The sequence below is a fragment of the Hyaena hyaena genome, unplaced genomic scaffold (assembly GCF_003009895.1).
Source record: "Hyaena hyaena isolate Hyena2069 unplaced genomic scaffold, ASM300989v1 scaffold_11, whole genome shotgun sequence".
NCBI classification, from domain to species: domain Eukaryota; kingdom Metazoa; phylum Chordata; class Mammalia; order Carnivora; family Hyaenidae; genus Hyaena; species Hyaena hyaena.
In genome coordinates, this window is record NW_024080643.1 from 2,993,225 (window position 1) to 3,137,403 (window position 144,179).

The 144,179-nt window shown below is 44.6% G+C and overlaps 1 protein-coding gene across 1 annotated transcript; it reads left to right on the plus strand.

The window, feature by feature from the left end:
- Positions 1–8,123: 8,123 nt before the first annotated feature.
- On the plus strand, positions 8,124–105,108 carry USP12 (ubiquitin specific peptidase 12). The gene is made up of 9 exons (XM_039255202.1): positions 8,124–8,358; positions 61,319–61,399; positions 72,940–73,153; positions 81,418–81,647; positions 87,176–87,252; positions 87,402–87,485; positions 97,659–97,856; positions 100,519–100,597; positions 101,866–105,108. Exons 1-9 carry the CDS (start codon positions 8,311–8,313, stop codon positions 101,965–101,967), a joined length of 1,113 nt encoding a protein of 370 aa, XP_039111133.1. The 5' UTR covers positions 8,124–8,310; the 3' UTR covers positions 101,968–105,108.
- The last annotated feature ends 39,071 nt before the right edge of the window (positions 105,109–144,179 follow it).

Below are 144,179 nucleotides of genomic sequence, written 5' to 3' on the forward strand. Positions count from 1 at the left end.
CTTTTCTTTTCTTTTTTCTTTTCTTAATGTTTATTTTTGAAGGAGAGAGAGACGCAGTATGAGCAGGGAAGGTGCAGAGAGAGAGACAGACACAGAACTGGAAGAGGCTGCAGGCTCTAAGATGTCAGCAGAGAGCCCGACGCGGGGCTCGAACTCACAGTCCACAAGATCATGACCTGAGTGAAGTCGGACGCTCAACCGACTGAGCCACCCGGGCGCCCCTAAGCTTTCCTTTTTCAAAGTTGTGATATCGTCTTTTAAGTTGTTTGTACGTATGCACATCTTCTTGTCCAGCTAGATGGCAAACTTTTTGAAGGTACTGCTGTCGTTCCCTAAGCGCCTGCCACAAGCCTGCACAAGTAGGTGGTACGCAACGGACAGGTACTGTATACACAAAAGCAATTCAGATACACGTTGCTGAATAATCGTGCCACCAGAATGTTTGTTTCCAAGGGTGTCAGTGTGCTCTATGCTTTCTGGCTCTATTTCGCTCTGTTCTGCCATTTTCACAGAAGAAAAGGGTGACGCACGACAGCATTTGAAGGGGATCCTCATCCCAAGCTAAGCTCAGCAAGGTTTGAACTTTTTCCAAACAGCTGAGATAATTGTGTCTTCCTTCCCAGCCTCTGGGTGGTCAGGCCCTGCTCAGAGAGGAGATAAGCACACAAAGAAAATATTCTGCTTCACTTCTGTGCTCGCCAGAACTCAAGGTTTTCTCCCCTGATGTAAACCTGAGAGCTTGATGTCTCCTTGAACATCTCTGCCGTGGTTAGTCTCCGCGAATTGCAGGGAATCCAAACCGATATTCTGATGAACAAGGAACAAGGAACCTTCTGAGGTTTGCTGATTCTACCACTTGGTATCGATGGATTTGACAGTGGAGATCCCAGAGTTCTGTAAGGTTTCCTGATGTCACCGTGGGTTGGATTGTCCCCTTGACACGCCCCACTCATCTCCATAAATCGCCTGCAATGGGCTTGGTGGTAAAGCCTTGGACACGGGCCATGCTCCTTCTGAGCTGGTGCATGAAACTTCCCCTTTGCCTGGGGGAGATCCCCTCCTCCCCTCCCCCTTTCCCCTCCTCCACCACTGCTCATCCTATCCTTCCGGATCCTGCGTGATTCCACCCTCAGCACGTCCCTGCTGCGGACAGAGCCCTTCTTCCCCACGCTGGGGGCTGCTAGCACTTAGTTCTTCATTTTCTCAGTGCGTTTTCCATAAACGCAGTCACCTGTGTACCCTGATGGCCTGGGGGCTTCCTCGGGGTGTGGAATTCTCTTATTCATCATTAGGTGAACCAGGAGATCTTTGTTTTAAGGAATGAACTCGCATTTCAGTTTCAAATAGAGGATAACAGGACTGTAACTTTTTAAAACCTAGATCTAAATGGCAAAGTTTTAGCTACATGAGTGATATGCTATCCTGCCCAGCAAATCCAAGTCAGACGTCCCTTGTCCAGGTGGCTCAGCCTAACTCACTGGAAACTAGAAGTTGGCCTCGAAAAGGAAGTCACTGATTTGATTCGAACCCACACTGAACAGCACTGTTTTCATTACTATTTAGCTCTGAACAGCGGGACAATGTTAATGCCACCAAGAAGGTTGATTCATTCAACTGTCAGTGGGCAGGGGAAAGAAAGGAGAAAGGAAGAAAGGAAGAAAGGAAGAAAGGAAGAAAGGAAGAAAGGAAGAAAGGAAGAAAGAAGGAAAGAAGGAAAGAAGGAAAGAAGGAAAGAAGGAAAGAAATTAACAAAGCAAGAAAGCAAGAAAAAAAGGGAGAAAAAAAGAAAGAAAGATAGAATCTAAAGTACTAAATAGGTGCCTGACTCACAGCAGAAGCTCACTAATTCTGAGGGAATAAACTGGCATCCCTGAGGGCTGTATTTACCCACCCAGATTTTTAAAATATTGAGTGTGAGTGGTCATTCAAAGCTCTCTAGCATGTGTTGAATGCCAGGCACTGTTCCAAACATGTCTCCAATTTGTTTATTTTTAAAAACATTTTTAAAGAAGTTCATTTATGGGGCGCCTGGGTGGCTCAATTGGTTAAGTGTCCAGTTTCAGCTCAGGTCATGATTTCATGGTTCGTGGGTTCGAGCCCCATCAGGCTCTGTGCCGACAGCTCAGAGCCTGGAGCCTGCTTTGGATTCTGTGTCTCCCTCTCTCTCTGCTCCTTCCCCACTCTCTGTCTCCCTCCTTCTCAAAAAATGAACATTAAAAAATTTAAAAAAGAAGTTCATTTATTTATTTTTGAGAGACAGAGCGAGAGAGAGCACGAGTAGGGGAGAGGCAGAGAGGAAGATAGAGAAATCCCACTGACAGTGCAGAGCCTGATGCGGAGCTCGAACCCATGAACCATGAGATCATGACTTGAGCTGAAGTTGGAAGCTTAACTGACTGAGCCACCCAGGCGCCCCAATTTCTTTTTACTTAAGAGAGAGAATGCTCTAGCATGGGAGAGAGGCAGAGGGAGAGAGAAAGAGAATCTGAAGAAGGCTCCCCACCCAGCATGGAGACCGATGCAGGACTCGATCCCACCATCCTAGGATCATGACCTGAGCCAAAATCAAGAGTTGGAGGCTCCACCGACTGAGCCACTTAGGTGCCCCTGTCTCCATCTTTTATCCTCAAGACACTCCTCTGAGGCAGACATAATTATTTCCCTTTTTTCCTAGATTAGGAAACGGAGAGCAAGAAATACCTATTTCAATATGTTTTGTAACTAAAACCTGCATGTGGATCCCAAAGAAGTCGGTACCTCTCAACCTCATCCTACTAGAATCGAAATGAGGCACTTTACCATGAGTTGCAAGGGCAGAACCAACACACGTGGCTGCTGCAGCCGGGTTCAAATCCTGGTTCCACTGCTTGCTAACTGTGCAATCTAGGGCATGATCTCACAGTTCGTGGGTCGAGCCCCGAGTTGGGCTCTGTGCTGACAGCTCGGAGCCTGGAGCCTGTTTCAGATTCTGTGTCTTGCTCTTTCTCTGCCCCTCCCATGCTCACACTCTGTCTCTGTCTCAAAAATGAATAAACATGAAAAAAAAAAGTTTGTTTTAAAAAAATCCCTAGAAGTGATTAAGCTTAGTGAGGAAGGTATGTTGAAAGACAAGATAGGCCCAAAGCTGGGCCTCTTGCATCAAACCTTAGCCAAGCTGGGAATGCAAAAGGAAACAATTTTAAAGGAAGTGTAAAGTGCTGTGTTACCAATGATATGTTACTGAAACAGTCTTATTGCTGATACAGAGAAAGTCTCTGAGTGTTCTAGATAGAAAGATCAAAACCCACCACAACATTCCCTTAAGCCAAAGCCTAATCCAGAGCAAGGACCTAGCTCTCTGTAATTCTTTGAAGGCTGAGAGAGGTGCTGAAGCTACAGAAGAAAAGGTTGAAGTTTCATGACCTTTTTTTTTTCAGTGTTTATTTAGTTTTGAGAGAGAGAGAGAGAGAGAGAGAGAGAGAGAGAGAGAGAGAGAGAACATTAGCAGGGGAGGGGCAGAGAGAGAGGGAGACACAGAATCCAAAGCAGGCTCCAGGCTCTGAGTTGTCAGTACAGAGCTCAATGCGGGGCTCAAACTCATGAACTGTGAGATCATGACCTGAGCCGAAGTCAGACGCTTAACTGACTAAGCCACTCAGGTGCCCCAAAGGTTCATGACCTTTAAGGAAAGAAGCCGTCTCTAAAATCGCAAGGTAAAGCAGTAAATGCTGGTGTAGGCTGTGGCAAGTTTTCCAGGTCTAGGTAACATAGTAATGAAGGTGGCTACACTGAACAACAGATTTTCTGTGTAGATGAAACAGCCTTCTATTGGAAGAGGATGCCATTGAGGACTTTCACAGCTAGAGAAAGACGAGAAGTCAGTGCTCGGCTTCAAAGCTCCTCTCTTGTCAGGGGGCTAATGCAGCTGGTGATGTGAAGCCAGGGCTCATTGACCATTCTGAAAATTCTAGGGCCCTTCAGAATTGTGCTAAATCTACTCTGCTTTATAAACGCTACCACAAAGCCTGAATGACCACAAAGCCTGAATGACAGCACATCTGTTCATGGCACGGTTTACTGAATATTTTAAGCCCACTGTTGAGAATTGCCGCTAAGAAAAATGATTCCTTTCAAAATATTACTGCTCACTGTTCAGTACGTCTGGTCACCCAAGAGCGCTGATGGAGGTGTACAGTGAGAGGAATGCGTTTTTCATACCTGTGGACATAGAATCTGTTCTGCAGCCCCTGGATCAAGGGTTCATTTTGACTTTCAAGTCTTTTTTTTTTATTGTAGTTATTATTTCTAATATGATTTTTCTTGTGTTGAGGGCTGACATTTTTTTTTAATGTTTTTATTTATTTCTGAGAGAGAGAACGACAGCGTGAGCAGGAGAGGGTCAGAGAGAGAGGGAGACACAGAATCCGAAACAGGCTCCAGGCTCTGAGCTGGCAGTGAGCACAGAGCCTGACGCAGGGCTTGAACCCACGAACCGTGAGATCATGACCTGAGAGGAAGTTGGACCCTTAACTGACTAAGCCACCCAGGTGCCCCGAGGGCTGACTTTTAATAGATTGCAGTGAGGGAGCTGCCCTGCTGTGTACAAATCCCCGAAGGTCTTATATTTTAATCAATGCAGTTTGTAAGGTTATAGCTACCATACATAGTGATTCTTCTGGTAGATCTGGGCTAAGCAAATAAAACCCTTCCGGAAAGGATTCTAGATGCCATTAAGAACATTCTAGATTCTAGATGCCTTTAAGAACACTCAATATGCATGGGAAGAGGTCAAAATACCAACTTTTGCAGGCGTTTGGAAGAAGTTGATTCCCACCCTCGGGGATGACTTTGGGTGGTCGAGGACATCCGTAGAGGCGGTCATGGCGGATGTGGTGGAAACAGCGAGAGAACCAGAACCAGAAGGGGGCCCTGGAGGTGGACGGCGTGGCTGTGATCTCGTGATGGCACGTGATCAGGTGAGGACCGCGTCTCATGGCTGAGCAAAGAGCCTGGTTTCTCGACACGGAATCTGCTCCCGGTGAAGATGCCGTGAAGTTTGCTGAAATGAGAACAAGGGCTCTAGAGTATTACAGAAGTTAAAGCAGGGTAGGGGTTAAGCGGATGGACTCCAGTTTTGAAAGAGGTTCCACTGTGGGTAAAATGCGATCAAACAGCCTCACACGCTACGGGGAAATTGTTTGTGAAAGGAAGAGTCCGTCAACGCGGCCAACTACCTTGCTGTTTTCTTTTACAGAATTGCCACGCCGCCCCCAGCTTTCAGCAACCAACACCCTGATGAGTCAGCAGATCAACGTCAAGGCAAGACCCTCCACCAGCAAAAAGATTACGACTTGCTGCGAGTTCACATGACAGCTCACATTTTTTATCAATGAAGCATGCCTTGAGTTCAGGTACACACATTGTTTTTTAGACACAATGCGCTTGCACACTTAACAGACCATAGTATAGCGTAAATACAACTTTTATATGTACTGGGAAACTCCCAAATGAATTTGGCTTGCTTCATGGTGATATGTGCTGTATTACGGTGGTCCGTAACCAAACCCACAATATCTCTGTGGTTATGCCTGTAGGAGGTGACATGCGGTTAACTGGAGACAAGATGAGTAACAGAAAATATGACGTAGCTTGTCAGGCACTGGTCCTTCCAGGATTGGGTAAAACTAGTCAAATGAAAAAAATTTAAAACACCATGTGACCAAGTAGATGAAGCTTGGCCCTGGTCTGTTTACTAGCTTGGTCCTTGAAGTGATCTGGGTAACTTTTGGAGTTTCCGCACTCCGGAAGGCCCTAAATAAGTCATTTATACACCTACTCATCTTTCTCTAGATACAGTGGTCTTTGTAAAACTGGTACAGGTGCAGGTAAAAACTGTTCCAAACCCAGACGACCCCCTCTAAGCTCAGGGTACAAAAGTGTGGGGTTTCAGTCAAATCCTATCGTAACTGTATTACATATGGTTAAAAAAAAAATACCCCAGGGCAGTGCCTAGCACATAGAAGAATGTCTTTTAATATCTATGCCTCTCCGATCAACCTTAGGCCGGGGAGAGAAGGCATTGTGAAGTTCTGGTATTAGGAGCTTTGACATCCCTTATGAATTTAGACGGCTACACCACCACCTAGACGCAACTCTTGATAATTCCATCAGGAATCCATTTTTAAAAAGGCCGGTTCTTAGATAGAATTATGTGTAAAGCTGGCGGCCTTTGTTCCCGTGACATTTTAGGATTCAGGGACAAAGAGGCATATTGGTGGGCGGGGCTCAAGTTCAGGCACATTAAACCTGTTTCTTGGAAAGAATAGTAAATGAGAAGGACAGGTCTTATATATAGGCATTTATCCAAATAGGCAAGACACTGGCAGGCCCTGGAGGTCTAAGCAGGAAAGAACATAGAAAGGGTTCAGGGGGGCGATACTTTCAAGTCTGGGCAGGGATACAGGGAGGGAAGCACTCTAAACCTGAGTGTGTGGTGGCGTAAAGCAGGGTCCTAGCCACTGGCTTGGGTGTCAGGGCAAAGAAGGAGGGCCCCAGCTTCCACGGAAGTAGGTGCTGGAGAACCAGGCCAGCTACTAGGGGACTTAGCTATATTCTGTTTGCAATGTTTTCCCCCCAAGCAAGCTTATAATGGAAATCACTATGGAAACAGCATTCACGTACCAGAAATCTGTTTTTGCACCTAAATTTTGTTTGCTTTGTTTTGTGTGTTGAATACTTTGAACCATGAGGCAAGGCATATCTGATTTTAGGGCTTCATCTGAATCCAGGCCTTCAGCCACACCGAAATGGGGAACCCCAAAAAGCACCCCATCGCTGCAGCTCACCAATCGGGAAATATTGCAAGCTTTCTAACATAATGAAGTTATTCTGCTAACTCAAACTACTTTCTTAAGCAGGAAGAAATAAAGCTGAGCTGGGGCAGCTGGGTGGCTCAGTCGGTTAAGCTTCCGACTGGGGCTCAGGTCGTGATTTCACAGGTTGTGGGTTCGAGCCCCGCGAAGGGCTCTGTGCTGACAGCTCAGAGCCTGGAGCTGCTTCAGATTCTGTGCCTCCCTCTCTCTCTGACCCTCCTCTGCTCATGTGTCTCTCTCTCTCTGAGAAATAAATAAAAAACATTAAAAAAAAAAAAAGAAAGCTTCAGCACCTGCCATGAAGAAGAGGATGCCATGAGCCTTTTATAAAAGTAGGAAAGAGGAACTGTACGCTCAGCTGACGCTGCTAAAGTACGTCTCTCACGACATTTTTCTCACTTGGGGAGACTCGTCTGTGGTAACAGTACCGTCGCTGTTGGGTTGCGTGCAATCTTCCCTGCTTTGGAACTCAACTTTCAGAACAAATATATTTAGGTCCTGTATTTATAAATATATTCTAAATTTATGGCCAGCAGGGGAGGCGGGGAGGCAAGCTTGGCCCCCTTTCCTCACTGCTTATCTTTCGCCTTAATTCAAGGAGCAAAACACAGTTTCATTTTTATGTTATTAGTGTCTCGCTAAGTTGCGGCGTTTTGACCCACCGCGTGTCAAAGACACGGACCACCTTACATTTTGCTAAGTGCTTGGGACGTAAGGATGACTATCGGGTCACTTTAACCGTACAGAGCAGGTTTCCTCCCACCCCACCCAGAATTATCCGGATCATCAGCTCCGGCTCCTGTTCGGGCAGTGGGGGCCGGCTCTCCCCTGGCCCTCGGTAGGGTCCCTTCCGGGACTTAACACGGGTCGCCGCCGCCCAAGCCGCGAGCGGACGCTCCCCGCGCGCCGCTCTGGCAGCCCCGCTCCGCCGGCGCGCGGGCGCTAGGACCGCGAGGGCCGCGGGCGGGAGGCGGGGTCCGGCCGTGCGCGGGGTGGGGCCGCGCCGGAGTGCCCGCGGCTGGCGCGCGCCGGGGCCGAGGGGGCGTGCGCGGCGGAGTGGGCGGGGCCGCGCGCGGCGGGGGGCGGGGCGCGCCGCTGGGCCGCGCCGCTGTCGGGCTGGCGGGGCATTAGGGCCTCCGCGGAGCAGCCGCCCCCCACGCGGCGCGCAGGGCGGGGCGTACGGCGGGCGGCTTCGCGGGCAGGCAGGGCCCGGAGGCGGCGGCTGCGCCCTGCGCCGGGGAGGAGCCGGGCGCGGGCGGGCGGGGACTGGGGCCCGAGGCGGGGAGTGCCGGAGCGCCGGCGGCGACGACGGCCGCGGCGGCAGCGCAGGCTCGGTGCGTGGGTGCTCGGCGGCTGGGGGTCCGCCCGCGGGCTGCGGTGCAAGCGGGCGGCCCGGCGCCTCTCCTCCCCCGCCCGCCGCCGCCGCCGCTGTGATTGGGTGGAAGATGGCGTTGGGCGGATGGAAATCCTAATGACAGTCTCCAAATTCGCCTCCATCTGTACCATGGTAGGTGCGGCGGGAGGGCGGCGGGGGTGGCCCGGGACCCCCGGCGGGCGGGCGGCCGCGGCGCGGCCCTCGTCCCCGCCCCTCGCCCGGGCGGCCCGCGGGGCCTAGCGTGAGGGGCCGGGGGCCCGCGGCCCGGGCGGGGGCGGTTGGACGGCGGCGGGCGGGGAGCGCGGGAGGCTCGGATGCCTCCCGGGAATCGGGGAGGCGCCCCCGGGCGAGCCGGGGCGGCGCGAGGGTGGCGGGGGCGCCCGCGCCGGACGTGGCGGGGTGCGGGCGCCGGCCGTCGGCGCCCCCGTCTCCACTGCTCGAGTCTCCCCGCGGCGCCGGGGCGGAGCGGCGGGGCGCACCCCGAGCTGGGGGCGCGCGGCCCCCCGGCGGGGGTCGGGGTGCAAGGACGCGGAGCGGGGAGGGGGCCCCGGGCGGGGGTAGGGGGTCCGCGGGCAGGAAGGCAGGGTCTCGCTCCTGCCGGGAGAGGACGGAAGTCAAGTGCAGATTTCCTCCCCGCGCCTCCGGCGAGGCCGAGGCCCCCACCCGGCGCTGACGGGGAAGGGGGTGTGTGTTTGACGGTGGAAACTTTAAATAAGTGCCGTGGAAAAATTTCCCGTGTTCCACTCGTACTGAGCACCGAGCTCCCCGTCTTCCACCCGCGCGTCCAGGGGCAGCCTCGTCGTGGAGAACCGGCCGCGGCGCCCCCGTCGATTGTTTACCGTAACGCCGCGGGCACCTCTGTGTGCGGCTGGAAGTGTTTCCGTGCTCGGCTGTCGCGGGGGGGGGGGGTGCGTTTCGTTGGGGCTTCTAAATCGACCGTAAGGGACGAGCGCTAATGCCTGTTGCGAAGTCCCGGATTAATGGGAGCACGCCGTGGGTGCGTTTGCATCTGCGTGGTTTTGTGATTGGCCAGAAGGGCCCCGTTTTCCACGCGACGGGGGCAGATGCGTTTCATCAGCGGCTGCTGAGCTTCCATCCAGGGATCCTGATTGTGAGCCGCCACGGGAAGAAAGTTACTCTTTGCAGTGTGGGCCTCGTGATTCTGCCATTAAAGTCTTCTGAACTTTCCTTCTGGTTTCTGTCTTACTGGCCCTTCTTGTGCACCTGATTTTTGATCCCCAAGCGATCTTCTTGGACTTACATTTCATACGTCTTTCTTTAAGGAGGGGTGAATCAGGCTGGAAAGATGCTCTAGAAGCAGATTCTATACTGAGCGCTGAGGAGCAGTGCAAAAAAAATGGCCGAAGTCAGGTGCGATTAAAATCACACAGTATTCAAGAAACCATTGAAGAATCCTCGAAGACTCCATTTCCCCAAATGTTCTTTCTCACAAATGTACATCTTAGGAAAGCAGTGATATTAAAGGGACTCTATTAAAACGATTCCCCGGGATCTTTTGGATTCATTATTTTTAGATATGCCAATTATTTTCTTGTTTCAAAAGGAATGTGATAATTAAGTCTTTGAAAGTGATAATCTTGCCAGATTGCTGAGCTCTACAGATTGTCTGGTCATAGTTCATTGTCAAAGTCTATCGCTTCAGGAGCGATGTGTTCCTTTTTACTGACGACTCAGTCACTCAAGTATAGCGGATACATACTTAGCACCTGCTGAGTGCTAGAGACTGGCTGAGTGCTGGGGGAACAGCAGCGATCAAGGCTTTCATGGTGTGTATGTTTTACTTGAGGGACACAAACAGTATTCAGGTTAACATAATAATAAATACATATGCTTTGATTAGATCAGGAACATGAGGAAGGGGCTTGCCAAGTCGAACACTAAGTCACTGCGACCTGACCTGAAGAATGTTAGACTCTTAGGCTCTTACTAGGGCTTTCACTCAGGTGCATTAATTGCATATATTGTGCGTATTATTGGTGAATATGGAACTATCAGTGTCTAGCCAAATAAGATTGTTCCAAAACTGGCATTAGAATTGGATGTGTTTGTAATCAGATTTGAATAAATTCCACTGCACTCCCCGAAGTAATTCTGAATATCTCAGTAATCTGTAATCTCTCTCTTCTTTTACTTTTTAAATGTTTTTATTTATTTTTGTGCGAGCAGGGGAGGGACAGAGAGAGAGAGAGAGAAGAATTGGAAGCAGGCTCCAGGCTCTGAGCTGCCAGCACAGAGCCCGACATGGGGCTGAACCCACAAACTGCGAGATCATGACCTGAGCTGAAGTCGGTGCTAACCCGACTGAACCTCCCAGGCGCCCCAAAGTAATCTGTAATCCCTTGAGGGAAGACTGCAACCCATCGTCTGAGAGTTACAAAATTGAGAGTCAGGAAAAGCAAAGATAATTTACCTTTATGCCTTTGTAGATGCGGTTTTGGTAGGCTTCTCACTCTCTCCCTCACCTCTTGTCTGGTGAGTTCATGCCTGTCTCTCGGGCCGGTAGCCTTACTTAAGGCTTCCTCAATCCTGCCTCTCCACCCTCCATCCCTCTCGTATAATTTCACAGAATTTTTGTAATCGCAGTGGCATCGATCATACTGTATTTAAAATTTTTCTGTTGTCTCCTTATTAGACCGTGAAGGCCTTGAGGGGAAGGACTCTCATTTATTTCTGCAGTTTGGCGATGCACTAACTCCTACAAATGATAGAACAGCCGTTCTATCCCAGAGCCCTTCGTCTCTCCCACCCGTGTCTGGGGGAAGTGAGTTTGGTTGGCGCGGATGAGGTTGGGGGTGTGTATGCAGCGGTAGAGGGAAGAGGAGTTGGGACCTGGTAGAATGATACTGCTCAGAGAACCAGCATCTTTGAAGATGTTTATGCTGAGTTGGAATGTTCTTCTCAAAGTAATTAAGCTTGCCTAATTTTTTCCTTTGTCAACATAAGGTATCTGGGCGAATCGGCAGTACCTTCCTCGGATGAAGGCGCTGTTAAAAACCGATCTCTTCAGATACGTCTTTCTCTGGCTTGCTGTCGATGTGCCAACGTGTGAAAATCAGGTTTTCTTAAGTTTGAGGTGTAGCCTCGCTCAAATGAGTGATTGCGTGTAGATTGCAGGGAATAGATTTGCAAACATGTGTCTAGAAATGCCTCCTGTTATTATCCGTCCATGAAATAATATGTTTTCAGGAGCGCCTGGCTGGCTTGGTTGGTGAAGCCTCTGGCTCTTAATTTCGGCTCAGGTCGTGATCTCCCGGTTCATGGGTTCAAACCCCACACTGGGCTCTGTGCCGACAGCGCGGAGCCTGCTTGGGATTCTCTCTCTTGCCTTTTCCCTGTGTGTGTGTGTACATACTCTCTCTCTCTCAAACTTCAGAAAGAAATAATACATGTTTATTTTGCTCCTGAAGTAGCTTCAGATTCCATGGAGTAGCTGCCTCATAGTGTGTATGCCGTAATTGTGAAATGATGGGGAAAGGGGCCGGACGCATACAGAGGGTTGAAAATTGAGGTGGAAGTTGGTAGAGCCGTTTGGGTGGCCTCGGACTAGGAAGTCACAGCCTGGGTCCTGGCTGTCACATTGGCTCGCACAGTGGCAGGGGCTCCGTAATAACATGTCAGCGTCCACGGCCCCTTACTGTTCCCGGTTTGGGTCGTGGAAGTCCTGGTCGGGGAGGGGCGCTGCATCAAGAAGTTGTCACGGGTAGAAGGTGGTAGACCCTGGGGTGCCGCTGGCCCGGCTGCTTGCTTGCTCCCGGTCAGGGGCCGGGGGTAGGAAGGGCCTTTACAGCACAGTGTCCACGAGGCCAAGGGCACAAGCGAGCTCGTGGTGGGTCCGACAGGTTTACTACTACTTTTTTTTTTTTTAATATTTTTTATGATTTATTTATTTTTGAGACAGAGCAAGACGAGCACGAGTGGGGGAGGGTCAGAGAGAGAGGGGGAGACAGAATCCGAAGCAGGTTCCAGGCTCTGAGCTGTCAGCACAGAGCCCGATGCGGGGCTCAAACCCACAAACCGCGAGATCATGATCTGAGCCAAAGTCGGCCGCTCAACTGACTGAGCCACCCAGGCGCCCCTGACAGGTTTACTTCTTAAAAACCAGCACCTAGCATAGCCCCCTACGCATGGTAACTTGTAAACTACTTGCTGAAAGAAAGTTGCAGGCGAATGTGGCTGTCTTTGTCTTTTCTTCTGGTTTGGAGTCTTATCCGGGTCATTCAGGAAGAGTTAAGATATATGTATGGTCAGTGCAGTTTATCATCACTCCGGAAGGAAAGGAAAGGGAGGAACCCCCCCCCCCGAGTGTGTGTGTGTGAGAGAGAGATTGTCTCTTCATGTACTCACAATATTATATTAAGTAATAAAATTCTTTGTCCTTTCTCAGGAAATAGGGTGGATGTAAATCTTTTATTAATTAATTTTTACTAATATTTTATTCATACAGTAGTGATTTTGTGATTGGAACATTCAATGTGAGTTGCCACTGTTTCGCTCCTTTTTGCTGTAAATGTTAACTTTAGAGGAAAACTTCAAAAATAAGTTTTTAATCATGTAAATGGTTAAAGAAAGAATGTTTGAGTATGTGAGGAGGCTTAGTGGGAAAAACATTTAGAATATGTATTATAATAGTTTTATTTAAGCCTCCTGGTCTTCTGAGTTTGGCTAAGATATATTTTCATCATTAAAAATTACTCCTCATTATAGAACATTTGGAAGATACTCTGTAAAAAAAAGTGTAAACACTTAAAAAATTTTTTTTCTATGTTTATTTTTGAGAGTCGGAGAGACAGAGTGCAAGCAGGGGAGGGGCAGAGAGAGAAGGAGACACAGAATCCGAAGCAGGCTTCAGGCTCCAAGCTGGCAGCACAGAGCCCGACGCGGGGCTTGAAGTCACAAACTGAGATCATGACCTGAGCCCGAGTCGGCCGCTTAGCCGACTGAGCCACCCAGGTGCCCCAAGAGTTTGAAGATTCTTAAGCAAAAAGAAAATAATTTCCTTTACCTCCCAGAGCACATTTTGTCTTTTTAAAAAACCTTGATTGAGCTTATACCCTAGATAAAATTTTACGTTTCCGTTTTCCCCACGAGTGACTGCCTTGCCAGTTTTTACATTTGTACGATTGAGGGAGAAGCATGGAGGGTTTAATATTTAAAATGATAATATGGCAAGATTGTTAAGTCAGTAAGGTATGGTGATAGGCGACTAGGTTTTTGACAGTTTACTTACTGATGCTGAGAGGATAAAGTTACGTAGTCAGTAGAAATAGAATTTTATACGAGATGGTGGATTTATTCTAATAGGCACTTATTATCACAAGCAAAGGTAAGACCATGGGGATTTGAAACTTTGCTGTAAAATATAGTTTTAAATACCATATTCAAGTGTGTGGAATGTGTGTAAAGATTGTCTTTTATATCATGTGGTTTTGCTTACCTTCCGTTTCGGGCTAATCTTTTTATAATAGATGTCAGAGCAGGTCGATTATTTACCCTTCCATGATCCGTGTGGCCAGTTTCAGCCAGACTTGATCACAGCTTATCTTGTCTTACTTGATTCCAGGCTTTTGACCAGGTCCCCCCGGGATGAAGTCCACCTCCATTTTGTTGCTCGCAAGTTTCTTTCTTCCTGGCTTTGAAGTCCCATTTATTCTAGCTCTCCTAACAGTGTTACTGTCTCAGGAAAGATTATTTGTTTACTTAGTGGCATTAATTCCTTTCCAGAAACCTTCATTTTTCAGATTTAGAGTCTGATCTACAATCTAATACAGATTTTGTTTCAGTAGCTTAATTCCAGAAACTTAACATAATGTTTTATTATGTATCCTACATCATGGTATATTTAAAAAAGCAGTTGGACCAGAAGGTAAATTCTAGTCCACTTTTTTTTTTTTTATTTTTTTGAGAGAGAGACAGAGCATGAGCAGGGGAGGGACAGAGAGAGAGGGAGACCCAGAATCCGAAGCAGCTCCAGGCTCTGAGCTGTCAGCACAGAGCCCGATGCGGGGCTCAAACCCACGAACGTGAAACCATGACCTGAGCTGGAGTCCGACGCTCAACCGACTGAGCCGCCAGGCGCCCCTCTAGTCCACATTTTGACATTTAGATCTGTAGATAGGGAAAGTCTCTTAAAAGTTCCTGTTGAATTTTCTCATTTGTAAAATAAAGGGATTAGACTAGACACTTTAATAAATATTTCTCATATGTTTATTTTCCTTTTGATCTAAAACTCAATACTCTGATCTTTGAGAGTTTATACATTATTGATACTATCATTTTGGAAGCTCTAATCATATTTTATGTATTATTTTGTTTTACTTTTTGACTTCCTCCCCCCCCCACAACCACGCATCTATTCTCTTTATGTTTATGAGGTTTGGTTTTTTGTTTTTGTATTTAAAATTCCACATATAAGAGATCATATGGTATTTGTCTTTTCTCTGTCTGACTTATTTCACTTAGCATAATGCCCTCAGATCAATCCATTGTGTAACATAGGGCAAGGTTTCATTCTTTTTTATGGCTGAGTAATACTCCATTGTGCGCATATACCATAATTTCTTTTATTCATTCAGTGGATACTTAGGTTGCTTCTAATGTCTTAACTCTTATATGCCGATGAACACAGGGGTGCATGTATCTTTTTGAATTAGTGCTTTCCTTTTCTCCAGATAAATAACCCAGAAGTGGAATTGCAGGGTCAGGGGTTAGTTCCAGTTTTAATTTTTTTTGAGGAACTTCCATACTGCTTACCATCGTGGCTGTACCACTTTCCATTCCTACCAACAGTGCACAAAGGTCTCCTTTTCTTCATATTCTCACGAATGTTTATTTCTTGTCTTTTTGATAATGCGTTCTAACAGCTATGAGGTTATACCTCATTGTGGTTTGGATTTGCACTTCTTTTAGGATTAATGATGAGCTTTTCATATACCTGTTGGTCATCCATATGTCTTTTGAAAAATGTTCAGATTTTGTGCCCATTTAAAATATCAGACTTTTTTTTTCCTGCTCTAGAGCTGTATGGATGAGTTCTCTCTATATCTTGAGTATTAGTCCATTATCAGATACACGATTTTCAAATATTTCTCCCATTTAGTAGGTTGCGTCTAATGCTGTTTTAGATAACATAAGGAGCATGGAGTGAGATATAGTTAAATATGAGTTATGCCTAGGGATCCAGTTCTGTTCATGGAAAATTACAGTCCAAAGTAACTATATATTTTTTCCTTGAAAAGCATTTAGTGGGAGTTAGTGATATTGCCATTTTATTCCTTAGCAGGCTATTCTATGGAACTATTGACTCAAGCTTGCGATTTTCTTCTTTTCTGACATCATTCAAAAGAATTTTGAATTACTGCCCTTTATAGAGATTCCACATTTGTTTCCTTAGGTGTGAGTGTGACCTTGGACAAGTTCTCCATGCCATGGTCTCCTCATCTGTATAATGGGGACAAAATGAGGGGCACTTGGGGGCTCAGTAGTTTGAATGTCTAACTCTTGATTTTGGCTCAGGTCACGATCCGGGGGTCATGGGATCGAGCCCCATGCTGAGAGTGGAGCCTGCTTGAGACTCTCTCTTCCTCTGCTCCTCCCCTTCTCTCTCTCTCTCTCTCTCTGTCTCTCTCTCTCTCTCTCACACACACACACACATACACACAGGCACACACACACACACACACACACACACACACACAAAACAAAAAAGGACCAAATTGTATCTGGCTCATAGTAAGCACTCTGTAACGATGGTGTTGGTTCTTATTATTTATTACCCTTCTAAAGTGATTTGCTCCCCCCCCCGCCCCGGCGTGTAAAGGATTCTTGGGGGCTACTAATTAATGTTAGTTGCCTCAACAAATATTAGTAAGCAAAATTGAAATTTCTTTTATGAAGTGTGCTTACTGCAGTTCATTTTCATCACAAGAACTAGCTTAGCAGTAGTATATGCCATTGTGAAAGCACAGATTTATTTTGAAGTGGATGAGATTATGATATTATAAACTAAGAAGGTAGATCATCATCCTCTGTTTTGAATAGCTTGTAGAAAGATTTTGTTTCTTTCACCTAGAAATCAAAATGGTCTAATTTGTGACATTCTCAAACATGTTTTAGAAGTTGAGATAAGTTGGGAAAACTTTTAGACAAAAAATCTTGAGGCCCCTGGGTGGTTTAGTCGGTTAGGCGTCCGACTCTGGCTCAGGTCATGATCTCACAGTTCGTGGGTTCCAGCTCCGCGTCAGGCTCTGTGCTGACAGCTCAGAGCCTGGAACCTGCTTTGGATTCTGTGTCTCCCTCTCTTTCTGCCCCTCCCCTGCTCGCTCTCTCTCTCTCTCTCTCTCTCTCATAAATAAATAAAAAACATTAAAAAAATTTTATTTAAATTTTACCATAGTTTTTATACTAGCGAAAAAAGCACACCAACTTCTTGCCGTGGTTAGAATGAGCTGTGTGCATGGCGGTCAGCTGCAGGCCTTATTTCCTTTCATAGTTTCCTCTTGTCCGTGCCTTTGTCCTTTTCTGGAATAATGTCTTTCGTTGGCTTGCGGTGTAGGTGCCCTGCCTGCTTTTGTATCTGGTCTACAGCCTAGTCTCTCCCCGCCTCCTGGGCTGGAAGAGGGTTATTTAAATATCTGTAAAGCACTTTAAGGATTGTAAGAAAAAGGTGAATGCTGGCCGCGCTGGAGAGTTAGGTAGGAGCTGCCGGACTGAAACCTTGTAACCAGAGACCCAGTGTTGTGGAAAATACCTCACACTGAAGTTTGATCGTGTAAAATCTTATGCTTAGACTTTGTGGTAGAAGGAGGGGAGGGAGACAACGTAAGTAATTTGTTTTGGAGAGAAAGAAACGAAGTCTTTGCTTTCACAAAAGGACTCTGTCCAGACGGATTTTGTGACAGTGGCAAGCACGAGACATTTACTAGAGAACATAATTCTGTGCGGCGCTATAGCTTCTCATGATCCCAGATGTTCTCTGGCTTAGGCTCGATTTTTTATTTTAAAAAAATAAAAAACAAAAAACCCCCACTCCTGTGTAGTGTCTACAGAGCGTGGAAGCTTGCCTGTGATACCATCGGCAGTAATCCACATGTCCGAGGCCGCATGCAGGTAAAAATTCATTTCCAGTTTCCAACTGAAAACCAGAAGTGGCTGTTTATTTCAGTGGTGGCTCACAGGCATTCTCTCTGAGATGCTTCAGGTGTGGGAGCCGTCTGCGCCTTTCGTACTTGGGAATGCCGGTTTAAATCACAGCAACTTTTGGCCGAGTTAGAGCACTGTTGCCTTTGATTTTTCTTTTGGTGTTTTAGTGACCTAATCAGTCTTCTGTCTGATGGTGAGTAAGCGTTCTTCATGGGAGGGTGGGAAGGTTTTTTTTTTTTTTTTTTTTTTTATAAGCTGATAGTGACGCGCTTTTTCTGTTTGTTTTTTGGGGTTTTTTTTTGGAGGGTGTAGAGAGTGCCTTTTCTTCAGTAAGTACTTTCAGGAAGTATTAAAGGAGAAGTACAGGATTACCAGGGCATGTGTGGGTGCTGAGAATACAAAGATGGCCATGATAAGCCCTGGTCTTACAGAGTTTCCCCTTGAGTGTGTCCCGATTGGGTTATAGATGCACGGAGAAAGTGATCCTCATGGCCACGCAGCCAGGAGCTATCCGGATTGACCAGAGATCCTTCTCTGCATGTTTCTGCGGGCTCTTCGGTGTATGCCACGGTGAGAGAGAGGCAGCAAGAGAGGGTAGCACATAAAACAAGTGAGTGTAAGGAGGTGGCTTTTCTCTAGGTGACGATACATATGTGAAGGAGAAAGTGGTTCACCCTGAGAGAGAAGAGGATTCAGGGGAAAAGCTTCACAGAAGAGTTTACATTTTGTGAAAGGAAGTCATTTGTTGCCTGGACAAGAAAGGTGGGATTCCAGATGCAAGCAGAGGTGGACAGTCATGGGATAATAATGTGCTACTTTTGGAATCTGTAGCTGGTTTGCATGGAAGGGGTCCTGGAGGCCGGAGAGGAGGGGGCAGATCAGGAAGTACCAATAGATTACTGTTGATTCTCTTTAAATATGATTAAAATGTGTATTTAGCCTGAGAAAACGTAAGTTCAGGGGAACTTTGTAGGAATAATGAAACAATGGAGTTGATAAAAATATGTCAGTATATTTAATTACGCTGATTGTTAAAAGTTCCTTTTTTCTTTTTTTAAGACGACAGTAACAAGATAGGGTAGAATAGAAGACTATTCAGTGGGTAGTTAAAATCTGTTAAAGGTCTTATCCCCCCCCACCCCAATATTAGAAAATTTAAAGTTACATGTGCATGTTAAAAATAAAGGGTGGATAAATATGAGTCCACACAGGAAACGAATTTTCTTGCTTCCAAACCAGCAGAAATTTAAACTAAAACTCAAACTCTGAGGACAGGAAAATAGTAAAAACAAGATGCCAAAAAAAAAAAATAATAAATAAACAGAAGGCAAAAATAAAGTGGAACAAGCCCTGCTTCATTAATTACAATAAACCTAAATGGATTAAATTTATTTGTACTATGATGAAGGGACTATGAAATTGGATGAAAACCGAACTATTGCTAAACAAGAAACCTGCCTAAAACAAAAAGATGACATATCGAACAATGCAATACTACTATCATATCTGAGAAAACCCAAATATAGATTGATTTTTGAGATATTTCAAAATCATTTCAAAAAAATCAGTCATTTAGTCATTCTTTGGTTAGCTTCATATTTTCTTGTAGCTGTCATCTTGAAGATCCACTTCGGGTTAGGAAGGCTCAGGTAGTATTAACCCTCTTTTCACAGATCGGAGAACAAGGCTTCAGGTCATCACCACATCAACTAGGGATGAGGTCCATGTTTCCCCACTTCCAAATCCGTGGTGATATCTACAAGCCAACGTGTTGAAGCTGTCGTGGTTGGGACAACATTGTTTTTCTTTCCTTTTTAAACAAGGGTTTGGGAATTTTTGTCTCTAACTTCTAAGTTTTCTGTGTGTATGTGTAGGGTTGAGTCCCACTTCCTTAATTATTTGTACTTGGATTTCAACTGTGAAATGGAAGAGCCATTCCCATTAGACCCCATGAGTGGATGCATGTGAAAGGAGACATTCATGTGGAAGTCCTTTGTGCTGTCAGTAGGACCTAAAATCATTAGATGACCGTTATTGATTGGACTTCCTGTCCTCCAAAGGAAAGGATGCGAGTGTCACAAACTGTGGGAGTCAAGACAGGGCTTGTGAGTTCGCTTTGACAGAGAGTGTAGTCAAGTCAGAGTTTGAAAATGAGTATTTTAAGGATCCTGATCTTAGGATGCTTAAGTGATTGATGAAGCAAAGTGTAAGTAAGGGTATTTTTTTTTTTTTTTTTTAATCTATTTAATGGCTCAAATTTCTTGTTAATCAGAGAGTTTTGGTTTTTCTTTGATAAGGTGTTTGTGGGTTTGGCTCTCTTATTAACGTACAATTGTTACTGAATTATGCTGTGAGGGAGCAATTAATTTCTTTTTTTTTTATGTTTATTTATTTTTGAGAGCTTGAGCAGGGGAGGGGCAGAGAGAAAGGGGGACAGGATCCAAAGCGGACTCCACCCGGACAGTAGCAGCGAGCCTGATGTGGGGCTGGAACTCATGGAACCCTGAGATCATGACCTGAGCCGAAGTTGGACGCTCAACCGACTGATGCCACCCAGGCATCCAGAGAGCAATTAACTTCGGATGTCAGCAAATTTCCTGTAATTCCCTTCTAGTAACAGTTGTTTTTTTTTAAGGTGCAAAATTGTGGAAAGTAAATTTTGTTAATTTCTACACTATCGGTTTGTGTGGGTCTTTTCAGGGATCCTTCACAAGAGAACTCTTGTAATTCTTCCCAATTAGGATCATATCAGGAGCCCATCTGATATGGAGCCCATCTGGGCACAGATAAAGTAAGCAGTGATTCTAGGGGCGAGGAGAGGATAATATAAAAGCCTTCTGTTCTTTGGAATGGAAAATATGTTTGTAATATGAGATTCTGTAGACAAAAACATTTATTCTGATTTGTATGTTTATCTCAGTTTAAAAAGTGAGGCATAACTTTGAAGAAGCTACTGTTTTTTTTCCCTAGAATATTGTTCCACAACTTTTGTTTTTGTTGTTTTTTTTGCTGATGTTGGAAAGATTCCCTGGTATTTAATTTGCTTTATGAAGGTACATGCAGGATGATTACGGTGGTACCTTGGGGGGTAGCAATTGGTAATTTGACATTTGCATGAGGAGAATGTTTTGAGATATTCGGGGAAGAAGGGTGTTCTTGTTTCTGGAAAACAAGGTATAAGTGGGGGAGGGATGGAGAGAGAGAGACGGAGAGACAGAATGAATCCCAGAATCCCAGGCAGGCTCTGCAGAGCCTGAAGTGTGGCTTGAACTCCTGAACTGTGGATCATGACCCGAGCTGAAATCAAGAACCTGACGCTTAACTGACTGAGCCACCCAGGTGCTCCAAGGTACAATATTCAGAATGTTTGTGACTTACAGCCTTGAATGATGGTTCATCTAGGAACTGGGGAGGAGTAGTGTTTGATGGACTTAAGTGTGTAACACTGATAATGTTCTCAGACTGATAGGAGTCCGGGTTATTTATTTAAAGGTGAACAAAAGTTGGAACAGCTTTGAAATGTCAGAGTTTCTTTACTAAAGAATGTCTTTTAGTTTCTTTAGTTTAGTTTGTTAGTTTCATTTGATTTACTACATTGTTTAAATATGAGGAGGTTTACGTTCCCCGGACTGGGAACCCAGTTGGACAGAGACCTGGCACGTTCCAATGCTCAGTGAAGCCGATGCCTCGACTTTGTCAACTTTACAGAGGGAAGCAGTCTTGGCTTCTGATGTCCCCCCACCCGCGTGAGAATCACGCCTTTGCCCTGTGACCACACTTGTATATTGGCAGCCTTGTTTGAAGATGCCCTGGATTGTCCTTTTAAACTAGCAGGTAAAATCTGTCACCTGATTCATTCTCTCTGCGATTCTGTCCTCTGTCCCTTACAGACTGAGGGGCCGCCCACCACCGGCCCCCTGGCACCCCGCAGGGCCGTGTCAGCCTCGGTGCTCCAATGCTCTCCTTACCCTTCACCTTGCACTTGCGGTTGCAGGAACCAGCCCCCTTCTTTCAGCCCCGCTGGCCCGGCTTGCTTGTGATGTTCTTGCCATTTTCTGTCAGGGGTGAATTAGATCATCTTAGCAGACTTTGGAAAGTCAAACGTGGCTTCAGTAATTTTCAGCCTTCCTGAGGAGCTTTCTACCGTTTCTCGAGTGGCTCCTTTGTGATACCGATGCCGGGTGCCTCACAGCCTTGAGATCTTAAAAGTAAAGGTGAAAACAGAGTTTGGATTTAGGTAAATTCACAGATGATAAGTCTGGAACAGACTCTTGAGAAAGGATATTTGGGCATGTTTTTGGTTGACATAAGAGTTCACACGGCTGTCTTTGAATGTGACTTTGCACTCTAACAGGGAGCCGGCTGGATGGGGTGGGTGTGGCCGGCTGAGCAGTGAAATTTCACGATGGAACATCCGTAAAACCTCCGGATTCTATGCCTGCTAGACGTGGAGCGCTTGAGAAACGTTGCGTTGTTTTCTTCCTGTCAGCCCTGCAAACAGTCTCTACTTATTACTGCCTCTGAAATACGATGTGGTCACTTTCAGAAATGGAGCGAATTAGAGCTTGGTAATTAATGAATTGGTTTGAACTATCCAAATATGACATTCAAATTTTACGGAATTTAAATACGGAACTAAATCACTCGGGTTTGACTCTGTGTATTGTTGAAGAATATGACATCTGATTACTTTGGAAACAATAGTTTCTTTTAATCCTACATTTCTAAAAAGTTAAAAAAAAGAAGTCATTGACTATTTTTAAAAGCACGGAATTAATGTGAAGTAAAAAGAAATGCATCTCCTACAAAGAGGAGAGGCAGGCCTTTCCGAGAGTTAATGGCTTGTAAGAGTGTGTGTGTGTGTGTGTGTGTGTGTGTGTAGACGTTGCCTGCGCGTGTACAAACATGATGGTGTGTGTGTGTAGGCGTTGCCTGTGCGTGTACAAACATGATGTGTGTGTGTAGGTGTTGCCTGTGTGTGTACAAACATGATGTGTGTGTAGGCATTGCCTGTGTGTGTACAAACATGATGTGTGTGTGTGTGTGTAGGCATTGCCTGTGCGTGTACAAACATGATGGTGTGTGTGTGTGTAGGCGTTGCCTGTGCGTGTACAAACATGATGGTGTGTGTGCGTGTAGGCGTTGCCTGTGCGTGTACAAACATGATGTGTGTGTGTGTGTAGGCGTTGTCTGTGCGTGTACAAACATGATGGGGTGTGTGTGTGTGTGTAGGCGTTGCTTGTGTGTGTACAAACATGATGGTATGTGTGTGTAGGTGTTGCCTGTATGTGTACAAACATGATGGGGTGTGTGTGTGTGACCCTGAGGTCCCAACAGTCTGCAGATTGATTTGCCGTTCTCTCTCTGACTTCGCGTGTGATTTCTCCTCGTCATTCTGTTGCTCCATTTTAGGCCAAGACTGTTTTATTCTGTTTTATTCTGTTACCTTCAGGGTCCGTCGTGTCAGAGACGCTTGGTTCTGCAGTACATTTTCATCTTCCCAAACCCCATTTGTGTTAGTTCCTTTTTTTTTTTTTTTTTTAATGTTTGTTTCTTTGTTTTGAGAAGGCGAGGAGGGGAGGGGCAGAGAGAGGAGAGAGAGTCCCAGCGGGCCCCTGCCCTTCAGCACCGAGCCCAGCACGGGCCTTGATCTCAGGAGCCTGCATGAAGAGTCGCTGGCTCCCTGACTGAGCCCCCAGGCTCCCCCGCTTGTATTCGTTTCTTAGAACTGCCCGAACAGGACTGCAGACCCTTTGTGTGTGTGTGTGTGGGGGGGGGGTGGCATTCATCCCATGGCGGCAGCGGGGCAGTCCCGAGGTCGGGGTATGTCCCAGGCACCCGTGTGTAGAGCTCGTTACCTTTCGGTCCTTGACCTTGAGGGACTTGCAGCCTAGTCTGGAGGACGGATGCCCACACGGCACGGTGAACGGGCTGCAGACCTGACGCCTTCCTGGAAGGCAGGCTGTCCCCGAAGGCTTCGGGGACGGGGACGGGGGAGAAGGGAGCTGGGTGGGGTCGGAAAGGTAATGAAGGAAAGTGGGGATGGGGGAGGAAGTGAGAATGTACGAAGAGTGAAGACAGCTAACAGGAGTTTAAGGATTAGAATTACACAAGCAGTTTAATGTTCCAGTAATTTCGTCCTCAGATGAGTTATATTGATTCCGTTGCATTGGTTTAGGCAAAAACCTTGTGAGGGTCGTCTGGTACTTTTAAAATACGACCTACATGCGTGGCTCATACTCACATTTGTAGCATACAGTTCTCCTTTTTGCTACCATGAGTTCATGAAAAGTACTTTTGACCCAGAGGGTGAAGGAAAGGGGGAGACATCATGAAAAGAACACCCACCCCCAGAGTCCCCAATGGGGACAGAGAAAGAGACGTCTAAAGCCCTTCCGTCCTTTTCAACTATAGCGCCCTTCCTGTTTTTAGCCTATTAGATGTAAAACTTAAGCAAAAAAGGGCCGGAGGACCTGGTTTCATAGAAGATGTATTTTAAAAAGTCAACAAAACCTGGTTACTGTGGGTCAGTCATCGGTAAAAATAATTTATGCAGAATATATTTTTTGGCAAATACCTGCTGTGAAGAAGCATCACCGACATCCTTGTCTCCACTTTAGCCCCCTTTGTTAGACTTTATCTTTTCTGAGCAGCAACTGTAAAATCTGTGAAATGGGCCCATAGATGGTAGTCTTCTGTTTCACAAATGAGAAAATGGGCAGATAGCTTACTTCAGACTACAGTTATGTGGTCAGTGGTTTAAGATTAGGGTTCTGCCTGAGATCTCTCCAGATTCCATCTAGTTGCTTTTGCCACCAGACCTACTGCTCGGAATGTAATTGTGGAGCTCCCCTCCCCCAGGACGACGCAGTAGCATTTACTGCCCTCTCCCTCCGCCCCTCAGCCCCTCATGCCCCAATTTCTTCATACCCTCAATCCAGTCATTGTTGAAATTGCCTGATTATGTCAAATGGTTTTACATAGCTTGGTCTGTACATTGCATTGGGATGTTCTATCTCTTCTTTTGGGGGGGGGGCGGGGGGAGAGAGACTGAGAAGGGGAGTGGAGGGGGGAGGGAGATAGAGCGGAGAGGAGGAGAGAGGGGGACAGAGAGGAAGGGACAGAGAGAGAATCTTAAGCATGTTTCACACCCAGTAGGAGTCCTTTTTGAGTCTCGATATTCTTGACATTGAGAACCTTGATCGTGACCTGAGCCGAAATGGAGTTCGGTGCTTAATGGACTGAGCCACCTAGGTGCCCCCTGGACGTTCTGTCTCTTACATATGGATGTCTCACTCTTTTTTATAAGTAACAGTTTGTTGAAGAAATCCGAGTGACCCATAGCTTTTCTCATATTCTGCATTTTGCTGATGGCATCTTTTCGGTGGTTAGGGTTTCCTCCATCCTGTGTGTTTCTGTGAACTGGTGCGTCTAGAGGCTTGATCCGGGATCGTTGTTGTTGTGTTGTTTGTGGTGTCAGGGCTGGAACGAGGGAGTAGGTGGGTGGTGGTGAGAAAACGTCCCGGGTGATGCGCACTCGCGTCGCCATCACATTGGGAGGTGCGTGCGTCGTCTCTTCTTGGGCCAGTGACCTTGACAGTGGGTCCAGGTGTCGTCAGCGTGACTCCTGTCAGGCAGCTCCCCAGCCGCTTTCCACCTAATGATTTCCACCTAGATCCAGCATTTCATTAGGGATTAAGAACAGAGTTGTAACTACTTTTATACGTCCTTGTATTTGAAAGAAATATTGAAAGAAAACACTAAGAGAGAATGTAGATTTATTCTCTGTATCATGTTTAAGGCTGTGCAGATGTGAATTTCTTACATGTGCAGCATATTTTCATAATTGCACTCCAGAGCAATTAGGGTAAGCTTTGAAACAAAGTGTAAATTTTTTCATACCTAAGCATAATTTTGTGGTTTTACAGGTGGATTAAGTACACAGGATCCTAATACAATTCTTGCATCTGAATAAGACTCGCCTGTGATTGTACACTGAGGCCAGACAGAGTCGTTCCTCTTCTTTCCCCCTTTTTAACATATTCTGTTTTGAAGTCATGTACTCACTTTTGTTGTTATTAAAGCAGCTTCAGATTTTTTTTTTTAATGTTTTATTTATTTCTAGGAGAGAGAGAGAGAGACAGCGTGAGCAGGGGAGGGTCAGAGAGAGAGGGAGTCACAGACTGAAACAGGCTCCAGCCTCTGAGCTGGCAGTCAGCACAGAGCCCGACGCGGGGCTCGAACCCACGAACCACGAGATCATGACCTAAGCGAAAGTCGGACGCTTAACCGACTAAGCCACCCAGGTGCCCCTAAAGCAGCTTCAGATTTTTAAGCATATGATTAAGAAAAGTAGATGAAATAGTGTGCCTGACTGGCTTGGTTGGTCAGGCGTCCGACTTGGGCTCAGGTCATGATCCCGCTGTTCGTAGGTTCGAGCCCCGTGTTGGGCTCTATGCTGACAGCCCAGAGCCTGGAGCCTGCTTCAGAGTCTGTGTCTCCCATCTCTCTCTGCCCCTCCCCTGCTTATGCTGGGTCTCTCTCTCCTTCAAAAATAAACAAACATTTAAAAAAAAAAAGAAAACTAGATGAACTAACCAGGTTCAGTCACTTTAATTTTCAAACTTAGGCTACTAGAGCGCATTGATTTCTGTTTGGAATGTTTAAAATGAACCAGAAATTTGTGTCTCTGTAACAAATTACCACCAGTTCAGTGGCAGAAAATGACAGAAACTTCCTGTCCTGTAGCTCTGGAGGCCAGAAGTTTGAGATGGGCCTCCGTGGGCTGAAATGAAATCAGGGTGTCCGTCGAGCTGCGTTCCTTCTGGAAACTTGAGGGGTGAGACTCTTGCCTTGCCCTCTCCTGCTTCTGGAGGCCATTCTCCTTCCTGGGCTGGGGCTCCCCTTATGCAGAGCCGGCGACAGCTGGCATCTGCCCTGTCCCCACTCTGACCCTGCCTCTTACACTTACAGGGACCCCTGTGATTGCAGGGGGCCCTCGTGATAATCCGGGGTCATCTCCTCGCCCAAGGCCAGTCGATTAGCAACCTCAATTCCCTCCTGCCGCCGTGTAATTTAGCATAATCTCAACTTCCAAGGAACGAGAGGGCGACATTGGTGGGGGCGGGAAGGCGGCTATTTTTCTGTGACCACAGAGTGTACACAGTTTTAACTTTGAAAGATAAGCCAGCATTATATGAACTGTAGGAAATTTCCTCCCGATAGGCATGTAGTGTGGTTCGGGCTGTGGGGCCGTATTGGAAAGGTGTTTGAGTGGATTAGTAGACATAGGCCTTTTCACGAGGTGCATGTTGAGAGATCGTCATCTGTTGTCACCGGAGTAGAGACGTGACTTTTTACTGGAGACCTGTTGGCACACCTCCATTCTTAGCACGAGAAATGGAAAGCTGCCACAGGGCATTTGAAGCGTCCCATCCAAGGGGTCTCGTATATCGGCAGAGTGGCACAACTCTCACTGGCGTCGGTTGGCACCACGTCCGTCCGTCCGTCCCCTCTCCCATAGAGCGAATGCTGCGTCCCCCCAGAATCCTTGTGTTGAAAAGGGAGGAGGTGACCTACTCAGGGGGGCCCTTTGGGAGCCGATCAGCTCACAGGGGCGGGCCCTCCTGAATGGGAGTGCTGTCCTTAGCCATGTGAGTGAGGGTCCCACAGGAAGTTCGCAGGGCAGAAGAGGGCTCCCGGCAGATCACACTGCGCTGGCGTCCTGCCCCGGGACTGCCTCCTCGACGCGGGCACACAACTGTGTGGTTGAAGCCCCCCGGGCCCTGGAGGTTTGTTAGCAGCAGCCCGGGCTGGGACACCTGCCTCAGAACACCTGCTTTACTCTGCTTGAGTCCAGTTACCGGGGTTGGGCCAGATTTTTCCTGACTCCTGTCTTCCCCCCGCCCCGCATTTCCTCCTTTCCCTTGTTTTCTGCATAAAGTGAATGTTTTCTAATGTAGCATTTTATTGGCATTATTGACTTTTTGCTGTGGCTGGTTGCTTTAGATTTTATACATTGTAAATGTTCAGAATCCGCTTTAGGTTTCGTCTGGCCCAGTTCCAGTGGAATAGAGGAATTTTGCCTTTGTGGGCCCATTTTCTTTCTCCCCTTTTCTGCCATGATTTTTGTGCATGTTATATCTGTTAGTGTGGTAAACTCCTCAAGTACACGGTTATAATCAGTACTCGACAGTTTACGATTCCTGAGCCCGTTGCCCTTTGTGGCTTCGCCCCTCCTCCCCTCTTGTGTGCCGCTGTTGGTGCAGATACTACGTGTTATATACAGTATATTATGGTCCCGTGGTACTTGATATACATAATACTATTTTCCATAATTGCTTTTCAAGTCAGTTCAGAGATGAAAGGAAGCAAAAAATGTGTTTATTGTGCCTTTTGTAGTGAAGTAATTACTATTACAGGTACTCCTTTTTCTTTTTCTTTTTTTTTTTTTTTGGTTCTCGTGGGTTAGAATTACTGTCTGAAGTCACGTGCTTTTAGCCTGAGCAGTCTCCGTAGTATTCCTAGTAAGATACGGCTGCTGGCCAAAAGTTGTCAGGTTTTCTTTTTTGTCTGAGAAAGTACTTCACAGTTGGTTTGAGAGCTTTGCTGGGTTTAGTTTTCTTGGTTGATAGTTTTCTTTCTTTGAGCGCTTTGAATATGTCACCCCACTGCCCTCTTGATGCCGTCATTTCTGCTGAGAAGTCTGCCCTTAATCTTACTGACATTCCGTGGTCAGCGATGACATCTTTTTCTCTGGCTCTTTCAAGATTTCCTCCTTGTCTTTGACTTTGAGTGTCTGTGGTCTCTTTGCGTTTATGACCTAGATTCTTACAGTCTGGTGTATGTCAGATACCTCTGCCTTTCAGTTGGAAGCATTGCTTCTCCGTATTTGCATTTCAGCCATAGTACATCAGTGGTGCCCGAATGATTAGATTAATCTAGAATTGTTTTGCCTCCGCTGACAGTATATAATTATGCCCAGATATTGCAAAGGTTGTCACAGAAGGCCTTTATTATAAGAAAATTCAATAGAAACTAAGCTGAAATAAAAATAGGAATATTGTCACGCTTGTAGGTTTCACTGCATGCTTATTGTCCGCATTTCTGTGCCAGCTCTTCAGAAAGGCAGTGGATGTGAGGGTGTCGAGCCACATGGAAGTTATAAGGTGGTGCATCCATTTCGTAGGGCTTTGTGAAAAGTACCGCACAGTGCTTGGAACAAGGAAAATGCATTGTCTCATAGCTTGGGAGGCCAGAAGTTAGATGGGGCGTCAGCCCCCTCGGAAGGTGCTGGAGAAGCATCTGTCCCCGGTCTGCCCCCGAGCTTCTGACAGCCTCTGGTGCTTCTCAGCTTCCGCGTGGCCGCCTTCTCTGTGGGTCTTCGGATGGTTTTCCTCTGTGTGTGTCTGGGTCTAAATTCCCCCTCTTTGTAGGGACACCAGCCCTCTTGGATTAGAAGTTACCTTAATGACCTCGTTTTAGCTAGATTACTTCTGGGAAGACCCTATTTCTAAGTCACAGCCGGAGCTCCTGAGAGATCAGACTAATACGGTTTTGGGGAACACCTTCCACCCCTAACGGATGAGTTAAAAGGGGTATTGCCCTCTGAAGTCCTTTCAGAAACCAGGTAGGAACTTAAGGAACTGTACTTTCTAAAGGGAATAGCAATTGTTACTTTAAGTATCTTTGAAACTACCTAGTTTAAGTACCTCTGACTTGTACGCCAGCACCAGAGCTTTCCAGTGGGGGAACGTATACTTAATTGTGCTTTAACCTGATAATGGCTGACTTCTGGAAGTGGTTACCAGTTGCTTTTTTTTTCCTCCTTTCTTTGTAATTGCTCAGTCCCCTACCTCCCCCCCCCCCAGCCTTTCACAGCTGTGCAATGTTTTCATTAATTATATTAAGAAAGTTTATTGTTTTGAGGCACCCGGGTGGCTCAACCCGTTGAGCATCTGACTTGATTTCAGCTCGGGTCGTGACTCCAGGGTCATGGGATCGAGCCCCACGTTGGGCTCTGCACTGAGTGTGGGGCCTGTTAAGATTCTCATTCTCCCTTTCTCCCTCCCCTGTCCCTCTTCTCCACACTCCCTCTAAAGAAAAATTTTATTGTTTTACCGATTATAAAAAGAATACACGTGAGCCGAATGTGTAAAGAAGAAACTAAAAGTCACCTGTGACCCATTAATTAATTACTAGTAATTAACAACGTGTTTTGTACTCTAGGTCTTTTCCATGCATAGCAAATACAATTTTTAAAACAAAATTTGTATGGTTGCATATCCTTTTAATGGGCCTGTGGGTAATTGGATTAATTATTAATGCTAGTGCTCTCAAATTAGACATTTTTAAGTTTATGGCTTCTATCTTTAACTTTTCTGCAACCTCTTGGAGCCCAAGACATGTTTATTTTCATTGTTTCTCATTTTCTCTTCTGACAACAAAAATTTGGTCTTACACAGTTTGGGAGTTAAAAGGGACCTTAGGACAGCAGGCCTTCATTTCATGGTGACAGGTACTAAATCTGGGATCATGATATTCACAGTGATGAGCAGATTCGAAATGACCTCCTGCAGCATAGTAATTTAGATTGAAGCTAAGTTGGAGTTCGTTTACATTGTTATTAATTTGCCCTTCATTCTGAAAAGCCACCCAACCGGAATAACAAACGGGGAAAAATGGTTATGCAGGAAGTCTTCAACTACCAGCTTGGTTTCCAAAGATTCCTTTTTAAAGTCAGGTGGTTGGAGCTCTATTCATTTTCCCGTAGAAGCAGTGCGTAAGTTCAAGTGGACAGGGTGTGTTCTAGCACTGACTGTTACTAGTTTACAGCGTTATGGTATCTAGTTCTTTCCCAGGGGCTACTGTTGCCTCATGGAGAAAAGAAAAGCAGAGCTTAGAATTCCATGTCCTTTGCTGCCTGTCATTTTTCAAGAAGGAACCTCACGGGAAAATACCTTACACTTTTATAGTTATTTGAGGGGAGCCTGACGTTTGGGGAAGAGGGGAAGTAGGTGTGATGAGTGGCAGCTCTGCGTTTGACACACCCTTGCTTTCAGGCTTCCCCTCTGCCACTTGTTAGTTCCAGCTGTGGGCAAATGACCTTAAACTCTTGAGTTCATCTATAAAATGGGTCCAGAATAATAGGTGTAATGATTACTTACCTTGCTTCCAGCCTGACATTTTTCTGAGCCCCCTCCCCATACTCACTCAGTTCCCACAGCTCTGCGGTTGGTACTGTTGCTGTCTTTATGGACAAGAAAACTGAGGCACAGCTTATGGAATTCCCCAGTGTCATACGGAATTAAGTTGGTGGGGGCGGGAATCCTGTCCAGGGAGTCTGGATCCGCAGTCATCGTAATGATCATGCTCAGCTTCTTGTCCCCAAATACTGCTTTCCGGGTTATTGGGAAGAGTAAATAAGATAGTGTGTGTCAGGTGCCCTGTTCAGTAAATGTCAGTTCCCTTCTGCAGCTCTTCCGGTGTCTGCCAGGAACCCTGTATTTTCCTGGCAGACTCTGCTTATAACCACAAATTATGAATTCCCTGTATTAGCAAAAGCAAGTTGTAATAATGTAGTACCTCTCTTGACTTGTCTATCCATTGCCTTCTTATTGCTGGTGAAAATCCTCAGTCCCCGTCACGGTTTCGGGCAGTTTCAGGGCGAGTGGAGAGGGGAAGGGAAAGCACTGGGAAAGTCTGATCAGCCCAGCCGCAGTGTGACTTGATACCACAGCAGGCCGCTGCTCCACCTCGGGATTAAGAGCCTTTTCTTTGTAGTCTTGAGTTAAACTTATCTCTACCTTATATGGACTCCAATGAAAAAACTTAACGTTTAGATTAAAAATTATAGACTTTTTTTTAAGTGTATTTATTTATTTTGAGAGAGACAGAGCACGAGCAGGGGAGGGGCAGAGAGAGGAGAGGGATAGTCCCAAGCAGGGTCTGGAATGCTCAGAGCCCAACATGGGGATTGAACCCATGAAACTGTGAGAAATCAAGAGTTGGTCGCTTAACCTAGGGGGCCACCCAGGCTCCCCAAAAATCACAGACCTTTTTGATGAAGGAATTGAATTCTAAGGAATAATTAGGTAGGCAGACCCCAATGGGTCATCTAAAAATAATGGCATACTTCTTCCTAACAACTCCATTTTCTCACCCAAGACAAGTAATGGCAATTTTCTAATAGTGTCTAATATTTAGAACATCTTCCAGCTGCCTTAGTTGTTTTAAAAATGTCTTCTGTGGGGCACCTGTGTGGCTCAGTCGGTCAGGCCTCTGACTTCATCTCAGGTCATGATCTCGTGGTTCTTAGGTTCGAGCCCCGAGTTGGGCTCTGTGCTGACAGCTCAGAGCCTGGAGCCTGCTTCAGGTTTTGTGTCGCCCTCTCTCTTCCTGCCCCCTCCCCTGCTCATGCTCTGTCTCTTTCTCTCTCAAAAATAAATGTTAAAAAAAAATAAAAAAAGATGTCTTCTATGGTATTTTTTTTTGAACAACAGTCCAATCAAGGTTCACACTCTGCCTTTGCGTCTGTAGTCTTTTTAAATCTAGAACAGTCCCTCAAGTTCTTTTTTTCCTTAACAACATGGACTTTTTGAACAGACAGGTTGTCTCATATAATGATCCTACCTGGGTTTGTCTGGACATTTCTTTGTAGTATTTACTAATTTGTTTCTCTACCTTTGTATTTCCTATAAAGTGGAAATTAGGTCACAAGGCTTGATTAGACTGAGATTAAACATTCTTTGACAAGAACATGTATTTCGCGAGTGATGCTGTGGACTTCACATTGCAACGTGTAATGTGCCGCTGATGGTACTTGTGGCTGTTTGTGATGCTGAATTTGATACTCTGATTAAAGTAGAAAGTGCCACATCTCTTTATCAGAAGTGACACATTTCATGGTGCTACTGCCGCCTAAGCTGAAGTGTTTGACATTTGGCTGATCCTGTTCCCTGTGTACCCACTGATGATTAGGGAAGTTTCAATGATTTCTTTGGGTTTTACAAAATATTTTTCTAACTCTGTTTCTTCCCTGCTTATTAGCAGATATTCCTCTATAAAGAGTTTTCTTTCATTAGCAGCATTCAAGTAAAGGCAGAGTAAATGTTTTAAGTCCTCAGTGATTGGGTTTTAGAGCAAGGAATCCATAGAACATTCCCCACCAGTGCTATGAGTGGGTTTCCCCATTTTCATCCTTTTACTCTCTTTTGAGTATCATGATGGATTTCTGAATGTTTTATAATCTGTCTCAGTTGTGTTAGTATTTGTTCTTTTTGATGCTTAAACTAGCTATTCTGGATTTTGCTGGCAAGAGCCCCTCAGTGGCCGCCGCCATAACTTTTTGATGCATAGAAGAGTTGCAGGTGTAGTAAAGGGATTCCCGAATAGCCTTTACTCACAGTCACTAATGGTTTACATTTTGCTACGTTTGCTTGGCATACACGCACGCGTGATTGTATCCGCAGCATTGAAGGATTCATTGGAGAATTGTGCCACTTGACTCTTCAGTTCTTCAGCATGCATTTTCCAAGAACAAGGATAGTCTTTTTCCTAAACAGTATCATTTAGACAATACTGTTATCTAATCCATAGTTCATTTTAAAATTCAGCCACTTATCCCACTGATGTCCAATATCAAATTGAAGATTATCATACAGTGTATTTGATCAGCTTTGGGTGTTTTTTTTTTTTGCCCTTCAATACCTGCTCCTCAACAGCCTTCGATGTGTGTGTGTCTTTATTGACCTTGACACTTCCGAGCAGTGCAAGCCATATATTCGGCACAATATTCCTCACTTTGGGTTTGGCAGATACTCTGTGATTGGGTTCAGGTTATACATTTTAACAGCAATGCCCCGGAAGCGACGCGTCCTGTTCAGGAGGCATATGACGTCACTGCTTTGTTCTAATATTGGTGATGTTAGTTTTGACTGTTTGGTTATGGTTTTCTGCAGGTCTCTTCATTGTCAGTTTACTGTATTTACTTTGTAATTAATTTGGGGCAAGAAAACTCTGATACTCAGTACACGTACTGCCCCACGTCACATTTCACCAGCTGGTTTTAGGACTGCCGTTTACCCCCCCCCCCCCACCCCCCCCCCCCCCCCCCCCTGCAGGCCTCAGTTGGTATTCTGCTGCTTCCACTTACTTATTCATGTGTTTCTCTGTAGCAGTCTGGACTTTTATTTTGTTCAATACATTATGATCCGCTGTTAGGAATCTTGATGCTGAAATTGCCCCTGGCTTGGCTGGTGGGTGTTAAGCTGTCTCCTCTTTCCCTTGCTCATGTCTTTCTCACTCTGTGAACACTTCTTAATTTCCTAACATAAAATGCTCTAGGTTCATCTCCTACTTCTTTCCCTTTTCTCTAAAGTATCTTGGTTCCTTTTAGTGGGGAATGGTACTTAGAAACCATTATCTGGGCCCCAGGGGTGCCCTTTGGTATGGGGGTGTTGTGGTTTTGAGGCTCTTTCAGGGAACATACAGCAAAGGGATTTTTAAAAATTAGTTCATGGTGATATTTTCAAATCAGATTTAACATTAGAGTGGGTTTTTTTTCCCCTCTGAATCTTAATTTCTCCATGTTTAATTGGAATCACCACAGAAGGCTTTAGAGAAATTCTTGGGTGGTATTTCTGAAGTTCATTAGTAATCTCATTTTAGTGTACTGTTTTAGCTGCATAGTTACTGTCTGGTGACTTGGAAATAATTGCGAAACCTGATGATCTCTTGTCGGAGCAAATGAATGTTATTTTTTTTTTTAATTTTTATTGTTATTTATTTGTTCGTTTGTTTATTTATTTATGTATTTCTTTGTGAGAGAGAGGGAGACACAGAATCCAAAGCAGGCTCCAGGCTCTGAGCTAGCTGTCACCACAGAGCCCGACGCGGGGCTCGAACCCATGAACTGTGAGATCATGACCTGAGCCGAAGTCGGATGCTCAACGGAATGAGCCACCCAGGCACCCCAGCAAATGAATGTTTTGTAATTAAAAATTTTAAGTTATGAACTTTTAAGATGAAACGTATTATGCCTAGATACTGCTTTATTTACACGTGAAGAAAAAATAGCATTAATCAAATTTCCAGTCTATTAAGGATTCAAAGTGCTAAGTTCAGTTTTGTTATCTATAAAATGAGAATATTTAAAAGGGTTGTTATGAGGGTAAAATAGGTCGTGTATATAAAGTACCTAGCATAGTCTTTGGCCGTCATAATAATAAGTAGTACCTATTATTATTAATATTAATGCTATTATAATAGACTCTAAAAATTACTCATTTAAAAGAATTTTAAGTTTATTTGCTTATTTTGAGAGAGAGAGAGAAAGTGTGGTCAGGGTAGGGAGAGGGAGAGAGGGACGGAGGGACGGAGGAGAGAGAAGACAGAATCCCAATCAGGCTCTGCATTGTCAGCAGAGCCTGATACGGGGCTTGAACTCCTGAACTGTGAGATTATGACCTGAGCCGAAATGAAGAGTCGGATGCTTAACCTGCTGAGCTACCCAGGCACCCCTAAAAATTACTCGTTTGATTAGTATTCCTTGATGTAGATTAAAGAGTTCACATTGTAAAACGTTTGACTTTGTGTGTGTTGAAACTGATTTGTTTGACATACAAACGTAAACCTTAAACAGTTTTCAGGATAAAAACCCCTATGAAGCCAGGGCCACTATTAAGAAACAACATTATGAGCACTTTTGAAGCCACCTTTATGTTCTCTGCCAGCAATTTCCTGCCATCTTCTTTGTCTGGGGACAGTCCACGGCTTTTTCTACTTTTTCTCTCTTGTGCCCTACCCAAAACATAATATACATATTAAAGGAACTACCTTATTTTTGAAATTAGAATTGCATTAGATGAGAGACTTTAAGTGAGTTTTGTAAATAGCTTTTTGTGTAAGTTGCGTATTTGTAATTTAAACAAAAAAAATTTTTTTTAATGTTTATTTTTGAGAGAGAGCGCACGCAGGCCAGAGAGGGGCAGAGAGAAAGCGGGAGACAGAGAATCCCAAGCAGGCTCTGCGCTTTCAGTACACAGCCCGATGTGGGGCTTGAACTCACAAACTGTGAGATCATGACCTGAGCCGAAGCCAAGAGTCAGACACTTTAATGGACTGAGCTGAGCCACCTGTGCTCCCTGATTTAACATTTTATGCGTTTTATCTAGGTTTTCCTTTTTCACACTGTATGTTTCCTGAGGTTATGGACCATATTCCTTATATGGCTTACCTCTGGTGGTGCCTCGTGTACTCTTAGAAGTCAGGAAGTTCTGTAATCCCTGGTTTGAGTTGCGTCTGCAAACTGACCTAGGGTATGTTGTTTATCTATTCTATTCTCTCCATCAAAGAATTTTCACTTTATTTAACTATCTGCAGGGTCTTTATTACGGTCCGTTTTGTTCTGGTTGTTGGTGAGACTTGGACTTAGGCTATTATAGTCCCCCCCCCATCTCTGTCACCCTCGGCTGTGTGATAGGAAATGAGGGTTCTGCTTAAAGTAATCTTTTTTTAAAAATTTATTTTTATTGATTTTGAGAGAGAAAGAGCACGAGCAGGGGAGGGGCAGAGAGAGAGGGAGAGAGAGAATCCCAAGCAGGCTCCACTGCCAGCACGGAGCCCAACACGGGGCTTGATCTCATGAACCATGAGATCCTCACCTGAGCCCAAGAGTCAGATGCTCAGTCGACTGAGTCACCCAGGCGCCCCTTAAAATAATCCTTTTATCTCCGAGTGGGAACTAAGATCCTGCCGCACCCGGGAACTTGTCCAGGCTTCCTTACCGCTTGCACACACTTGACCTGTGCTGCGGGAACAGACCGGCTCAGCGATAACGGAGGCCTCCCTTGGGAAAGGATGGTGGGCGGGGGTGTTGGTTCCTGATTTCTAGACACACTGAACCCCATGAAAACAGACTTCCTACGTTTTGGGGGCAGGCTGCTCTCACACACCGGAGCAAGTGAAGAAAAGCGTGTTTTCCTTTGCACTCCGCCCCACCTTCCCCGGCTTGCGTCGGGCAGCACGTGTTTCTGTTTGGCTGCCTGCCTGTCTGTAAAGTAGCAGCTCTTATGATTTGTAGGTGCTGTAGCCCTTACATTTCAGTGTTTGGATAGACTACATGTGTAGCGATTCAGATGGCATAGGAAAGGGTTACTTGTATTTAATTTATAAATTTTGTTACCCAGAGACTTGAGATAAAAAGTAAATTGTAAATGTTTTCATCCGTTTTACGATACATTTTTTTTTCATATTCAGATTTCTCATAGGTGTCTTTAAGCTTAGTGTTTGGGTCACCTCTTGTTATTTTTTGTGACACGGAGCACGGCGTGTGAGGGTGCTCCCTCTTTCATTTCGGTGTATCCCCTCTGAAACCGCCTGTACGTTCATTTCGGGTGACGTCAGTGCATACTGTGGTGTGGGGTGATAGCATTTCTGTTGTTACAGTATTGACCGTTGATTTTTTTTTTTTTTGGTTCGTCTTTTTGCTACAATCCCCACGTAATATATCAATGACTGCTGACCTCTTCTTTCCTTTATAAAAGTGATTTTACAAGTCTTCTTTATTATAACATCCATCTTGTACAGTGATGAGATCATATCCCCAGGCGTAACTAATAAATGTGTTTAAGCTCTTCTCTAAAGGCATCTAGACTCTCATTTACTGAGGTGTTTCAGGTCCCCGAGACTTCTCAGATGACCCTGTGTTGTTCAAAAGGAAGTAATCGCGAGAGTATTAATTATTTATTCTTCTGGTAATGTGACAGATTTTAGGGGACCTGGATGAAAGTAACTCCGTCTGTGCTGAGAGATTTGTAAGAAAATTGCCCGTATGTTTGGGCAGGTGGATACATGTGTTCTTCCCTTGGACCCAGTGACCTCTCGTCTCCCCACCCCTGTTGAGTACGGGACACCCACTCTCCCCTTCTGTGGCAGTTTTCAGGCTGTAGCAGAAGGGGAGCCTGGATGGCAGGCCAAGGGTGATAGAAATGTTAGAAGTGGAATCGCTTTTGATCGAAACCCTTCTCTGTATGTTGTCTCTCTCCGAGTTCTGTCCTGCAGATCTTTAGTGACCTTGTAACGAGCTTCTTGAGCTCTTTTCATTTATATTTTGGGGACACGTGTCATCACAGTGTATGGCGAATAAAGTCATTAAAAAATTAAAATTAAAAAAAATTTTTAATGTTTTTTATTTATTTTTGAGGGGGAGAGAGAGACAGAGCATGAGCTGGGGGGAGGCGAGAGAGAGGGAGACACAGAATCTGAAGCAGGTCCAGGCTCCGAGCCGTCTGTCAGCACAGAGCCCGATGCAGGGCTCGAACCCATGAACCGTGAGATCATGACCTGAGCTGAAGTTGAATGCTTAATCGACTGAGCCACTCACGCGCCCCCAAATCATTTTTAAATAAATCAGAAATTTAAAAAAATTTCTGAAAGTGAGAATTGATCTATAAATTTCTTTTACATTTCTTTGTGTACTATTTAGGAAAACGTTGGAGATTCTTGCTTGGAATCGTAGCATGAATGAAATGGCTTGAATATGGGCTGAGAGTTTCTGATGAGATTGACTTAGCATCAGATATTCCTCCTGTTCCCGTAATGTTTAGTAGCAAAGCTTCTCATATGCTTTATAGGATATTTACATTCTGGGGAGAGTTGACTACTTTGAAGTAATATACTTGTTAAACTAAAAACGCTTGCTTTTTTTTTAATGTTTTATTTATTTCTGAGAGAGAGAGAGGGAGAGACAGGGTGAGCAGGGAAGGGTCAGAGAGAGAGGGAGATACAGAATCTGAAGCAGGCTCCAGGCTCTGAGCTGTCAGCACAGAGCCCGATGCGGGGCTGGAACCCACGAACCGCGAGATCGTGACTGGAGCCGAAGCCGGATGCTTCACCCACCGAGCCACCCGGATGCCCCAGAACGCTTGCTTTATGAGAAATCTGTTAGAGGACCCGGAGGCCAGTCGGCGCCATACACATCCGCTGCTGAAATGTCAGTGAGAATGGCAGGAGGCTGGGAGCGTGGTGAGCGGTTGCGTTCAGCTGGTGAGAGTTGGACCGAGCCCGGTGATGAGCGGTGCCCGAGGGACCAGATCCCTTGCGGAGTCCCTAGGGGACTGAGAAGTAGGAGGGAGGACGGCAGAGACGGGCGCGGCCGGGGAGAGAACACCCGCTAGAGAACACGGGGCGGTCACCTCTGGAAGGTATTTGGAATCTGGAATCCGTGGCTCTTGTCAGAGGGTGGCTGTGATGTGGTCGCCATGGTAATCCATTAAACGAGCTGGTGTGCAGGAGGTGGCCCGGTGGGGGCGTCTGTCTTTCCCAGTTCAGGGGAGCCGGCCTGCCGGCCACTCAGCTTTAGGAGAAGGCCTGGGGCCTGGGCCTGCAAGAAGTGGGGCGGCCCAGCCCCCCAGGCCTCGAGTGGAGGGAGCCCAGAGGGCCCATGGTAGTGGTTTGCTACCGGAGTGGGGGACGGGGTGCAGCCTGTTAGCCGGGCCGGTGCGGGGGACCCCACGCCAGGCACGCCCGCTGGCCACCTCGCACGCACAAACCCGCGCAGCCCCCCCGAGCACTTGCAGACACTCGAGGGAAAGCAGGAGCTTGGAAAGAGAACAAGAAGCTGGGAAGATTCTCCTTTGAGTGGCAGCAGTGTGACGACTAGGGCCGCCTTCCTGTCCCTTCTCTTCTCCTCTCTGCTCCCTCCTCTCCCTCCCTCCTTCCTCCCCTCCCCCCCCCTTGTTTTTGCTTTCCTGTGCTGCTTTATGTTGGAGTGACAGGGTTTTCTTTTATTTCTTTTATTATTTTTTTTTGCTAGTTATTTGTATAATTTTCAGCATATAATTACATTTTCTTACGTCTTCAGGATCTCTCTCCCCCGCTCTAGTTCACAAGCCAAGCTCCCTAGCGTGCATTAACTACTCTGAGTAATCTCTCTCTCTAGGTATTGTTTTTTGATCAAATCATGGTGTATTTAGTTACAATTATAGAAACGAATGTGTCACAGTCCCTGAATACATAGGGAACTAATTGAGAGGTGGAAGAAATGAGAGGTAGCAGGAAAGGTAAATGTGTTCATTTCTTTTGTTTCGTAGCAGGAATTTCTTCAGTACTGTATGAAACGGGTAAGTCCTGCTCGGGATTTAAATGTAGAATTACTAGAAGGCTTAGAGCAGTATTGTAGCCGTTAATACACAATAAAAATCTTTTTAAAATGTTTATTTATTTTTGAGACACAATGAGATACAGAGTGTGAGCAGGGGAGGGTCAGAGAGAGAGGGAGACACAGAATCCAAAGACCGGCTCCAGGCTCTGAGCTGTCAGCACAGAGCCCGACGCGGGGCTCGAACCCACAAACCGTGAGATCATGACCTGAGCCAAAGTCGGACGCTTAACCGACTGAGCTGCCTACAATAAAAATTAAGAGGTGACCTGGAGAAGGAGTTTGGAGGTAGGGTGTGTGTGTGTGTGCGCGTGTGTGTGTGCGTGTGCCGGTTTCTCTGGCACAGGACAGGTATAAAGTCTGTTGGCTGAGGCAGGTATCATTGAAAGTGGTAATCATCACCATAAAAACTAAAACCGAACGGTTAGCAGTGATTATCCCAAGGGAGAGGAACATACAGGGGTGAGTGGTGAATAATGCTTTTATGTTTTTAATTTTGCCCTCTTTACGGTTTGCCTTGCCTTCAGACTGTGAACGTGCAGTGTTAAAGAGCCTTATGCAAGGCACACAGGAGGGATTTGAGACTCGTTCTAGTGTTCATAACAACTGTCCGTAGGGAGCTCATTTCAGATTTTTGAATAGATTGAAGATTGGCATATTTGTCTTCTGCCTACATAATAGCTATCAAAATAAGTGCACTTCAAGAAAGTACTGTCTTCTACCGGAACTTTCCATCGTGTTGCTCAGTTTGGTGAAACGACCACATAGAAAAACTTAAGTGACTAATGCTTTAATCATCCCTGTACATAGCGCTTTAATGACGGAGAGAAGTTGCACATTCAGGGCTTGATTCCCACGACCACCCAGGGAGGTGTGCAGAGTAGGTGCTGCCCGGCATCACAAGGGGAGGAAATGAGTGATGAAGCACTCGCCAGGGTCACGAGGGCTTGTAAAGTGGGGATGGCACCTGCTCCCCAACTCTTTGGATTCACCGCTTACCCCCCACCCCCTTCTCTGGCCGTTCTGCTCAGCTCCTCCTGCCCCGTGAGGTCGGCCTGTCTCTCTTACCGGTTCGTACCGGTCTGCCTTATCCCATGACCCAGACTCAAGTGCCCACAGTAATGGCCTTGATGTCCCCCTGCATTCTGGAGTTTGTGTTCTGGTTGTGTTTCAGATTCATCAAGCTGTGTTTGCTGGAGAAGATGAACTTCACTGCAGTTCCTAAGAAGTGCCACACGTGAGCACTGAGGGGTCGTTCCACCTCATGCTATTCTAGCACTCGGACAGCCCTGTTCCTTGCCCTGCTGACCTGATGGTGGCTCAGCATCCAAGATGCCTTCCAAATACTTCTCATAGCCCTGTTTGCCGCTGTTGTGGTTTGCCGACCCAGAGCAGTGGAGTGTTTTTTTCCTCTTTTTTTTTTTAATGTAATTATTGTCAACTTGGCTACCAGACAGTGTGTACAGTGTGCTCTTGGTTTTGGGGGTTTATTCCCGTGAGTCATCGCTTCCATACAGCACCCAGTGCTCATCCCAACGAGTGCCCTGCTCAGTGCCCATCCCCCATTTCCCCCTCCCCCACCCTTCCATCCACCCTCAGTTTGTTCTCTATTTAAGAGTCACTTAATGGTTGGCCTCCCTCACTCTCTGTAACTATTTTTTCCCCTTCCCCTCCCCCATGGTCTTCTGTTAAGTTTCTCAAGATCCACATATGAGTGAAAACATACAGTATCTGTCTTTCTCTGGCTGATTGATTTCACTCAGCATAACACCCTCGAGTTCCATCCATGTTGCTGCAAATGGTATGATTTCATTCTTTCTCATTGCCATGTGGTATTCCATTGTGTAGATAAACCACATCTTGATCCATTCACCAGTTGATGGACATTAGGCTCTTTCCATAATTTGGCTATTGTTGATAGCAGTGCTGTAAACATTGGAGTACATGTGCCCCTACGAATACTCCTGTATCCTTTGGATAAATTCTTATAGTGCTATTGCTGGGTCGTAGGGTAGTTCTGTTTTTAATTTTTTGCGGAACCTCCACACTGTTTTCCAGAGGGGCCGCACCAGCTTGCATTCCCACCAACAGTACAGGAGCGTGCCTGTTTCTCCACATCCTCACCAGCATCTGTAGTTTCCTGAGTTGTTCATTTTAGCCACTCACCAGCGTGAAGTGGTATCTCACTGTGGTTTTGATTTGTATTTCCTGGATAATGATTGATGTTGAGCGTCTTTTCATGTGTCTATTAGTCATCTGGACGTCCTCTTTGGAAAAGTGTCTCTTCATGTCTTCTGCCCATTTCTTCACTGAATTATTTGTTTTTTTGGGTGTTGAGTGTGGTAAATTCTTTATAGATTTTGGATACTAGCCCTTTATCTAATATGTCATTTGCAACTATCTTTTCCCATTCTGTTGGTTGCCTTTTAGTTTTGTTGATTGTTTCCTTTGTAGTGCAGAAGCTTTTTGTATTGATGCAGTCCCAATAGTTCATTTTTGCTTTTAATTCCCTTGCCTTTGGAGATGTGTCGAGTAAGAAATTGCTGTGGTGAAGGTCAAAGAGGTTGTTGCCGGTTTTCTCCTCTAGGGTTTTGATGGTTTCCTGTCTCATATTTAGGTCTTTCATCCATTTTGAGTTTATTTTTCTGTATGGTGTGAGAAAGTGATCTAGTTTCATTCTTCAGCATGTTGTCCAGTTCTCCCAGCACCATTTGCTAAAGAGACTGTCTTTTTTTCCATTGGCTACTCTTTCCTGCTCTGTCAAAGATTAGGTGGCTCTACACTTGTGGGTACAATTCTGGGTTCTCTTTTCTATTCCATTGGTCTATGTGTCTGTTTTTGTGCCAATACCGTACTGTCTTGATGATTATAGCTTTGTAGTGGAGGCTAAAGTCTGGGATTGTGATGCCTCCTGCTTTGGTTTTCTTTTTCAACATTACTTTGGTTATTTGGAGTCTTTTGTGGTTCCATACAAATTTTAGGATTGTTTGTTCTAGCTTTGAGAAGAATGCCGGTGGAGTTTTGATTGGGATTGCATTGAATGTGTAGATTGCTTTGGGCAGTATTGACATTTTAACAGTATTTCTTCTGCCGATCCATGAACATGGGATGTTTTTCTGTCTCTTTGTGTCTTCTTCAATTTCCTTCATGTGTTTTCTGTAGTCTCTAGCATACAGATCTTTTACATACTTGGTTAAGTTGATTCCTAGGTATTTTGTAGTTCTTCGTGCAATTGTAAATGGGATCGATTTCTTGATTCTCCATCTGTTGCTTCATTATTGCTGTATAGAAATGCAGCCAAGTTCTCTACATTGATTTTGTGTCCTGCGACTTTGCTGAATTCATGTATCAATTCTAGCAGCATTTTGGTGGAGTCTTTTAGGTTTTCCGTGTAGACTATCATGTTGTTTGTTAAAAGCGAAAGTTTGACTTCCTCTTTGCCAGTTCGGATGCCTTTTATTTCCTTTTGTTGTCTGATGGCTGATGCTGGGACTTCCAGCACTGTGTTAAACAACAGTGGTGTGAGTGGACATCCCTGTCGTGTTTCTGATCTCAGGGGGAAAGCTCTCCGTTTTTCCCCATTGAGGATGATATTAGCTGTGGGCTTTTCCTATTTGGCTTTTATGATGTTTGGGTATGTTCCTTCTATCCCAGGGTTTTTATTAAGAAAGTATGCTGTATTTTGTCAAATGCTTTTTCTGCATTTGTTGACAGGATCGTATGGTTCTTACCCTTTCTTTTATTAATGTGATGTATCACATTGATTGATTTTCAGATATTGAACTAGCCCTGCAGGCCAGGAATAAATCCCACTTCTTCATGGGGAATACTCCTTTTATTGTACTGTTGAGTTAGATTTGCTAGTATCTTGTTGAGAATTTTTGCATCCATGTTCATCAGGGATATCAGCCTGTGCTTCTCCTTTTTTGTGGGGTCTCTGTCTGGTTCGGTAATCAAGGTAATGCTGGCTTCATAGAATGAGTCTAGGAGCTTTCCTTCCTGTTTCTGTTTTTTGGAACAGCTTGAGAAGGATAGGTTATTAACTCTGCTTTAAATGTCTGGTAGAATTCCCCAAGGAAGCCATCTGGTCCAGGGGTCTTATATTTTGGTAGATTTTTTTTTTTTTAATGTTTTATTTATTTCTAGGAGAGAGAGAGAGAGACAGCGTGAGCAGGGGAGGGTCAGAGAGAGAGGGAGTCACAGACTGAAACAGGCTCCAGCCTCTGAGCTGGCAGTCAGCACAGAGCCCGACGCGGGGCTCGAACCCACGAACTGCGAGATCATGACCTAAGCGAAAGTCGGACGCTTAACCGACTAAGCCACCCAGGCGCCCCTATTTTGGTAGATTTTTGATAACTGATTCAATTTCTTCACTAGGTAGGGGGTGCTCAGATTTTCTATTTCTTCCTGTTTGAGCTTTGGTCGTGTGTGGGTGTCTAGGAATTTGTCCATTTCTTCCAGGTTGTCCAGTTTGTTGGCATATAATTTTTCATAGTATTCTCTGGTAATTGTTTGTGTTTCTGAGGGGTTGGTTGTGGTAAGTACAGTTTCATCCACAATTTTTCTGTTTGGGTCCCCTCTCCTTTTGAGAAGTCTAGCTAGGGGTTTATCAATTTTGTTTCTTTTTTCAAAAAACCAGCTCTTAGTGTCATTGATCTGTTCTGCTGTTTTTGGTTTTTTGGTTTTTTAGGATTCTATATTGTTTATTTCTACTCTAATCTTCGTAATTTTTCTTCTTCTGCTGGCCTTGGGGCTTCTTTGCTGTTCTGCTAATAGTTCCTTTAGGTGTGCAATTAGAATTTGTGTTTGGGACTTTTCTTGTTTCTTGAGCTAGGCCTGGATTGTATTTTCCTTTTAGGACTGCCTTTGCTGCATCCCAAAGGGTTTGGATTGTCGTGTTTTCATTTTCATTTCTTCCATATATTTTTGAATTTCTTTAATTGTCTAGCTGACCCATTCATTCTTTAGTAGGATGTTCTTTAACTTACATGCATTTGGAGATTTGGTGGATTTCAAAAAGGAGTGGAATTTAAATGTTGCTTACTTCAAAAATTAACGTATGTTTTGGGCTTGCAGTACTGAATAAGCAACACCTGGCCTTATCTGAACCCTGTAGTTTTGTTTTTCACCCAAGAAATTTTGGATTTCAGCAAATGACTTGCTGTCCAGAAAAACAACAATGGGGAAATAAGTGTATTTAGCTCTTGTCTTGGGAGCCCACAGGGTGTAATATCCTTGATCCTTGATGATATGTTCTTTGTGGCATACTGTATGTGGTTATGTTCAAGTACATTCCATCTATACCCATTTTGTTAAGAGTTTTTTTAAATCATATGTTGATGTTGAATATTGTCAGTTGCCCTTTCTGCATCTGTGGAGATGCTACAAATTTTATCCTTCATTTTGTTAATGTGGAGATTCATGTTGAATGATTTGTGGATGTGAAGCCATTCTTGCATCTCTAAAATAAATCCCACTTGAGCAAGGTGTACGATCATTTCGTGTGTTGTTGAATTCGGTTTGCTATTTTGTTGAGGAGTTTTGCATCTCTCTCTGTTCATCAGGGATATTGACCTGAAATTTTCTTTTTGTATGTGTGTTGTGCTTAATTGGTTTTGAAACCAGGGTAATAGCTGGCTTTGTAAAATGGGTTTGGGAGTATTCCCTCCTTTTCAGTGTTTTGGGAAGACTTTGAGAAAGGATAGGTATTGAATCTTCTTTAAATGTTTGGTAGAATTATTCACCAGCGAAGTCCATCTGGTCCCAGATGTTTACTTCTTGGGGGATTTTGGTTACTGATTCGGTCTTAGTCGTGATCAGTCTTTTCAAACTGCCTGTTTCTTCATGATTCAGTCTTGGACGGTCGTATGTTTCCAGGAATTTATCCATTTTTCTAGGATGTCCAATTTGTTGGCATATAGTTAATTGCTCATAAGAGTCTCTTATATCCTTTATCTTTCTTTGGTATCAGTTGTAACTTTTCTTTCATTTCTAATTTTATTTGAGCCCTGTCTTCTTGTTCTTAGTGAGTCTAGCTAAAACTTTGTCAATTTTTGTATCTTTTCAAGGAAAAGAAACTCTTGGTTTCTTTTCTATATTTTGTCTCTATTTTTGCTGTGATCTGTATTTTTACACTTCTATCTTTGGCCTTAGTTTTCCCTTTTTCTAGTTACTTTAGGTGTTATACCTAAGGTTATTCTCACTTTAGGTATAAATATTTAGATAGATTTATATCTAAAGTCAGATTGCTTATTTGAGATTTTTCTTGTTTCTTGAGGTAGACCTGTATTGCTATAATCTTCCTTTTCAGAACTGCTTTTGCTCCATCCCATATATATTGGTGTGTTGTATTTCCATCTTAATTTGTTTAAAGATATTTTTTGATTTCCCCTTTGACCCACTGGTTGTTCAGTAACACACTGCTGTCCACATATTTGTGATTTTTGGTTCTGTTTTCTTCTTATAGGTGACTTTTAGTCATTTTATCTTCAGGAAAGATACTTGATATGATTTCAGTTTTCTTACATTAATTATTAAGACTTGTTTTGTGGGCTAACATATCTATTTTGGAGAATGTTCCATATGCACTTGAGAAGAATATTCTGCTTTTGGATGGAATTTTCTGTATATGTTTATTAAGTTCATCTAGTTTAATATGTTATTGAAGGCTGTTATTTCTTTACTGACTTTTTTTTTTTTTTTTTTTGGTTTGGGTTATCTATCAATTGATGTAAGTGGGATATTAAAGGCCTTCGCTATTATATTGCTGTCATCTTCTCCTGTATTGGCTTTGTATATTTATATACTTCTATGTTGAGTGCATAAGTATTTACAGTTGTTGTATCTTTTGTAATATGTAATTACAAATTATGTAATATCCACCTTTGTCTTTTATTATGATCTTTGTGTTCGAGTCTATTTTGTCTGACATAAACTACCTTACCTATCTTTTGGTTTCCATTTGGATGGTATTTTACATGGTATTTATTTTCATCCCTTCCCTTTTCACTGTATGTGTTTTACATCTGAAGTGAGTTTCTTGTAGACGCCATATAGATGACTCTTGTATTTTTATTCTTTCAGTCACTGTCTTTTGGTTGGAGGTTTGAGGTCATTTACATTTAATAATTACTAAGAGGTATGTACTTACTGCCATTTTGCAAATTGTTTTTTGTGTGTTCTGTACTTCCGGTCTGTTTCTTTCTACTTCTCTTGCTTTCTTCCCTTGTTTTGATGACCTTCTGTAGTGTTATACTTAGATTATTTCCCTATTATCTTTTGTGTATCTGCTGTAGGTTTTTACTTTACTTTTATATGAGGCTCATATTTTAGAGCCTATATATAGAAGTCTGTTTTAAAGGTAATGGGAAGTTAATTGTTAATGCCTTCTAAAACTCCACATTTTTACTCCTCCTCCCCTTGGTTTTATATTTTTAATGTCACATTTTTACAGTTTATTTTGCGTATCATTTAACTAAATATGGAAGTTTTATTTTACTACTTTTGTCATTTAACCTTCATACTAGCTTTATAAAGTGATTATTTCACAACTTTTACTATGTATGTATGTATTTCTACGACTTTATCAGTAAGATTTTTACTTGCCTATGTTTTCTTGTTCCTAAGAAGTTAGCATTTCTTGTAAGGGTCATTTAGTAGTGGCAAATTCCTTTAGCTGTTGCCTGTCTGGAGAACTCTTATCTCTCCTTGAGTTCTGAATGATAACCTTGCTGGATAAAGTTTTTGGTTGGAGGTTTTTTCCTTTCAGCACTTTGAATATATCACGCTACTCCTTTCTGGCCTGCAAATAATCTTCACATGGTCTAGGTGTCTTTCAGTCTACTGCTTTTGCCCTGGGTCCTGGAGCAAATGAGTGCATGCAAGCGCTCTAAGAGCAGAATCTTTGTTTCCTACAGCCCTATTTCTCCTGCATGTAAGCCAGATGTTTTGAGGGCTCAGGTGCTTGAAGGAATGCTCCATATTAGTGAGGTTCCTCCCCACTCCTGATTGTGGGGTCAGCACCAGGGGTGGGGTTTTTGGTAAGATAATGTCTTTTCCTCTCTTTCCCTTCTTGATGTGACTTTGTTGTGGAGGATATGCCTAGCTGATTTTCAGCACCGCTCCCTCCCCCCCCCCCCACCCCGTTGTTGCATAATTAGCTGTAGATTTGTTGTGTCCATGGGAGGAGGTGCGTTCAGGAGTCTCCTACATGACAATCTTCTTTGTCAATTTTTTATTGATATATTTTGAGGTTTTGTAGGTTGGTGTATATTATGTTTATAATTGTTATATTGTCTTGATGGATTAAATCTTTTATTAATATATAATGTTGTTTGTCGCATATCTCCCCCTCCCCCCCAGCTTTATGGAGGTATTATTGACGTATAGCATAGGCAAGTTTAAGGTAGTGATTTGATACACATGTATGTTGCAGAATGATTACTGACTTTAAGGTTAGTTAACATCTCTATTTCGTCACATAATTGCCGTGTGTGTGTGTGTGTGTGTGTGTGTGTGTGTGTGTGTGGCAATAACATTTAAGGTCTGCTTTTTTAGATCTTTCAAGTATAAGATTTTTGGGGGTATATTTCACATACAATGTTACACTGGTTTCAGCTGTACATAAACTTTTTTTGACTTAAAAATCTATCTTGTCTGATAATAATAGCTTCCTCTCCAGTCCTCTCTTAGTATTGTTTCCTTAAAATATCTTTTTACATTCCTTAACTTTTAATCGCTTGTGGGTTTTTTTGTTTGTTTGTTTTTTCTTAATCCATTCTGCAAATCTCTACCAGTTAATTAAGAGAGCTGAAGCCATTTACATTGAAAGTAATTATTGATAAGGAAGGACTTCTGTCTTTAGGTTTAGTAAGTAAAACCTTGATTTGTGAGCATAATTCATTCTGGAAACATGCTTGTAATCCAGAACACTTGTCTATCAAAGCAGATTTCCCTAAAAGAAATAATGGAAACAGAGATGATTTGTTCCACAACCCAAAAATATTCAAATAAAAATGATAATAATACTATAATACAGTACAAAATAACAAAGAAAATACAAAATATAAAGAAAAATAAATGAACTTGAACTTACCTTTGAAAACTTCCATGACTGGTGTGAAGGAGACAAGAGAGAGGAGAGTTCCTGTGTAGGACGACTTTCACTATCCCTGACAGAATCACTGCTCTCTGTTGGCTCAACGGAATCTTTTCCTGCATGGGGGCCATTGTAGACGCTCTCACGGACGCTGACTACAGTACAGTCTTGATAAACGCCTGTCATCTACTGTAGTTAATGTAATTGGCAATAAGGCAGCAGGGGAAAGGGTCTGTATCTGCAGGCAGCCTGACCTAGAAGGAAGCAAAGCCTTCCTAAGCTCAGTCTTGTGTGGAAAAGCAAAGGACCGTCTGTAGGTGCTTTGAAGTGACCAAAATACACTAGTGTCAGTTGTGGGCACCTTCCACGTTCTGAAAAATCACAGATTTCTACCAAACATTGTGCATCCTGAGACCGAGCATGGGCGATGATCACCCATAATCCTGTGGTGAGAGAGAGAGAGAGAGAGAGAACCATTGGCTCAGTTGTGATCATGTGACATTTGGATTCATGTACTACTCGTATTGCAAGACATCGTTCATTTATCAGGTTAAAACTTATTAGAAATGTCTGCTCATTGCTCATCTTGCGAAACACTCGCAGAACAAGTTACTTACCGTCCAAGGTTTTGCTGTATTTGTTTTCTGTGTGTTTTGTTTTTGTCATTGTTTAATCTCTCCAGTAGTGGCTTTTTGCTATTTACTTGATTTCTTTCAATGATTCCCTTTTCTGTATATTTTTTAAGGTGTTTTCTTAGTAGTTTTTTTGATTGTTACAATTCACATCTCAAATCTCTAACAGCTTAGTTTGAGTAGTACCAACTCCGTTTCATTAGTACATAAACATTCTGCCCTGTAATCCCTGTTCTCCACGTTTATATTGTTGCCACAGATTACGTCCATACATTGTGCGCCTATTAACACAGATTGATAATTATTGTTTAATGTGTCTTTTAAATCCTCTAGGAGAAAAGGGGAGTTAAAAGCCAAAAGTACAGTAATACTGGCAGTTGCATTTACCTGTATTTTTTTATGCGGCTTTGAGTGATTGCCTAGTGTCTTTTCATTTTAGCCTGAAGGATTCCTTTTAGTATTTTTTTGGAGGGCAGGTCTACTAGTAATGAATCACTTGAGGCCTCCCTTGCCGGCGCCTGGGCGGCTCAGTGGGTTAAACATCTGACTCTTGATCTTGGCTCAGGTCATGATGTCACAGTTTGTCGGTTCAAGCCCCGCATCAGGCCCCTCCACTGAGAGTGCAGAGTGTGTTTGGGAGGGATTCTGCCTCTCTCTCTCTCTCTGCCCCTCCCCTGCTCACAGGCTGTCACTCTCTCTCCTACTCTCTCTCTCAAAAAAAAAAAAAAAAAATGAATCCCCTTAGGCCTTTCATGGAATGTCCTAACTCTTCATTCCTGAAAGATAGTTCTGTAGTTACAGAACTGACACTTTTTAAAAAATTTAATGTTACCGAGTGTGTGCAGGGTGGGGGACAAAGAGGGACGGGAGACACAGAATCTGAAGCAGGCTCCAGGCCGAGCTGTCAGCACAGAGCGCCGTGCGGGGCTTGAATTCATGAGCTGTGAGATCATGAACTGAGTCATGTTGGATGCTCAACTGACTGAGTCAAGTTGGATGCTCAACTGACTGAGCCACCCAGGAGCCCTGACACTTTTTCTTTTTCAGTATTTTAAATTTGTCCTCCCTGGGCCTTTTCCCATCTACCATTTCTAATGAAAAATCAGCTCTTACTGTGGATGTTTGTTTGTGATGAGTTGTTTTTGTCTTGCTAATTTCCAGATTCTGTCTTTGTCATTTGACAGTTTGACTATAATGTGTGGATCTCTTTGAGGTTTCCCTGCTTGGAATTTGTTGAAATCCTTGGATATGTAGATTTAAGTCTTTCATCAAATTTGGGAAGTTTTGGACTATTATTTCTTCAGAATTTTTTCCTGCTTGCTGCTTTTCCCTCTTCATTGGGGATTCTACTGATGCGTATGTTGGTATGTTTGATGCTGTCCCAAAGGTCCCTCAGTTCATTTTTCTACATTCTTTTTTCATTGTGCTCTTCAGCCTGGATAGTTTTAATTTCCTCATTTCCAAGCTTGCTGATTTTGTCTGCTTTCTGCTCAAATCTGCCATTGGACCCCTCTACTGAATTTCTTAAGTCAGCTGTTGTACTTAATAATTCCGAGTGTTCTGTTCGGTTTCCTTTTGTTTCAGTCTTTTTGTTGATATTGCCTGTTTATTCTTACAGATGCTCTTGCTTTCCTTTCATTCTTTGAGCATATTTAACTCTGTTGATTTAGCACCTTAGTAATTTTAACATTTAGCATTCCTCAGGGATAGTTTTTGTCAAATTCTTTTCTTCTCCCACGTGCTGTGGTTTCCTGTTTCTTTGCTCTGCAATGAGAACTGGACCATTTGAATATTCCATTGTGGTGACTCCAGAAGTCCGAGTCTCCCCTTTCTCCGCGATTGGTGTTGATGGCTGTAGTCATGTTTGTGCCATGACTTTTCCAGAGTAAGTTTGCCATGTCTGTATTCTTTGTTGTGTGTGGGCACTGTAGTTTCTCGTAGTTATCCGTGGTCACCTGGTGACCTGATGGAGGTTTACTTAAGTGTCTAGGTCTCCCCTCCCACTATGCCACAAAAACCGAGAAAGGTAAGTTCATGCAGCACAAGAGGGTGGGAACGATCACAAGTATCTGTGCTGTCGCCCAGGCTGCCCAGTGTGACATGATGCACAAGCCCACTGTCGGGCTGGTCGCTCATCCATACACTGTGCTCTCGTAACCGGGTCAAGCAGCCTCTGCCTTCCTCAGCTGCTGCCCTGGTTGGTGCCAGCGCTCTGAAATGGTGGGTTCTGGCAGGTTTTGCAGCTTGATGGTTTCGTGGAGGCCTGGGCCCCCGGGGCGTCAGTCTTCCGCGGGCTCACCCCCGCTGCCCTAGGTTTTAGACGTAACGGCACACGGTGCCGGTTGCAGTCTGTTCCTTTCTACGTTTGACAAAACTATTTGAGTTTGATGATATTTTTGCTTTTTATTGGGGTGAGCAGGAGTCCTGCTAGCTTCGGGAATCTGGAGTATGAGCTCTGTTGCAGCAACGGAGTAGCTCAGTCATTTTGATTTCACTTGAACGCAGTGATGCATTGTATCTGTATAGTGATTTTCTCCAGAGGAATGTGAGGGACTTTATACATAGGTCATTACACTGTAACCCAGGAGTTGAGAAAAACAGAAGTGTTCATATTTTTATAAGTGGAAGAGCATTGAGCATGTTTTTGTCATACGGAAACTGAGCAGTATCTTACAAATCAGTTACCCAAGTCAGGTGTCTGAAGTTGGCCCAGTACCAGTCCAGGGCTCCTTATTTTTAATTCTGTCTATAATTAATTCTGTCACTTGTTGAAATAGAATATAAAAACCATAAAGAATATGGTAAAAAGAGCTTAAAACAATGATCCGTTTCTTCTTACTTGTTCACCAAAGTAGATGAATCTCTGCGTTGCCTTCAATGCAAGATGCTGTGAAAACTAAATCTTACCTTTTTTTTTGTTGGTTAAGGGGCCAGTATGGGAACTCGGATAGGGTTGTGCTTTAAATGTGCTGACTGTCGGGGCACCTGGGTGGTTCATTCAGTTGAGCAGCCGACTCTTGATTTTGGCTCAATCATGATCCTATGGTTTGTGGATTCAAGCCCCCATGTTGGGCTCTGTGCTGACAGTGTTGAGCTGCTTGGGTATATTCATTCATTCGTTCGTTTGTTCGTTCATTCGTTCGTTCTCTCTCTCTCAAAATAAGTAAATAAGCTTTAAAAAAGAAAGTATAACTATCCATGAGAGTATTTTATAAATTTCTCATAAAGATTTTTGGTATTGCTATGGGTAGCATTTTGTAAAATTCATTATACTCACTCAAATTAAGTGTCATTGTGCTAAGTTTGGTCATATTTTGAGAATTTTCTTTTTAAGATTGTTGCTGAGCTAAATGTGAAGGCTTGGCAGAGTAATTCTTGCTAAAAGCCCAGCAATGGTGGACTTCCACCATTACTTTCTGACAGAGATGAATTTAACGAGAGATGTTTTCAGTAACTTGTCCTTTGAACACTTGCAGATAAAAACCATGGTTTGTTGTCGTTGTAGGCACCAAGTCAGTGTTCTTACTCTTTCCGTTCCTTGACTGAGTTAAAAGATTTAAGTGAATCTGAATCTTGTTTTATTTTCTACATATAAATATTCTCTGCAAATAACACATTTATCCATGAATATATAACTCCTCACTGAAGATGTTAGATCAAATAATATGAAGATTATAGCTTTTCACATATCTGATAGGAGCATTGAGTTTCTAATGGATATGGAGATTAAAATTATATGCCTGATGCTTTTGGTCTGGTCATTCATCATTGAATTACAATGATTCAGATACAGAACTTGTTTCGTTTCTGTTTCTTACCTGGTGCGTTGGTGTGTCTGTTACCGTCAGATGAAAAGGATTGTAGAAGTACTGTTCTGAGTAAATTTAAATTTGCAGTCATTTGGCCAGATTAACTGTAGAATTGGATTTTCCTTAATTGCTTAGATGGGGAATTTTACATGTGTAACATATTATATATATGTGTGCCTCTGGCAGCAGCTCAAGAAGGAAGTAAGCTACTTTAATTTCTTCGGAAAAGAGTTGTGTTGTTGAAAACTCGCCAGCAGCCTTCCTGGTTGGGTTGAAGACTGTGAGGTAGGATGGGAGATGGGAGGAGGTTGGGATGTACTCCAGGGGGGTCCGCCGTTGGAAAACACATTTCTTTGGTTTCTCCTTCTCCGTGGAACTTAGGCAGAAGGCTTTCAGAAGACCTGTGATGGGAACGGAGGCCAGGGCCCTTCAGGAATGGGATTTCCGGAGCTTGGTAACTGATTGTATAGTAGTTCAGAGACGGCAGGGCATTTTGACTTCTCCCTTGGTGCTGGAGACGGTTCCTCCCTCCCTGTTTGTCACCTGGGCATTTCTTAGAAACAGATCATAGTAAGGGTGTTTGCCCTGCTTTGCAGATTAGGAATCTGGAGCACAGATTCAAACTGTTGGAAATATTTTGCCCTGAGTTCACCTTTGATTGTGACTCTGTGTTGCTGCTCATCATCTCAGAATTAACGGCATTTTCGATTTGCAACAGACGCTGGTGATGAGAAGAGCGAGGCAGAAGGATTTGTGGAAGGTGACGCTGTGGTTCGACTCCTGTTAGAACCAGGCCGGGAACGCCGGGCTCCGCACTTGCAGGCGGTCTCTCGGTCCCGTGCAGTGGGGACGTGCCCACTCGTGTTCCGGGCTCTTCTCCACCAGCGTGCGTGCTGTATGGAAACACCTGTGAAGAGAAGTTCAAGGCTTGGCTCCTTGAGTTCCATCTGTTCATGGAGCCTTTCCCCAATTCTCCAGCTCTCGTTTCCTTCCTGTCCGGACATCCTGGACACAAGCATACTTTGGTATTTATTTTCTCCTCTGTAACTTGGCGTTTATTTTTAATAATCTTCTGCCTGTATGTCCTCATGAGAAGCTAATTGCTATTCACTGTACACTCCCCAGTTGGATTTTGACTTCGCATTTTTTTCTTGCCCTTCTGAATCTTTTGTAACCCTGTGTATCAGAACTTTTTTGATTTAAACTCACAGTGAGAAATAGGGTTCACAGTTAGACCTCCTATACACGTACTTAATGGCTGGAACAAAAGTTTCACAAACCATTGTTTACTCTCAGTAGGGAGATGATACACCATGATCTCTTTTGTATCAACCAGATTTTCTCACTTCTCACTAAATGACTGTTTGACAGTCACGTTCTACAGCTTTTCGCACAGGGCTGGGTGGAAAGCAGAGATTATGCTTGGTGAATTTCCCCTCTCATGAAGGTCTGCTGCTTTGAGACAATTTTTACGATGCCTGAAACTTAGGGTGTGAAATGGCTTGTTTCTTTATACAGATGTTTGTTGTCTGATACAGTGTCGGGGACCCAGTGTCTTCCAGGAGTGCCGATGCGGGTGTCCAGCCTTCCCGGTCTCCTCTCCTTTGAAGATACTTGCATCTTGTATCTTCTGTGCCCTGGCTTCACCCTGTCACTGCCCAGAGTCACTTTGTCTCCACCGTGTTCACATCCTCACATGGGCTCTTCCTGGGCTTCCAGAACTTTCCTTAGTTTTCCAAGGTCACCTGATTGTCTCCTCTTCAGGAAGCCTTTCCTGCCTGTTCTGGTGGTTCTCCTTTGGGCAGTGAACTGGTGTGACCCTCCTGGTGTTGCACTTGGAAGGATAAACACTGGGTTTGAACCGTGACAGTGGGAAAACATGACTGTATTTCAGCATATTTGTTTGAAACAGAAAAGAACTAATAGTTCGCTACAGCTTTCTAGTAAAAAAAAAAAAAGCTAGTGTCCTTGATGAGTATGTTTTCCAGGTCGTAGACGTTCATCCTTGTTCATTGCTGCCATTTTGTATTTCTTGCTCAAATGGCTGGGGCCCTCTTGTGCCTTTGGCAGAATGGAGGGCATCAGAGAGGCGTGTGTGCCATGGAAACGTGACTTCATCAGAAGCCGCCTCCCCCCGCCTGGGTTATTTTCTGTTTCCTGTTTGCAGAGGGCGTGTTCAAAGCAATATAAACACACCTTCAACTTACTCTTCTTTCACTTGGGTAGTTGTTTTTTTGGCATGATAGAGAAGCATTGCTCGCCTTTGTAAGAATTCATAGTAGGCAGGTGTAAGGAGGTACTTACCCCCATGGCCTGCACATTCCTGGATTGGCTGACTGTTTCTGAGGATGTGAAAATACATCCTAACTTTTATTCAGAACTTAGTGTTTGACCTTTCGTAGACCATCGAACATTTTATCCTTAGCATCTTAATGAGATGGGAAGAACCAGTAGATTCCCACGCGCTGCTGGACATGTGGGAACGAGAGGTCCTTAGGGGTCAAGGTCTTACATGTAGGACAACTGAGGTCCAGACAGAGAAGCATCTTGCCTCAAGTTGTTAACGGCGAGTTAGTGGCACGTCCAGGGTCAGACCCAGGTCAACGCCATTATCAGTATGCCACGGTCTCTACAGCCGCTCCACGAAGGACCCGGCCTTCCACGAAGCTATTTTCCACAAAACATTTCCTATTTTTAATAAAATGTTCGTGTGAATTACTAGCATTATATTGACAAATATTGGCCCCCCAAAAATATTACCCAATATAACTTTGTTTCTCGGGCACAGCCATTGAGTTTTTCCTTTTTTTCTGATTTAATTCTCTTTTTTTTTTTTTTTTTTTTAAGAGCAGCTTTAGTTCACAGCAAAATGGAGGGGTAGGTGCAGGGATTTCCCAGATAGCCCTGCCCCAGGGCGAGCATAGCCTCCCTCATCACCACCGTCCCCCGACCATAGCGGTGCGTTTGTTGTGGTCAGTGAACTACACTGAAACCTCATAATCACGTAAAGTCCATAGTTGCTGTTACTGTTTACTTTAGGTGTACGTGCTGTGAGTCTGAACAAATGTATAATGACCTATTCGTCATTACAGTCTGACACAGGACACTATCACTGCCCTAAAAATCCGTGCTCTGCCCTTTCATCCCTTTCTCCCCAACTTCTGATTTTTTTTTACTGTCTCCATAGTTACCATTGGTGTTCTTTTAATTTTTTTTATGTTTATTTATATTTGAGAGACGGAGAGAGAGCCAGCAGGGAAGGGGCAGAGAGAAGGGGAGATACAGTATCTGAAGCAGGCTCCAGGCTCTGAGCTGTCAGCAGAGAGCCCGCCGCAGGGCTCGAACCCAGGATCAGTGAGATCATGACCTGAGCCAAAGTCGGATGCTCAACCTACTGAGCCACTCAGGCGCCCCACCGTTAAGTTTGTACTTTGAATTTTTATAATTTTTCTGTTTAAAAGTTTTATTTGGTTCTTTTAAAAAAAACCTGCTTTGGCTTTAGCATTTCACCTTTGCTCTTATAATCAAGCCATCATTATTTGGGGGCACATACTATGCATTTGTTTCATATCAGGCCTGAAATAATTCTGATATTAAATACCTCGAGAGTCTAATTCTACTGTCTGTGCTTCTGTGGCTTTTATTCATAGTGCTTTGTTTTCCCGTGGCTTCAGGTGTGTGTATGAGTTTTGATTGTGAACTCAGATCTCTTGGAGTTTTATTTGCGGGAAGTTTTTGTCGGGTGGATTAACCTTATCTTCCAGGGTGAACTTGCCATTCTGCTGGTTGTAGGGCGAAGAGGGCACTGTCAACCCAGGGTCTCTCGGAATGACATTTTCTGCCCAAGTGGCTTTGGTTTAGGATCGTACAGCTTGCGTGAATTTGGCTTACCGTCTTTCATCTGTCACCTTGGGGCCATGAGTGTCTGGAATATGCCCTCCACTCTCAGTGCCAAGGACATGCCAGGCACGTTTCCTTGCTGTCTCCTCCTGTGGTACATGATGATTTCTTGTCCCCCCTGACATGAAGATCCAGCCCTTTTGGGATCTCAGTGTCCTGTTCCTGTCCCCTGTTGGCCTTCCTGCCCTCCGAAGTTTTAGGATTCCCTGCCCTCCATTTCATTCAGCTGTCAGAGAATGTAAAGGTCGCTCGTGTTGACAAATACCCTCAGCGCGAGATCTCTCGTTGGCACTGGCTTCTCCTCCAGAGTCTCCCTCTTCCCCCGCCCCCCGCCGCTGTCATTTTGGTTTTTTGTGTTCTGCAGCTTCCTTATTTTCTCAGCAGCTCACTAAATTCTTATTTTTTTAATATTAAAATGTATCCACCTTTTGGTGGTTTTCTTCTGAAGGTCATGGATATCTAATTGCTTCTTTAGGACGAATTTTTGTACCAATAGGTGCTGCGTCTAAAATAACCTTTTGGGTAAGTTACTAAAATGGAGATGGAAACTCTGAAAAGAATGTCTTCTTCCTGTGTGTGTCACATACTCCTACAAAACGGATGGATCCTGATACCTTTACCTACGAAGGTGCTAGCGCAAGAATTCTTACCTGAGCATGCCGCCATTTCTTCCTTTTGTCCTGGTGGAGCATCACTGGTTTAGTAAGCCACTGTTAATTGCAGTAGGGTCCTGTTTCTTCAAGTGTAGGGATGGAGAATTGTTCAGAGCCATTGCTATTGGATATTGACTCATTCTCGGTTCCATTTAAACCCTGGGGTGCTTGGTGACCGCTATTTGACACGCTAGGGTTTGCCAACTTCCAACAAAATCTTCAAGGGAACTCTTCCCAAGATACTAAAAATTATGCAGCAAACTTTGGCTTGGTGGCTATTTTCCCCCAGCTCTGTATCCAACTCTAGTGTTGAAAACCAGGCATCAGAAACTGAGTTGCTTAGTCTATTCTTTGCCTCTGGAGTTAGGCTGCAGCTAGAAGTAGTGTTGTATGGACTCTGTTTCTGCAGAGGAAATCTTGAATTCATGCCATAAGAACACCCCCCGCACATTCACAGAATTTGCTACACAGCGTCATGATCCTAGTAAGGATATGTTACTCTGCTGGACTTGACTTTAGAACTGTCATAAAGTAAATTCCATTCTCTCTTCGTACTTGCATTTGGATCTGACACCCTGACTCCATCTGTCACTGTAGTCTCTCCCTGTTGTGCGTCACTTGGCATTTATTGGTTGGCTTGGACTTCCTAGAGTTTTGTGTTGATCTAGTAAATGTCCTTAGAAGGCTTGATAAAAGTGATTGGCAGTGTTAGAATGTTGAGTTCCAAGAGACTTTAGAAATTACCTCATCTTTTAATTTTCAAAACCTATGTAGCCGTGAAAACCTTAGTTTGGTTAATGGATCACTTGGAAACCCAACAGATAGAGGAGTTGGAGTTTTTAAAAATCAGTGAGGAGACCGACTCCTTTATTTTGCAAATGAAGCGTCTGAACCCAAAAAGGTTAAACGACTATGGTTTATGGCTGTTTCCACCTTCGTGCACTTAGCATCTTTCTCCCAGACCTCTGATTGGATTGCAGTTTTGCTTTATTTTATTGTTAGGCTTTTGGAGAGTACAGTGTGGGATTGACCAAAGTGAGGAGATCTTTTTTTTAAATGATAGCAATCTCCTTTTTTCTTCTGCCTTGTTTCCTTCCTTCTCTTGTTACTTCTTAGCTGTTGCTTGGGGCAGCTATTTATGAACATCACTGGCTGATGAGAGTAGCTTTTCTCTCTCCCTTGGATTTGAAGGGAAGGGGGAGAAGGGAGCCAACATTTATGGGACGCCTGCTCCTATAGCAGGGCCTGCGGATGTTGTTACAAAGGTTTTAAACTCTGAATTTGTTAGCCACCCTATAAAGTAGTTGGTGACATTTTCCTTTTACGGTTAGGAAACCGAGGCACAAAGAGGCTAGTAATTTGATTCGTAGTCAAACTGCCTTGAGGATGTGGACGGGGAGAGAGATTTCTGAGCAGTGCATGGTACGTGATGTGTAGGGGTGAGTGGATCATCTGGAGTGGTGAGAATGCGTGGTATGTGGTGCAAACGGTGGTGCCCTGGAGAGAGAATGTTCTCGCCATACTCTGTTCCTCCTAAGGCCGGAAATGCTTTCCCTAGTTGTACTGGCATTTTACTGTCCCACATACATAGACGTGATGAGGTCGTATTTTGGATAATAGAAACTTTCTTCTTTTTTGTGGAGAAGGGGTCATGCTTAGTTGAATAAACGAACACTGGTTTGAATTCTTCTAGTAGGTGGTAAACACCTGGGTTATCGGTAGCTTTCAGCACGGGATGGGGAGCGGGGCTTGCGGCATTCCTACCAGGACACGTTGGTTCAGCGGATCTTGAAGTTGCTGTAATAATTGAATTTGCTGTTCTAAGACAGTGCCCAGCCCCATTAGAAGTAAACGGTGTTTATAAACTAGCGATTATGTCAAAGTTTTGTATAAAGCCTAAAATAAGTCCTAAATTAAAAAAATAACAGGGGCGCCTGGGTGGCTCAGTCAGTTAAGCGGCCGACTTCGGCCCCTGGTCATGATCTCACGGTTCGTGGGTTCGAGCCCCGTGTCGGGTTCTGTGCTGACAGTTCAGAGCCCAGAGCCTGTCTTCGGATTCTGTGTCTCCCTCTCTCTCTGACCCTCCCCAGCCCGTGCTCTGTCTCTCTCTGTCTCAAAAATAAATGAACGTTAAAAAAAATTTTTTTTAATTAAATTGGGGCACCTGGGTGGCTCAGTTGGTTCAGCGTCCGACTTCAGCTCAGGTCATGATCTCACGGTTCATGGGTTCGAGCCCCGCGTCGGGCTCTGTGCTGACAGCTCAGAGCCTGGAGCCTGTTTCAGGTTCTGTGTCTCCTTCTCTCTCTGACCCTCCCCTGCTTATGCTGTCTCTCTCTCTCAGAAGTAAATAAAACATTAAAAAAAAAGATTAAAAAAATTATAAAGGCAGCGTCGTGTTTACGGACAAGCCCTGGATGGCTGGAGGCTCTTAGAGGAAATGTCCTGTTGTAGAATTAGAATTTGACCACCGATCCACCCTGTCCCTTTAATCAGTGCTTCCAATCAGGAAGCTGAGGATGTGTCGTCCAACAGAGCGTGGCCTTCCCAAGTCCAGGAGTGGAGCTCACTCAGGAAATGGCAGGGGTGGGCTTTCAGAAGGGGTGTTAATGTCACATCAGAGCCCGGGAGGCAGCCCCACATGTGAGTGTCCTACACGTAGCTCTGCGAAGGGTGCGGGGTGCTTGGTGAGGGGGGGCGGGTCAGTTTGCTCTGGTGCTGTTTCCTTGGGAATTTACAGGTCGACATATCTAGACGTATCAAGTGTTTCACCCCTTTCCAGCTGCGCGAGGAGTCCATTTAGTGGTCTGTGCCGGTGCACACAGCTCTCCTGGCCCCCCTCCACCCGCCCTCCACCTCCACTCTTTTTCAGGGACAGAGTCGAGTGGGTCATACTCCTGAGACCGTGACACGTGATTGTTGTCTGGGCAAGGCCCTTCTTTTGTTGGGTTTTGTTTTGTTCTTTGTTTTTCCTTTTTTATCCCTCACCCCCAGTTGCAGGTCCCAGCGCTCTTTCGGCTCCCACTCAAGGTCAAGGTCAAGGTCCACCCTTTGGCCTGCTGGCCGCATGCTGTTCTTTATAATGTGTTGGGCTCAGTTTTTCTTTCTTGATATTTAGCATGATGTTTTTGAGAACTAGTCATGCTTTTGTATGTAAATGTAGTCCCGTTATTCTGACTCTGCCACAGAGTGTGCGGTCACACTTTATAGACTGGGTGGTTGTCAGCCGTGGGGCCGTCCATGCTGCCCCACACAGTGTTCTTGTCACTAGGGGTTCCGTGGGGGGATTCTTCAGATTGAACTTCCAAAGAACTGTTCGGTCACTGAATATATGCGTATTTGTTTCAGCTCCCTGAGATAGCTGTCGGATTATACATGTTAGAGTACCTGATGCAGCAAGGGCTTTAATCCACTACCTAGAAAAGAAAGTAACAATTTACAGGTACAGTTTCTTGAGCCCTGCTTTTGTTTCCCGGGAAAAGTTCTCGCAGAGTAGTTTTTAGTCCTATCATTAAAATCCTTCACTCTTCAGGGTCGTCCTTTATTTTCTTTCCGTAATGTTAGGTAGTTAAAGGAAACATAGTTTTTTAAGGGATCTCTCTGTAATGTGTGTGTAACTGTGAAAATGTTATGAAAATACTACAAATACTAAGATTGCTGTTTTGTTTTGTTTTTTAATCTTCTAGGGCGCCAATGCCTCGGCATTAGAGAAAGAGATTGGTCCAGAACAGTTTCCAGTCAATGAGCACTATTTTGGATTAGTCAATGTAAGTATCTGTTGGTACTGAGCCTTCACAATTATGGTTGGAAATAGTTTTCAAAATGATGAATGCATTTCATAATGTATTAAAGGAAAATGGTTTATTTGCATCAGTAGGCGTAATGCCAAGAAAATTGATTTGGAATTTTAAAATGCTCTTTTTTTTTTTAATGTTTATTTATTTCTGAGAGAGAGAGAGGGAGAGAGAGAGCGAGCAAGCGAGCAAGCATGAGCAGGGGAGGGTCAGAGAGAGGGAGACAGAGAATCCGAAGCAGGCTCCAGGCTCTGAGCTGTCAGCACAGAGCCCTACACGGGGCTTGAACCCACGAGCTGTGAGATTGTGACCTGAGCTGAAGTCCCCCAGGCGCCCCTAAAATACTCTTTTTAATGGAAAGGAAACAAAATGGCCTGAAATCTTATGAGTCTTAGATCAGAATTAGCCTGCTTTTTCCTGTTTTGTGTCAGATTTTTTCATAACCAAAATTTCGTGTCACCTATACTAAATGATCTCTTGATTCTCTGAGAATTACTTGAATATCTAAATAGAAGTGGTCCGAATGTGCAGGTGTAACAAGTCAAGTTTTGCAAGTGCCTCATGTGTCTGTAGACTTCTGGCAACTTCTCTGGCAGCACTTCTCTGGGACAGACACAAAAGTGCAACATACAGGAAAAAGATACATCCCCAGTCCTTGTGAAGAAAATTCTAGTAATTATACATCATTAAAATTTGGGGAGAACTTTCTTTGGAATTTTGAACTGTTTCCGGACTCCTCAACAAATGCCACAGATCTGTTCTCCAGTTGTGGTAATTTATGCTCTACTGTTCCCTAGGATCTGTGGGGAAGTTTTTGTCTGTATACATAACAGGTGACAATGAGGGTGACAAAGTAAGTTCCATCGAACACACGTGTGTCACTCACTGAGCACAAGTACATAATGGTGACGTCTGAGGTAGATTTCTTGTGTGATTTGAGGAAAGCAGATAAAGTAATGTGGGTGTTTCCTCTCCAGCTGGGAGTCCCCTGGAGAGTGTAAAGCTTGTAACAGAAGGAATTTCCACCCCACCCTCTGGCCCTGCTCATTCATCTGCTGGCTGTTTTTCCTGGAATCTACCCCTGCATTCTAAATAAAGCGCTATACTGCTATTAAAAACAATCTGTTGACTTCTCTTCCCTTACCCTGGACATTCCTTCACATCTCTTCTTCCTTGGGTTTTCTCCCCTGCTTTGTGGAGCATGGTCTATGGTAGCTTCTCTCGGGAGTGTGCGTGGGAGGTTAAACTTTGAGATCTTGTGTATTTAAAAACGTTTCGGTTCTTGCTAAAGGTAGATACAGAGCCTAGGTTATAACCTTCTTTCAGGGTTTGTATTACTCGATGGCTTCCTGGCTTCTGTTGATGTCAAGAGGGCTGATGCCGTCCTGATTCTTCACCTCTTCTGAGTGTGGCTTTCCACCCGTCCAGTGTCTTAGGAGGCTTTCAGAAGGTGGATGGATGTCCACAGTGTTCTCAAATTTCATGATGTCTTTGTGTCTCCGCCCACCCCCCCCGCCTTTGTTGCCGTGGCTGTATACCAGCTCATGCAGACGTTATTCCTTTTCCTCAGTTCTAGAACATTTCTGATACTAGCATTTGGATAATATCCTTCCTATCAGTGCTGTCTCTTTGTTCTGCCTTTTTTGATATACCCTTAGTTGCATATTGAAATGCGGACCGGTTCTTTGTTTTTCCTGCTTTTTCTCCCATTTCTGATCATCTTTTTATTTTACATTTTGGATCATTACTTGCCCCTTTTTCATTTGGTTCGTTGCACTTTTTATTTCTTAGAGTGTCATCTTTATTTTTTGACCTTGTTTCAAGTAGGCATGATTCTCTGTGATTTTTCTCAGGTTACTATTTATAGTTTTTATTGTTGAGGTTTTTTTCTTATGCTTGCTGGGTTATTTCTGAGACCCCACCCCCACCCGCCATTTTAAACTCTCCCTCCTAATGGAAGCTCTCCTCCAATGTCATTTGTACATAAAAATGAAATTCTGAAAAGCTGACTGGGGCTTTGTGTATTAAGGGTGGGGCTCGTCTGCCGTGGGCTTGTCTCTGAGGTGACTGCCCCCCCAGCTTCAGTGGCTAGAGCCTTTTCTCCGGGGCTGTTCACTTGGTGCTGAAGGGCTTCCTCAGTCTGTGTCTAGGGGTGGCTTCCTTCGGGGTCTTACTGAATCCTCTGGCTTCTGTTGGGTGCCCCATGCTGTCCTCTGCTGTCCTTAAGGGCTCTTGAACCAGTCTCTCCTGTCCAGCATATGTGGAGAATAAAACCTGAAGTTGAAAGAAAGGTGAAGTGCATGGGGGTCTAAATGGTCCTTTTAAAAGGCTTATAACCAGGGGCGCCTGGGTGCCTCAGTCGGTTAAGCGTCTAACTCTTTATTTTAGCGCAGGCCATGATCTCCGTTTGTGGGATCGAACCCTGTATCAGGCTCTGCGCTGAGCGTGGAGCTTGCTCCGGACTCTCTGTCTCCCTTTCTCTGCCCCTCCCCTGATCGCTCTCCCTCTTTCTTTCTCTCAAAATAAATTAAAAAAGTAAGCATTAAAAAGAAATAAAAGGCTTATAACCAGATCTGTTTTCTCCTACCTTCACTCTACTTTTTTTTTTTGACTTTCGATTTTTTTTTCCTAATTTAGACTTTTACTGTCATTTTATTGGAGTTTGGGAGGGTTAATTGAATACATGTAATTTCCTTTGCTTAATAAGAAAGTCTGGCCTCTTCTGCTATGTAAAGTGTTCATGCTTTCATACAGAGTTGTCTAGTGATCAGAAACCTCATTTAACTTCTGGGAGTGGCCAGACCCCAGTTTCTTCCATCTCATCATGACTTCCCTGTGACCACCACCCGCCCGTACTTGGCTCACACTCTCAAGCTAATGTGTGTATTGAATTGTTGTAAAGGTGTATTCATGGATAGTGTAGAAGAACCCATTTTCTCTAGCACAGGGGTATTTTATATATGGAGGGTTCTTTTACTTCTAACCTTCTCCGGTATAAATATTTCTATCTCTCCATTTTGTGTCTGACTGTAACTTTTTTTTGCAGATAGCCTCAGAACAAGCAAAACAATATCCTAGATAAAAATCTTACTATAAAGTGAGTTCTGAAGGTCTGTTTTCCCCTGCTGTGATGTTGTTTTTACGTGGACATACCACTCTCTGAATACCAGCGTCAATTGTGTTTAAAAAAAAAAAAAAAAGGATTTCTAGGAAGGTTTTATTTGTATTTCCCCCCGCGGATCAACCTAAAGTAAAAGGGTGGTATTGGCGCTTCTCCCTGACAGACTAACTGAGATTCAGGAAAACCCAAGAGAAACAGGAGGGAGGGAAGTTAGTGCAAGAACTTGGGGGAGGCTCGTTTGCTGGGTGGAAATGTAGTTTCTGCTCTCCGTGCCTAGTTATTACGCTGAAGCACTGAGCTCCCCAAGGTGGCCACGGCCCCACCACGAAGATTGATGAACACCTTGAATTATATGCGCCAGTGACTGATGGTCAGTGTACAAGCAGGAGAACCAGTATAGTGATTAACTTTTTCCGTGATGTAGACTTACAGGCTTCCGTGCAGCTGTGTTCTGTGGTGTTCGCCTTTTTCTGTAAGTTCTGTTTTTTTAAAAAAATAGAGTTTGTTTATTTTTGAGAGAGAGGGAGAGAGACAGCGTGAGCGGGGGAGGGGCAGAGAGACAGACAGACAGAATCCGAAGCAGGTTGTTGCAGGCTCTGCGCTGTCAGCACAGAGCCCGACGCGGGGCTTGAACCCACGAACTGTGAGATCATGACCTGAGCCGAAGTTGGACGCTTAACTGACTGAGCCACCCAGGCGCCCCTGTATTTTAACCTCATAAAATATCACTCTTCTTGTTTCCTTCCCCCCCTTTTTAAAAAAATGTATAGAGTTATCACACTATTTATAGGAGTCCCTTAAAAAATAAGGGTGGAGCTTGGGGGAATTAGGGAGAGTAGCTTAGTTAATTCAGAGATCAACATTTTAACTCCCCCCACCCCCCACCTCTGCCTGCCAGGTAGTTCCTGTTGAAAACAACACTGGAACATAGCTGGTTTAAGAAACTCTGTGATTTATCTTTTTCTAACATTTGGATTTTGTTAAAATGAGGCACACGTATTTTTTTTTAATCAATCTATTCTTAGCTAAGTGTGAATTTCCAAGGTTCATTTTTTAAAAATGTTTATTTTGAGAGCGAGAGAAAGAGTGCGCGTCTGTGCACGTACACACACACACACACACACACACACACACACACACACGAGCAGGGGAGGGGCAGAGAGAGAAGGAAAGAAAGAATCCCAATCTGCCAGCACAGAGCCTGATGCGGGGCTCCATCTCACTAACCGTGAGATGGTGACCTGAGCCACAACCAAGAGTCGGGTGCCTAACTAACGGAGCCACTTAGGCACCCCTCCACCGTTCATTTTAATTGCTTGCCTTTGAGAAATAGTACATGGATTTGGACAGTTAGAAAGTCAGGGTTTTTTAAAAAAAAATATTTTTAAATGTAAGCTTCATGCCCAATGCGGAGCCCAGCACAGGGCCTGAACTCACTACCCTAAATGATCAAGACCCGGGCTGGGATCAGGAGCCAGACAGGTAACCAACTGAGCCACCCAGGTGCCCCCAGACTTTTTTTTTTAATGGAGAAGAAAAATAACCACAGCCTGACTAACAGAAAATTCAGCGTAGTGGTTCATCCCAACATTGTTAATGACCATGTATTTTCCATTATTTTCAGTTGCAGATATTTTTATCTTGGAAGGATATTTTCACAAACGATGACTTTTATGGCAGTTTACTCTCAACAGTTCTGATGTCTGTCACTATAGTTTGCATAATACATAGAGTGGGGGTTTCCTGTTGGTTTTAACTCTTGTGAACGCGTTGATGTTTTTGATGTTATTGGAAGTCACAGGAGAAATACTGGTGTGTTGTGGGGGGTTGAGAAACGGTCCGGTGTAGGCAAGGGGGCCTTTTGGAAGCTGTCTCTTGTTCTCCGATATCCTGCTTAAATGTAAGCTGTTTCAGGGTCAGCTAAATTCTCTGAAAATAAATTGTTTTAATCTCACAAACCAGATTGCCTTTCTCCCTGGTATCTTGTAGCTAACGAGTACTTACTTTAGTAAAAGGAGTGATTTCAGTTAGTACTATCTCTTTCCTGCGTGTGCGGTCCACAGTTTTAAGTCTTTTTTCATTGTTTTATTATATGATTCTGTATTAATTTTCTAATGTAATGGGTGCCAACAGACAGGTGGCCTCAGTAAATCTGTTTGTGAGGCTGCAGTGGAATGTGCTTTTCCCTAAAATCTTTGTTATAAAACAGTTGTGTTCCTAGACCCTCTTACAAGAGGCCTTTAAATCTGAATTATTAGCAGTCATTGGCCGAAATTCTGGATTCAGGGGCCCTTGTGAAGGAGACAAATAAAAATGAAACTGCCTTTCCATTTGTGAGTCATAAAATTGATTAGGCAAACGTCTCTTGGTTCTGTTTTCTTTTGCATTGATTCATTCTCACTTAGTTTCTCTCCGCCTGCTAGCCACAGGCTACTTGAGGGTTGCATTATCAGCGATCGCAGAGACTGTTCACATTAGACCTGACAGAAGAACTCTGGCCCAAGTATTCTGCTGAGATCGGATAGAGCGTATGGCCCTGCCGGCAGGGTCTATAAAAAGGCTCGTGACTGACAACCCCGTGGAATTTACGCAGAGAAGTCTGTTCCTATCAGGAAGGGCCGGGCAGGAGAGGGAGGGTGTAGGGTGAGGAATGAACGTCCCTGAGCATATGGAAGGTCTGCGTAACCAGAATGAGAGTGGTGGGTAGGGAAACGCGGGGTGTAGTGTTACAAACCAGGGCCACCCTGGGCACCTGGGGGCTCAGTGAACGGTTAAGCGTCCAACTCTTGGTTTCAGCTCAGGTCATGATCTCGCGGTCGGTGGGTTTCAGCCCCCCATTGGGCTCCGTGCTGACAGTGCAGAGCCTGCTTGGGATTCTCTCCCTCCCTCCCTCTCTGCCCCTCCCCTGCTCACTCTCTCTCAAATAAATAAATAAATAAACAAACAAACTTAAGCAAACAAAACGGGGCCACCTGAGCAAACCGTGCTGGGGAAGAGGGCCTTCCCTTGGAAGGGGGCGTTCACAGGGTAGGTGTCCTCACCAGCCGCCAGCATGGGGGACAGTGGAGCGTTTAAACATTTTTAAAACATTTTTTAAAAATCTTTTTTTTAACGTTTATGTCTTTTTGAGAGACAGAGCATGAGCAGGGGAGGGGCAAAGAGAGAGAGGGAGCCACAGAATCCCAAGCAGGCCCCAGGCCCCTTGCCCGTGTGCAGCGGTCCTCTGACCCCCGAGTTCCAAAGTGCCCGTGAGTCGACGGGGTCACTGTCTCTTACACATTTGTGCGGTTGCAGTTGGTTATAATTTAAACCTAGATTAAGAGACTATAGGATTTAATTTCATTGAGCTAATGTCAGTTTCCAAAATGGACGAAGGACTAAAAAGACCGTTTGAACAATCACAGCACAGTGACCGAGTGCTGGGAACTGTCGTAGGGCTCCGTGCAGGTTGTGAATTTAATTCTCAACTAGGGTTTACAAGGCGGGTGCTGTGCTGTAAACCACATGCCCTGGTGAGGAAATGGATGAGCAGAGAGGTTTAGTCATTTCCCAAGGTTAGGTAGTGGAAGGGAGCCTGAGGCTGGACAGTTCAAGTTCAGAGCTGGTGTCTCTATTACCGGGCTGCGCTGCTCCCAAGGCAGGTGCTTGCGCAGGCGAGTTCAAACCTATGTGGTCGGGTTGGAGATTTAATGTCGTATTTTAGAAAGTAAAGTAAGGCCATAGAGAACTTCCCCACTTGCACCTCTCTCCGTAGCTATGAGTCTTTGATAGCTCGTAAGATAAACTGAGCAGAAACCCAGTCAGTTTATCAATCCCTGTATAACCCACAGTTTACCCGAAGGCATCCTCCATTTCATTGCTCTCACTTCAGCATTAGTAAGTTTTAGTGAAAACAAAATTAATGCCAAGTAAGACAATTTAAAATATTTACTTTGTCTTCATCACATTTGTTCTACAGCTGACCTTTGAACAACATGGATTTGAGTTGCCCAGGTCCATCTATACATGGATTTTTTTTTTAATACAGTACTGTATATGTATTTTCTCTACCTTATGATTTTCTTAATAGCATTTTTCCCCCTAGCTTACTTTATTGTAAAAGAATGCAGTATATAATACATATACAAAATACGTGTCAACCGATTTTTCTGGTAAGGCTTCCAGTCAACAGTAGTCTTTTAGTTTAAGTTTTTGCAGAGTCGAAAGTTACACTCATGTTTGGGACAGAATCCGAAGCAGGCTCCAGGTTCTGAGCTTTGATCACAGAGCCTGATATGGGGCAAGAACTCATGAACTGTGAGATCGTGACCTGAGGTGAAGTCAGACGCTTAACCAACTGAGCCACCCAGGTGCCCCTTTTGTAAAATTTTAACAATATTTATTTTTGAGAAAGACAGAGCATGAGCAGAGGAGTGTCAGAGAGAGAGGGAGACACAGAATCCCAAGCAGGGTCCAGGCTCCGAGCTGTCAGCACAGAACCCGATGCGGGGCTCGAACCCACGAACCATGAGATCATGACCTGAGCTGAAGTCGGACGCTCCACCGACTGAGCCACCCAGGCGCCCCATGATTCCTCATTCTAGAGAAATAGTAGTAGCTTCAGTCTTTACTTTTTCTTTAATGGAATTGATGAAGATAAGTGCAAGGCTGTAAGAGAAGACATCACATAATGGATTGTAATGTTGCCTATTGCTTTATATTCAGAAGATGAGCAGGGAACAGGCTGCCTTCCACCATTCTGTACAAAGTACAGACTCCCTCCGCTTCCTTTGCTTATCCCATTTGCTGCTTTTTTATAAGTCAAGTTTAATTATCATAAATTTTTCTAGTATGCTGTGAGATGCTGTCTTTTGTTTTTAATCTACTTCCTCTGTGGAAGTCATTAGAGTCCCTGTTGCTTATTCTTTAATAAAAATGACCAAATTGTGGAGATAGAATCTTCCCTTTAATTGACAGAGGTATAGTTTTGTTGGTCATTAGCGTCAATTAGACTGTGGGATGAATACTAGTTTTGTTTTAGACTAATGAATAATCGGTAAATTAATCTCAATATTATACGTTCTACTGCAGGTGTGCTTAGCCCCTGGATAGGCTTTATGGAAGTATATCCATGGTTACACTTATCAATAGTATCAATGCATCATCTACTTTTCTACTTCTTTTATAAAGCATCTGTTTTCATGAAACAACTTCTTGGCTCTGACCAGCTAGATGAATGTAAAAATCATTTATCCTCATTGGGCCTCATGTTCTGTTCCTTTTTTGTGGTATTGTTTAACGCGTTTCTTTGTTTGAGTATCTTGTAAATTGGTAGTTAGGTCTAGATAGTGGATAGTGTGGTGGTTCTGTTTTTTAAGACAAGAACACTTCATAAGAGTTGCTGCATATTTCTATAGGAGACATAAAAGTGAGTTTGGTTGTTTTTTTTTAATGATGCTGGAATGCACTGAGGGTTCGGGTCATTATGAAGTTGTCCCTCAGTCTTCAATGCTCTTAGTATCCATTGATCATTATTGCCCAATCCATTATGTACAATCAGTTCTTTGGAATTTATTAGCTGGGATTAGAGCTAGAGTTTCTTTCATCAACTATTTAGAGCCCTCTGGAATATGGTTCTTACAAGAAAGACAAGAGGAAACTTTGATGTTTTCCTTTTATATATTAGTTTACAACTTCCATGGAAACTAATTGAAGGTCTCTCTCTCTTTTTTTAACGTTTATTTATTATTGAGAGACAGAGCGTGAGCAGGGGAGGATCAGAGAGAGGGGGAGACACAGAATCTGAAGCAGGCTCCAGGCTCTGAGCTGATAGCACAGAGCCCGACACAATGCTTGAACTCACAAACCGTGAGATCATGACCTGAGCTGAGGTTGGATGCTTAACCAACTGAGCCACCCAGGCGCCCTGAAGGTCTCTTTTTGAAAATGTGACTTTTCATACATTTTTATGTAGTTAATATGCTTCTTGTCAGTTGCAGTATTTCTTTTTGAATAAAGCTGCCTCTTGAATCTACACAAAAAGATATTCCACGCTACTCTACAATTGTATATTTCCAGTCCCAGACCCTATATAGCCATATCTGCAAGGCATCCTGGTTCCTTTTTACAGGAAAAAGGTTTTTAGAGACTATAGTCTGTGTGCTAAGGAAACTTAACTGCTGCGCTGGGCCTGCCTTTTCAGTGGACAGAAGCGCATGTGCGCACACAAACACGCTTGCAGAAATACATAAGTTTGTAGTGATACTTAAAATTCCAATTTAAGTTTACAAGGCTTTTACTCTTTATTGCTATATCTTTTTCCCTTCGCCTTAATAATTTTGCTTCCTAAGGATATTAATATAAGTCTTTGCTTTGTCCTACAGAAGTCTATACGAGTTTCAGAATAACAATGTTAACAGACTAATTCTAACAGTGTGACTTCTGGATGCCATTTAAGATTTCTTTTTTTCTTTTTATCCTTAAACCATTTCAGTAGGCGTGTGTAATAAAGATTCTGTGTTTTAAAGTTGCTTGAAGTAATTTTTTGTGTAGTTCTATCACCAACTTGAGAAACATTTAGGTTTCACTGACCTCTTTCCTTTCAGTTTTAGGAATTTCTTTTTTTCCTCTGGGTTCTTGCTTAATTTCGTTTTTTAAAAAATGGATGCAAAGCAGACGTTTTTAAAAATATGCTTTGAATTCTCTCCACTCCTCCTTCTTTCCCTATAACTATTTTTATTAGCTTTTAATTGATCCTTCCTGGTCTTTAAGTGGAAACATATGTGTGTGTCTGTGGACTTGCATTTGACATTGCGCATTCTTAAAAGTCTTCTCCTGGGGCGCCTGGGTGGCTCGGTTGGTCGTCCGACTTCGGCTCAGGTCATGATCTCATGATTCGTGGGTTCGGGCCCCGCGTCGGGCTCTGTGCTGACAGCTCGGAGCCTGGAGCCTGCTTCAGATTCTGTCTCCCTCTCTGACCCTCCCTTGCTCACACTGTCTCCCTCTCTCTCAGAAATAAATAAAAAATTAAAAAAAAAAAAGTCTTCTCCGCCGGCCTGTTAGGTTAGTGTGCGTGTGACTTCACTGCGTGGTGGCGCTGCGACAAGTGTCCTCTTTCCTTTTTTACACTTTCAAGATACCCCCCTCCAAGTCCTCACTGGCTTTTGGGTGTTTGGTCAGCTGACTTTGGGGGCCAGTGTCTATTAGTGGGGAGGGAAAAGGAAGACAACAGGCATTTATCAAACTATGTGTCAGTTTCTCTTAAGGTAGGACTATTTCCCCCATTATTAAAGAGGAGGAAGTTGAAGTTCAGTAAGCTTTAGTTACACAGTCCACATCATATGGCCGGAAGGAGGAGGTGGGTTCATAGGATTTAAAAAAAATTTTTTTTAATCTTTATTTTTTGAGATAGAGACAGAGCACAGGCAAGGGAGTAGCAGAGGAGAGAGAGACACAGAATCAGAAGCAGGCTCCAGGCTCTGAGCTGTCAGCACAGAACCTGATGTGGGGCTCGAACTCACAAACCATGAGATCATGACCTGAGCCGAAGTCGGAGCTTAACCGACTGAGCCACCCAGGTGCCCCTCATAGTTGGGGATTTAACTCTACACTGTGGTCCATCTATAACATATCAAAAATGATGTGACCTGGCATCTCAGCATTTTGTTGGGGGGGCATGCTGGCACACTGATAATTTTTTTAAGTTTATTTATTTTGAGAGAGAAGGAGGTGAGCTGGGGAGGGGCAGAAGGGAAGGGAGAGAGAGAGAATCCTGAGCAGGCTCCATGCTGTCAGCACAGAGCCCGATGCAGAGCTCAGTCCCACCAACCGTGAGATCACGACATGGGTCAAGATTGGGAGTTAGATGCTTAACTGACTGAACCACCCAGGCGTCCTGCTGATGATTTTTAATGTAACATTTCAGAGGATCTCATTTGACTTTGCTTTTTGTTTTTATTTCTTGAATCGGATAGAAAACTTTACTTTTGCATTTCTTTTAAAGAATTCTTGAGAGCTGTATTTTAAAATGTGTCTTATATGAAATGGCTAGCATTGAACCAGAATATAGTAACAGTGGGAATTGAAGAAGAAAAAATTACGCAAATTCTAAACCTTAACTACTTTCACTGTTTAAACGATACAATTTTTTAAATTCGTTTTCATAAAGGCCGCATGTATTGCATCTGTTTTCCTTCCATTTTAGCCTGAAACCAGTGCCTAGAGCATCCATTTAATGTTAAAAAGGCAGTTTTGCAATCAGAATAATTATTTCTACTCTCAGATACCTTTTAATTTATGAGGATCATAAATTCCCTGTCTTCTCTCTGTTCTCTTAATTGTACATGTAGAAATTCTTTCTCCTGAAAGTATGCTGCCCCGAATTTAACAAGATTTTTTTTTTCTTCTATTCTAGTTTGGGAATACCTGCTACTGTAATTCAGTTCTTCAAGCACTTTATTTTTGTCGTCCATTTCGGGAAAAAGTTCTAGCTTACAAGAGCCAACCTAGGAAGAAGGAGAACCTTCTTACCTGCCTAGCAGACCTCTTCCATAGCATAGCCACTCAGAAGAAGAAGGTTGGGGTGATTCCTCCTAAGAAGTTCATAACAAGATTACGGAAGGAAAATGGTAATTCTTCTACTTCTGAATATATTCTTGGGTAACAGGACGGATAAACAGAGCGTACTGTAAATCTGGCGAGCACCGACCAAGCATCTGTTTTATGCCTGAACATGGTTTTAGCCATTGAGAAACCAAAGCTGATGTTTCCTGTCTTTAAGAAAGTGCTAGTTTAGTGAGGAGGCAGCCGCGCAGTAATTAATATGAGGTGTGATTAGTGTTGGAAGCATATTATACAAAGACCAAATTTCTTTATGCCAGGAGATCAGAAATGATAGTTTCTTTCTTTTCTTATCTTTTTTTTTTTTTTTTTGGCCTGCTTGACTTTTTTTTCTTATTTTATCAAGAATGAAGCTTTATGGGTTTTCTCCCCACATGATTGTTGTTTTGTTGTTTTTCTCATGCTTTCATGTACGTTAACCCGTTTGATCCTTACAACAGCCTGATGCAGAAGGCCTGTTACTTCTCCCATCTTAGCCATGGAAAGGGCAAAAGTGGAAAACCTTTCCAGGAATCCTACCCCAGGGAAAGGAAAGAGTCAGAACAATAAACCTTTTTTGGCCTAGGGTAGGTGGCTTTAACTCTGCTTGCCCCACTTTTAAAAATAGTTACTGATTAAGCCTCACTTTCCTCGTCTCTCTTAAAACGTTATTCATTTAATTTTCACAGCAAGCCCCTAATCCAATAGACATGTCTCATGTTTCTCTTGACATGTGTGGTCGGCACTCAGAGAAGTTAAAATGGCTTGGCAGGGCCCCATATGTCTTCCTGAAGTCTAAGTCCCATATTCTGTCTAGTTTGGGCTGTTAAAAAATTCTAATGGGGTTTCAGTAACATGTGGAATTCTGGGTTTTGTTTGATAAAGGCATTTAAATCATTGTAGATGGGAAATTAAATGGTACTTTTAGTTTGATTCCTTATTGAACGATGCCCACAGAGAGAAGATTGGAGAAGTCTTTAAGACTGGGTATTAAACATACCCCCAAATAAGCCTGTCCTTAACTGAGTTGACACTACCCAGTACCCCATGCGTTGAGATCTGCCTGATGGGTCCTGTCTAGTTTCCCAGAGCACGAGAAGACACTGAAATAATGTGACAAGAGGCTATTTATTGTTCTTGAATCTGGTTCAAGTGTCGAAGGATTTTGTTCATTTCCTCCAATACAGAGCAATTGGGCAGGCGCTCCCAAAAAGAAATCTTATTAAGTGTTTCCCCTAATGTGCTTTCACCAAACATCTTTGCTTTCTTAAATTCTAGACCTGTATGCTCTCTCCAGGTTTTATGGACCCCACGTAACAACTCTGTTCGAGTGCGGCTGAGGGAGTCACGTCCTCTCTGTCTTTTTGCCTGTATTGGCATGAGACTTCAAAAATTTTGTCCAGGTAGAAAATTCCTGTACACTATAATTGAACATGCCATCCTTGCTCTATGATTTTTGTTAGTATTTTGGAAAATGTTCAACATCAGAAACCTGAAACTCACGCAGAATACACGTGATTTTCTTTTTCATTTAACAGTATAATTTTCTTGACATTATTGTTCAGTGTATTGTACGTGCTCTTCATTGGGGCTGCTGTCACAAAAATACCATAGACAGAGTGGCTTAAACAATAGACACCTATTCCTCACAGTTCTGGAGGCTGAGAAGTTCAAAGGTTCAACATGCTGGCTGCTTCTGTGTGTGATGTAGGCCCTTTTCCTGGTTTGTATAGATGGCTGCCTTTTTGCTATGTCCCCACATGGTGAAGAGAGAGAAACAAGCTCTCTCCTGTCTCTTCTCACAAGGGTGCAAGTCCCAGCCCTCAAGGCCTAAAAGGCCTTCCAGAGGCTCCATTTCCAAAATAGCATCGCACTGGGGGTTAGGGTTTCAACATACAAGTGTGTTGGGGGCACGTGCATACGCGCAGTTCTTATCATGGCCTTTAAGTGTGCAGTGACTTGTTAAATGTACATTAACTCCTGCTAAGCAGAGAGCTCAAGGTCCTGTGTTTGGCAAGTTGTGTGTGTGTGGCTTTAAATATTTGTTTGTCAAAGCTGGGATGTTTCTAGAGTATCTGTTATTTTTTAATAATTCATTATTTTCTGAAAGTTTTTTATATGTTTAGACAGAGTAAATTGATGCACGGTAGACTTGTTTTGTTCAATGAAACTGATTCCAGAATGAGTTTTCCAAACTTACCTTTTCATAGTTTTGTTCCATCTTTCCATACCTCAGGAGCACTGTGTAACGGAAAAGCATTTTTCTTATTCGATGTTGTGGGCTTTTGTGTGTTTTGAAATACAATTTTGCCTTTTGATCCTTTTCCTAATAATTGTGTGGAGGAGAACATGCAAATTAAAAAGAGGACTCAGGGGCGCCTGGGTGGGTCGGTTAGTTGAGCATCCGACTTCGGCTCAGGTCATGATCACACAGTTTGTGGATTCGAGCCCCGCGTTGGGCTGTGTGCTGATAGCTTAGAGCCTGGAGCCTGCTTTGGATTCTGTGTCTCCCTCTTTCTCTGCCCCTCCTTGATACATACTCTGTCTCTGTCTCTCTCTATCTCAAAAACAAATAAACATTAAAAATTTTTAAAAAAAAGTATTTAATAGGTTACCATTGTATAACTCTCCTGAGATTACGTCTGCTAGTTTTGTTTTTTATCTCTGGAACAAATGCATGTTGCCCATTTCAGAATTACCTCTAACTTTCACTGTTGGGCTGTTGTTCTTTTTCTTTTTCTTTTCTTTTTTTTTTTTTAATTTTATTTTAGAGAGCACGCGTGTGGGGTGAGGGGCAGGGGAAGGGAAGGGGGAGAGACAGAGAGAGAGATTGAGAGCATCTTAAACAGCCTCCACACTCAGCGCAGAAGCCTGATGTGGGGCTTGATCCCACAGCATTCATGACCTGAACTGAAATCAAGAGTTCAATCCTCAACCGACTGAGTCCCCAGGCGCTTCTGGACTGCTCTTCTGAAACCCTTTTCTTCTGTGTTATGCTATAAATGTAAGGCTTCATATTTTCTGTAGATCTTAGCTCAGTATCGTATTTTATTGCTTTGTATCACTGATCATTAGGACATCTCTTGGAAAGAATCTGTTTTGACTTCAGTAATGGAGTTTTGTTTTCAGAATTTTAATGCGTGTTATCTAATCATAGCATATGAGAACTGCAGCATAGGCTTTTACAGTAGGATACGGTGGTGACACTTGCTCCATAAATGCATTACCTTTGATGATGGAAAGCTGGCTGACTGTCTGGGTTAACTATTATGTATTTAGCTCCTGCAGGCACCGGAAACTAGGAGCTGACATTCTAACGGGGAAGACAAACAATCGAGTGATATAATGTATTAACGCCATGGGGGGAAAACAGGGAAAGTGGATAGAGCCTGAGGGAGTTGATACGTTCTGTTAGATTTGAGAGTTAAAGTGAGAAGCTGTTGGAAGGTCTGTGGCCAATTGTTCCAACTGGATACAATAGAAATTGCCATTGCCCTGAGACCTTGAAAGACAACAAGGAAATTAATGTGGCCGGAGGGGGCGGGGGGAGGGAGGGGCTTGGGTTTTATTTTGAAAGCCACGGCAAGCCACCAGAGGGTGTCGAGTGGGGCTGCCTGAGGGAGAGGTCCGGTGGCTGCTGGCTGGCGTAGCGGTGGGAGCAGCGGGCACAGGCAGCTCGAGTACGAGCAGGGGACCAACCCAGCAATCTGGGAAGGGAACGGAGGCTGGCGTTTCACATCGCTGACTTCCTCTAGGCACTCTCTTAATTTGGAAGAATTAAAACCTAGACCGATGATCTAATTCTGTGCCAGCCGGCATTGGCCCAGCTGAAGAGTTTGGGATCCTTTAAAGTGGGTTTGAAAGTCAGATGCGCTGGCGCGTGGAGCTGTGCACTGAGTCTTATCAGTGTACATAGTTCACGCTGTTGCTTTGGGCCGGTTTATTCTTCTCATTCTTCTTAGCTGTTTCAGCCCCTATTTTTCTTTCATTCATTCATTCATTCATTCATTCATTCATTCATAAAATGTCAAACACGGTCTAATATGTGGCAAGCAGTGTTCTAAGTGCTGGGGATACAGCAGTGAGATAGAAAAGATCTTTGTTCTCGAGAAACCTGTATGAACATACCATGTTTCAGGTGATGTAGAGACACTAATATAAATATAAATATGTATATTTATATGTATTTTTAAAAGCTTATTTATTTTGAGAGAGAGAGAAAGAGACAGAGCATGCAAGGGAGGGAGGGGCAGAGAGAGAGGAGAGAGAGAGAGAGAGAGAGGGAATCCCAAGCAAGTTCTGCACTGTCAGCGCAGAGCCCAACATGGGTCTCTAACTCACAAACACAATATCATGGCCTGAGCCCAAACCAAGAGTTGGACGCTTAACCAACTGAGCCACCTAGGCGCCCCTGTATATATATTTAAGCATTGATCTTCCTTAAGTGAGGAAATAATCACAAATCACATCTATTAAATAGATTTGAGAAAATGATTTCCCATATCCATTTTAATCCTTTTTCTCCAGAAGAGTATGAAAGATCTTTTTGTGTAATAAAAGCTAGCTACGTCTGGGTTTCGAAGACCACATAATATTTTTAAGTGTTGATTTAATTGTTTTTTTTCATTAATGTTGCACCTGTATTAGGACTTTGATAGTTCATACTTTCCATATACATTTATTGAATGATGAAGTTGTCTGTCTCCCATTAGACTCTCGGTCCTGTGATGGAGGGAACCCATTTGTTTTTGCTCAGCATTGTATTCCCAGCACACAGTCCAGTTCCTGACACATAGTAGGTCCTTACTGAATATTTGTTGAATGAATGAATGAATGAATGAATGAGTGGATTTGTTTTTAATTTGCCAAAGTAAGTTCGAAGTCCTCCTTCCCCGTTTTATGCTGCTTCGCAGAGAAGAAGGCAAACCATGGGGAAAACAAGATTTTAGAAATTTAATGTAATACAATTTCCAGGAATTGTCCTGTGGCCATTTCGTTGATACTGTTTTTGATGTTTATGTGGTCCCAGTTGATGGTGTTAAAGCTCTATTGGCCACTCTTAGGCCTGGCAAGATTCTGGCATACACAGCATGCTGTATTTATAGAAAATGGACACTGAATTATTTTAAATCTTCCAACGAAATGCTTAAAGAGTATTTTCTGGTTTACCTTACATCTCATTTCCAGAACATTGAAGTCCGTGGAAGTATGTCTGTAAATGTGAAGTCATTGTTCTATGTTTAAAAAAAAAATCCAAAAAAGATGTTTTAAGTTTTTAAAAAACAAAAACACATGCCCATTTTGCTTTACAAAAAAAAAATAATTCTTTTGAAAAACATGCATAGATACTAAAATAATTTTTAATGGAATAAAAGACTTCCTTATTTTTCTTAACCAGAAAATTTTTCATTTAGAGTTTTTTATTCTTTAATTTTGTAGTGTATTTTAAAAATTATTTTTTAATTTGAGAGAGAGCATGTGTGGGAGCAGGGGAGGGGGGCAAAAGGAGAGAGAGAAAGAGAGAGAGAGAGAGAGAGAATCTTAAGCAGAATCTTAATCTTAGCTCGAAGTCCAATGTGGGATTTGATCCCATAATCCTGAGATCATGACCTGAGCAGAAATCAAGAGGCGGCCACTCAACCGACTGAGCCACCCAGGCGCCCTTGTAGTTTATTTCAAATATTTATGGCAAAAATGTACTCTTTAAAACTTCAGTTATAAAAAATACTTGATTTAGTGGAAAAGAGACCGCCTTAGATTGTAGCATTGAGCTAGCATGCAGCGACCCACCATAATGATTGTTCGTACCTCACTCTAAGTCCTTAGCAGGGTTCATAAAATATTTTTACTTACTTCCTCTTAGCTGCCTCCCTGACTTTTCCAGTTTGTTGGGGTCTTTTCTGGAGCCCCCCAATTAACTCCAGCATAATTTCCTTCTATTTCTTATCTTAGTGGACCTGAGTGGGTCTAGGTTTGTGGCCTGGGGATGGATGAGTAAGTGAGAGATGAAAAGGGAACTTTTCAGGGGTCAAGGAAGCTGCCTGGACACTGGAAGTGTCCAGGTTAGTGCAGGAGTCGCAATGAACAAAGAGACCATGAACCAGGCCATGAACCAGGCCATCCATAGGTGGGGGGGGGGGGGGAAGTTGGCAGATAACCACAGAAAGATGGGGGTGAATCCCAAAGTTGAGGAAGGAAATAAGGTACAGTAAATGAATGAGCGTGATAGAGGGTGGGAGAGTAGGGTTGGGGGTGGAATTTTCAGGAATGAAGGGTTACTGCATTGAGAGGCAAGGTGAAAGGTCATTGACTTCAGCTATCCCAGCGTCCCTCCACCTGTCCGAAGGCAGAACCAGGTAAGGTCTCTGAGCGCTACGTGGCTTTGTCTCAGGGCGATGGAGGAGCTGGCCAGGAGGTTGCACATGAGGTGGGGGGGGGGGGGTCCTGTGTCACTGTGAAGGGCGTGGCACGCCACCTTCTGCTGGCAGCGGGGGAGGGGAATGGTGTCGCAGTATGGATTACCCGCGGCGAAAACCGTCGGACACTCAAAACACCAGATTACAGATTGGTAGATGTTAAGTCCTCATAGGCTAATGCACTATATCTTAGGACTCAGGGCTTTTATTGTTCTTAAAAAGAACGCAAGGGGTTCGTTTAAGGCCAATGAAATCCCTCAGGACAGGCTTACAGCAGAGAAATGAAGTGCGATCAAAAGGGATACTTCCTGTGTGGCTCTTACTGCATTCGTAATGTTGTTGTGTTTGACTTGAAATCCGAGAGAGGTTCAGTAAATTGCCTGTAACATACATGTAATTATGTGGTAGAACCATCGCAGGAATCCAAACAGTCTCGCTCTAGCAGCTGCACCTTAAATCTGAGACTTTTTAAAGGTCACTGTGACGCCTTGATTAAAATCACTCTTTATTTTCTTTGAATACACCTCCCCAGTGAACATTTTCACTTGTTCCCCTTCTGTGTGTATAATAACTTTGCAAAGGAAGATGGTGTTCTATTTTACAGACCAGCAAATGAAGACCTTTCTGATAACCGCGAGGTTGAGCATTTTTGTGTATTTCTTAACCTTTTGAATTTAGTTTCTATAAATTGCTGATTTCCAGTCCTTTCCACACTTTATTTTCTTTGGTTCAAGCTCTTTATGTTAATAATTTTTAGGTTTTATGGTTTTCTGTAAACGTTTTCAGTGATTTCTAATCCATATAACTTTATGAAATCATAACTGTAGCTCTTCTAAAATGTCCTATTTTATTTTATCTTAGACTTTCCCTAAGTTGTCTTCCCAATTTATATTCTTTTATTTAAAACATGTTAACTTGTGCTCTTTCTGGAATCCACTAAATGTTCCTCGAGGATCCATCAAGGTAACATTTTCCTGACTCGGGAATGTGCTCCGTGTGCTTGCTGACAAAGCCGCAGGTGTCCGTGTGCGGGTCACAACAGGCTGCTCGGTCGGTGTGCAGCCTGGGGGGCCGGACTGCCTGGTTTGCATCTTGCGCCTGCCACTCCCCGCAGCCTGACTTTCCCTCTCTGATCCTGTTCCCTCATTTGAAGGATAACACTGACAGCATCACAGCGCTGTTCCAAGGCCCACGGGGATACCGCCTGTAAAGTCCTTGCCTGTCCGTCTCCCGCTGGGGAATGTCTAGCGCAGGGAAGAGCAGTATTTCCATTGTCCTTACTCATCTGTGTCGCTGCAGGGAACCTCTCACATTTGGAAGGGCCTTAGGGAACCATCTGGCTTGGATAGATGATTTGTGATACGACTGATTCCCGGATGGGGCTGCGGCTCAGAGCCACTGGAGGAGCCCCCCCTCCCGACCGAATCCCTGGGATGCTCACCCCTAGGGTGATTTAATGCCACCAGACTTGCGGTGTGGCGCTTACACGTTTAGCCTCACAGTGGCAAGAGGTTGTCCAGTTTCTGTTTTAGAACTTGCCGTGTTGTACTGTTTGTGGAATAACAAGATGAGCTATGATAATAATAATAAACAGCGGTTTCTGATGTCTTCTACTGTGTACATGTATGAGGAAGGTTTCGTTCTTTTCTCATGGATCAGTTAGTCTCGTTTCTGTAAAAGAAAGATTCTCATCCTAACTGTCTTCTCCAGATTTAGTCCTATTTTTATATGTGAAAAGATCATCTCTTTCTTGTGTATGACCCATAGTACCAGGTATTTGTACTTTGTTCTGACAGAATACCAGATACTCGTTTTAAATTTACTTCTAATGAAGCCCTTAATTCTGAAAGATTATATTTCTCTGTTTTTATCTTTAGAACTTTTTGACAACTACATGCAGCAAGATGCCCATGAATTCTTAAATTACCTACTAAACACAATTGCTGATATTTTACAAGAAGAGAGAAAGCAGGAAAAGCAAAATGGCCGTTTACCTAATGGGAATATCGACAGTGAAAATAACAGCAGCACACCAGACCCGACGTGGGTTCACGAGATTTTTCAGGGAACATTAACAAATGAAACCAGATGTCTTACTTGTGAAACTGTAAGTACGGCATACAGTTTTACATAGAGCAGATTTACTTCATTTTTATCCGGAGTTCTTTGAGGATGCGTGTGAGAGATGAATGTGGGGTTGGGATTTCTCAAGTCGTAGGATAAGTGAATATTAAAGATGTACCTGCCGATTGAAAGGACTCTGTCTACACTTTTGCATAATGCTGCTGGTTAACAGTGACTACCTGAGATGGCAGAAGAGCACTTCCTGCAGTCTCTTGGACCATAGTTGACCCAACTTGAACAATAGGGTTCGAACCTTGGGGCTCCACCCATTTGTGGATTTCTTGTTGGATACAGTACCGTAAATGTATTTTCTTCATAACATTTTCTTTCCTCTAGCTCACTTTATTGTACTGCACATTACGATACAAAACATATGTGAATTAAGTGTTTATGTTATCAGTAAGGCTTCTGGTCAGTAGCAGGCCGTTAGTAAGTACTTAGCTTATTGAGGAGTCAAAAGTTAAACGCAGATTTCAACCGCAGCGGGGGTGGTGGTGGTGGTGGTGGTGGTGGTGGTGGTGATGGTGGTGGTGATGGGTTGGGGAGTTCGGTGCCCCTTACCCCCTTCTCCATTGTTCAAGGATCGACTGTATTTGATTTTGTTTCAGTAAGAGGCCATAGAGCCATGTTCTGGAAATTATACGTCTTATGTGTTAGTTAAGCTCCTAAGAAACGTAGGGCCAGGGAGGCACATTAATTTGTTTCTCCGTTCTCTACAATTACGTTTATTGTTGGAATAAAAACTAAAGCATACTTCGTACACTGGACAAGGGAAAAGCACCTGCTTGCTGGATACTTTGTAAAGAAGAGCAGCAGGGAAGAAGCTTGAAGAAGGGATCAGATAACCCAGTCCTTTGGTTATATCATTATATTGTTACCTAATTTCTCACCTGAGGAATGAAAGCTCAAACTCTTACTGAATCCAGCACCCATTATTCAGTTTTGCCAGTTGAGCCAACAGTGTCCTTTACAGCATTTCTTCCCCCTCGAATGGAATCTAGTTTAGAGTTGAGCAGTTTGCATTTCATTTAGCTGTCATGTTTTCTCTAGCCTCGTTTAATCTGGAACGTTTCCATAGGTTTTTTTGGTCTTTTATGACATTTACATTTTAAAAGAAGATATGTCCTCCTTTAAAAAAAAAAAAAAAAGTCGAACATTTCTCATACTGAATTTGTCTGATGTTTCCTTCCAATTAAACGCAGGTACATTCTCGGCTGGAGTGGTTCAGTTAATGTTGTGTCCTTCTCAGGGTGTCCTGTCTGGGCACACAATGTCCGTCTGCCTCTCACTGGGGAAGGTCATTTTGATCTCCTGTTCAAATTGTTGTTCAGTTTCTCCTCTTGATAACAATCGGCTCTTACGCCCTTGTAACCGGTGGGCAGTCTGTGGGGAGACACAGGTATCTTGTTCTTCATCAACATCCTCCCCCAAGATTTAGCACCCACTGAGGATTTTTATTTTTGCCTGATTCAGTCTTCAGTATGATGGTTGCGTGACTAGTTTTTAATAGCATAGGAGAGGAGTATTGTCCATTTGAAAAGAGCGTCCACAGCAAGGAAAGAGGAGATGTTTTATGGATGTTTGGAAGGGTAACATATTTACTTGGTTGACTAAATCAGATGAACGTACACTGGCAGAGGCTAATAAGGAAATGGCTTCCTCTTAATTAATAGATTTCAGAAAAATGTAGTGGAAAGTACAGAAAGTTCCCACATACCTCCTCTCCCCCACCCTTCCCTGTTGTTAACATCTTACATTCATGAGATGCCTTTGTTGCAGCTCATGACCAACACTGGTACATCGTTAGCTGATTCTGTGGTTCAGACTTGAGTTCCCTCTTGGTATTATCTGTTCTGTGGTTCTGTTCATTTTGACAAACGTATAATGACCCATAGCTTTCATCACAGTATGAGACAGAGTAGTTTCCCTGCCCTGAAAATCCCCTGTGCTCCACACATTCATCCCTCCTTCCTCTCCAGATCCCTCCCTGGCACCCACTCATCATTTTACTGCCTCCATAGCTTTGACTTTTCTAGAGCGACGTGTGCAGTTGGAATTGTAGATGTGAGGCCTTTTCAGACTGTCTTCTTTCACTTAGCACCATGCAATTAAGGTGCCTCCATGTCTTTCTGCAGCCTGGTAGCCCATTTCTTTTTATCACGGAATTCTGTTTCATTGTGTGGAAATCTTTCCATTCATCTGTTCACTTCCTGAAGGATATCTAGGTTTGTCCCCAAGTTGTGATGATTATCACTTTGCCTTCCCTGGGCCTCTTGTCTCCCTGTGTAAACTGTAGAATCACACAAGATTTAGGAACTGATTTAGTATCCATAAAGTAATGTGCTGTGATTTTGAATGGGATTGCATTGACTCTATAGATCAAGTTGGGAAGAACTGACATTTTGACAATATGGCGTCCCACAGTCTGTTTACATGGACTATCATTTATTCACATCTTCTTTGATTTTTTCCGTAGAAAGAAATCGTCTTTTAGTTTTCCTCATGTTGATCTTGTACATATTTTGTTAGGTGTACATACCTAAGTATGGGGTGTTTTTTTGTTTTGGTGCTAATGTACTGTGGTTCCTTTCTTTCTCTTAAAGCAAATAGTGATCCTTTTGATTCAGCCATGAATAAAAAGATAGGATCTTTAAATGGAACCGTAACCTATAGCGATGAGTGATCTGCTGACTGTTGATTATGCATTGATCTTTTTAACGATAACCAGAGAGTTGCAGAATGACCATTGTCAGTGGTGTCATTTTAGTTCATGAAGGGCATAGCAGTAATAAATAAAATTCTCTTTTGTGAATACATTTTTATTGGTGAGCCTCTTCCATATCAAGTGTAAGAGGTGTAACCGAATGCTTGAATACATTAACATTCTGTGTAGATATTTTGGGGTTAGAGTTAGGGTTATTGTTCATTGCTGTAGCTATCAGTTAGGTGCAGTAAGAGCTCAACTGGGCAATGTCTGATGGCAGGAATTGGTCTTGGTACGCATCTTTAGTCAATCTATGCAACTCCAGCTATTTTAACATGAGTTGTATAGATACGTCTTACAAAGAAAAATTCTATGGTAGCCGACTTCCAAGCTTTAGGAAATACACTGTCCGGGTATTAGAGCAGTATTTTAATTGGGAAGAGTGGGTATAATCAAAGAATTCGTCAGTTGCTTGGTGTTTGGTATGGCGGAATTTGGTCTGTGTTAGAAGATCTGTATAATTCATCCCCTTCAATGCAACAGAAAATAGTTAAATTTGCTTAGCATGTTGAGAAATGTAATATCAGCGAGGCCAGCAGAGTAGATTTGGGACCCTGTGGAGGTATTTGGGATGCTGTGATGTAGGGCCTTGGAGGCTTATGTTATAGACTGGGGATGATAGGGGGTGAGGATTAAATGTTTTTGAAGGAGAAAGTAGCGTCACCCATCCTTGTTTGCTCAGCTACTTATTAATTTTATTTGTAACGGGTGGGAAGTGACCCTTCACCCAGTCTTTGCTAGGTCCTCCCGTGGCTTGCAGTGTATATTTGCAGATAGTTTCCCAAGAATTAAAGGTATGAATTGGGACTGTTTCCTCAGAATCTCAGTTATTCTCTTGCAAGCTCAGTAAATGATCGTTAGTACCGTGACTTTATCAAGCTCAGCTAGAGGGATGAAATTGAGAATTTCTCAAGAGTGAATATATAGCATTTCGTTCGTTTTGCGTACACATTTCAGTGCCACCTGGGCCAGGTAGAAGATGGGTAGAGGTTGGCAGAAGGTGAGTAAACGTAGAGAGTCTGATGCGCAGCTGCTCATAGAGGAGCAGAGACTGATAACAGATAGGCACTTCCGGTCCAGTATGTTCTGGCTCAGGTAAGCCCAAGAGTCCACGTGAGTCCAAGAAGGAGACCCGACCTCTCAGGTAGGAGTGGGCGTCTCAGAGGAGCCGCGTTATGGTAGATTTTAGTAATGGGTCACATCCCCGTTGGGTTAGGAGGCTGGGTCCCTGTAACAACACCCTCTTGTGTTCTCTCCTCTTCTCTGATGGTTTCTTCTTGGCCTCATTCCTTTCCTACTGTTTAGTCTTCAAACACTGGTGTCCTCCAGGGTGTCATTTCAGGCTGCTTCTTGCTCTGCATTGGGAGGATCGCTCTCCGTTTTCATCGCTGCCTCTGCTGATTACCCCCCCCCCGCCCCCCATGCTGCCAGCCTAGACTTCTTCACTGAGTCTCCCACATCCTGGGTGTGACCTGACATTAGAACGTGGGATCCGACAACCACCAGGCGTGTTTACACACACTTTTAAAAGTTGAATACTGCCTCCCCTCCCGTGATGACCTGCTACCAGCACACTTGTGAACCCAAACATAGTAACTCCCATATAGCCAGATGACCCAGGACATCCTTATGTAAAATTTCTTATCGTAAAGATGGAAATGTCAACTGGAGACCCCCCGAGGCAGAGCCTGAGACCCACACCCCTCACTTTGAGAACCACCAGACTCTTTCATCTTCATTCCCCTTTAGCCTACCTGTCATTCTGTCCCTTGCCACCCGCCTCCCCTTCCTCCCAGACTAAGCTGATTCTTTTTCCTTAAGCACCTCACGTTCCCTTTCCTCTCTGCGTGTTGTGTGTCTTATTCTCTCTTTTGTACTGAGTCTTTTGTGGCCCAGATCACTTCTCTCATGGCATCACTGTCCATTGTGTGCTCAGTGCTCACCTGTTTACTGCTGTTCGCATAAGCACATGACATACGTGGCTGTACATGTGTAAGCTACCTAGTCTGTCACAAGTTAATGCTACCAAGCTATTAAAACTGGTGTTCTCTTGAAGCAGGAGAGCATTTACTGAGTGAATAGCCCTGGTGGGTGACAGGCACAGCCCGGATCTATGCATGCTCACCCTGAGCAGAGAGTCATTGAAGGAAAATGGCCAGCAAAACTGATGTCTAAAGTTCTTCCCTAATCCTATTCAGAGGAATAAGTAATCAATTATTTATCAGATGACTTACCCATAATTCAAACAGAACTTTATGTTAGGTTTTTAAGAGAAGGATTTAAAAAAGGTCATCAATGAAGATTGTAATTTGGCATTTTAGGCCCTAATTATTTCCTTGAATTATAAAACAACACAGGTGTCCTGCTCTTTGCCAGGCATCCTCATTCATTCTTGGCATGTGTTGTTGGTGTGTGTGTGTGTGTGTGTATTTAAGAATTAGTGTACATGGGCAGTTTGTTTTTGTGCTTTGCAGTGATTTTGCAAAGTAATGGGATTTCACATCATAGCCTTTGCCAGTAAGGGAATCAGTCACAGGTGTACTTTGCTGTTTAACCTGCACACATGATGAGAGTCATTTCCTTAGCATCCCGTTGGATAATCCAGATCAAGTAGATTTCTTGTGAGTTGGGGCGGGGGGGAGATTCTTCATATACTTTCGACCAATAGAACAAATTTAATCCTATCCTTTCAGAACAGTGATTTACTGATCTTTAAAGAAATCAAAGGTAATTCCCTATTTTTACAGATAAGCAGCAAAGACGAAGATTTTTTAGACCTTTCTGTTGACGTGGAACAAAACACATCGATCACTCACTGCTTAAGGTAACGCTAGATGTACTGACTTTGAAACATAATGCATTGTAGACGTATTGATTTTGGAATGTAATGCATAGCTTTGGCTTAGAATATTTTTAAACTAATATACAGTTCTCCGGTATAGACGAAATAAATTTATTTTGAATTTTACACAGGGATTTTAGCAACACAGAAACTCTGTGCAGTGAATACAAATATTACTGTGAAGAATGTCGCAGCAAGCAGGAAGCACACAAACGGTAATTGAGAGTCTTTACGATGTTTTCTTGATTCTCTGGTAATGAATGGGCTTTTCTAGCTGAAAGTAATGGTTGAAAATTGACCTTGAGTAAGACTTGTTCATTTTATCATTGAGTGATTCAGACACATTAAGTGATTACCGGATAAACCATATTCAACTCTGCACCCCAGGTCACTTTCTGCCCTTACTTAGTAAGAGTTGTTTAGTAATCCTAGCCCGTATGGTTAAAATAGTTGACCTTGAAGCTTTCCTGCCAATGTCACTTTTTCCTTGGTGGGGAGACATAGGGGGAACTCTACCCTAGTGTCTGCTCTCTCCACTGAGGATTTTGTACCTTCTCTTATTTGGTATTTGGTATCGAGGAGTGGAGTTCTTGTTATCTTCTTATTTCGAAACAATCTCAAAGTCAAAGAAAAGCTGTGTGAACACTGCCAAGAGTGCTTTTTTACCCTAAATCATTTGAAAATAAGATTCCTGGTACAATGTCCCATGATCCTGGACACTTGAGTAGCTGTCTCCTTACCAACAAGGACGTTTTCCCATGGCCATTATTCCCCCACACGGGGAAAGTAATGTTGACACATTACTGTTCTCATAGACCTGATTTTATCAGCACAGATAAAACAAAGGATCCTTTACAGAACAAAGGATCCGGTCCAGAAACACACATGACATTTAGTATTTGTGTCTCTTTAGTCTTTACATTCGGAACAGCTCTTTAGCCTCTTCTTGACTTGAAAAACTTTGACCCTTTCGGAAATTATAGATGAGTTATTTCATACACTGGTCTCTTTGGGAGCATCTCGCGTTTTCTCCTGAGTAGGTGCAGGTCATGTATGCTGGGCGGACTCTCACAGACGTGATGTTCTGTCCTTCTCATTGTATCCTCTCACATGACACAGGATGCTGATATGTCTCATGGGGGGTGGGGGTGGGGGGGGAAGGTTCCCTGCGACCACTCCTGAACTCCCTAGAAGGACTCACAGGACTCAGCGTGTATAGTCATGCTCCCAGCTGAGATGCATCACGGGAAGGCGGCAAAGCGGAAATCCAGGAGAACGTCCGAAAGTCGAGGCCCATGGAGTCACCCAAGGCCTGCTTCAGTCCCTTAGCGTCAAGTGGGACATGGGAGAAGTGTTCTGTGCTAGGGAGGCTCGTTACGGACTCCACGTCCCATGTTTTAAACTGAAGGCTAGGCGCCCTCTGCCTAGCATGGACCAGAATTCCAGATGCTCAGAAGGAAAGTAGGTGTTGAGCATATGCGATATTGTTTGTTCAGACAGTGTAGGCGTGTTGAGACGCCCTTATCACGTAGGGACATTCCTTAAGTCCAAGTTCTCATATGTTAACCAAGGGTCGCCCTTGCAAGCAGGTCGTTCTGAAGATAGTCTGAGGCTGCTCGGTTAACCCTTTTCCACACATCCCCGTTACTGGTGTTGTTACCTGAGTCCTTGATTAAGGTAATGTCTCCCAGACTTCTTCACTCTTGTGCTCTGTGTTTGCTCATTTATAATTTATAAGTGTTTGGTGTGAGATATTAAATGGCAAAGACACCCATTCTTCATCAGACTTCTAATATTCTTCATTTTCTAAATCTCAGTGTGGACTCAAGGTTTTTTGGGGTTTTTGGGGTTTTTTGGTTTTGTTTTGGTCAGTGGGGTTATGATCTTTTGCCATTTTGACTTAGTTTTAGGTGCAGATTATCCCCGATTTGGCCAGCAGGAGGCCTTCTCGCTGGTGCCTGTGTCTCGTGACACGCCCCGTCAGTCTTGAGCGTTTCTTTCTGGCACCCCCAGGTGTTCGGGCCCATTTTCCCATCTTCCACTTGTCTTGCCCCACTCTGGCCCCGCCATCTCTCCAGGGAGACCTGGCTCCTCTGAGGAGGAGAATGAGGCTTAGAAAACAAGGCTTTGCTAAAGGTATGCACTCTGCTCTGGAGAGGTCTCTGTTCTTGAGCCCCCTGAGTGAGCAGAGCTGGGGTGTAAGCTAACATCTGTACCTGTCTCTCTTGCCTGTTGATCTTTCCGTATTGAACAACCACAAATTCACCATCATGTCCCCAATTTCAGCCAACACCACAGGGTTCATTCTAGTTGTCTCCTTAGTATTTGTAGTTTCCTGCTCAGAAAGTAAAAATTGGTTCCCGTTATCCTTCTATATTTAATTGTTCAGTGACCCTGTAGGTAACCAATCTTCTCCCCCCCAGCCCCCACCATACATACAATTGTCTATCATACAGACATGCTCTTTGCAGGCTTCCCCTCTCCCCTGCCTGCACAGATGTCAGGCCCCAACTGATGGTTGAACTGAAATGTTCATGAAAAGAACTTAGATTTTTAAATGATTATATTTTTGCTTTTCTTTGGGGCACAGATGCATTTATTAGGAAGGGAGGTGTTTTAGGTAGTGGACACAGGTAATCAAAGCAGATTACTCATTGTTCTCTTCTGTAAGTGAAGACGATGGGAAGTACCTCCCATAAGTTTGGGGGTTGATGTATTAGATTAATCCTGAAAATGTAGAAGATGCCCAAGACTGTTGGTCAGGGACTGAATGGAACTCGGGAATCCAGCTCGTGAACTGCTTTGGGTACATGGAGGAAGGCCCATCTGTGAGCCCAGCTGATCCTCATACACAGTGACCAATACCCATACACATGAGTAATTAAACACGGTTTACAAACTCCGCCTGTTTGTTTTGAAGACATCCATGAGAGTTTGGTATATTACTTAATATTAGGTTTTTTATTAATATACATGGGGAATATGTATACTCTGTGAAGAACTTAGAAAATATAGATAAGTATGCATCAGTTAAGAATTGTTAGGAAAGCACTGTTAACACTTTGTGTACCCTAGATTTTTGAAGTGAGTAGATACGCACACGTTACTCTTGAAATGGAATCACAATTGTATATGTGGTTTTGTAACTTGTTTCACTTAACGAATTACAAACATGTCCGGTAAAGTATACTTTTACATCATGCTTAAGAGGTGCTCCACAGACTCTTTGTAAGCGTATCCCATAATCTGCCAGTTCTCTAAATCTGATAGCTTCGATTGTTCCCATTATTTCACTGTCATGATACTTTGATGAACCTACCTTTTTTGTATGTGTATGCCCGCCAACAGACACATATCTTCACAGTTTTTAGAGTATTTCTGTAGGATAAATTGTATGTAAGTTTACGGAAAGACAGCAATACAGAAATTATCTCTTTTCCCCTAAGGTACCTAGTGTCAGCCCTTCTGATAACTTGTGTTGTAATATTGAGCAAGTCTCATCGAATCTTTTTGGGTCTCACTTGGATTAGTTGACATCTACCAGCTCTGAAAGTCTATACTTTCTAGTCTCTGAAGAAGAGAATAAGATTGTGTCGGGTATACAGATCATCGTTCTTATTAAAGAAACAAAAACCAGTTTGACTTTAAAAGGTTTTGGTCTGGATGAGGTTCAAACACCATAGGATCATGTCTGTGGATACAGAAAAAGCATTTGAGAAAATTCAACACCTGCCCATGTTAAGAACGCTCAGCAAACTAGGGAAACAAGGGTCATACTTTAACCTCATAAAGGCCGTATATAGCAAGCCTGCAGCTAACCTCACACCCAGTGGTAAAAAACTAAGAGCTTTTTCTCTAGGATCAGGAACCAGACAAGGATGGCTTGTCTAGCCACTTGTACCCCACGTAGTGTTAGAAATCCTGGCCAGAGTAGTTAGGCAAGAAAAAGAAATAAAAGGCATCCAGCTGGGAAAGGAAGAGGTCAAATTATCTCTGATCACAGATAACGTGATCTTATGGACAGAAAACCGTAAAGATTAAAGAACAGCAACAACAAAAAACCTTGCTAGAACTAATAAATGCAGCAGATGTGCAGATACAAGATCAACATGTAGAAACCAGTTGCGTTTCTGTATCCTGTGAACAATGAAAGAAACCTAACAAAAGAATCCCATTTGCAATAGCATCAAAAAGGGTAAAATACTTAGAAATCGGTTTAACGAAGGGGGCTCAAAGACTTGTAAGCTGAAAACTGTAAAATATTACGGAAAGAAATTAAAGAAGATACAAATAAATGGAAAGATACCCTGTGCTTATGGATTGGAAGACTTACTACTGTTAAAATGGTCATTCTATCCAGAGTCGTCTACAGGTTCAGTTTCGTCTCTGTCAAAACCTCAGTAGCAGTGTTTGATGACATAGGGAAGAAAACCCATCCAGAATTCATATGGGAAGCCTTAAAGGACGCTTAAAGTCAAAACAGTCTTCAAAGAAAAACAAAGCTGGAGGCCTCACACTTCCTGACTTCAAAACCTGTTACAAAGCTACAGTAATCAAAACAACATGGACTGGGATAAAGACAGACGTACAGATCAGTGCAGCGGAGTAGAGAGCCCAGACATGAACCCTCACTGGCACACGTTCAAAGGGTCTACAAGTGTGCCAGGGCTACGCAGTACAAAAATAGGGAAAGTACAGTCTCTTCAACAAGTGATTTGGGACTACTAGATATCCGTGTGCAAAGCCCTACTTTACCCTGTGTACCAGACTTAATTCATAATGGGTTAAAGACTAAACAGAACAGCTGAAATTATAAAACTCCTTGAGAAAAACATGGGGGAAAATCTTCATGACATTGAATGTGGAAATGGTTTCTTCAATAGGACACCAAAAACACAAACAAGAAAGGCAAAAGTAGACAGATGGGACTCTCTCAAGCTTAAAAACGTATGCATAACAAAGGAGCCGATAAATGGAGTGAAGAGGCATGAGTGGGAGAAAATATTTGAAAACCAGTACGTGATAAGAGGTTAATAACCCAAAATATATAAAAGAAATATAAAGAACTCCTACCGCTCAACCACAAAAACCAGGCAAAGAACTCGAGTAAACGTTTCTCAGAAGAAGACGAACATAGGCCAACAAGCATATGAAAGAGGCTCAGCTACAGCTAATCATCAGGAAAATGCAACTCAGAACTACAGCGGGTTATCACTTCACACCAGGTGGGGTTGCCACTATCAGAAAATGAGAAAATAAGTGTTGGTGACGACGTGGAGAAATCGGAGCCTCATACACTATTGGTGGGAATCTATGGAAAACAGTGTAGAGGTTCCTCAAAATATTGAAAATAGAATTCCCTTATGACACAGCCCTCCTGCTTCTAGATATGTATCCCAAAGGATTGAAAACAGTATCAAAGAGTCCTGTGTTTATTGCTGCACCGTTCCCAATAACCAAGAGGTGGAAACAACTTAAATGTCCACCCGCAGATGAGCAGATAAAGAAAACATGGATGAACATAAAATGGGGCCTTATATTATTCGGGGTTTTTTTCTTTTTTCTTTTTCTGAGAGAGACAGCATGAGCAGGGGAGGGTCACAGAGAGACGGAGACACAGAATCCGAAGCAGGCTCCAGACTCAGCTGTCAGCACAGAGCCCAGCGCGGGACTCAGACCCACAAGCCACGAGATCATGGCCTGAGCCAAACTCGGATGCTTAACTGACTGAGCTACCCAGGCGCCCCTATTCGGCCTTAAAAATGAAGGAAATCTTGTCATGTATAACATAGACGAATCTTGAACATTTTAAGTGAAGTTACAAAAAGACAAATTATGTATGATTCCAGTTATATGAGGAATCTAAAGTAGTCACATTCCTAGAAATGAAATAAAATGGTGGTTGTCAGGGTCTGTGGGGAGGGGAAAGAGCGTGTTACTCAGTGGGTATAGAGTTTCAGTTTCCAAAATGAAAAAGTTCAGGAGACCTGTTGCATAACAGTGTGCATATAGGGAGCCCTGCTATACCTTATGTTTAAAAAGGGTTAAGGGGCCCCTGGATGGCTCAGTTGGTTAAGTGTCTGACTTTGGCTCAGATCATGATCTCATGGTTCATGGGTTCGAGCCCCGCATCGGGCTCTGTGCTGACAGCTCAGAGTCTGGAGCCTGTTTTAGATTCTGTGTCTCCCTCTCTCACTCTCTGCTCCTCCCCTGCTTGGCGTTCCATCTCTCTGTCTCCAAAATAAATAAACATTAAAAAAATAAGAACTACATTGTTGATAAGCCTAAGTTTTCTGCAGAGATCTAAAATTTCTGGAAAATTTAAGTTGGGGCAAGGATGTTTTTCTTCAGGAGGAGAAATAGGCTAAACTAATACTTTAAGATGCTCCTTAAGAAATTTACCATTACTTTGTTAACTTAGGAATAGAAAAGACTCTTTCTGTTTTTACAGGTTTCTGGTCTTTATTTAGAAAGAACCTGAGGAAAGAACATCCTTGTTTCCTGTAGAATAACTATTTTGTCATCACCAAGTGAGGTCTGTGTGCTGCTGGGTTCACTTTGCTAGTGTTTTGTTGACCCTCATTCACATCTTCGAAATATCAGGAGGGATATTATTGGTCTGAAATTTTCTTGTAATACCGTTGTCAGGTGTTTTTTTTGGTATCGGGTTTAGGCTGGTCTCAAAAATGAGTTGGCGATCATTCCCTCTTCTGTGAAAGAGTTTCCATAAGGCAGGTGCAAACATACCTCATTTTATTGTCCTTTGCTTTATTGCACTGCGTTTTTTCCTTCTTAAATAGCTTTTTTTCCTTAAACAGTTTATACACACTGCGTTTTTTAACATGTTGAAGATTTATGGCGTTCCTGTGTCGAGCAAGTCTGTTGATGCCCTTTTTCCAACAGCAGTTGCTCACTTTGTGTCATATTTTGGTAACTCCCACCCTATTTCATACCTCCTCATTATTACTACATTTGGTGTAAGGATCTGTGATCCGTGATCTTTGATGTTGCCATTGTAATTGTTTCGGGGTTGCACAGACCCCGCCCTTGCAAGATGATGAGCTTCCTTGATGAATGTTGTATGTGCTCTACCTACCGACCATCCCCCACCTCTTCTCCTCTCCTCTGGCTGCTCTCTTCCCCGAGACACAGCAATATCCAAAGCAGGCCAGTCAGTAAGCCTACAGTGGCCCCTAGGCGCACCCGTGAAAAGAGAAGTCACAGATCTCTCACTTTGAATCCACAGCTAGAAGTGATGAAGCTTAGCGAGGAAGGCACGTGGACCGCTGCGACAGACTGGAAGCTAGGTCTTCTGTGCCGAACACCAGCCAGGTTGCGAGTGTGAAGGGAAAGTTCTCGAAGGACATTAAAAGTGCTCCTCCAGTGAACACAGAAATGACGAGAAAGTGAAGCAGTTTTATTTCTGATACGGAGCAAGCGTGAGTGGCCTGGACAGAAGAGCAAACTGGCCACATTCCCTTAAGCCTAAGTCTGATGCAGAGCAGGGTTCTACAATTCTCTTCAATTTTATGAAGACTGAGAGAGGTGAGGAAGCTGCAGAAGAAGAATGAGAAGCCGCAAAGGTGGGGGGGGGGGCGGGGGTAAGGAAAGAGGCTGTCTCCGTAACATAAAACTACAAGGTAGGCAGCAAGTGCTGACATAGAAGCTGCAGCACGTTCTCCAGAAGGTCTACCTTGGATCATTCATGAAGGTGGTGCAGTGTAGACAGAACAGCTGTCTGTGGAAGACGCGTGCCCTCAGGGACTTGGACGCCCAGAGAGAAGGCAGTGCCTGGCTTCCCAGCTTCAGAGGAGAGGCTGAGTCTCTTATCAGGGGCCAACGCAGCTGGTGGCTCCAGGCTGATGCTCACTGGCCATTCTGAAGATGCTGGGACCCTTCAGAATTAGGCTAAATCCACTGTGCTCTGGAAATGGAACAAGGCCTGGGTGATAGCACCTCTTTTCAACACGGTTTCCTGAATATTTGAAGCCCGCTGTTGAGACCTTCTGCTCAGGGTGGGGCGGGAAAGGAGGAAAGATTCCTTTCAAGCATTGTTACTCATTCACTGATAACGCTGCACGGTCCCCCAGGACCTCTGATGGGGGATCGTGCATGGAGGGGACTGCTTTTGACCTCCGTTCCACGGCCTGTGGATCAAGGAGTCCTTCTGACTTTCAAGTCTTCTATTTTAAGAACTACATTTCAGAAGGGTGTGGGTGCCCAGATTCCTCTGATGGATCTGGGCAAAGTACGTTAAATTCCTCCTAGAAATGGGAAGCCAGTAAGAACAATGGGAAGGGGTCAGAATACCAACATCTGTAGGCGTTTGGAAGAAGCTGATTCCCACCCTCGAGGATGACTTTGGGGGCTCGAGGACGTCCGTGGAGGCGGTCACGGCGGATGAGGTGGAAACAGCGAGAGAACCAGAACGAGATGGGACCCCTGGAGGTGGACAGCGTGGCTGCGATCTCGTGATGGCACGTGATCGGGTGAGGACCACGTCTCACACGGAATCTGCTCCTGGTGAAGATGCCGTGAAGGTTGCTGAGATGACAACACAGGATTTGGAATGTCACACAGACGTAGTGGATAAAGCAGCAGCAGGGTTTGAAAGGACTGGTTCTCATTTTGAGGAAAGTTCTGTGGCTGAAATGCTCTCACACAGCATCTCCTGCTGTAGAGAAATCAGTCATGAAAGAAAGAGTCCATCATTGTGGCAGACTTTATGGCCTCTTCTTACGAAGTTGCCGCAGCCACCCCAGCGACCTTCATCACCCACTACCCCGACCAGTCAGCAGCCGTCGACAGTGAGCCAGCACCCTTCCCCAGCAAAGAGATTATGACTCAATGAAAGTTTAGATGACGGTTTGCTTTTTTTTTTTTTTTTTTTTAGCAATGAAGTATCTTTTCATTAGGGTATCTGCATTTTTCTGAACACAGTGGTATCGCACATTTAATAGAGTATAATGTAAACCTAACTTATCTGTGCACTGGGAGACCAAAAATGTCATTTCGCTGGTTTTATTGCAGTGCCGACTATCGTGTGGTAGTCTGGAACTGAACCCACAACATCTCTGTGGCATGCCTGTATCTAGGATTTTTCAGTTTTTCACGATCTCCAATAACTCTAGAAGTGACTGTTTTTCAGAAGTTGGGATTACAGAGGCAGAGGCCATAGAGGCTCTTATACTGTTGGGTTTCTTTCTGGGAATGAATATCTGTTTATGTTTATTCTTGCTCATGTTTTTCAAAGGCCAGGGTAGAATGTAAATGTTTCTGGAATAATAGGCTGCCCACCACAGTTACAATCTGTAGGATGCAGCTTGAGTGTAATGCTACAGAATATTTTTCTTCACTTCATTAGAGGCAACGGCTTAGTAAATTTCATTGTTTAATCATGAAGGGTTTTGGTTCATTGAACACACACAGAATTCAGTTCTGCAGCATTTGTCATGTATCTGTCATGTGTCAGGCAGGTTGCTTGATAGAGAAATAAAATGAAAAAAAAAAAAAATTTCTACCTGCCAAGATTTTAGACCCTAGAAAAAGACCCACCATCGTCTAAATATTTTATGGTGTCATAAACTGTACTTAGAGTGGATCTAGAAAGTGCCGATGGATTGAAGAGAGGGATTATTTGTGCCAGGGGTTGGGGGTGGGAGGAATAGCATTTGAGCGGAGCCTTCAAGAATAGACTGTCATTAGGGGAAGCATGAGTGAGTGCAGTCGTGTCAGGGAGAAACGACATTTAAGGGCATAATAAAGATTATTTAGAATGTGGAAGATAGTTAGGGTTCTATAGGAAAAAAACTTAACACCAAATTTGCAGGTAATTTTCTTCCCTTTCTAGGATACACAGTCATTTTTCTTAATTTGGAGGTATTCCTTATCTCCGGCAAACACCTTTCGCGGAATGGTCTTTAATGCTTTCGTTATTGCGTCACTCTGTTATTGAATCATGTAGACGGATAGAACAGATGGATTTCAGTCTCCACTCACATCCAGAGGAGTTCGCAGCTCTAAGGAACTGGTTTTCCCCCCACCAGTCACAGGCTCCGTGTACAGTTAGCCTCATCACTAGGGACCTAGGTTTCAGAATGAGGATTTCTTAACAGCCGACCGATGTCATTCCATCTTGAAGCCATATCGAGCACGAGTTAGATGTATGTGGTTTGTTGATGATGAGCCGGGTGGGACAGTCTTCAGACGTTCCGAATGCTGCTTTGCCAATAGAAAAATAATTGGTAGAAATGGGCAAAACCGGGCAGTGCTGGGCAATTGAAACTATTAATTGTCTGTTAATGGAATCCTTAAGTGTGTGATGGTTCTTTTAAGGACGTGGCGTGAACGTCTTGTGTGAAATTGTGTTTCCGTGTTTATTTGAATAGGATGAAAGTTAAAAAACTGCCCATGATTCTAGCTCTACACCTGAAGAGGTTTAAATACATGGATCAACTTCATCGATACACAAAACTGTCTTACCGGGTAGTTTTTCCTTTAGAACTTCGTCTGTTCAACACCTCCGGCGATGCAACCAATCCTGACCGAATGTACGACCTTGTCGCCGTGGTGGTTCACTGTGGAAGGTAACTGCGTCCGTGGGGCGGGCGTTCGGGGTGGTCCCAGTGCACCTCTTCCAGAGGCTCTGGCAGGATCTTAAGGTTGTCACATTAGGATAGCTACGGCAAGATGGATGTTGCAGATACAGGGCATTTATCATTGCCTCCTAAAACTTTTGTATAGTGAAATATTATTGTATTGAAATACCATATGAGGTCCTGCGCCTGTGTGGTCACACAGCTGCTAGGTGGGTATTGCTCACCATAACTTACTGCTGTGTCTGGTATTCTGTTTATCAGTTTCTATATCTCTTTCCCTATGAGAACAGGCAGTTCTTAAAACAGGAAATAATTTGTCCAGTAACAAAAGGTGAACGACAACAGTCGGTTGAACATCTGACTCTTGATTTCAGCTCGGGTCATGATCTCCTGGTTCGTGGGTTCAAGCCCCATGTCAGGCTCTGCACTGTCAGCGCAGGATTCTCTGTCTCCCTCTCTCCCTGCCCCTCCCCTGCTCGTTCTCACTCTGTCTCAAAATAAATAAATAAACTTAAAAAATAGATTAAGAACATTTAAAAATCTTTTTTTATTTTTTCTCAGGTTTGTTTGTAGTTCTGTCCTGTGAGAGCACAGAGGGTTGACCTGGCCTGTGTCCTTAACTGCTGAGGACACTCATGCTCATGCGTCCTCTGTCCTGAATGTCTGATGCGTAGAAGATTTCTAACAGGCGCTTGCGGAATTACAAGTGTGGCCCTTTCAGCCTGTCTCAGGCCCCAGCTCAGCTGGGACCCACCTTCCTTGATTCCTCAGCCCTCCCCCTCCCACCACCTCTCTCACTGGATGGGATCTGGGCCTTTCACTACCCCTGCAGCTCTGCTTTCATATTGTTTTGCCCTGTACTGTGTTTCTGGAAGGTTATCTGCTGTCCTGACGCGTGTCTTCAGGGCAGGAAGCGGTGGAGTCCTAATGCCCACAGAAAACAACACAGTTCTTTGCACCCAGTAGGCATTCACACCTGCTGAAGTGAGCGTGTTTTATGTTCAGAATGCAAATCCCTAAAAAACGGCCTTCCTGGGTGTAAGTGTGTTAGTTAGCCTCCGCCCTTCCTCATCGTATTTGTTTCTGTAAGCGGCCTCTGTCTGTTGTGCTGCAAACTACCTGTCGGCCAAAGGAAAAAGCCAGGCTCCTAAGGCCTCACTTTTTCGTCTCCCACCTGCTTCCCTCCCTCTCAGGCTCTGTTCCTCAGCCTTTCTGTGATTCTTTCTTCATTTTCACCACCTTAAAAAATTAAAGAAAAACAAAAACAAAAACAAAAAACAACAACAAAACCTTAGCCTCTTACTATAAAACCTAAGATTCTTTAGATGAACCCCTAGAGAAATGGAGAAAATATGCTTATGTTAGTTTTTATTTCAGAATTTATTTCAGAATTAAAAGCCTTCTTAAAAAATGGTTCTGAGGGGTTTTTGTCTGTGGAGAAAGAGCAGTTGGTCCTCTTGGTGTCCGTTGTCACCTGGGTGCCCAGCGCCCTCACCGGGCCAGAGGGGCCGACCCCTGGGGCACCGAGGCTGCCTCTGCTCCTGGTGCCACTTTTAAGGTAATATTCCCGTTAACAGTACTTTGTGTGGAAAATTCTCTCAAATCCTATACAGTGGAATTATAATTTAATGAAGAATTATGTAGAAGCTTTTATAATGAATCATACTTGAACTAGGAGAGGTTAAAATCTTTGCCATGTCTTTTATAAAGCAAAGGATTTCTTTTTTGTTTTAAGAAATAGTCCCACATGCATTTTTGTGCATTGCTGGATTTCTTTATTCCAGATTTGTTTCAAAGGAGATGCAGAGACTTTAATAATGGTACTAAGATCTAGGTACTTAAAAATAGCACTAATAATACTAAATGTCATTTGGTTTTAATTAATTAATTAATATTATTAATTTATCTATCTGTCTATCTGTAACGTTTATTTTTGAAAGAGCGTGACCAGAGGAGGGACAGAGAGAGCGAGACACAGAATTCAAAGCAGGCTCCAGGCTCTGAGCTGTCAGCACAGAGCCTGATATGGGGCTTGAACCCATGAACCATGAGATCATGACCTAAGCTGAAGTTGGATGCTTAGCTGACTGAGCCACCCAGGTCCCCCAAAATGTCATTTGTTTTTAAAGAAGTCTATGAAGGTCAAGCTTGATTAGATTTGCTATCTTTGCTTTTTTAACTGTCATGTGATACCTTTTCTCAAGAGAAAAAGTTCTCCTAAGAGAAGACGACTTTGAAAGAAATTTTACATGTGTTGTTCTGTAGTTTAGCTCAGGCTGGAACCCCCCCATTCCCCTCCCAAAATGCTAGAAAAATGTATTTATATCTTTTGTAGACACAAATTTGAAAAGTACTTTAAAAATAATAATTAAAAGTTATTTCAGAGACATAATGTGAATAGTGTAACTTTATATTAAATAGGATACTGATTTATATAAATGGGATACTGATCTCAGAGTAGAGTGCTAATTATTTAATTTTAAAATAGAATGCCAGTTCACATCAATGTAGCTTGATAGGGGGCAGAATAGGTAAGGAGTGTGTTTATCGGTTTCAGTTATTCTGCTTCATAGAACATGGAACTCAGGGCTTAGAAGACTGACGTTATTCAACACTGTATAAAATTATCATTTCTTTCTCTCTGTTTCAGTGGTCCCAATCGAGGACATTATATCGCAATAGTTAAGAGTCATGATTTTTGGTTGCTGTTTGATGATGACATTGTAGAAGTAAGTAGTTCCCTGAATTTCTTACGTTTCTTCAGAGTTGGGTGTGTATTTCACTCTGCTCTTGTTTCTCCCGGCCTCTCCTTTGTATGACAGGTGACGAATTTTTAGACGACTGCTGAGGTCTTCAGGTTGTCTGAAGCCTGCTTCTTACTCCCCAGCAGGCCATCCCCATGCTTGATCAGTCAGGTAACCTTTAAAATGCTTAGGATGAAACAAAAGCTCTCGACCACAGAGCTAGTTAAAAAAGAAAAAAGTTTTCATTGTTAAAAACAACTTTGAGGTTGGAAAAAAATACTGAGTTATACATAAAGTACACAAATCTTAAGCAACAACTTGAATTTTTATGTGAATGTGCACGCACACATGTATACGTGCTTGTACACACAGTGTGACCACTGTCCAGATGAAGACAGAGTACATTTTCTTTCTTTCTTTTTTTTTATATCAGACAACCTAGATTTTATTTATTTTATTTATTTATTTTTTTAATAGTTTATTGTCAAGTGGAGTACATTTTCAGTGAGCCTCCTTACCCTCTTTCTAGTCAGTTCCACCCTTCTACCCACCACCCCCTTCACCCACTATTTTGACTTCTATCCTTATCATTGTTTTGCCTCTATTTGAATATAAGTGGAACTCACCCAGTATGACTTCTTTTGTGTTTGCCTTTTTCACTCATTGTATCTAGCAGTTCATTCCTGTTGCCAAGAGTAGTGTTTTCTTTGTTCTTGCCGAGTGACTTCCCATTGTAAGCACAAGACATGTTAGAAACTTGCCTTTTCCTCTCTTACTGAAATAAAACTGCCTCGATTACCCTTGTATAAGCCTTTTGCTAGACACACACACTCATTTTTCTTGGGTGTATATTAGGGTGGTTGGATCACATGAAATTGCCATTTTCGCAGGTCCTAGATGGTTGGGAATTTGTGGTTTCTTATTGTCCAGGTAGAAATTCTGTTACCCGGGGAGCAGAATTGCCAGATCAAAGGGCACTTGTGTGTTCAGCTTTAGAAGACAACGTTAAACATTTCCCCAAAGTCTCTGCGCCATTTTCCATTCCTACCAGCTGGGCCCCAGAGTCCTGTTTGCCTCGTGTCCTCCCCAATACTTGACACCAGCAGTCTTTTTAATTTAAGCTCTTCTTACCATGCAGAGCTGTTCTAGAGACCGAGTAAAAGACCCGATTCTAAGAAACGTGGAAGGCTTTACTGGATCGGAGTGGTTCCGAGAGCCCATTTCTGTACTAACGTTTCCATTTTGCCCCGCAGAAAATAGACGCACAAGCTATTGAAGAATTCTACGGGTTGACATCAGATATCTCAAAGAACTCTGAGTCTGGTTACATCCTTTTCTATCAGTCTCGGGACTGAGGGGGACCGTGATGAAGAGATACTTTCTGCCTCATTTCTTCTCTGGTTATTTCGGAAAGGATCAAGCACTGATTTTTCAAGAAAAGAGAGATGCAGGAAGCTCAGGGGGCAGTAGCACACTTTGCACACAATAAAGCAAAGACTCTGGATTAACACGCTCTTCCTATCATGGTAGTTGATTTATTTGCTCAGGTATCAGGCCATCCGCGCAGTTCCACCCAACCAGGAAGTGAGATCAGAGATAGCAGCTCCTCTCGCGAAACCGCCTTCCAGTAACTGACACGTGTGTTCTCTTTATTCGCTGCACCAGTAGTGGTTTGGACTCCTTGGGGGTGCGGGAGAAAGAACAGGAATCTGTGCTAGGTTGTTGTCGATCGTTTTCGGGAGATGACACGGACCGCGCTGCGTACGCTTGCCCGTGTCGCACGTGCACAGAGCTGTACGCGGTGGTCTTTTCAGGCGTCAACTAGAACTACATTCGGGCCCAACACTTACGGTTGCCTTCCTGATGGAAACACGAACAGACGACTAGAACCCAGTGTCAGGAAGGCAAATAATGTTTTGCTTCTCTGAAGAAGCTTATAATAATATACAGTATATGTATATGTAGGGAACAATTGGTCAAAAGTGGCTCTTTGTTTCCCCCAGGGGAAAGGCTGGCTTTGTAAGTATAATTTTTTTTTCTTATTTATTTTACTGAAAACTGGTAGAGTTCTAAGTAGCGTATGAAGTGCCCACGATTCTGTTAGTAAATTGGAGCTTATTTTTATTAGTTTTTGTCAGTTTGAGCTTGTCCTTTGGTTTGTTTCTATTTCTGAAGTGGATTTTAAACTATTCTAAATCAGGCGATAACCTTCAGAAAAATTGCAGTGAGAGGAGGTGAGTACTCGTTTGCAGGAGGCACTGATATCTCTGGCTAAACGGTGGTCCTTTCGACCATAGTTTAGAAGTCAGTTATTTTACTCAGCTTTAATTTCGAGACATAAAAACCTATCAAAAATCCCCTGTCGCGGTTGGAACGATGGAAGAAATTCTGGTGCGGTGGTGGCCCACCAGTCCTTAGGGTTCGTAAAAATTCTCGCGTTTCGCGTTGAAGCCGTGTTTGGAAAACCTGCGTCCTGGCAGTTAGCATTCTCTTCAAATGTCATTCTTTACCCTGGAGAGAAGGAATCTGGCATGACCCCAGCAGCCTGGCCACCTAGCTGCAGACCACACGAGGATAAACGCTGAAGGAAGCAGACCAGGAAGACACGAAGCAAGTCCCTTCCTACCCCACCCCACCACCCATCTCCCCGTTCATCTTTGCAAATCGTACCGGAAGAGTGTTTGGAAACTAAGCTCTGCATCTGTTAAGACTTCCCCGTCGGGGGTTCTAAGAAGTAATATATGTAATGTAAAATGTATGTAAGCCGTCGCGGTTGACGCTTTTCCGCGCAGCAGTGAGTTGGCTGATGGTGGCCGAATGTAACGTTCAGAAAATAATTGAATATATATTCAGAATACTAGCAATCAGGCCTTGGGTGTTCTTTAAGTCTTTTTAGGCGGTAATTTTTTTTTAATTGCTGTAATTTTCTAAACTTATTTTACTAATACTGTTGAATATGGGAAAAAAACACGAAAAAATTTTTTGTCTGCTGCTATTTATTAACATTTTATTATCTGTATCTTTTTAGCTCAGGAAATGACTTCACCTATTCGTTCCGTGAACCGATCTTTAACAGGGTCACTTGGCTAATTGGGCTGTTTCAACAGATACGCTGGGAGAAAATGATGTATTTTGACAGCTTGCTTTTTAAGATACGGTTGCTAAAGCCTTACGCGGCCGGCCGGAATGGGTTTCTACAAATTACAGAGCCCGCCTGACGACAGCATTGCACAGAGACTCACAACGGAGAATGTGAGTCTCCATTAGTACAGCTGCAAGGTCACAGGACGGGGGAAGTGGACACTTTTTTTTTTTTTTTTTTTTTTAATTTTGAGGGCTTAAACCAAATTGTCTTGGAATTTGAGGCTGTGTTTCTGCAGCTTTCCGCGCATGCAGAGAAAGAAGCGAAGCGAGGCTGAGTCTGTTTTTTTACACGAATAAGGCCACAGCGTGTTGAAGAAAGATAGATGAAGTCATTTGCATAGAGGTACAGCACTGGAATACCATGCTGTATTTGTTTCTACATTTTGCATTTTAAAAACTACAGTTAAGAGGCAAGGTCAAGTTTTCATATTAAGGCAAGTTCTAGCATTTTTCTGGTAGTTACACCCTGTTCACATCCACACCGTGTTTGATAGTGTGATTTGTCAGGGGCGGGGCCGTGGGGGTTATCGTTCTCAATTTCCTCTTTACTCTTAGTACAGCTGCATCTACATGAAATGTTTGGAAGCTTCTCAGAAACTCAGTATCCTTTAAAAACCTAGGGTTAGGGTTGGGGACAAAAAAAATGCAGGTATGGTAAGAAAAGTGAGCCGTATAGAAAGCATCGTGAGATTGTCAGTTGGCAGTGATTGAAATGAGGGGGTGGGTTTCCGTTGTAAATGGTGGCTGATCGCTCTCTAACTATGTACATGTTTGTTGGGATGGCTGTCCCATATTTTGTATATTGGAATAAAAATTTCTATAAATTATCGTAACTGAAAGTAAATATTCTAAGTTAAGTCTCACTGCTCAGTCACACGGCTTCCGGCTTGGGAACTTCACCAGTAGAAGATTGCTCAAGACGGGGGCCGTGAGACTCCGGGAAAAGGGGAAAAAGGAAATGGGTAACACATGGGTCCTGTTGCCTCGAACCATCAGCGTCGGATTTTTCTTTTCTGGGATGGCAGTAGAAAGACCTCGCGTCCATAACATACTACTCTTGATACTTTCTTTAAGGACACTTTTCATTAACGATTCTCTCATGAGGTATTAAACTAGGAGCCGGGAGGCTAAGGCGCTCAGGTCCTGGCCCTTCAGTGAATTTAACTGTGTGACCTTGGGCAAGTCACTTAACCTCTCTGTGCTTCAGTCTCCCTGTCTTGTAAAACGGGAGTAATACCTACCTCACAGGGTTGTTGTGGGGATTAATTAGATACAATGTCTGTAAAGCATCTAAGGTTCTTGAAGAAGGCGCTATATAAATACAAAATAATATTAAAGTTGGTTTATTTGTGCTCGTGGGTTTTTAAGTGTGTTTTTTCCTTTGTGCCTAAAATGTCTTTGTGAATTAGAAGTACAGACCCTTGAACGACATGGGTGTGAATGGCGTGGGTCCTACTTGCAAGCAGATTTTTTTTTTTTCCGATAAATACAGTATAGTAGTACTGTGAACCTATTTTCTCTTGGGATTTTATGAACACTTAACTTTTCTCTAGCTTTACTGTGAGAACACAGTATGTAACACGTATGCAGAATATGTGTTAACCGCCTGTTTATGTTATTGGTAAGGCCTCTGGTCAAGAGTCGGCTATGCAGGGGCGCCTGGGTGGCTCAGGCAGTTAAGCGCTTGGTTTCGGCTCAGGTCATGACCTCATGGTTCATGAGCACTGACTGCAGAGCCTGCTTGGGATTCTCACTCTCTCTCACTCTCTCTCCTCCTCTCTGTCTCTGCCCCTCCCCACTTGCTCTCTTTCTCTCTGAATCAGTAACTTAAAAAAAAAAAAAAGTTTTTAATAGTTAAGTTTTGGGGGAGTTGAAAGTTTAACCTGGATTTTTTTTTTTTTAATGTTTTATTTATTTCTGAGAGAATGAGACAGCGTGAGCAGGGGAGGGTCAGAGAGAGAGGGAGACACAGAACCTGAAACAGGCTCCAGGCTCTGAGCTGGCAGCACAGAACCTGACATGGAGCTCGAACCCACCAACCGTGAGATCATGACCTGAGCCAAAGTCGGACGCTCAACCAACTGAGCCCCCAGGCGCCCCTGGATTGCACAGACATGGTGCCCCAACCCCTGTGATGTTCAAGTGTCAACCGCATACACTTGGGGAACTGCCTTTACTGCTCTTGCTGGAAACCTACTGCTTTTCTTGGCCAAAGAGATATTCCCAGAACAGCATTCCACGTGTGTAAAACAGCACCTGTGATCACGTGCCTGCGTGTAATCCTCACGTACCTTGAGTCGGTCTTCACATAGTAGCATTGGCTTTCCAGAAATCCCAAGTTTAAACATGTAAATTTAGAGTCATAGGAGCTTACTGGGGCAGACACCTTTAAAAGGCGCTGTTCTTAGTGCTCCTTATCCCTTCCAGCGTAGTGATTGCTCCTGTGAAATACGTGACTTGTGAATCTTCACCCTGTGCCTGAGTACTTGCAGCCCTGCTCTGTTGTTCAGTGACTTATTGGCTCCATACGGTGCCTTTATTGATATTGCCTTTATTTGTCATCCACTGCTCTTCATTCCTTCAGTCCTGGTAACTCTCTTATTTATTCATCTCTCTGGAAGAATGTTCGTAGAATAAGCACTGTAGCAGGTGAACTAGACCGCCAGTGGGGACCTAAGACGGCGTTCACTTTCTTAAACGTCTGTATCACATGTTTCATACGGAACTAGTAATAAATGAAATTTGCTGTACTCAAGAGAGCTCTTCACGAACCTTCCCTCCCTTTGTTCAAGTGTCTTTGTTCCCCAGCACCTGTTCGTGTTATCTTGAAGCTTTTTTACCTTTGTTCATTTATGTTTTTCTACAATAACCTACTACCATTTTGTATTTCCAGAGCTGCTAAAGGAACCCGTCATTTGTTAGTTAGCAGGATAGGCCCTACACTCCACGTTTTACTTTTTCTTACCAATCTCTACGATGACCTCTGTGAATGAATTAGTGATCTCATTTTACAAAAGAAGAAACTAAAATTTCCCAGCGGTTGGGTAATTTTCCCAGAGTCCCTCAGCCAGCAAATAGCAGATCCCGGTTTCAAATAGGTGTAACTTCATCGCCAGTCTCTCCTCTGTGGCTTTCGTCATCAAAGGGTTTTCTTTTATGGTGGAAAATTCACATGACCTGAAGTCTTCCATTTTTACCATTGTAGAGTGTGCGGCTAAGTGACGTTAAGCACATTCATGTTGTACAGCTGTCACCACTGTCCATTGCTAGGATTTTTCATCTTCCCAAATAAACTATCTACCCATTAAATACTAACTCCCCATTTCCCCAACCCCAGCCCCTAGTCACTTTTCTGCTTTCTGTCTTTATGAATTGGATGGCTCTAGGTAAGTCCTGTAAGTGAAATCCTACAGTATCTGTACTCTTGTGGCTGGCTTCTTTCACTTCGTGTGTCAAGATTCATTGATGTTGAAGTGTGTCAGAATCTCCTTCCTTGGGGTGCCTGGGTGGCTCAGTCGGTTAGGCGTCTGACTTTGGCAGGTCGTGATCTCACGGTTCATGGGTTCGAGCCCCACGCCGGGCTTTGTGCTGACAGCCAGCTCAGAGCCTGGAGCCTGTTTCAGATTCTCTGCCTCCCTCTCTCTCTGACCCTCCCCTGCTCATGCTGTCTTTCTCTCTCTCTCTCTCTCTCTCTCTCTCTCTCTCTCTCAGAAATAAATAAAACATTAAAAAAACAAAAAGAAAAAGACTCTCCTTCCTTGTTAAGACATCGTAATCATCCATTGTGTGTGTGTGGGGGGGGATATGCCCCATTTTCCTTCGTGTCTCGATGGACATTTGGGTGGTTTCCACTTTTTTTTTTTTTAAGATTTTTTTAATGTTTATTTTAGAGAGAGGGAGAGTACATGAGCAGGGGAGGAGCAGAGAAAGAGGGGGACACAGAATCCGAAGCAGGCTCCAGGCTCTGAGCTGTCAGCACAGAGCCCGATGCGGGGCTCAAACCCACGAACTTCGAGATCGTGACTTGAGCCGAAGTTGGACCGTCAACTGACTGAGCCACCCAGGCGCCCCTGGTGGTTTCCGCTTCTTAGCTGTTGTGAGTAATGCCGCTGCCACCATGAACGTGGACATACAACTCTCTGTTGGAGGCCCTGACTTCAGTCCTTTCAGGTATATTGAAATTGCTGGGTCATATGATAATTCTAGGTTTAACTTTTCAGGGAACTGTTTTCCATGCATTTTTCTACAACAGCTACACCTCTTTCCACTCCCACCAGCAGTGCACTTGGGTTCCAGTTTGTGTATAAACACTTGCTTCCTCCTCTGGAATGAGTTCAGGGGTGCCCATCCCAGCTGGTGTGATGGGGTGTCTCCCCGTAGTTTGGATTTGCATTTCTCCAATGATTAGTAATGTTGAACAGCATTTCATGTGCTTATTGGCCATTTGTACAACTAGTCTACTCAAAGCCTTTGTCTATTTTTTTTTTAATTGGGTTGTGTGCTTTTAAAAATCGGATTGCTTATGTGTAGGGGCTCTTTTTTCTTTTAATTTTTTTTAACGTTTATTTATTTTTGAGACCGAGAGAGACAGAGCATGAGCAGGGGAGGGACAGAGAGAGAGGGAGACACAGAATCTGAAACAGGCTCCAGGCTCTGAGCTGTTAGCACAGAGCCCAATGTGGGGCTCGAACCCACGAACCTCGAGATCATGACCTGACCCGAAGTCAGGTGCTTAACTGACTGAGCCACCCAGGTTCCCCAGTATAAGGGTTCTTTAGAAGTTCTCAGTGTGAATCCCTTTTCAGATAGATGTTTTCTCCCATTCTGGGAGTTGTCTCTTCACTCTCTGATGGAGAGTGTCCTTTGATGCATGAAAGTTTTTAACATTGACATGGTCCAGTTGATCACCTGTGCCTTTGGCGTCCTAAGAAATCACCAAATCCAGACTTTTCCTCTGTGTTTTCTATTAAGCACTTTCTATATTTTAGCACTCACGTTTGGGGCTTTGATCTATTTTGAGTTAATTTTTAAATACGGTGTGAGGTAGGAGTCCAGCTTCATTCTTCTGCATGTGGACACCCAGTTTTCCCTGCACCACTTGTTGAAAAGACTGTTCTTTCCCCATTGAATGACATTGGCTCTTTTGTCAGAATCCATCGGCCATATATGTGAGGGTTTATTTCTGGGCTCCATTCTGTTCCCCTTGGCCACTCCCACACTGTTTTCATTACTGTAGTAAGTTTTGTGTGAGGCCTCCAACTTTGTTGTTCTTTTTAAAGATTGTTTTGGCTGTTTGGGGCCCCATGAAATTTCATATGAATTTTAGGATATTTTTTAAAAATGTGTGCAATAATTGCTACTGAGTTTTTGATAGGAATTGAATTCAATCTGTCTTCCAATCCATGAACATGGGATGTCTCCAAATTTATTTATGTTGCCTTTAATTTCTTTTTTTTTTTTAATGTTTATTTATTTTGAGAGGGAGGGAGGGAGGGAGGCATGGAGGGACAGAATCCTAAGCAAGCTCCACGCTGTCAGCACAAAGTCTGATGTGGGACTTGATCTTATGAATTGTGGGTGAGATCATAACCGGAGCCGAGATGAAGAGCCACACCCCTAACCCACTAAGCCACCCAGGTGCCCCGCCTTTAATATCTTTCAGCAATGTTTTATAGTTTTCAGTGTGCCAGTGTTTTACTTCCTTGGTGAAGCTTATTCCTAAGTATTTTACTGGTTTTGATGCTACTGTAAACGGATCATTTTCTTAATTTCCTTTTTCAGACCGTTTGTTAGTGCATAGAAATGCAACTGAGTTTTGGATATTTTATACCTTGCAACTTGGCTGAATTTGTTCTAACAGTTTTGGGCACAGTCTTTAGGATTCTCTACATAAAAGATCATACCATTTGCAAACAGTTCATCTTTTTCAAATTTGCATGCCTTTTCTTTCTTTTTCTTGCCTCACTGTCCTGGCTAGAACTTTCAACACTTCATCAAATAAACATGGTGAAATCTGACATCCTTGCCTTGTTCCTGATCTAAGAAAAAAAGCTGCTCGCACCGTTGAGTGTGATGTTAGCTCTGCGTTCTGCATAAAGTGTGTGGCCTTCATCCTTTGAGGAAATTCGTCTCCCCTATCTCTAGTTTGAATGTCTCGAGAAGGAGTATTGAATTTTGTGAAATGCTTTTTCTGTATCATTGAGATGGTCAGTGGGGAAGGGAGGTCTGCTTCATTTCGTTAATGTATCATTTTGTCAGTGTATGACCGCGATTTTCATACGTTGAACATTCCTTGCGTTTGGGGAGGAAATCCTATGTGATCTTGGTGTATAATCCCCTTTAATATGCTGCTGAATTTGGTTTGTCGTACTCTGTTGATGCTTTTTGCAGAGTATTTCTAAAGCACACTGGTCTGTGGTGTTTTTCATTGTCCTTGTCTGGCTTTGCTATCAATAATGCTGGCCTCATAGAATGAGTTAGGAAGTGTGCCCTCCTTTTCGATTTTTGGAAGAGTTGGAGAATATCAAAAGATTTTTACAAATAACTAATACGAATTACAGGAAGTTTACAAATAAGTACTATTATGCTCTCTGTAGGTCATTATTAAGAAAGTCGAAGGCCTAGTTTTTGTCTCTAAGGAGTCTACCACCTAGAAAAGAGTCAGGAAATGGCTTTTTAGGAAAGTCAGCTGTGTATCTGAGATTTACACAACTGTACAGAACAGGCAGAAAAGAATGGAGTAGAAAGGTAACATTGACCCCCAGAGAGATGTGGTCGGATTGCTTGGCTCACAGAAAGATCTGGGAATCAAAAACAGAGGGATTGGGGATACTAAGTGTAAAAGGAATTTGAAAACATTAATAATACTCTTTGGTAATAGAATTTCTAAGCCTGCTTCAGATATTTTCCTCCCTTTTTTCCTAAAGAGAAGCTCTAACTTACTCAGGAATTCCAATTCAGGACCAGATCCCTGCGGGAATAAGCTTATATTCTTCTGTATCATAGGCTGCTTATTATATAATTCACCTTAATAATCGGCTCCTTTTGGAGCACCTGGGTGGCTCAGTTGGTTAAGCATCCCACTTCAGCTCAGTTAATGATCTCACAATTCATGAGTTTGAGCCCCACATCAGGCTCGCTGCTACAGCACAGAGCCTGCCTCGGGTCCTCTGTCTCCCTCTCTGCCCCTCCCTCACTTGACCTCTTCTCAAAAATAATCATTAAATAATAAGAATCTGCTCCTTTCTTAAATTTCCTCACCTGTTGTCAATGATTTGCCCTGTAATTAAGCCCTGGCATTAAGAATTACAACTTCCTACCTCCTAATTGTTTTCAAAGAAGCAAAATTCTGTGTTAAGATCAAGAAAGATAGTCCCACTGTATATTGATTTGCTGAATCATTCTCATATCTGGGTGATGAGCAGAATCACTGGGGGGAGTTTGACAGAGGTGCAGATTCCTAAGACCCATCCCCAAGCGGGGATTTGAAATCAAAGGGATTTTGATTTCACTGGAGAGGAGAAATCTAGTTCTGGAAAGCTCGCAAGTGACAATAATCGTCTGGGGTCCGGACTCCCGGCGGCAGAACTCCCCTGAAGTTCTAGTTCGTTTCTCTGTGCAGTCATTGCCAATCAGGAGTTGACCTGGACCTTATCAGGAAACGGAATCACTTAAAGAATGGTCATGGGAAGTTTCGGGGGGAAGGGAGGGGACATTGGGAAGGGGTGCCCCCTGGAGGGTGTTTTGCTGTTGTGGTTGAACTGAGGCGGAGAGGGGAGAGGTGGGAGGGGCAGAGGGGCCCTGTTAGGTCCAGGGAGAGCCTGATGGGTCAGCAGCGGTGGGGAACCGGCTGACTACAAAATGACATCTGGGCTTCATTTGACTAGCTGGGGCTCTCACCCCGGCCAGGAGGTTATGCTAGAGAATCTCGACTTCTTCCCGGAGGAGGCAGGGAGCCTGAGGGTGAGCGCCCAGCCCTATTTTGCATCCCTGGGCTCATACTCTGTGTCCACACATGGTTGGACGCAGAGCGCTATTTGCTGTGGGGAGAATTTGGGTTCCCGCTGGTCGTTGGGGTGGGGAGCATCCCGTCACCCCTTGGGAAGAGCGTGGTGGGTCGGATCAAACCCCCCGACTCAAGATTGCAGAAGTGTGGTAGTGGAGCTCGCTTTGGCTCCAGTTTGAGCCTGCAGGACGGGCTGGGGCGAATCTCCCTGCATGAACACAGCTCTGCGCACCTCTTCTCCAAATACTTTCTTTGGAAGGAACTTCAGGTCCTTTGGATTTAGAGGCTGCTGAATGGTGACCCAGTTAACAGAAGACCTACTCAAAGAGGACTGAATCGTAACCTCCCCTTTCATGAGGGACACCCTGCTCCGCCAACAAATCCGGGAAAACGCATGTTGGGTCATTTATAAGTAACGCTGCAGAAGAGTAAAGGGGAATTTTGACTTCATTATACTCAGCTGTGTCATTACAAAGTCTTCATCCACTGCGAGGCCCAGATAACAAGGCCCTAAAATCGTGCTGTCTCTGTACAGTTTGGGATGATAAATGCAGTGATTGGTTGTGTCGTTTTTATTTTTATTATTTTTTATTTTTTTTTAATTTATTTTAATGTTTTATTTATTTCTAGGAGAGAGAAAGACAGCGTGAGCAGGGGAGGGTCAGAGAGAGAGGGAGTCACAGACTGAAACAGGCTCCAGGCTCTGAGCTGGCAGTCAGCACAGAGCCCGACGCTGGGCTCGAACCCACGAACCGTGAGATCATGACCTAAGCAAAAGTTGGACGCTTAACCGACTAAGCCACCCAAGCGCCCCAGTTGTGTCGTTTTTAACTGAAACTTTGGTTTGCTGCTAGCTTCTCCCTTCCAGTAGAAACCGGTTTCCAGGGGCACCTGGGGGCTCAGTCTGTTGAGCATCCGACTTCAGCTGCAGTCATCTCACAGTCCATGAGTTTGAGCCCCACATCGGGCTCTGTGCTCACAGCTCAGAGCCTGGAGCCTGCTTCGGATTCTGTGTCTCTCCCTCCCTACCCTTCCCCCCACCTGTGTTCTCTGTCTCTGTCTCAAAAATAAATAAAAGTAAGAAAAAAAAAAAAAAAAGAGACAAAACCAGTTTCCAAATGGTGTTTATTTTAGGCTGCAGAAACGCACGTTTTCTTGGCAGGACTTCTACTGGCTAGCTTTGTATAACCTGCCAATTTTTGCGCTTATTTTAAGGGAAAAAAAACAAGGATGATAGAACAATGAGGAAGGTAAGCTTCCAGAATTGCACGTCCGTGGGTTAGATTATTAGAGGTAATCATGGAGGCTTCAGAAAATAGAACTACCGGTAACCCCTTTCCTGCTTTCTCAGTGTTACATGTATTTATCATTCGAAAAGTCGCATCAACTGTTGCACTCTGTTCAACAGATGTATTTTTAAATTTCTATCATAAACACAGTATGGGCAGTGTAACATCTGATCTCCGTACATCATATATAGACTTTATACAGCTCTTGATTAGAACTGGTTTGAGGGGCTCAGTTGATTAAGCATCTGACTTTGGCTCAGGTCAGGATCTCACAGTTCATGGGTTCGAGCCCTGAATCAGGCTCTGCGCTGACTGGAGCCTGGAACCTGCTTCAGATTCTATGTCTCTCCCTCTCTCTGCCCCTCCACGGCTCACACTCTGTCTCTCTCAAAAAAAAATAAAACAAAAGAACTGGTTTGAAATTACATTACTGAAAGTAAAGATACACATGGGGGTAAGGTTTATGACCCTATGCCAAAGCAGGCGGGGGCAGGGAGATTGGTACTTTCAGAAGATGCTCCTGGCTGTGATGTGGAGAGGGGTGTGGAAGGGGCCGGTGTGGGTGTGATGAGACCTCAGGAGACCAGGACTTGGCATTGAACTTACTGGCAGAGGACAAGGGAAGAGGCATGTCAGGGAGAACTCCTAGCTTGCACACCTGGGGGAAGAGAAGCTTTCTGCCGGGAGCCCACGAGGAGGACCGGGCTTGAGGGTCAGATCATGGTGCTCCGAGGAATGGAGGTACAATTTGTTTATGAGCATTTGCTTTTAATAAACCGGCACCGCCCGACAGTTTGGGTGGCCTCGCCATGATCGCGGGGGCGCCATTGAGGGTGTACCCCACAGGCAGAGCCTTGACCTCAGAATTTAAGATGCAGTAAAAAGTTGAAATGACTTGTACTTCTGAGACCATTGGTTTTGGTGAACTCACCGAATGTGTTACAAAGTCAGCAGTGATTTCGGGGCATTTGATATCCGAGGACAGACGGATAAAATTAGCCTCATGCTGAAGAATGTTGGGTATGTTTTAAAAGCTTCTGCTGGAAATAATTATACCTGCATCATTTGCCCTTGCATTAAAACAACAGCAGCAAAAATTCTTTGGCTTGTGGAAAGCTGATAGATTGTAAGGACCCTGGAGAGGCCTTAGGATTTAAAAAAAAAAAAGTTGATGGGCAAGTTGAAAACTTTTGGAAAGAAGTGATGCAAAGTGAATTTCCTGTTGGGCAGATCAAGCCATGGTCCAGCAAGATCCGAAGACACTCCCTGAGGCTGGCTGTGCCCGCTGTGGGATGCAGGAGGTGCGGTCCCATCAGAGGTAAGAGGGTTCTGGAACCATATTTAAGTCCCTGCTGCTGTGTGGTAGTTCAGTGGACTCCCCGGGAGAATCTTCTCCGAGTGTCTCTGGGAGAGGTTTCTTGGTGTCCTTCCCAATGGGTCTGAACCATTGATCACTCAGTGACCGTAATGTTTACTGCCTTCTTGGCAAGTCATGGAATCACACGCACTTGAACTAGCAGGCTGACCCTTCCAGCATCAGGGCCTTAAGTCTCTTAGCCCCCTGAGCCCACATTTCCTCACTCATAAAATGGCAGAAGTAATACTATCAGGTAGGAACGTTGAGAAACGCCTAGTATACTTCAGGGCAAGAGTTGCTCAGACAGTGTTGTCTAGAAGCTTGGGCCGTAACCCAACACTAATTCCTTAGCTGCTACTGAAGTAGGGGAAGGAGGAATTATGGTAAAAACATCATATCCATTGTTGCAAGGGACATAAAGATGACAAGATGACCAAGACACAATTTCTCTTCTCGTGGAGCTTATGATGTAGAACATAAACTTGTTAAATAAAAAAAAGTAGGGAAAATGTTCAGAAGGAGGTTTTTAAAAAATTTTTTAAGGTTATTTTTGAGAGAGAGAGAGAGAGAGCGCACAAGTGGGGAAGGGGCAGAGGGAGGGAGACACAGAATCCGAAGCAGGCTCCAGGCTCTGAGCTGTTAGCACAGAGTCCCCATGCGGGGCTCAAACTCACGAACCATGAGATCATGACCTGAGCCGAAGTCATGATTAGCCGACTGAGCCACCCAGGCGCCCCTCAGGAGTTATTTAGAGCTAGTCAAGCGAGGTTAAGGGAGCAGGTTCTAGAGGCAGAGTACGAAGGCACCTGGGTGGCTCAGTCGGTTAAGCGTCTGACTTCTGCTCAGGTTATGATCTCACATTTCGCTTGTTCGAACCCCGCGTTAGGCTCTGTGCTGACAGCTCAGAACCTTGAGCCTGCTTCAGATTCTGTGTCTCCCTCTCTCTCTGACCCTCCCCTGTTCACGTTGTGTATGTCTCTCTCTCAGAAATAAATAAAATCATTAAAAAAAAAATTAGAGGCAGAGTACGTTCCTGCCCAGTCCCACCATACAGTGTGTTCACTCGAGTAAACTCCTGTCCTTGGGTCTTGGGTATAAAAACAGACATTATTGTGTTCATCTACGTACCACATCATGTTATGAGGATTCAGGGAGTGACGATTATTAGGAAAGTGCTCAATAAAAGTCATGATGTATTTCTCGGTACGCATTTATTGAGTGTCTACTACTAGGTGCCAGTTGCTGAAATCACAGAGTTGAATGAGACTGTGTATTCAACTCAGGAAGGAAACAGACAAATCAATAATTAATTGCAGTGATACAGAGTGTTGAGAGCCATAATAGGAACATAAATAAGGTAATGGGAGAACAGAGGGGAGCATGCTAAATCAGATTGCTGTGCAGGGAAGGCCTCCCAGAGGAAATGCTACTTGAACCAGGCTTTCAGGAAGTAAGGTTATCTGGATCCAGGAAAGGGGAGGGGGAGGTGTCCCAGGTACAAAGAAACCGGATGTGGGAAGGCACACGGCACAGAAGAGCATTGCGTATTTGGGTTTCATATGGCTAGAGCAGGGTACGTTTGGCAATTTGAGGCAAGCAAGGTAGCCTTCGAAATCCAAGAGAATTGATTTATTAAGCTAACACGTTTGGATTCTATGAAAATGGACATAGGGGACCTTTGGAGTATTTCGAGTAGATGACGAATGTCTCAGAATGACATTTCGGGGATTATTTTATTAGCAGTGTCTCCTGATTGGAAGAGGGAGACCAATGAGAAGCTTGTGGGAATCCAATCAAGAAGACTCGAGAACCTGGACAAGGTGGTGGCATGAGGAACAGAGTTGGGGGTGGGGGTTGGACACAAGATAGTGACATACAATCTGGAGGGCATGGCTGAGGAATTAGCTGTGGAAGTCAGCGGGAGGAAGGGTTCCACTTGGCCCCAGGGTATCGGTGTTCTCCAGGGCTCTCTTCTGGGCTGTTTGCTCCTTTCTCTCATTTCTGGGCCGCTCCATCCACTCCCACAGTTTCAACAATCACCTGACGCCAGACGCTACCAGAGCCTCACCGCTAGCCCAGCTGCCTGGGGTTCCAAGCCCACGTATCCAGTTGTGTCTCCCAGGCAGCTCCCCACAGATGTTACATAGACCCCTCCAACTCAACTCACAGGACGGGGGCTGGGATCCAACAGGGAGTATCCCAAGAGAACAAGGCGGAAGTGCATGGTGGCGTTTTAATGATCTGCCTTTGGAAATCACACAGCCTCGCTTCTGCCTCACAGCGTTGGTTGAGTCCGCTCCAAAGGTTCACCCAGATTGAAGGGAGGTGGACATCTATCCCATTGTGTGGTGGGAGGGATGTCCCGGTCACAGCGAAAGAACACTGGGGATCGGAGGTACCATGGCCATCTTTGGAATATACGATCTGCCACAGTCAGTATCCCATTTCTTCTCCGTTTGACTCTGTTGAGGAGGGCTGTCATCTGGAGAGCACATTTATTTAGTAAATGCCCAAACGCATTTGGTTATGCCCCTTGCTAAACATTCAAGGTGCAGAGGAAAGAGGGAAAGAGCAGGAAAGAACTCTGGGCCTGGAGATGAGGGTGGGGACAGGTGTTGGGAGCAGGTCACATCGTGTAAAGGAGTCTCACACCACCGGGATGAGGCTTCCCATGGATCAGTCTCTGGGCCTGATGCTACTGTGCACACAGGAAATGAAAGGGAGCGTTGCCTTGCACATAGTAAGCGGCACACATGCACACACACACACACACACACACACATTCCCCTTCTGTGATCTTTGTGGACAGAACACTGACCGATGGAGCACCTTTGCCCTTTGACGAGTCTGCCATGAACGCCTGAATGTGGGGCCAGCAGGTTGAGGATGCATCAAATTCAACAAAGGAGCTTTGGGGGTGCCTGGGTGGCTCAGTTGGTTGAGCGTCCGACTTCAGCTCAAGTCATGATCTCGTGGTCCATGAGTTTGAGCCCCGCATCAGGCTGTGTGCTGACAGCTCAGAGCCTGGAGCCCTGCTTTGGATTCTGTGTCTTCCTCTCTCACTGTACCTCCCCCACTCATGCTCTGTCTCTCAAAAATAAATAAGCGTTAAAAAATTAAAAAACAAAGGAGCTTTCGTCTGAAGGCAATATTTGTTATCTTTTGATGTCAAAGTGTTGAATGTAATCAGCCAACACATCAGTTGCTGTGGTTACAAACCCATGCCTTTTCAAAGACAGAGGGCTCTCGTAAGTAGAATTTCTTGAACTCAAGATCTACAAAAGCGAAACCAAGCACAGGGGGGCAGGCATTTAAAAGTAAAACAGAAGATTGAAAACAGGTTCATTAGTAAGAGTTGTGTTATGGTGAAGAGGAAAACATGTCGAGGGGCACCTGGGTGGCCCAGTTGGTTGAGCATCTGACTCTTGGTTTCAGCTCAGGTCATGATCCCAGCATCATGGGATCGGGCCCCGCGTCAGGCTCGGCCCTGAGCGTGGAGCCTGCTCGGGGTTCTCTCTCTCCCTCTGCCCCTCTTCCCCACTCTTACTCTTGCTCTCTCTCTCAAATTAAAAAAAAAATTTTTTTTTTAAAGAAAGACATGTCAGCCTCCTTGAAACAGGGAGTCATTTAGACACTCAGGACCAGGTACTCAAACTGAAGGGGTCATTCATTCAATGATTCATTCAAGAAGTAAGTGTTAAGCACGTCATTTGGGCCCAGCATTATTCCAGGCCACGAAGAAGTGAATGGGGTTGGCTGCCTTCAAGGAATGTGTGCTCTAAAGAAGGCAAACAGGACAGAGCATTAGGTACCATGATGTGCAGGAAGGGAATGAGCAGGGCCGAGTGCTCCAGTGATGATGCGGGGGCCTGCCATAGATTGGGGTAAGAGGCAAGGCCTCTGCGGAGGCCACATTTGAGCTGAATCTGGAAGGTGAGAAAGAGTCGGGTGCCAAGTGCCACGTGGAGAGCACTGTGGCCACTGGGCAGGACAGTAAACGCACAGCCCTGAAATGAGAACACGTTTTCGGTGCAGAACGAGGTGGCATGGCTGATTCACTGGGAATGCTAAACAGGGTCTGCTGTGTTTCAACATAGCTAGGTTTTTTGCTCAGTGCAGAAGTTTGAATAGTCACTAGGTGGGGATGTGAAAAATGACCTAAAAATTATTACCTCCGTTTTCGGTGCACATCGTAGAATCTTTGATATATGGAATGAAGGAAGAAATCAAAAGGCTAGCTAGGTTTTTCAGTGCCATGCACGGAGTAAAACGTCTTTGCCCCACTGGGTTGAGAAGTGCCATCTTCTAGCACATACTGAAATCCCACACGGACTTGTAGCCTTTGCGACCCTCTCTTCAGTTTCGTTGATCTGCCTCTCTGGTCCTGTTCCCAGGGCTGTACTGATTTCATTTCTGTGGTCCTCTGTCTTAGCCACACCTTATTGAAAAACAGCACAGGGGCGCCTCGGGGGCTCAGTTGGTAAAGGATGTGGCTGTTGATCTCAAGGCCGTGAATTCAAGCCCCACACTGGGCATGGAGGCTACTTAAAAGAAAGAAAATACAGTATAGACAGCTATATAGCAGTGCCTAGCGTTTTTCTTGTGTGACTATTATAGTACATTTCAGAAAAGATTTTTTGATATTTTGTCATGGAATACTATCAGCATCCCATGGAATGCACGTGCTCCCTAGATTTCAGTTTGAAAAATACTAATACTACCGTGCATCAGAAAGGACTAGAAAGCCTGGCGTTGACTCTGGAAGAAGCCAGATTCACATAACATTTGCGGTGTGTCAGGCACTGTACGGAGGGTAATGTCTCCTTCAGTCCTTACCCTACCCTTTGGAGTAGGCATTCCGATCTCTGTTTTACTGGGAAGGGTCAGCGAGGTTAAGGGACTATGTTACAGTGAATGTCTGATAGATACCAAGCAGCGTGCTAAGTGCTCTGGATGGAAAGATCCTTTTGCCCATATCCTACCTGCAGTCAAATCAGGCGGCTCCCGACACTAAAAGTAATAGCTCATATTTGTGGAGCACTCCTACGTGCAAGAACCTGGTCTAGACCTTCACACGCATCGTCACATCGTATCCCCACACCCCTGGGCGGTTTTGTCCTGCGGGAACTGCAGCTTGCTCATAAGTGGTGTGGGAGAAAGTATAGGAAGCTTGAAGCCAGACGGACTACTTCTCGTTTTACAGGCAAGGAAATGAGGATGTGGAAGGCTAATTCACTCACGGGCAAAGTCACACTGCTGACAAAATGGCGAAGCTGGGGTTCGGACCCTGGGGATAGCACAGCGGACCGTCCCCCGAGTCCTGAGCTGTTCTCCTTGGAGGCCTTTGGGTATGCCGTTCCCTCTGCCTCTGTTTACCCTTTGAGGCCCATCTGGAACACCAGCCTTCATGAAGCCTCACCCATTGTGCAGCTGGGTGTAATTGCTTTCTCTCACCTCCCCTGACCTGCCGCGCTTGGCAGGTGCGATAGCCTGGCTACCGGATTGCACCTGGCCCGAGGGCTGGGGCCCGCGTCTGGCGCATCCCTGACAGCACGTGGCACGGTGCCCCGCAGACAGACGGGGAGGTGGCGAATGTTTGGAGTTGATGCTCTCAAGGGGCCAAACCTGAGACCTTCTATAGGGATGATCGCTGGACAGAAGTTGGAGCCCATTACCCTGGACAGACGAGTCCTCTCTTGCGAGCACATAGTAAGTGCTACGGAGGAGAGTATGAGGCCCAAAGGCAGGCAGAACCGGTTTGGAAATCGTTTCCACCACATGTTAGCTATGTGCTCTCTGGAGCTCAGTCTCCTCACTTAGGAATTGTGAGTTTTACATAATGTGCTAGTGCAATAAATACAAAATGTCCTGCGGACATGCCAACCTCCGTCCCCAACTCCCCAGTCTAATCAGCCGATACTTGAGGCACTGGGCTAACTGTTGTGTTTACCAGGTGTTTCTACGGAGTAGCCTTTCAAGTCTCAGGCTGAACGGAGACATCGTCGCAAACTTGTGGAGCTGAGGACAATGTCTGTGTTGTGATGATGGTGCTCCCCGCCCCCGTGCTGTGGGTCACGTCCCCAACACCGTGCTCCACACCGAACCTGGCTGTGGAAGGCTCATTCTCCAGTTCCTCAGGGGACGCCTTCATGTGCAGTGCGTGATTTTATCCAAGTCCCACGAGAGCTGCTGTTTGGATAACTGAGCTCGGCTCCCTGGTGTTCTCCCTTCCCCGCTGTTACAGGACCCAGAGCTGATGCAGCCCCCCCGTGGGGTGATTCCGAGCAGGGCTTATCTGGGGGGGTGTGGGGACAGAAGAGAGGCCTGTCCCCACACGGGCTTTTAGGCTGATGCTATGGGTTCTTTATCCCTGGGGGGTTACTTCTGCAATTACAAGGGCTCTTTTGTTTTGGTATTTTGTGCACCGAATTCCGCTGTCCCGTGCGTGAGTATGGTCAGACCCAGGCGCTGCAGTTTGTCTCTGACATCAGGGTCAGAGTGAGTTTAATGGGGAAGGTTATCGTCTTCTCCAGTATTAAAATAAGCAGTGAGGATGGTTATTACCCCATCAATAACATTGGCCCCTTGATTAAAAACACAAATATGATTTATCCTCCAATTATCCTTTAGTTTGTTATCCTACAAAATTAGGTTACAATAACGGATGTGGTGGGCCTCTTGAACATGGACAGTTATTCTCACGTCAACAGCCTCTGGGGGAACAGTCTTCCCAGTCCAGATTTTCTATGGATGGAATTTGGGGGGTGGGGAGGCATTACTGATCCAAACATTGGAACCATAGATCTTACGGTCGTTAAAGGCTAAGGGACAACATGGCTTCATTGGGGAAAGCTTGGACTTTAGAATCAGTTAAGCCTGGACTGAGACACTGGCCTCTTTCCTTAACCAGTTGCCCAAGTTTTGGTCAAGTTAACCCTTCTGAGTCTGTCTTCATAGTGAAAAAAGAAAATAAAGCACTTAAAAATGGGAATAACATGGGTACCTGGGTGGCTCAGTTGGTTGAGCATCTGACTCTTGATTTTGGCTCAGGTCATGTTCCCAGGGCTGTGGAATCCAGCCACGAGTTGGGCTTGAGTTGGGCCAGATGGGCATGGAGCCTGCTTAGGATTCTCTCTCTCTCTCTCTCTCTACCCCCACCTGCTCGCTCTCGCTCTCCCTTTAAAAAGGAGGGGGGGAGTAACAGTATCTACCTTACAGGATTTAAAAAAATTTTATTTTTAATTTTTATATATTATTGAGAAACAGAAAGAGAGCATGAGCAGGGGAGGTACAGAGAGAAGGGGAGACACAGAATTGGAAGCAGGCTCCAGGCTCTGAGCTGTCAGCACAGAGCCCAACGCAGGGCTCAAACCCACAAACTGCGAGATCGTGACCTGAGCCGAAGTCGGATGCTTAACCAACTGAGCCACCCAGGAGCCCCTACAGGATTGTTTTTAGGCTTTAGTTTTACTATATATGACAGTACATAGGACTTGGCATATATGAGGCCCTCAGTATATGGCAACTGATGATATTACAAGCACTTAGTAGAATACAGATCAAAAGACTGTTTAAATTGGTTCCAGAAGCCGAGGGCTTTGTCTTCATCTTAGAAAGAGAGAGATGCTAAGCCGGCGGTTCTCAACCCTGGCAGCTCAGAATCTTCTAGGGAGCTTCTAAGAAAAGTCACGGTCCTGGTCTCGCCTCCAGGGAGTCTGCTTTTAACTGATTTGAGCTGAGGCCAGGAGTACGGATGACTGCAGTGCCACGGCCGAGAATCCGTGCTCTGCGTGGTCATCTTCTAGGGCTGGCCGACAGCACGTCGGGAAACCTTGCAGAGGCGTTTATCCACAGTCTGGCCTTCAGCCTCGCAAGTTCAGAAACTATCTTGTTAGGCCTTCAAGGTCATTGGTCTCAGGCAGACCCATGCTGGAAAGAAGATGCAGAAGCCGTTAATTTATAATTAAAAATACACATGCCAAGTACAATATCTACCTTGCAGAACTGCAAGGTCCAAACAGCATATTCTCCCTTTAAGCAAAGGCCAGAGGAAACCAGATGATGGAGAAGCGAGTCAGAAGGACTTGGCATATATGAAGTCAGAAGGAGGAAGTGGTTACACACTGTAAATGTTGCCTGGCATCTGGTTTGATGGTCCATCCAAGACATGTGCCCTTCAGACGCTAGCTTTCTTCCCAGGCCCCTTCTCACCCGTGAGTGACACTTTGGGGGCTCATCCAAGGTTTGCCACTGAACAAACTTCGCCGTGTGCTTCGGGGTCTCCCTTGCATTTTACCATCATCAGGTCCCTCCGAAGTGGGCCCCGTGATGTGAGTCAAAGCAGTCGAACGAGCTCACACCTGCATCTACGAAACCAGCTTGCCAACGCACCAGGGAGAGGAGGGTGTGAGCTCAGCTACGGTCTGATGTAAGCGAGGGTCATAAACATATGTGAGAGTGCCCCAGAGGAAAGGATTTTGGCTTTGACCTTCATCCTTCTCATTCCAAAGGAGCATTTGAAAGCTGTAGCTAAAATGCCTGCGGGATCATAAACATGTGACATTGCTGTTAGAGCCCATTACCGAGTCCACAGGTCCCTGGCCTGCTGGGACCGAGGTGCAGCGTAACACGTCGGGATCACCAGAGAGAAGCTGCTGGGCTTCTGGAGAGGGAGGATGACACGCCCCGTGAACAGCGCGTGCCTGGGGTTAGCCTGCTGGGCAGGACCCCAGCCCTGGGGCCAGTAGGCAGGGGGTCTCCGTGAATGATGGGATGGTGAGTGTGGTTGGGACAAGATCCATACCCGAGGCCAATGTTCTGATCCGCATGTGGGTGGCAAATGGGCAGAACAACAGGGTGGTTGAGACGCCTGGGTTTGGCATAAAAATGTCACCAAATGAGGAAAGCAAGAGTCAAGGGTTCGGGTCACTCTGGATTCAGGAGTCTTATACCTGAAGGGAATACTTCATTCAGGATTGAAAATCACTGCTCAGCCATTCTTCCTAGAGAGTGAGAGCTGTGTTCAGTTGATGAATCAATGATCCAGGATAATTACATTTATCAAAGTCCAACCTTCATTACAGCTCTAAACTAATCTCCGTTCCTTCGCTTGCTGGGTGTTTCCTTGGCCCCGGGAGGGGCAGAAGAATATTTCTTGCCTGGGTTCTGTTTGGATCCCTGTTGCATTTAGCCAACCTGATTTTGTTCACCCATTCTTTTGGGTGGGGTCCACACTGTTTTCCGTCAGAGTGGCCATGTGCTCATGCCAGGATTTTTATACTGCAGAACAAGTTTTATTTTCCGACCTCCTAGAAGCCGGCTCACCAGAGCAAACTGGCTGGCAGGTGCCCACGGCCCGATGAACATGGCGGCCCTCCAGCTCACCCACACCCCTGTGAGTTGAGTGTCTGTTCCTAAACCAGCTTAAGTCCACAGTGCATGTTATAGTAATTAAGTGATTTAATTACCTACTATGTCAGCCAACTTAATATTATGTAAAAGATGATGAGTATTAAAAGGAGGGGTTGTTTCTTTGAGAACTAAGTTAAATGATTTGGAAAGACCCAGTAAAGAGCAAGTTGGCTTAAAGATTTGCTTTAAGTGTAAGGGAGCTTGGGAGGAAATAATATGAATATGAAAGAATTCTGTACTGGAAGTCCTTTTTAAGAGTCTTTAAGATATCATGCCACTTCTTTTTAATGTTTATTTTTGAGAGAGAGAGAGAGAGAGAGAGGCAGAGCGTGAGTGGGGGAGGGACAGAGAGAGAGGGAGACACAGAATCCAAAGCAGGCTCCAGGCTCTGAGCTGTCAGCACAGAGCCCGACGCAGGGTTTGAACTCACGAGCTGTGATATCACGACTTGAGCCGAAAGTCAGACAGTCAGCCGACTGCGCCACCCAGGCACCCTTCATGCCACCCTGAAGAAGTTGAAATTATTGCTAACACATTATAGGTGTGATTTGTGCAAAAAATAGACAGTAAGGATCCCCAGTGAGGCCACCATGCTCAAAGGAAAGGCTTTGGTCCTATGTCAGAATATTGGCAAATAGGGGCACCTGGCTGGCTCCATTGGTAGAGCATGCAATTTCTGATCTTGGGGTTGAGTTTGAGCCCCACGTTGAGCATAGAGTTTACTTAAAAAGTATGTATATATATTTTTAAAATATTGGCAAACAAATGATAGATGTGTTTTAAGTTAAAATGTTTAAAGCATTAAAAAAATTTTTTTTCACATTTATTTATTTTTGAGAGACAGAATAAGATAGTGCATGAGCGAGGGAGGGGCAGAGAGAGAAGGAGACACAGAATCCAAAACAGGCTCCAGGCTCTGAGCTGTCAGCACAGAGCCTGACATGGGGCTCGAACCCATGAGCCGTGAGATCATGACCTGAGCGAAAGTCGGATGCTCAACCAACTGAGCCACTCAGGCGCCCCAAAATGTTTAATGTATTTATAGAACATATATATTTTTCATGGATTCACCATTTAACGTTATCTTTATTGAGTGCCTACTGTGGGTCAGAATTCTAGGCTCCAGGAATGCAGAAATGAATAAGGCACCAAACTCCTTGTGGTCCGATGAACAGTGTGGTGAAGCGCATGGTGGTGAGCAGCATATAATAATAATGTACACCGCTGCACACGTGTATGAACTTCAGGGCGAGCACACGCATGACTCGGTGGACAGGCAGGCAGAGGACAGGCCTTGCCAGTGAGGAAAACAGAGCGGAGACGGAACTCTGTGGGCAGCGGGGAGCCACGCGCAGATCCAGGCGGGAGACGTTCTGGGGCAGAAGGGCCAATGGAACGAAGAGCCCGAGTCAGGCCTGGGCCGGTATTCAAGGCAGAGCAAGAGAGCCAGCCTGCCTGGAGGGACAGGTCGGAAGGAAGGCGACCGGAAAAGACTTTGGATCTGAACCTGAAAACGAGAGGAAGCCACTGGGGGCTTCTGAGAAGGACACTGGCCAGGTCTGGTTTCTGTGTTTCACAGGCCACCTGAGGCCACATAGAGAATTGATGAAGGGCCGAGAGCGGACGCCAAATGCCACAAGTGGGACAGACAGGGAAGAGCCGGAGATGTGTGAGGGGGCCCAGTGGAGAGGCGCCCCCAGAAGGCAAAGCCAAGGCAGGACTGGGGGGCGCTGTGGAGGCCAGGAGAAGCTTGGGCGCTTGACGGGAGCACCGGAAGTAGAGCTGGGGAGTTGTACCCCTTTCCAGTGGCTTGGAGGGAAAGGGCAGGAGGCACGGAGGGGTGGGGAGGGGAGGACCCATGTGGGGGAGCAGTGCAGGTAAGAGGCCGGCAGGAAGGGAACAGGACCTTGCCCTCCCCGGCTGTAGAGCTTCCTGTGAACTTGAAAAGAGATAGCCTTGTTTATGGCTGTAAAATAACAAGGCGGAACTTGATTTACTTCACCATTAGAAGCAGTTTTCCTGACTCGGGAGCTACTTCCTTACTGTCTCCTATCCCTCCGGTTTCCTTCTCCCTCCAGCGGTAGGCGGGGTGGGGGGGTGGGGGGGGTGGGGGGGTGGCGAGCCAGGGAGCCGATCCAAGCCTGGTTTTTGTCGGTTTTGCAGCAGATTTGACCTGGGTGTGGGGGGGTCTGAAGGCCCGTGGTGGGGCCTGCAGAGTATCAGGGAGATGGCCCGGTGCCCGAGGGGGGTGATCTTGCCCATTTTTGGCAGTCACTGGCGGGGAACGCTCCTCGGCAGGGTTCCCACGTCAGAGGAAAAATAGGCTCAAGGCTTACATTTCTCAGGCTCTCTGTGGTTTTCAATCTTTACAAAAAAATGTCTGTTTATGGGAATCTACCTTATATACAGGGGTCAGCGATCTGACTGGGAAGAAAGAGGTTTCTGGAAACCACAGGACCTGGCTGGGGCCCCAGTGTGAACTGGAAGTGTCCGGGCGTCAGGTCACTTTGGAGGATCAGATCTTTCTGGAATGGAAGGAGACTGGTTCAGAGACTTTATTTACCCCAAAGGCCTGGCTTTAATTTTTTTGCCATTTTTGCCTCCTCCCTCAGGTACTGGACTTTGGGAACAGATGAGGTCACGGGGTTGAAGATCTTCAGTCTTCGAATTCTGGCCCCCCACGGCCTTTCCTCCTCTTGATGTGCCCAACACAGGGAGAAGGCAAACATATGCTTCTGACACCAAAGCCCAGGGTGGACCCTGATCAAAGCTGGTGTTGGCTCTGGGGAGTATGCCCAGTTCCTGGGCTGGAGGCAGGCCTGGGGTGCAGACCCAGAACAGGCTGAGTGGACATTCCCTCCAAGCCCACGCCCGAGTCTTTCCAGTAGGCATCCACGTAGGCGTCCCAGGAAGGGCCTGCGCACTGGGGGCCACAGCCGGGAGCCTTCATGATGGGACTTGTAGCCTGCAGGCCATCTACCGTGCCCCAGACCACCTGAGAGTTTGGGGGGAACCCATGTGGGAGGAGGCTGAAGGTGAGTGAAAGGAGCAGAGAAACAGAAAGGCAGAACTTCTCCCAGGGGGCGCTCGGCCCAGCCTTTCTTACGTTTTTGAAATATTGCTTGTAGTGGTAAATATCACCAGCATACATAAGCTTGCATAAAAGCATATGTACACATAACAAAGAATTATGAAGGAAACACCTGGGTAATCACTGCGGAGTTAAGAGGTAGAATGAAATGTGTACCCTAGACCCCCCATCTGGGAAACCCACCCCCACCCCACCCAGAGTGACGACTGGCCTGGCCTGTGGTGACATCTCTTCACTTTCCCTTATAGTGTGATCATTTATGTATGTATCTTACACAACACACTCTTGCTTTCCCTGTTTTTAAACACTACGGGGATAGAATCATACTAGAGGGTTTTATCTCGCCTCTCTCGTTCAACATTTTTGAGGCTCATCCATGCTGTTGTGTTAGATCACTGATATTCACTGAGGTGTATGGTTCTCTCATATGAATATGCCGCGATTACATATTCATCTGACTGTAGATGGGAAATTTGCTGTTGGCAATGGACGACGCCATCATGGATTATCTCACGGTGTCCCTGTGCACAGGGATATTGGCCGTGTGTCGCTAGAAGCGGAAGGTCTGGGTTTGCGTATCCATGATTTTAAAGATCATGCCCAACTGTTTTCCAGAAAGATGGCATGGCTTTTCCGTGTCTACATCCTGGCTTGTTTTTGTCTGTTGGTTAATTCCTGAGAGAAGCCTGTCAATATCTCCCACCATGTTTGTGGATTTGTCTGTTTATCATCTGAGCTCTGTTGGGGTGTTTTTACTGTATACATTCGAAGCTCTGTTAGTAGATCTATAAAATTGTTATATCCTCTTGGCGAGTTGATCAGAGTCAAAACAGTTTGGACTTTTATTCCAGAACATTTATAAGAGCATTGTGCATTGATTGCCAACTATGCTGAACGACAATCCCAAATGGGAGATTGTCCAGCTGTTATTTTATCACTAGGAAATGGCCCTCATTACCTCCGCTAATGCTTTTTGCATTAAAGTCTATTTTGTACTTCTAACCTTGCTGCTTCCAGGATCTTGGGAGAAAGAGAGACCAAGACAAAGGGAAGTTGCTATGAGCAAACCAAAGAGGGCTGGAGAGAGGAAAATAAGGCTGTTCCCCAGTGAACGTCCGGCCTCTCTGGACTCAGGGAAGTTGAGGGAGCCTCGGCTCACTCCCTTGGGGGGACTGGAATGAGACAGGGGAGGAGGCGCAGAGCCTTAAGGACAGCCACTGCCCAACAGCAATACCTGCGAGACCCGGGATCGGAGTGCAGGACACTCAGCTGTGTGCACACAGGCCTCTCCACACAGTCACACCACCACCCCATAACAGGTCCTTCCCGTCACAAGAAAATATGTTCAAGCCTCTCATGAAAAAGAACTGAAAACTAAACTCTCTTCCTGGAGTCCACTTCCCTACACCTCCCGGTTTTTCTCCTCCCAGCACTAAGCTTCTAGAAGAATTTGTCTGGGTTCTCTGTGTCCACTTCCTTTCCTTTTACCCCGTAACCTGCTGTAAACTGCCTTCTGCCCCATCTCCGCCTCCACCAATAACCTTACACCTAACCCCACGTCCACCTCTCTCCTTACTGTACACGCCTTCTTGCAGATTCCATCCCTGTGGACCCCTCCTTCCTTGTTGAAGTTCTCCCTCCCTTTGGCTTCCCCCCACCACCTCCTCGTAATCTCCTCCTGCCCCTCCATTGGCTTTATAGGCCATTTCTGCCCATCTGTGGTGGTTAATTTTATTTATCAACTTGACTGGGCCACGGGATGCCCAGCATTATTAAGCATTATTCTGGGCGTTACTGTGAGGCAGTTTCAGGATGGAGTTAACATGTGAATCAGTGGATTGGATAAAGCAGATTGCCCTCCCCAGTGTGGTGGTCTTCATCCAACCCACTGAAGGTCTAAGTAGACAAAAAGGTGTGAGAAAGGGTGAATTCAGTCTTGCTGCCTGTCTTTGAGCTGGGTCATTGGTCTTCTGCCTTTGGACTCAGACTTGGACTAGAGTTGACACTGTCTCCTGGGTCTCCAGCTTGCTGACTGTAGATCTTGGTTCTTCTCAGCCTCCATAATCACGTGAGCCAATTCCTTATAACCAACCTATCTCTATCTATCCTTGTCTACATACCTATCTATCTACTGCTACTATAATGTACATAATCTCCTACTGGTGCCTTCTCTTTGGGGTACCCTGGCCAAAGGGCAAGATCCCTTGAGCACTCTTCACTCCTCGTCCCCATAACATTATGTCTGTAAGAATAGAATTGTTTTCCCATTATGATAGTCTAATGAATTCCTTACTGATTATGTCGTCTTCGTCTACCTAATCCAAAATAAGTGCTCAGAAGATGTTTGCTGAATGACTAAACAAACTATAAACTTGGATACACGTAGAACTAAGTACCATACGTACAACCATGGGTGGGACTCATTGCATGTCCAGGTGCTCCTCATGTTGGCGATGTGGACTGCCATCCAGGGTAAGTAATCTTCATACACCTTCAGTGTAACAGAGGCCTAAATCCCCCCAAATGCACGACTTCAGTCACGCTTTCTGTGCTTTGGTCTCAATGACCAGACATTCTGGTTGGTCCAGTAAACGATCTGTGTAGGAAAGAAAAGAGTAAACGTATATTATCTTTCCAACCCTACGGACAAAATTTCAAAATCTCACCTCCACGCAAGGCCTTAAATTCCCCTTTGTGCACCGTGTCACTTTCTCTCTCCACCTGCCCCCTTCCTGTCGCTCAGTCGTATTTGTACGGTGGAGTTGCTGGAGAAGAGAATATGCCTGCATGCCTCATCTGTGTAGTTAGAAATTATTTGGCAGGTTAACAGTTGGCCCTGGGCCTTATTCTCTATCTTGAACCTATAGATGAAGTACCTAAGCCCCCCAGGCTGACCTAAAACATCAAGAACCCGGTTCAGCTTTTGTTTGGGGTGAACCAGGACCAATCTGCAGGTACTTGCACAGACGGGCCGTGTGGACGTTGGAAGGCGTGTCCGGCCTAAGGGCCGTGGGTGGGGACAGCAGGAGGGAGTTTTGACAGATGCCCATAAAACAGAAAAGGGCAGAAAAACAGGTTGTGAGGGGTCATGGCTCCAATTACGCAGAACATTCCATCTCATTCCTTATGTGGTTTTCCCAGTGACACAAAGCTAGTTCCCAACCCCCCCCCCCCCACACACACACACAAGTCCTGTGCTTTACCTGGGACACAAAGTAGGGTGTGAAGTGACAGAGGAGAGGCATCAGCGCTTGCCTCCAACACGGTCAGCCCATGATAGGATCTTGGGTTGGGCCACAGTAGCTCCTTCCTTTAAGAGATGTGGGAACTCTGCCTCCAACATCCATTGGCTTCCAAAGCATAGCGTGGGAAGGTTCGTTCGTTCCCACCGAAACGTCCATTAGACATCATGAAGGGCACTGCCTACAGCTAAATGTTCATACTGAAAGTGGCTGGTGAATATTGGGGTTACTCAGACTGACACCCCTCCACAGAGCTTGTATGCAGCTGAAATTCTTCTGTAATTTTGGAAGGAACTCTAGAGATAAAAACAAATGCCCACAATCCTGTGGTACCAAAGGGCTCCACCCAAGCTGGGTGGTGTTTCCGCCGAGTTCTTCCCCCCGTGGCTGAGCAGGTCAAGTCTAAGGCGGCATTGAAATCAGTTACTTGCAGGTTTGAAGTTGATGAATTCTTGGCGCGTCCACCCCTCATACCAACAGTACTGAGGCAGAGCCTGATACAGTTGTGAGTCTCGATACAACTCAAGCTACCTCTCCATGACTCTCTCTTCAGGGCCAGGGTCTGGCTTAGTCCTCATCAAGCCAGATCTTTTCATGGCTAAGAAAATCTGAGCCTGGAGAATTCCACCCCTAGTTAGTTAGCAGCAGAACCGGGTGTTAGACCCTAGTCGCTCACCTGGGGCTTGGGATCTCCTCGATACCCTCTCAGTATCTTTTTCATCACTCCTTTGGGCTTGTTCATTCTGTTGCCCTTTTTCCTGCTGTCCAGCGAAACTATGGAGAAGAGCCTCTTGCTCGCTTACGGGAATGCTTCCCTGAGACAGCCCTGGGAAGCCCAAACGCCTGCCAAAACTTTGATCCCTGCCCCCCCGCTCCTGTGCCCAGGGGACATCGTGCTCCAGGCTGTGCGCTGCTGGTCGGCAGTGCCGGAGTCTAGTTCATCTTTGCGTTCCTGGGCTGGGTCCCACCTGGAACCCGCTACGCTCTTGGTATGGACATAACCTCCTCCTCCTTCACCTCCGCGTGTCCTGCTGACTCCTGACCGCTCCTTCTAGAAGCCTTCTCCAGAACACTCTGTGGCTGCCCGAATAGCTCACCACAAACCAGGCGCCTTAAAGCAACAGAACGTATTCTCTGTCCTGGAGGCTGGAGGTCTGAAATCAAGGTGCTGGTGGGGCCGTGCTCCCTCTGAAGGCTCTAGAGGGGAATCTGGTTTCTGCCTCTTCCAGTCCCTGGAAACTCCAGGCGTTCCTTGGCCTGGGGCCACATATCTCCAAACTCTGCTGCGCTGGCCACATGGCCTCCCCCTCGGCTCTCTGTGAACTCTCCCTCTGCCTTTCTCTTATGAGGACACGTGATGACATTTAGGGTCCACCACGTAACGGTGAGATGAGTGACCTCCTCTCAGCATTCTTAATGCAGTCACATCTGCAAAGACCTTTCTCCAGCGAGGTCATACTTACACTTCCCAGAGCTCAGGACTTGCTCTCTTCGGGGACCAAGGTTCAGCTAACCCCAGTCCTTGAGGAACGGGCAGGGAGGGGGTCCAACGTGCAAGTGAGGGAGGCATCAGGAGGGGCCCGGCCGCTGTCAGAGGAGAGACGGGGGCAGCTGGGACTCAGGGAAGTGCGGAAAAGGAGTCAGGGCGGGTGGCAGGAAAGCGCTCACAGGAAGATGAGAGAGAGTGTGCAGTGGCCTCTGCGAGAGCTGGAAAAGTGACTGGGGACCAAGACAGCTGCCAGCAGCAGCTCGGAAGCCAGGAGATGTGTAGGGACACCGAGTTCGTGCCCCGGGGCACATCCTCTGATAGTCTAAGCAGGCTGTGTGTGTGTGTGTGTGTGTGTGTGTGTGTGTGTGTATGGGGGGAGGACCATGGCACAGAGAGCCCACCGTGTGCCCCAGGGACGTTTTGCCAGGCAGGTTTGCGGGGCCGGGGGGTTGGCGGTTGGCGGTACTGGTTCGCCTCTGCCTTCCCAGGAGGGAGGCTCGCTGGGAAGAGCACACGTGGACTGTGAGACTGGCCACGTCGGAGCTGTCAAAGAGCAAGCGTGTGGTGCCTGTTGTCGGAATGAGTGTTTAAAGCTTCAGAAAATTGCCAGCTAAGTGGATAGAGTTGAACGTTTGGGGTGATGGTGCGTAGTGACAGATACCAGGGGAGGCCGAGATGCAGAGGGGGAGGGAGTGAGCTCTGGTTCGGGCCGGCGGTGGGTGAGACCTGCCAGGTCACAGGGGGCTTGGGGACCACGGCCTTCCATGAACGCAGCAGGGCTGGACGGGCAGCCGGGGCACACGAGCCTTGGTGGCCGGCTTTCATTTTGCTAAGCGAGGGTGGAGGAAAGGAGTGTAGCAGTGCTTTATTTTTATTTTTTGTTTACTTTATTCAAAAAAATTTTTTTAATGTTTTATTTATTTCTGAGAGAGAGAGGCAGCGTGAGCAGGGGAGGGTCAGAGACAGAGGGAGACGCAGAATCCGAAGCAGGCTCTGAGCTAGCTGTCAGCACAGAGCCCGATGGAGGGCTTGAACCCGTGAACCATGAGATCATGACCTGAGCTGAAGTCAGACACTTAACCCACTGAGCCACCCAGGTGCCCCTAGCAGTGCTTTTTATTTTTATTTTATTTTATTTTTTAATATTTTTATTTATTTCTAGGAGAGAGAGAGAGAGACAGCGTGAGCAGGGGAGGGTCAGAGAGAGAGGGAGATACAGACTCTGAAATAGGCTCCAGGCTCTGAGCTGGCAGTCAGCACAGAGCCCGACGCGGGGCTCGAACCCACGAACCGCGAGATCATGACCTAAGCGAAAGTCGGATGCTTAACTGACTAAGCCATCCAGGCGCCCCATAGCAGTGCTTTTTTAAAGCAGACATGCAGACAGGGATTGGAAGCGAGAAGCGCATGTATCAGTAAAGGCCAGGAAGTAAATGACGCTTTCCTTGATGAGACTCAGGATGTAGCGGACTCTACCATGAAAGGAGAGTTCCAGAGGCACAAGACGTACGCAGGCCCGAGGGGAGCAAGGGCTGGGGGAGTTTGGGTCAGTGCACAGAAGCCCAGGCACTATGGGGAGGGTCGAAGGAGATCTAGGAGGTCTGGTGGGACAGACCTGCCTCAAGGTGGCAGACATAACTCTAGTCTCTTCAAGACAGAGCTGTGCCAAGGCCCCAGATGGTCTGGGGCATCAGCGCTGGTAGCTTCTATTCCGTATTAGTCGACTGTTCCATGCTTGAGAGACATAGCTAAGGTTGGCATGAGCCAGTGAAAGACAGTTCCAGAACAAAGGAAGAAGAAATGGCCTACTCACCAGCTAGGGCCTGATGTATAGTTGTGTTGCCCAGGACAGGCATCTATTTGCAAAAGCAAAGGCGCTTTGCTTCAGAAGCCTGCACAGTCTGGGTAGCTGATGAAAGCCCCTGCAGTCAAGGGGAGAGAAATAGAAGTGCAAGGGCTACCCATGGACGTGCGGGGGGGGTGCCGCCCGGGCAGGACCCAGAGCTGGGGGAGCTGGACAGACCGGCTCGCGCTCCTGCAGCAAACCCGCTCAGTGGGGAGATGAGGCTCTAGGCCACTCTGGGGAGGGGACAGGAGCTGCAAACAGGGGAAGGCTTTCAACCTTGGAGCAAGGGGTGGCCGCGTTTTAGGCAGGAAGTGACTTTCAACTTGTGTAATTCAAGATCTATTTTGCCACAGAAGTAAATACAAAGTAGGAAGACCATGACTTCTTAAAGGACATGTCCTTAATGATTATTGTTTATTTTATTTTATCGGCTACGAGTTGCCTTAAATCTTCTCAATCGTTGGCTTGTAATATTTTGCAAAATTCTCTCTCCTAAATTAACAGGGAGTGCGGGGACTCGGGGTATAGACTGGGACTTCTCTACAACGTGTTTTGTCACATTTACCTTCTGCTCCAAAGCTAACGAGTTTCAGGCAAATTTTTCACCACCTGCACATAGTGAATACTTGGATGACACTTTTATAGGTACCAAAAATACTTTCAATTATAATGTTAGCCAATGATAAAATAATAGCGCGCTCATCATCAAAATCACTCACAGGGTTTGCAATGTTCAACAACAGTTTGACTCAGGGGATTCTGAAACCAGTTTCCAGCTAAAATGGCACCACCGTTGTGATATTGTATATGAGAAAAAATATTTATCTGATCTTTGTCTCTGTTCCTGGTACCGAGCTCCTCATGTAATACAATAAATTAATGTTGGGTTTTCCTCTCCTGGTCTTGGCGTAGTAGAGTTTCTTGGAATTTCCTGAAGGGTAGGGGTGAGATGAGCTGCTTTTGTTATTCGTAACAAGTCCTTATAACCACACCGAGTTTATGTTAATGTGGTGACTCTTGGGGCATGGGGGCTGGTTGGGGAAGGAAAGGAACCAACCTGGTGATTATAGGGTTGGAACTTTCAGCCCCACCCCTCAACCTCTCAGGGAGGGAGGATGGAGATTGAGTTCCATCACTGATGGCTAACTGAGCAATCTGTGTCAGGAAGTCTCCACTAAGGCTCAAACTGAAACGGTTGGAGAGGTTCCAGGTAAGTGAACACGGGGAGGTGCCGGGAGGGTGGTGCACCCATAGAGGGTGTGGAGGCCCCGTGCCCCCTCCCACACACCTGCCCCATGCATCTCTTCCATCTGGCTGCTCCTGGGTTGAATCCTTTATACAAATTATTGAACTTGGGGAACTGGGGGTGGGGATGGTCGTGAGAACTTTTGATTTGTAGCCAAGCTGGACAGAAGTTGTGGAAGTCTGGAGACCCACTCTTTGTGATTGGTGGCCGAGGTTGGGAGGCAGTCTGGTGGGACTGAGCCCTCAGCCTGTGGGGTCTGGGCTAACTCTGGGCAGTTAGAGCCAAGAGTGAGTTAGACCGCAGGACACCCAGTCAGTGTCCCCTAAGAAATGAAAATTTGCTTGATGTGGAAAAACACACACATTTAGTGTCAGAGCATGAGGAGCACAGAAATAGGTTTTTCTTTTAAGCGAGGTTAACAGGTTAACAGCCAAAACACAGCTTATGATCTTCCTGTCCTGCCAACTTTGAAATCCTGTGACTCTCAATGAATTCTTAGCATTTGAAAACATTTGAATCACTTCAGGTTTTGCAAACAAAGTGAATCTTTACGAATATTTCACACAGTATTATTTCAGCTTTGAGTAATTTCAATTAGTGTGAAATATATTCATCCATTCAACAGATATCTTTGGAGTATCTTCTGTGGACTAGACTCTTCCAGGTGTTAGAAATTCTGCATAAACAAAAAAAGTCCCCACACTCGAGGATGTCATAGTCAGTTTGTAACTGTGTGTGGTGATGGATGCTAACTGGTCTTATTATGTGATCATTTTGCAATATATACAAGTATCAAGTCATTATGTTTTGTATGTGAAACTAATACAATTTTATATGGCAGTTATATCTCATTAAAAGAAATCTCCAGGGGCGCCCGACTTCGGCTCGGGTCATGATCTCATGGTTTGTGGGTTCGAGCCCCGCATCGGGCTCTGTGCTGACAGCTCTGAGCCTGGAGCCTGCTTCGAATTCTGTGTCTCCCTCTTTATCTGCCCCTTCCCCTGCTCGTGTTCTGTCTCTCTGTCTCTCAAAAATAAAGAAAAATTAAAAAAAAAGAAATCTCCAAAACAAAAAAATTAAATAAAGCAGAGGAAGGGATAAGGAAAGATGGAGACAGAGGTAGGTGCCTTTCCAGACAGGATGCTGCATGGAGTTGTGTGGATATGGGCTTGGGATCTGGGATGTGCAGAGGGAGCGGCAAGGAGGAGACGTGCCCTTGGTGACTATTTAGCTCATAAAGGACGTGTTCTGGCATTGACACAGAGGGTGGGGGAAGCCCACTGGTTATGGAGTCAGACCTGAGTTCCAAGCCCAGCTCTACCACCCCATTAACTGTGTGTCTTTGGGCAAGTGCATTAATCTTTCTGAGTCTATGTTTGCTCATCTGTCGAGTTGGGATAATAGTATACTTGGCTCATAGGATTGCATAAGAATAAAATGTAATAATGAACATAATACTTTATCTCTGACCCTAATACCTATGATGGGCTCAAAAGTGATGGCTGTCTCTATTAGCAGTGTAATTACCGGGAGTAAGCAGCCCTTTGAAAACAACATCAGTGTGGTTACTACTGTCAAGTCAGGAGACTTGGGCGGGGCGCAGAGGCTGTCTCCTCTGGGAAGAGTAAAGCATAAACATGTCTGGGTAATCAAGCCTGTTCACTCTCCTGACGAGTGCTGGTGAGGGCGGAGGGCCGGAGAGCCCAGTTCAGAGCAACCCAAGAGGGAGAATGAGCGGGAACAGGACCCACGCAGGCCCCTCTCCACGGCGTCTCTGGCTGCTAGAATAGATCCCGGGTAAGCACTGCTTTGGGAAGGCAGAGCTCATGGCCTGTGTGCAGAGCCCAGGGTCCCACACAGCAGCTCCGCGAAGACTGGTGACTCACCTCTGCTGTTTGCAGAGCCTGCATATGCTGTTTGCAGGGCCCACTTGGGGGCTTCCTCTTAGCGTCTAGATGCCCAGAGCTTTAGCCCACCCAGCCCGAGGTGACCTCAGTCAGATGTCAGCTTCGGGTGGAGGACCCTTGAGTGCAAAACAGAGAATGGGCTTTGGCAAAAAGAAGCGTCTGTGTTTTCATAAATCCAGAATTTGAGAACACACCCTTCCCTTACCCCTGTCAGTGACATACCGGCTGCATTATACCGGCTGCAGAACAGGAACTCCTGGAGGCGCCAGTGTAGTTTCCTTGTGTCCCCAGAGCCTAGAACCTAATGATACTCAAGAATGAATGAATGGGGGGCGCCTGGGTGGCTCAGTCGGTTAAGCGTCCAACTTCAGCTCAGGTCATGATCTCGCGGTTCGTGGGTTCCAGCCCCACGTCGGGCTCTGTGCTGACAGCTCAGAGCCTGGAGACTGTTTCCGATTCTGTCTCCTTCGCTCTCTGACCCTCCCCTGTTCACGCTCTCTCTCTCTCTCTCTCTCAGAAATAAATAAAAAAACATTAAAAAAAAAGAAAAGAATGAATGAATGAATGCATGGATGACGAGAATGCCAAGAGAAGAAAAGAATCCACAGTAATAAGTAGCCTTAATATAACCACGCACTTATGTGTAAATGTGTGTGACTAAAGTACAATTTTATTTCTTGACCTGTGACTTATTATTATACCATGACACTTCCCCCCACTATCAAAACTCTGAGTATCTTTTTTTAAACCACTGCACAATATTGAACCGCGTGGCCTGGTTGTGTTGCCGTGTCAGCCACCTCAGCTACCGGCTGTCTCCGTGCGCCACGTGTGTTATCCCAAAAGGTTGGGCCCTGCTATGTTTTCGTACGTGTGAGCTTCTCTGTATAAAACAAACAAGCAAACGCTCTTCCAGCATCCCAAACGTGTCTAAAGGCGCGGGTTCCAAACCCCGAAGAGTACGCGCAAGGCGGAACATGATATTTCTGTATGAAGATCTTAATGGAAATTACGAGTCCTGCAGAAGTGACGCCATCGAGTGCCAGGAATGACCGGCTGAGTGGATTCAAGTGTTGCTCCAGTTTCCAAAGCACTGAGTGCAGATGAGAAAAAATGAAGTCAAAAGCCAACCCCCGGCAGTGACACAGAATTGTAAGTGAAGCCTGTAACGTTGGATTCGATCTGCAGTTTTGACGCAACAGGTATTTATCATAAACACATCCCACAGAGGACCTTGATCTCCAAGGCAGAAGAACACGCCAGGGGGTATAAGTTACAGAAGATTGCTTACCTTTGATACTTGGCGCCGGGGAAACCAAGAACAGTAAACCCGGGCCACCAAATGCGTCCAACGACTTCCTATTCAAGTTCAGGTAATGCTCTTTCCACCACTCAGGATCCACACACACCGCAGCCCTCCCCTGCCCCCTCTGCAAGCGCACCTCAGTTTCCAGGGGAAATGCCATGTTCGCTATAGTAATTTTGCATTTGTTAACCACTTTATGTGTTCAAGCTGTTCCTGTTTTTATTAGGGTCCCATCTTCTTTCTTGGAGCATGTCACTAATGACACTTAAAGCTGTTCCTCAACCACATTTACTCCTGTTAGCCCTGTGTTGTTCACTGAGTGACTCTGCATTGTCTGATGATTTTTAGGAACACATATGTCACATGAGAGCACCACAAACTGTGTTTGGAAATGGCTTGTCGGCTGCATCACAAGTTAGTTTTAGTAATCTGGCCACATGGCCGTTAGTGACTCACAAGATGCAGGGGAAGGCTGGGGTGGGGGGCCTGAGCCAGGGAAGATTCGGAGCACCCCATGTTTATTTACTTTTTATTATACGGATTTCCAGACGGACACACATGTTCCTTGTCTTTTAAATGTTGAAAAATATCGATGTGGAGCTTCTTACATAAGATGGTCCTGGAACTGGCCGAGTTTGAAAAAGACACCAGAGCAAGCGTTGGGAGGGAGGTGGGACCTACCCACAAAACCAACCAAAGACAATTAGAGCACCCCCCTCCCCCCCGAGTGGTGGGTGATCTGGGCAAACTCTCGGTCAGTGCAGAGCAGGGTCAGAAACGTGAGCTCCAACTGTGGGCTGCTGCTGGCGGAGAAGGTATCCTGGGGAAATGGCGTGGGGAGGGCTGGAGGGGCCCACGGGAAGAGGTGGGAGGTGGGGGGCTTATAAGCAAGGGAAACCACACACTTGAAAGCCTGGGTGCAAGAAGGAGGTGACCAAACACCACACCTGAACAAGACCAGGAACTCCTCTGAGCTGACAACCAGCGTTTGGCTCTGCGGATGATGCCCATGTTGCTTTGATGCCTCAGACAGTCAGTCAGCAGGTTGGAGGCATGCGGCTGCTGTCTGAGGTCTCTGCAGCCTAAGGGAATGCATTAACGCTTGCTAGAAACGCCCAAGTAAAAGCCACCAAGTCCATTACTGAAGGGAGGAGAGGGAGGGAGCATAACTCATCTCGTGGGGGTGTACATGGATTGCAGGAGCCTCCTCGCTCCAGTAAACAGAATCAGAGAGAAGCTGTACTAGGCAGGAAGGGCAGAAAGAGAGGGGGAGAATGGGGTGGGATGCTGGTGACCTGCCTCGCCGCGCCGGCTGACCCCACACAAGTGACCGGAGGGGCCAGGAAGGGATCAGGTCTAAACTTTGCTCATTGCATTGTTCAGCTGCTGGGGATGGGAAGAAGCAGAGGGAATAATCCCTCCTCAGCTGCTCTGTGAAGCCTTCCTCATGTTCCTCAGGGTCCGACCTCACCCTCTGGCATTGCTTTCTGTTCTGGTCTTGAGGCTGGGGTCCCCTCACTTGTCTGGTGAGGGTGAGGGTGACGCCACTGCCCTGACAACTTTCCGCTAAGGACTCTCCCCCTCCCCACCCACCTCCATCCATTCCCCTCCCTCCCCCAACTGCTCTCTCAGATGGACAATGTATCTGGGGCACCTCTGAGCAATGTCGACATAGGTGGCCCAATATCTCTAGAAGATGTGGGTACTTGTGATTCTCAGCTACGGGGCCTCAGCTGAGACACCAAGACAATGAAGGACGTCTTTGGTTACAATCCTACACGCATGGACCTCGTATGAAATTGCTGCTCTATTCCTTTTGTTTGTTCCTTTGTGTGTCCCATGCCGTGACTACCGTGTTATTACTATTAAGACCTCGTTGCACGTCTCATTCTCTAGAAATGTGGCATATCTGTCATGTGGGGTATAGTCGCGGGTCAAAAAGAACAGAGAATTGCATTCAATTTTATTTTATTTTTTAAATTTTTTTAATGTTTGTTTATTTTTGAGACAGAGAGAGACAGACGATGGGCGGGGAAGGGGCAGAGAGAGACACAGAATCGGAAACAGGCTCCAGGCTCCAAGCTGTCAGCAGCAACTAAGCCACTCAGGCACCCCAATTTTATTATCTGTAGTAATGTTGGCATGGTCATTTTGAAGCTCATGTATATTGTAGGATAAAATAGGCAAATTTGTTGATGCAACAAGTCAAGATTGTCAAGGGGAGAAAAAAGACAGACAAATATTAAAGTTAAGAAAAAACCTTTCATGTTAATTTTGAACCGATAAGATGGGTGTGAATTCACAATTGAAAATACTGGGGCGCCTGGGTGGCTTAGTCGGTTAAGCGTCCAACTTTCACTTAGGTCATGATCTCGCGGTCCGTGGGTTCGAGCCCCGCATCGGCCTCTGTGCTGACTGTCAGCTCAGAGCCTGGAGCCTGTTTCAGTCTGTGACTCCCTCTCTCTCTGACCCTCCCCTGCTCACGCTGTCTCTCTCTCTCTCCTAAAAATAAATAAAAATATTAAAAAAAAAAAAGAAAAGAAAAAGTATTTCCTAGCTCTGTCCACAGACAGGCATCGAAACTATTGACACACAGCAGCAATGAGCACATTTGGGTCCAAACTCTAGTTTCTTAGTTTTCAGTTGAAAGCTGGAAAAGTGCCTGTATAATATAGTTTAGTACAATTAAGTCTAATACTGACCCTCACTAAAGGATTCAGGGGCACATGGGTGGGCTCAGTCCGTAAAGCATCTGACTTCGGCTCAGGTCATAATCTCATGGTTGGTGGGTTTGAGCCTTGCATTGGGCTCTGTGCTGATGGCTCAGAGCCTGGAGCCTGCTTTGGATTCTGTGTCTCCCTCTCTCTCTCTGCCCCTCCCCCAATCATGCTCTGTCTGTCTCTCTCTCTCTCTCAAAAAATAGATAAACATTAAAAAAAAAAAAAGATTCAGGGCTTGTGGAGAAATGGCTGATGCCAGATCTAGGCAGAAGGGCATAAGGGTGACCTTGATGTATCATGTGCCAAAAAGTAAGAGAGCTGCCAAAGATGAATGGAATTTTACCCAAAACATACAGACCTGAAGGGGTCTCCTAATAGCCAAATTTGGCACAATTTGAGCATCAGGAGAAAACAAAAGACTAAGATTGATTATAAATAAGTAAATAGTTTATTAGTGGTTGAATAAATAAAAGTCCCTGGCTCCATAGTTTTACAGACAAAGAGAGACGCAACAATTATGTAACAGATTATGGCGGTTACACTAATTTCTTTTTCTGAATATTTGTAATCATAGGGAAAGAATTAAACAATTATCCTGCCTTTTCAGGAAAAAGTACATTGCATTCCTCGTTGACAAGAAGCAGTTCCTTAGAGAAGAATGTCCATTAATACATATAGAAAGGATAATTGAATTAGAAAATTACCATTTTCTGAAACCCAATTGAAATAATTGACTTGGGCACAAAATGAATTCTACAACCTACCATCCACCAGTCAAATCCAGCCCACCTTCTGTCTGAGTTTGTATAGCCGGTGAGTTTGAGAATGTTTTAAAAAAGTTTAGGTAGTGGGGAAAATCCAGAGGAGAACAGTATTTCTTGACACATGAAATTCATATGTATTGAAATTTCAGTGTCTGTAAGATTTTATTGGACCACAGCCATGCTCATTCATCAACATATTGCCTATGATTGTGCTACAATGGCAGATTCGAGATAATTGATATAGAGACACAGCCTAAATTATTTAGGGTCTGGAAATAACTTTGCTGGCTCGTGCCATGAGCATTTGTAGAAAGGGAATTGAGGAAGAGGATGGGTGCGTGGTGCCAACATATTGTTCTATAAATCATTCATTAATTGCAAAAGGAAAATGCATTTTATGATGGGAAGGTCTGTGGTCACCACTTTACCAAGTTGTGAACACTTAGCATCACTAATAGAGGAATAACCTGACAGTCCGTACCTACTGGTGTGGGGCAATATCAAGTCCATTGCATCACCTTGGAAGTACTCTTGCTAAATGTGTTTAACCTGGCAATTTTTAAATAGCTTTATCGAGGTAGACTTGACAGACAATAAACCACACATATTTAAAGTGCACAGTTTGATATGTTTTGACACTTTATACTAACGGGTGAAACTACCACTACCATCAAGATAATGAACATAATATCTATACCAACAGAAATTTCATCAGCCCTTTTATTTAGTTTTAAACATTTATTTATTTTGAGAGACCGTGAGCACTTATGCATGTATGCGCACCTGAGCAGCAAAGGGGCAGAGAGAGAGAGAGAGAGAGGGAGAAAGAGAATCCCAAGCAGGTTCTTTGCTGTCAGCACAGAGCCCGATGTAGGGCTCTGTCTCATGAACCATGAGATCATGACCTGAGCCAAGATCAAGAGTCAGATGCTTAACTGACTAAGCCACCCAGGTGCCCCTGTCTTGTTCTTTTGAAATTACCTGCTCCCCAGTTTCCTCTCTCATTGTCTCATCGACCTGCTTTCTAGCACTACCGATTAGTTTACATTTTGTAAAACTTTAAATAAATGAAATCCTACAGTGTGTACACGTTTTTGTCTGGATTCTCAAAGTCAGCATGGTTATTTTGAAATTGGTCCATATTGTTTCATGCATCGATAATTTATTCCCTTTAATTCTTTTTAAAAGTACGGGTATATTACAATTCATTTTTCCATTCACATGCTGATGGGCATTTGGGGTGCTTCCAGGTTGGGGCTGTGACAAATAGAGCTAGTGTGGACATTCATATCTAAGTCTTTGTATGGTAATGTGCTTTTATTTCTCTTGGGTAAAGGTCTGAAAGTGAAACTATAGAATCAGATGATAGGTTTACGTTTAAATTTTTGAGAAACTTCCCAACTGTTTTCCAAATGAGAGTTCCAGTTGCTCTGTATCCTTGCCACACTTGGCATGACCAGTGTTTTTAATTTCAGCCATTCTCACAGATGCATAGTGGTATTTGTGGTTTTAATTTGCTTTTCCCATAATGACTAACGATATCATGTTTTCATGCTTTTTGCCGTCTGTATGTCTTTTGTCCATTAAGTTGTTTTCTTATTCTTGAATTTTGAGAGGTTTTGAAAACAGTACATTCTACTTGCAACAATATGGATGGAGCTTGAGGGCATTATGCAAAGTGAAATAATCCAGACAGAGAAAGACAAATACTGCATGATCTCACTTGCATCTGAAACAAAGAACCCAAACTCATAGGAAAAGATCTGGTTTGTGGTTACCAGAGGTGGAGGTGGAAGTTGGGGTGGGAAACTGGATGTGGAGGAAAGTGGTCAAAAGGTTCAAATTCCTCAGGCCGCCTGGGTGGCTCAGTTGGTTGAGTGTCTGACTTCGGCTCAGGTCATGATCTCACGGTTCTTGAGTTTGAGCCCCGAGTCGGGTTCTAGGCCGACAGCTCAGAGCCTGGAGCCTGCTTTGAATTCTGTATCTCCCTCTCTCTCTGACCCTCCCCTGCTCATGCTGTCTCTCTCTCTCTCAAAAAAAAAAAAAAAAAAAAAAACCATGGAAAAAAATGTCATTTTGGCTAGTCTGCTTTCTTTGGCTATTATTCTTTACATGTCCGTATAAATTTTAGAATCAACTTGTCAATTGCACTGAATCTATCAGTCAGTTTGGAAAGATTTGTATCTCACGAATATTACGTCTTCCAACTCATGAACATGGTATATCACTCCATTTACTTAATTCTTCTTTAATTCCTCCTGGCCATGTTTTGTAGTCTTCACTGTGTGGGTTGTGGTTGGTGGGGTTCAAAGATACCCCCCAAGATTCCTGCATCCTGGGATGTGCACCCTGTGTAATCTGCTCCCCGTAAGTGTGGGTGGGACCCATGAGTATAGCGATATGATGGGATTTCATGCTTGTAATGAGGTTACCAATCAGTTTGTTGATTTTGAGTTAATAAAAAAGGATAGAATCTTACATGGGCCTGACTTTATGAGGGCAGTTCTTGAAAGGGAATGAAACACTGGAGAGACTCCTGTTGACCCCAAGAATAAAAGCTTCCATGAGTTCTGCAGGTGCAAGTGAACTGAATTCTGCCTGCAAGGTGTTTTGAGTTTTTAACAGGTCCCCAAGCATCCCATGAGACCATAGCTCCAGGTGACACCTTGCTTGCAGCCTGGATGATGCAAACAGAGGATTCAAGATAAGCTATGCCCAGACTCCTGACTCACAAAAACTGTGAGTGTATT

What these genes read in the sequence shown, in the direction of transcription:
- USP12 (XM_039255202.1), top strand. Translation starts at nt 8,311, where the DNA reads ATGGAAATCCTAATGACAGTCTCCAAATTCGCCTCCATCTGTACCATG. An exon ending in AAGATTACGGAAGGAAAATG is followed by an intron (nt 73,154 to 81,417) that starts GTAATTCTTCTA and finishes TTTTATCTTTAG; the next exon opens with AACTTTTTGACAACTACATG. An exon ending in TTGATGATGACATTGTAGAA is followed by an intron (nt 100,598 to 101,865) that starts GTAAGTAGTTCC and finishes TTTGCCCCGCAG; the next exon opens with AAAATAGACGCACAAGCTAT.